Source organism: Vanellus vanellus, assembly GCF_965231255.1.
Source record: "Vanellus vanellus genome assembly, chromosome: 22".
NCBI classification, from domain to species: Eukaryota; Metazoa; Chordata; class Aves; order Charadriiformes; family Charadriidae; genus Vanellus; species Vanellus vanellus.
The window spans coordinates 5,274,843-5,411,175 of record NC_138927.1 but is presented as its reverse complement, the minus strand read 5'-3'; the positions used below and the strand labels follow the sequence as shown (position 1 = coordinate 5,411,175).

At 53.6% G+C, this 136,333-nt stretch overlaps 11 protein-coding genes and 1 long non-coding RNA gene across 12 annotated transcripts; 8 read left to right on the top strand and 4 right to left on the bottom strand.

Annotated features, from left to right (window-relative positions):
- Positions 1 to 27,092: 27,092 nt before the first annotated feature.
- LOC309680517 (elongin-A-like) lies at positions 27,093 to 41,664 on the top strand (the record flags this gene model as incomplete). The annotated part of the gene is given in 9 exon segments (XM_082494159.1): positions 27,093 to 27,277; positions 28,175 to 28,568; positions 29,244 to 29,361; positions 29,604 to 29,759; positions 30,190 to 30,287; positions 30,571 to 30,751; positions 30,960 to 31,071; positions 31,073 to 31,260; positions 41,424 to 41,664. Coding segments are annotated over 9 exon segments (1,494 nt in total). The 3' UTR covers positions 41,486 to 41,664.
- A 628-nt stretch (positions 41,665 to 42,292) lies between these two features.
- Positions 42,293 to 50,439, top strand: LOC309680516 (elongin-A-like; the record flags this gene model as incomplete). The annotated part of the gene is given in 10 exon segments (XM_082494158.1): positions 42,293 to 42,428; positions 45,619 to 45,656; positions 46,298 to 46,416; positions 47,316 to 47,709; positions 48,385 to 48,502; positions 48,745 to 48,900; positions 49,331 to 49,428; positions 49,712 to 49,892; positions 50,101 to 50,212; positions 50,214 to 50,439. Coding segments are annotated over 10 exon segments (1,578 nt in total).
- Positions 50,440 to 55,798: 5,359 nt separating this feature from the next.
- Positions 55,799 to 60,006, top strand: LOC309680515 (elongin-A-like; the record flags this gene model as incomplete). Its single annotated transcript, XM_082494157.1, has 8 exons — positions 55,799 to 55,983; positions 56,883 to 57,276; positions 57,952 to 58,069; positions 58,312 to 58,467; positions 58,898 to 58,995; positions 59,279 to 59,459; positions 59,668 to 59,779; positions 59,820 to 60,006. 8 exons carry the CDS (start codon positions 55,799 to 55,801, stop codon positions 60,004 to 60,006), a joined length of 1,431 nt encoding a protein of 476 aa, XP_082350283.1.
- Positions 60,007 to 60,156: 150 nt separating this feature from the next.
- On the top strand, positions 60,157 to 79,752 carry LOC309680514 (elongin-A-like; the record flags this gene model as incomplete). Its single annotated transcript, XM_082494156.1, is given in 11 exon segments — positions 60,157 to 60,214; positions 64,753 to 64,790; positions 65,432 to 65,550; positions 66,448 to 66,841; positions 67,517 to 67,634; positions 67,877 to 68,032; positions 68,463 to 68,560; positions 68,839 to 69,019; positions 69,228 to 69,339; positions 69,341 to 69,528; positions 79,691 to 79,752. Coding segments are annotated over 11 exon segments (1,524 nt in total).
- An 8,348-nt stretch (positions 79,753 to 88,100) lies between these two features.
- On the top strand, positions 88,101 to 88,663 carry LOC309680630. Its single transcript, XR_014269964.1, has 3 exons — positions 88,101 to 88,160; positions 88,369 to 88,441; positions 88,557 to 88,663. It is a non-coding gene; the product is annotated as an uncharacterized lncRNA (long non-coding RNA).
- A 1,470-nt stretch (positions 88,664 to 90,133) lies between these two features.
- On the top strand, positions 90,134 to 98,280 carry LOC309680513 (elongin-A-like; the record flags this gene model as incomplete). Its single annotated transcript, XM_082494155.1, is given in 10 exon segments — positions 90,134 to 90,269; positions 93,460 to 93,497; positions 94,139 to 94,257; positions 95,157 to 95,550; positions 96,226 to 96,343; positions 96,586 to 96,741; positions 97,172 to 97,269; positions 97,553 to 97,733; positions 97,942 to 98,053; positions 98,055 to 98,280. Coding segments are annotated over 10 exon segments (1,578 nt in total).
- Positions 98,281 to 100,606: 2,326 nt separating this feature from the next.
- Positions 100,607 to 103,491, top strand: PITHD1 (PITH domain containing 1). Its single transcript, XM_082494271.1, has 6 exons — positions 100,607 to 100,809; positions 100,988 to 101,031; positions 101,194 to 101,271; positions 102,128 to 102,232; positions 102,749 to 102,857; positions 103,094 to 103,491. The coding sequence occupies exons 1-6, from the start codon at positions 100,615 to 100,617 to the stop codon at positions 103,193 to 103,195; spliced, it is 633 nt and encodes a 210-aa protein (XP_082350397.1). The 5' UTR covers positions 100,607 to 100,614; the 3' UTR covers positions 103,196 to 103,491.
- Positions 103,492 to 103,850: 359 nt separating this feature from the next.
- On the top strand, positions 103,851 to 113,440 carry LYPLA2 (lysophospholipase 2). The gene is made up of 10 exons (XM_082494211.1): positions 103,851 to 103,912; positions 106,565 to 106,670; positions 107,446 to 107,477; positions 108,181 to 108,246; positions 109,056 to 109,103; positions 109,299 to 109,369; positions 109,654 to 109,727; positions 109,920 to 110,021; positions 110,468 to 110,644; positions 110,864 to 113,440. Exons 2-10 carry the CDS (start codon positions 106,593 to 106,595, stop codon positions 110,912 to 110,914), a joined length of 699 nt encoding a protein of 232 aa, XP_082350337.1. The 5' UTR covers positions 103,851 to 103,912; positions 106,565 to 106,592; the 3' UTR covers positions 110,915 to 113,440.
- Positions 113,441 to 114,523: 1,083 nt separating this feature from the next.
- GALE (UDP-galactose-4-epimerase) lies at positions 114,524 to 117,084 on the bottom strand (the record flags this gene model as incomplete). The annotated part of the gene is made up of 10 exons (XM_082494198.1): positions 114,524 to 114,685; positions 114,775 to 114,889; positions 115,103 to 115,180; positions 115,337 to 115,422; positions 115,542 to 115,608; positions 115,708 to 115,821; positions 115,953 to 116,129; positions 116,364 to 116,477; positions 116,744 to 116,859; positions 116,964 to 117,084. 10 exons carry the CDS (start codon positions 117,082 to 117,084, stop codon positions 114,630 to 114,632), a joined length of 1,044 nt encoding a protein of 347 aa, XP_082350324.1. The 3' UTR covers positions 114,524 to 114,629.
- A 2,031-nt stretch (positions 117,085 to 119,115) lies between these two features.
- HMGCL (3-hydroxy-3-methylglutaryl-CoA lyase) lies at positions 119,116 to 123,645 on the bottom strand. Its single transcript, XM_082494178.1, has 9 exons — positions 123,584 to 123,645; positions 123,414 to 123,500; positions 123,063 to 123,170; positions 122,415 to 122,510; positions 121,740 to 121,888; positions 121,051 to 121,114; positions 120,527 to 120,715; positions 120,269 to 120,394; positions 119,116 to 119,804 (listed from the first exon to the last, which is right to left on the bottom strand). The coding sequence occupies exons 1-9, from the start codon at positions 123,632 to 123,634 to the stop codon at positions 119,703 to 119,705; spliced, it is 972 nt and encodes a 323-aa protein (XP_082350304.1). The 5' UTR covers positions 123,635 to 123,645; the 3' UTR covers positions 119,116 to 119,702.
- A 1,801-nt stretch (positions 123,646 to 125,446) lies between these two features.
- Positions 125,447 to 130,599, bottom strand: FUCA1 (alpha-L-fucosidase 1; the record flags this gene model as incomplete). The annotated part of the gene is made up of 8 exons (XM_082494134.1): positions 125,447 to 125,703; positions 126,425 to 126,524; positions 127,351 to 127,541; positions 127,755 to 127,955; positions 128,394 to 128,499; positions 129,178 to 129,315; positions 129,535 to 129,669; positions 130,256 to 130,599. 8 exons carry the CDS (start codon positions 130,597 to 130,599, stop codon positions 125,563 to 125,565), a joined length of 1,356 nt encoding a protein of 451 aa, XP_082350260.1. The 3' UTR covers positions 125,447 to 125,562.
- A 1,555-nt stretch (positions 130,600 to 132,154) lies between these two features.
- On the bottom strand, positions 132,155 to 133,212 carry CNR2 (cannabinoid receptor 2; the record flags this gene model as incomplete). The annotated part of the gene is made up of 1 exon (XM_082494055.1): positions 132,155 to 133,212. The coding sequence occupies one exon, from the start codon at positions 133,210 to 133,212 to the stop codon at positions 132,163 to 132,165; it is 1,050 nt and encodes a 349-aa protein (XP_082350181.1). The 3' UTR covers positions 132,155 to 132,162.
- Positions 133,213 to 136,333: the final 3,121 nt, after the last annotated feature.

Sequence of the window (136,333 nt, the reverse complement as noted above, 5' to 3'; positions counted from 1 at the left end):
GGTTTTATAATCTTCACAGCCTTTTACGATGCTGTGAAGGTGCCCCATATCATAGCTTTCCTCCAGTTTGGGAGGTTCCCCTCTCCTCTGCCACTGCAGAGTGCTTTGTCAGAGGCGGGGAGGAGGAGAAGAGGCAGAACAGGGAAATGAGTGTTTGAGATGAAGGAAATGTTCCTGCCAGCTTTCTCTCCTGTTTTTTTCCATTACTTCTTTGCATTGTTAATCTGACTTGGGTTCTTGCTGGAGGCCTTCAGCACTGAACCCAGGAGGGTAAAGATGGGGATGGCTCTGAGTGGAGGGAGCTGAGAGAATCTATCTGATCCCGAATTTTGGCGTCTTTGTGTTGACAGCCGAGACAGAGCCACAGTGCTGTGGCAGAAGGGCAGGCTCCCCCAGAGGCCCTTTCCTGCTGCAAGCTGATCCGCACTGAGCGGCTTATTCAAAATATCAAACAAAACGCGGTTCAGCGCTGTTTGTACGCTGGCAGGATGCTACATCCTCCTGTATTCTCGGCTTACGTGCGTGTGCATTGTCTCCTTCCAGATACTTTTAGATGTGGTCCCAACATTACCAGACATCCCACTGCCACCAGTCCAGGCCAGCTACAGCCCTCTTCCTGAAGTCGACAGGCCCATTACCTGCCCCTCGAGAAAAAGGAAAGGTATGTTGGGCAGGCAAATAGGTCCTGACCTGAGATGAGGCAGATGCTCTGCTGACCCTTCTGGAGGCTGGAGGCCTGGGCTTTGGACTTGCCCTTCCCAAACTCAGTTGCAGGTGTCGTAGAGAAGCCCTGGCCCTTCCGGTCGCTTCTGGGGGACTCTGATTAGTGTTTCCTGTGCCATTCCTCGGGGTGGGCTCTTCTTTGCTCTCTTCCCTTCTTACTCCAAGTCTTTCACTCTACAGCAGCGTCCTTGCCTGTGGAAGAGAGCGAAGCGGGTTTTGGAGGCCGCTGGTTGAATTCAAAGACACCAGTGTATTCAGGCCCTAAACATGGCTGTGTCTCAGAGACGGTGTCTGCCTCTCAGCAAAGTGTCTGTGGCCTCGGTAACAACGTTGACTGTAAGTACCTTTCCTCGTCTGCCTTAAAGCCACGTTGCCATGCAGATAACACTGCTGTCTTGGTAACTCATTTGGACCTGTCCCAGCGGCATCGGGCTTGGAGCATGTGAGCAGTTAGTTGCCCCTTGTCGCAAGGCAAGCTAGCGAATACGGGACACCTCTCCCGGAAAGCTCAGGTGCTGCACAATCGGCAGCCAACATGCTGGCAATAGCGGTAAAGAGCGCCTTGCGCAGGCACTTCTTAACTTGGAGAGACTGGTGCCTGGTGACTCACTGGGGCTATTGCACCCACGGTTCCTTTCTCCTTCCCCTCACACGGTGCAGTGGCGTGCAGCACCACTGCAGGTGTTTCCAGTGCATCCAAGGGGTCAGGGCCTTCCCTCGGCAACGAAGGAGCAGCATCAAAACTCTCTGCATCTCCCTTCTCTCTAGCAACCTGTGAAGAGGCTGTTGTCCCCTTCTCAGTGCTGGAGCCGGTACTGGAGAGAGGCACTCCAGAGCAGCTCTATCGCATTGAGGAATGTAGCCATGTGAGTGCCTGGGCCCGGGGAAGGGCTGGTGACACACGGGCGTGACGTTCCGTCCTCATCTGCAAGTATAGAAGAGTGCTTTTGACAACAAGAGGTGGCTTTCGCTAGTCAGAAGCCTGTGGAGTTCCAGATGGTTCCTGGAGTTGCCACATGCCCACCTCTTGCTGCAAGCTGCTCCCGAAGCTGTCTTGCCCTCGGTGGTGTTCCAGTGGCACTGGTGCTGAGGGAGAGGGGAGTGCAGGTCTCAGCAGGGATCCCAGCTTATGTGTGGGCTTGTTTCAGGTCCTCATCAAGCACATGGACCATCTGTGGCAAAAACACTGTCTCCGGGAGTTCAAGAACGAGAGACCAGGGGAGTCTGAGTCCTGGAGGCAGATGTACATGCGACTTGACAACGCACGAAAGCAGCGGCTGCTCACGTTGGCGTGCAGCATCAGCTCAGCTCACACCAACAAACCCAAAGGTAAAGTAGGGCTGCATGATGAGAGAGGGGCCTGGGACTGCTGCCTTGCGGATGTCTTGGCGTGGGGAAGGTCTTCCGCAGTGTCGGGTTTCAATCTAGTCCAATTTAGGAGTTGCTGAACTCTCTGTTCTCTAATGAGAGAAGCACTGAGGAGCCTCCTTGATCATAAGCTGGATCTAAGCCATGTGTTCCCTCTGGCCTTCTACAGGTCGAGTGGCCCAATTAATCTCTGTGGACTCTGCACCAAAGGCCCCATGGGACGTACGAAGGAGGCAAGAGAGGTTTGGAACTGGAAGGGCTCTTGTGCCAGAGAAGGCCAAGTGACTGTCTCAGTAGCACTGGCTGTGCAGGACGTCTTAGCCTGAACTGTCACTCCCATCTCTGTTTCAGTATGGAACGAGTGAGCGAGGAGCAGTCCGCGGAAGGGCCCAGCACCAGCAGTGCCTGCTCCGTTTCATCCTCGGGCACGGCCGTCTCCTCCCCTGACCTCAAGAAACCACCCGTGAAGAGTAAGTACAAGCCGCAGAACATCCCTCTGCTCTCCTAGAGCTCCTCCTTTACCAACACTCGAATGTGCTGCTTCTGCTGTAAGAGAAATCCTGGCTAGGCAGCAGGGTGATGCTGGGGGCCTCTCTGCTCTCTCTGAGGAGAGGCTAAAGGCTCTTCACACTCCTTACACGAGACAAAGCATAGGGAAACGTCCGACCCAGCTGCCTGCTCAGTGCTGACTGTCTCAGCCTGTCCTAATGGTCCGGGTGCGGCAGAAACCCGGCCTTTCCCCTCCTGCTGTCCTTGCGTGTCTGCCCGGCTGTTTGGAACAATGACATTGTAGTGCAGCTCCCTTGGGAGGGAAGCAGGGAGAGTTTAAGCAGAGATGGGTGTCCTGGCAGTGCAGAAAGCCCCGTGGGCTCTCCTCGCTCTGTGACCTGACAAGAATATGATAGGCCGTGACCAGAGAGCTCACGCTTACGCCCGCCCTGCGTCTGCTTTGCCAGGGCTGCAGCTTGGAACTGCTCTCTGCTCTCCCAGCCTGTGACTGCCGCTTTAATGAGTGGGGGTTTGGCTGATTTGGTGTTTTTTTTTCTTTCTCTGTTGCAGAAATCGCACCCTTGATGGCAAAGTCTATCAAAGACTTCAAAAAGAGGTTCTCCCGGAGATAAGTCAGCTGTGCAGATCTGGGACTTTCCTCTTGTGGGGGAGTGGCACTGGAGGGGGAGAAGGTCCCCAGACAGCCCTTTTCTTTGAACTCTTGGGAGCCTTAACTTTGTCATCAGTCAAAAGAAGGGCACCAGCAGAGCGTGGAAGATCTGGAGACTATTTTACTTTTTGCCCTGTAATAAATTGTACTTTGGTTTTAACTCAATAGTTTTCCCTTCTATCCTACTGGTCTTTTTTTATCTCGGTCCCAGTAATCATTGTCCTCCCGATCCAGTACAAGGACCGGCCTCACTGTGACTGGAGCTGGCCAGAATCCATCCTTCTGAGTGGACACTGAGTGTCATGGGAGTCTTTCCTCGTGATCTGGTACCTGCTGGGCCCAAAGTCCCACTTGGACCCTCTGGGACAGGTCGGACCGGTGGCCCATCTGCTCATTGATCCTTTCACAAGTGCATCAGATAGTTCTGAGGCTTTGCTCTCTATTCATGTATGTTGATAAAATCTTAGCTCTCTACCTTCTCTCTGCTGTTACTGTCAGTCTTGTACAGATGCTTGCATTGCTGTGCAGGGATGCCAAGAACCACTGGGGACTTTTTCTCTGCTGCTGTTGTCTTCTGCTGGCTACTGGGAATAAAATTCCAAGGGGTTTTAGGAGTTATCTTACAGTGCACCGAGTCAGATTTGAACTGGGTTTTTTTTAGACAGAGAGTGGACTTTGGCTGCATCTTAAATTCAAAACAATTTTTAAAGATCAACTGTTTGGAGGTTCTAGCAGGGGAGTGCAGCTACCCTATATGCTTGACTGACGAATGGCGTGTCTCTACCGGGGAAGGTCGTCCTCTTCGACGGAGCACGCAACTTCGGGAGGGACGCACGTGGAGTGGAGAGGGAGGAAGGGGACACCCCCCTCGCCAGCCGGATCAGCTGAACCTGCCCTGGCGATCCGTGGGGTGACAGATGTTGCAGCCAGATTGCCCTTGCATCCAAAGATTGGACCAGATGATCCTTGAGGTCCCTTCCAACCTGGTATTCGATGATTCTGTGGTATCAGTGAAGGCATCAGTTTGCCTCTTTTGGTGGAAAGAAGGAATGCTTTTCTCTTGTTTTCTGTGCGGAACTGGGAAGGGTTTACTTCCAGTTTGGAAGCTGTTGCTTAAATCCCGTCTTTTTCCTGTATAGATTCCTCTGCTGCCTCTTGGGAAATACCATGGATTTTAGTCTTTGAACCTGAAACCACTTGACTGGGGTTGGAGGGAAGTGACTAAGGGAATGTGGTTTGTTTTCAGTGTGTGCCCACTACATAGCAGGAGTTCAAAAAGCCGGGTTGGGCTTGGTGTCTGAGGAGCTGGAGCTCTGGAAGGAACGGGTGTGCGATGTGGCCCAGTGGATGGGGCCACTGGGGTTGGTGGGAGTGTGAGGAGGTGCCCTGGAGCACAGCTCCCCGGGAGAGTCAGGAGCCCAAATGCTGCATGAGGGCTGTGATTTCAGGTGGAGTGGCTGAGGCCGCAGGCGAGAGCGGGTAGCCAGGCACCACCAGGCACTTGCTATTCCGTGTGAAGCCTTGTTGTGGTGAGCGGTTCCGCCTGTGGGTTCCGTCTGCCTCGATGGGGAACTTGGGCAGAGAATGAGGCTGGTTAGAGCCAGGCCGTGTGGCGAGGGAGCGGGGCTCTCTGTTAGCGCTCCGAGGTCCCGTTGCCTCGGAAAGGGGTGCGATTCTCCTGCTGCAAGCCATATTGGCTGCCCCAGGACTCGGCTGTGCAGGTGGAAAAGGTGCTGGCAGTGGAGGGAGGCTGGTGGTGGTGGCCGCTCTTGAGAAGCTCTGCTGTTGGGTGCTGCCAAATCCTGACCTGGTGGAACTGTGTGTGTGCACGGAGAGGCGCGAACCTTGCTGGGAAGAGCCCTCCTTGGAGAGCTCAAGGAAAATCCCTGTAGACTGCTGCTTCCTGGGGGTTTCTTTCTTTCTTCCTCTCCTTTTCTTTTCTTTTCTTTCTTTCTTTCCAACCATTCTGAACACCTGTCTGTTGTTTATTTGTTCTGTTCTTGTCTTATTTTGAAGGTCTTGGACAAATGGTCTCAGACTCTGATGTGCTCTAAGTTTGTTCCAGTCCCAGATGCTTTAATGTTACCGTGCAGCATTTCCGTGTGTGTTGTGCTGTAAAATAATGGCTCCTTACTCTTGCATTTTTGCTCTATTTAATTTTGCTGTATTTTTAATTAGATACCAATATATTCCCTTCTGCTGAGCATTGTGCTCCCCTTTGTTTCTCCTCTGTCCTTGGGGCAGGGGCAGAGGGGAGGAAAGGGGAGTCTGGCATCGTGTTGAGGCCACAGGGGAGTCTTGAGCAACGGGTCGGGGTGAGGCCTGAGGACCACCTTGAGCGCTGCTCAACTGCCCCTTGATTAATGCTGCAGCCAGATGCTCGGGTGTGGGTACTGCCCACAACACTGCTGTTGGGGGGGGCATACCTTGCCTCTCCAAGCAGCCTCTTTGCTCCGGGCTTTGCTGTGTCTGTATTTTAGCTGAGCTGGATGGCGGGAGGGGGATACTGAGGGTCAGAGGGGACACTGTGTCTGAAATGACTCTGCTCCGCACTGAGCGGGTCCCACTGGTGCTGGGACCGATTCCAGCTGCTTTCCCTTCCCTTCCCTCCCCTTCCTTGTGCTCCGATGCTGGAACCACACCAAGGGATGGGCTGGGCCCCAGCCCTCGGTGGGGACAAGTGGAGGGTCCCTGCCCTGGACAGAGACTGGATGCACAGTGCTTGCTCCCTGCCACCCCTCGGGGCTGGAGGTGACACAGGTGCCATGTGTCTATGTTGCACTGCAGCTGATGGAGCTGAGCAGAGCTGCCTCTGCCCCCGTGGCCGCTCTGCAGGTAGTGGGACGTGGAAGGTGGGCAGGCGGGGAGTGACAGGGGCTGATGGGGGGTGGGGAGGTGTTTGGTCCCCAGCTGTGTACAGACAATTTTCTATGTTTCTTTTTTTTTGGTGGTAATTAAGATGAATATTTTAATGAGATGAGTTGTATGAAAAGAGGAAAATTTCCGGGCCAGACATCGGAAATAAAAAAAGACCACAGGGATATCCTCTCCTTGCCCTGTAGGGCTGAAGGGACGGAAGGCAGTGGCCTGCTGGAAAATGGTGAATGGAGGCAAGTCTGTGGTAGGGGCGGCAAGCGAGCCCCCTCCTCGCCTGCCTGCCCTCCCCTTGTACCACTGTACAACCGGTGTGAGGCTCTGGGTGTGGTAGAACAGCATAAGGACAACGAGGCTGACAGTCCTCATACATCACAGGAGCTGCCAGGACCGGAAAGGCCTACTCGCCACATTAAGACCACCTCTACAAGGAAGAAAAGGAGGGCTATAGTCGTGGGTGACTCAGCCCTGAGGGGGACAGAGGGCCCAATATGTAGGGCAGACCCCACTCTCGGGGAAGGCTGCTGCCTCCCTGGGGCACGGGCACGGGTCAGGAACATTACAAAGAGACTCCCTGGCCTGGTTCAGCCCTCAGACTACCACCCACTGCTCCTGTTCCGTGGGGGGGGCGACGAATGTGCAGATCGGAGTGCGAGGATGATTAAAAGAGACATCAGGGCCTTGGGACAGTCGCTAAGGGGATCTGGAGCACAGGTCATTTTTTCATCCCTACTTCCTCTTGCGGGCAATGACATTGAAAGGAACAGACAAGCTCAGTCTGTTAATACGTGGCTCCGTGGCTGGTGTCACCGCCACAATTTTGGGTTTTTCAACAATGGAATGGCCTATATGGCACCAGGCCTACTGGCAGCAGATGGGGGTTGGCTCACTCAAAGGGGGAGAAGGGTTTTCGCCCAAAAATTAGCAGGGCTCATTAACAAGGTTTTAAACGAGATTTGATGGCTGAAGGGATTATTGCTCTCTACTCATGTATGTTCATAAAATCTCAGCTCTCGACCTTCTCTCTGCTGTTACTGTCGGTCTTGTACAGATGCTTATGTTGCTGTGCAGGGATGCCAAGAGCCACTGGGGACTTGGGTCTAGGACTAGGGGCACAGGCCGGTCCCTCCTCAGAGAACTGAAACCTTTGGTCATGGCAATGAATTCCTAAAGATAATGGAGCCGGGGCAGTGGTTTCTGGTGAACGGAAACGTCTGACAGGGCTGTCTGAGTTGCCCATCACAGTTGAGGTTCTTGTGGTAAGAGCTGGGAAATCTCTCCTACTTTCCCCATATCTGTCAACTCACAGAATCGCTGTTTGCCACGGCTATGCTGCTTTCCGGGCAATGGGGCGTGTTGCTTCGGCCACCTGCTACAGCCCTGTGTCACAGGCGCCATTGTGATGCGGCTCTAGATATAAAAGGCACGAGGAAGGAGCGTGTCAGAGCGAGTGTGGAGCCCTGGAGGACAGTTTGCCATCCTCCGTTCTCCCAGAAGCTCAACACTTGACCGGGATCCGAGGGTCGGAGCACTTCCTGAGGATCACCGCAGCAGCACAAAATTGGGAAGTGCTGATCCGGACAATTATTCGCGACTTCTTCTGTCTGCAAACTTACCCACAGTCATGGTAAATGCTAACTTGGGTTACTGCTACAAATAATTAATGCTTGCTAAGGCAGAGTTAAGCGGTCTTTGATTTACAGAACTGTAGTAAACGGGATGATGGCCGCATAAAACATCATCTGTTATTTGGGGTACCTTTGCCGCTAGATGAAGGGGGTTTATTTCTGTGGCCGGGACGGGCAGCGGGTAACTTTAGGCCCTCTGTAGGAAGATGAGCTTAGGGGAGAATGCCGAGTGTTTTGCTGAGATGAACTCATGTCCTGGCTCTCTCCTGAAGGAGACAGGTGTTGGGAAGACTGTGAACAGTTTACGGAAACACGAGCTGGTAGGAGACTTTGCAAAGAATCTCGTAGCCAGCTGGAAGAAGCTGGCGCCAGTGTCCCAAGAGGCCGACAGGTAAGTGAACCTGTTTGGTGATCTTGATGGATGAGCTTTGTGTATTTTTGCGGCGGGGATGATAAACTTCCCCGACCAAGGTAATACAAGTGAAGGCTCTGGGAAAACTTGTAGGCCACGGGTGCTAACTCTGCATGGAGGTTTTGCCATCTTTTGGCAGAAACTTCCTGCCTCTGCTGGCTGCGGAGCGTTGGGCTGCTGGTGGCCGCAGTTTTGGGTGAACGTAGGGGGCAGTTTTCAAGACTTGGCAGTTGGATGAAGCGATTAACAGCAGAGGCCAGCAAAGTGCCTTTATTACAGCAAGAGCTGCAGTCGGCTTGTTTCCCGGGTTATGATGCTAAAGAGAGGGAGTTGTAGGCCCCAGTAAAGGAAGTGGCTTGGTTTGAAAGGCGCTTTTATGTGCAAAAGTCCTATGGCACCCGAAAGTTGATGCTAGCCAGCGTGTTGCAGGAACACAGCTGTGTTGAAGTCAGCAGAGAGATCATTTAGATGCGGGGGATAAAGACCCGGTCATTGATGATAATTTCGATGGCTGTGGTGTCCCTGCAGGCCTAACTGGCGACCTGGGGGACATGTTTCCCGTAGGCACCACGCAGCCAGCAGTGTGGAGGCATGGAGACGGCTCTGTGCACATCTGTCTCTGCTTCCCAGGGAACTGTGACGCCTCTCGTCCTAACACAAATGCTGACTGAATTCCTGCACTAGAGGTGCACTTTTGAAATCCCTGAACGTCGCTGTGCCTGAGAGCATTAGTGGTGTTCTTGCCACAAAACTACCGACTACAACCTTAGTCTGCTGTAAGAGAGGTTCCCGTCCACATGGTCCGTGGGGAGGGGCTCTTCTCATTCATATTGGGAAGTTTTAATCTAACTATTTTAGGGGCTTTTTTGTGCCTTCAGAACTAACAACCGTGTTCAGAAGGAGAAGCAGTGGGACTGCAAGCAAAGCAACAGGGAAACAGCCAAGCTGAGCCTGGAGACCTCCGAGAGAAAGCGCAAATTCTCAGACTTGTGGCAAAAGTCGGTGGGCTTTTCCTGCAATTTTGAGGAGGAGGAATATGAACCACCTACAATGTCCTTTGAGGAGTACCTCACCTACGACCAGCCCCAGAAAAAGAAGAAGGTGGTCAAACACTCTGTGCCAGCTGGGGAGAAAGACCGAGGGCACAGCAAAGGGAGCACATCCAAAGCCCGTACCAACACCTCCAGCTCAAGTGGGAAAAGCCCAAGCCCCAAGCAGACAAGTCAGAAAAGGGCAGAGAAGGAACCACCAGAGGCTCCTAAACCAAAGAGGGTAAGGTTTTGAAGGATCTCGTAGTGAACCTGAAAGGTGGGATCAGCCGCTCTTGGCCCTCTGCCATCTGGGCCGCCTTAGTTGTCCCCTTGGAGGTGCTCAACTTTGAAAACACTTTGCTCTTCAAAAAGCGGTTTTATAATCTTCACAGCCTTTTACGATGCTGTGAAGGTGCCCCATATCATAGCTTTCCTCCAGTTTGGGAGGTTCCCCTCTCCTCTGCCACTGCAGAGTGCTTTGTCAGAGGCGGGGAGGAGGAGAAGAGGCAGAACAGGGAAATGAGTGTTTGAGATGAAGGAAATGTTCCTGCCAGCTTTCTCTCCTGTTTTTTTCCATTACTTCTTTGCATTGTTAATCTGACTTGGGTTCTTGCTGGAGGCCTTCAGCACTGAACCCAGGAGGGTAAAGATGGGGATGGCTCTGAGTGGAGGGAGCTGAGAGAATCTATCTGATCCCGAATTTTGGCGTCTTTGTGTTGACAGCCGAGACAGAGCCACAGTGCTGTGGCAGAAGGGCAGGCTCCCCCAGAGGCCCTTTCCTGCTGCAAGCTGATCCGCACTGAGCGGCTTATTCAAAATATCAAACAAAACGCGGTTCAGCGCTGTTTGTACGCTGGCAGGATGCTACATCCTCCTGTATTCTCGGCTTACGTGCGTGTGCATTGTCTCCTTCCAGATACTTTTAGATGTGGTCCCAACATTACCAGACATCCCACTGCCACCAGTCCAGGCCAGCTACAGCCCTCTTCCTGAAGTCGACAGGCCCATTACCTGCCCCTCGAGAAAAAGGAAAGGTATGTTGGGCAGGCAAATAGGTCCTGACCTGAGATGAGGCAGATGCTCTGCTGACCCTTCTGGAGGCTGGAGGCCTGGGCTTTGGACTTGCCCTTCCCAAACTCAGTTGCAGGTGTCGTAGAGAAGCCCTGGCCCTTCCGGTCGCTTCTGGGGGACTCTGATTAGTGTTTCCTGTGCCATTCCTCGGGGTGGGCTCTTCTTTGCTCTCTTCCCTTCTTACTCCAAGTCTTTCACTCTACAGCAGCGTCCTTGCCTGTGGAAGAGAGCGAAGCGGGTTTTGGAGGCCGCTGGTTGAATTCAAAGACACCAGTGTATTCAGGCCCTAAACATGGCTGTGTCTCAGAGACGGTGTCTGCCTCTCAGCAAAGTGTCTGTGGCCTCGGTAACAACGTTGACTGTAAGTACCTTTCCTCGTCTGCCTTAAAGCCACGTTGCCATGCAGATAACACTGCTGTCTTGGTAACTCATTTGGACCTGTCCCAGCGGCATCGGGCTTGGAGCATGTGAGCAGTTAGTTGCCCCTTGTCGCAAGGCAAGCTAGCGAATACGGGACACCTCTCCCGGAAAGCTCAGGTGCTGCACAATCGGCAGCCAACATGCTGGCAATAGCGGTAAAGAGCGCCTTGCGCAGGCACTTCTTAACTTGGAGAGACTGGTGCCTGGTGACTCACTGGGGCTATTGCACCCACGGTTCCTTTCTCCTTCCCCTCACACGGTGCAGTGGCGTGCAGCACCACTGCAGGTGTTTCCAGTGCATCCAAGGGGTCAGGGCCTTCCCTCGGCAACGAAGGAGCAGCATCAAAACTCTCTGCATCTCCCTTCTCTCTAGCAACCTGTGAAGAGGCTGTTGTCCCCTTCTCAGTGCTGGAGCCGGTACTGGAGAGAGGCACTCCGGAGCAGCTCTATCGCATTGAGGAATGTAGCCATGTGAGTGCCTGGGCCCGGGGAAGGGCTGGTGACACACGGGCGTGACGTTCCGTCCTCATCTGCAAGTATAGAAGAGTGCTTTTGACAACAAGAGGTGGCTTTCGCTAGTCAGAAGCCTGTGGAGTTCCAGATGGTTCCTGGAGTTGCCACATGCCCACCTCTTGCTGCAAGCTGCTCCCGAAGCTGTCTTGCCCTCGGTGGTGTTCCAGTGGCACTGGTGCTGAGGGAGAGGGGAGTGCAGGTCTCAGCAGGGATCCCAGCTTATGTGTGGGCTTGTTTCAGGTCCTCATCAAGCACATGGACCATCTGTGGCAAAAACACTGTCTCCGGGAGTTCAAGAACGAGAGACCAGGGGAGTCTGAGTCCTGGAGGCAGATGTACATGCGACTTGACAACGCACGAAAGCAGCGGCTGCTCACGTTGGCGTGCAGCATCAGCTCAGCTCACACCAACAAACCCAAAGGTAAAGTAGGGCTGCATGATGAGAGAGGGGCCTGGGACTGCTGCCTTGCGGATGTCTTGGCGTGGGGAAGGTCTTCCGCAGTGTCGGGTTTCAATCTAGTCCAATTTAGGAGTTGCTGAACTCTCTGTTCTCTAATGAGAGAAGCACTGAGGAGCCTCCTTGATCATAAGCTGGATCTAAGCCATGTGTTCCCTCTGGCCTTCTACAGGTCGAGTGGCCCAATTAATCTCTGTGGACTCTGCACCAAAGGCCCCATGGGACGTACGAAGGAGGCAAGAGAGGTTTGGAACTGGAAGGGCTCTTGTGCCAGAGAAGGCCAAGTGACTGTCTCAGTAGCACTGGCTGTGCAGGACGTCTTAGCCTGAACTGTCACTCCCATCTCTGTTTCAGTATGGAACGAGTGAGCGAGGAGCAGTCCGCGGAAGGGCCCAGCACCAGCAGTGCCTGCTCCGTTTCATCCTCGGGCACGGCCGTCTCCTCCCCTGACCTCAAGAAACCACCCGTGAAGAGTAAGTACAAGCCGCAGAACATCCCTCTGCTCTCCTAGAGCTCCTCCTTTACCAACACTCGAATGTGCTGCTTCTGCTGTAAGAGAAATCCTGGCTAGGCAGCAGGGTGATGCTGGGGGCCTCTCTGCTCTCTCTGAGGAGAGGCTAAAGGCTCTTCACACTCCTTACACGAGACAAAGCATAGGGAAACGTCCGACCCAGCTGCCTGCTCAGTGCTGACTGTCTCAGCCTGTCCTAATGGTCCGGGTGCGGCAGAAACCCGGCCTTTCCCCTCCTGCTGTCCTTGCGTGTCTGCCCGGCTGTTTGGAACAATGACATTGTAGTGCAGCTCCCTTGGGAGGGAAGCAGGGAGAGTTTAAGCAGAGATGGGTGTCCTGGCAGTGCAGAAAGCCCCGTGGGCTCTCCTCGCTCTGTGACCTGACAAGAATATGATAGGCCGTGACCAGAGAGCTCACGCTTACGCCCGCCCTGCGTCTGCTTTGCCAGGGCTGCAGCTTGGAATTGCTCTCTGCTCTCCCAGCCTGTGACTGCCGCTTTAATGAGTGGGGGTTTGGCTGATTTGGTGTTTTTTTTTCTTTCTCTGTTGCAGAAATCGCACCCTTGATGGCAAAGTCTATCAAAGACTTCAAAAAGAGGTTCTCCCGGAGATAAGTCAGCTGTGCAGATCTGGGACTTTCCTCTTGTGGGGGAGTGGCACTGGAGGGGGAGAAGGTCCCCAGACAGCCCTTTTCTTTGAACTCTTGGGAGCCTTAACTTTGTCATCAGTCAAAAGAAGGGCACCAGCAGAGCGTGGAAGATCTGGAGACTATTTTACTTTTTGCCCTGTAATAAATTGTACTTTGGTTTTAACTCAATAGTTTTCCCTTCTATCCTACTGGTCTTTTTTTATCTCGGTCCCAGTAATCATTGTCCTCCCGATCCAGTACAAGGACCGGCCTCACTGTGACTGGAGCTGGCCAGAATCCATCCTTCTGAGTGGACACTGAGTGTCATGGGAGTCTTTCCTCGTGATCTGGTACCTGCTGGGCCCAAAGTCCCACTTGGACCCTCTGGGACAGGTCGGACCGGTGGCCCATCTGCTCATTGATCCTTTCACAAGTGCATCAGATAGTCCTGAGGCTTTGCTCTCTATTCATGTATGTTGATAAAATCTTAGCTCTCTACCTTCTCTCTGCTGTTACTGTCAGTCTTGTACAGATGCTTGCATTGCTGTGCAGGGATGCCAAGAACCACTGGGGACTTTTTCTCTGCTGCTGTTGTCTTCTGCTGGCTACTGGGAATAAAATTCCAAGGGGTTTTAGGAGTTATCTTACAGTGCACCGAGTCAGATTTGAACTGGGTTTTTTTTAGACAGAGAGTGGACTTTGGCTGCATCTTAAATTCAAAACAATTTTTAAAGATCAACTGTTTGGAGGTTCTAGCAGGGGAGTGCAGCTACCCTATATGCTTGACTGACGAATGGCGTGTCTCTACCGGGGAAGGTCGTCCTCTTCGATGGAGCACGCAACTTCGGGAGGGACGCACGTGGAGTGGAGAGGGAGGAAGGGGACACCCCCCTCGCCAGCCGGATCAGCTGAACCTGCCCTGGCGATCCGTGGGGTGACAGATGTTGCAGCCAGATTGCCCTTGCATCCAAAGATTGGACCAGATGATCCTTGAGGTCCCTTCCAACCTGGTATTCGATGATTCTGTGGTATCAGTGAAGGCATCAGTTTGCCTCTTTTGGTGGAAAGAAGGAATGCTTTTCTCTTGTTTTCTGTGCGGAACTGGGAAGGGTTTACTTCCAGTTTGGAAGCTGTTGCTTAAATCCCGTCTTTTTCCTGTATAGATTCCTCTGCTGCCTCTTGGGAAATACCATGGATTTTAGTCTTTGAACCTGAAACCACTTGACTGGGGTTGGAGGGAAGTGACTAAGGGAATGTGGTTTGTTTTCAGTGTGTGCCCACTACATAGCAGGAGTTCAAAAAGCCGGGTTGGGCTTGGTGTCTGAGGAGCTGGAGCTCTGGAAGGAACGGGTGTGCGATGTGGCCCAGTGGATGGGGCCACTGGGGTTGGTGGGAGTGTGAGGAGGTGCCCTGGAGCACAGCTCCCCGGGAGAGTCAGGAGCCCAAATGCTGCATGAGGGCTGTGATTTCAGGTGGAGTGGCTGAGGCCGCAGGCGAGAGCGGGGAGCCGGGCACCACCAGGCACTTGCTATTCCGTGTGAAGCCTTGTTGTGGTGAGCGGTTCCGCCTGTGGGTTCCGTCTGCCTCGATGGGGAACTTGGGCAGAGAATGAGGCTGGTTAGAGCCAGGCCGTGTGGCGAGGGAGCGGGGCTCTCTGTTAGCGCTCCGAGGTCCCGTTGCCTCGGAAAGGGGTGCGATTCTCCTGCTGCAAGCCATATTGGCTGCCCCAGGACTCGGCTGTGCAGGTGGAAAAGGTGCTGGCAGTGGAGGGAGGCTGGTGGTGGTGGCCGCTCTTGAGAAGCTCTGCTGTTGGGTGCTGCCAAATCCTGACCTGGTGGAACTGTGTGTGTGCACGGAGAGGCGCGAACCTTGCTGGGAAGAGCCCTCCTTGGAGAGCTCAAGGAAAATCCCTGTAGACTGCTGCTTCCTGGGGGTTTCTTTCTTTCTTCCTCTCCTTTTCTTTTCTTTTCTTTCTTTCTTTCCAACCATTCTGAACACCTGTCTGTTGTTTATTTGTTCTGTTCTTGTCTTATTTTGAAGGTCTTGGACAAATGGTCTCAGACTCTGATGTGCTCTAAGTTTGTTCCAGTCCCAGATGCTTTAATGTTACCGTGCAGCATTTCCGTGTGTGTTGTGCTGTAAAATAATGGCTCCTTACTCTTGCATTTTTGCTCTATTTAATTTTGCTGTATTTTTAATTAGATACCAATATATTCCCTTCTGCTGAGCATTGTGCTCCCCTTTGTTTCTCCTCTGTCCTTGGGGCAGGGGCAGAGGGGAGGAAAGGGGAGTCTGGCATCGTGTTGAGGCCACAGGGGAGTCTTGAGCAACGGGTCGGGGTGAGGCCTGAGGACCACCTTGAGCGCTGCTCAACTGCCCCTTGATTAATGCTGCAGCCAGATGCTCGGGTGTGGGTACTGCCCACAACACTGCTGTTGGGGGGGGCATACCTTGCCTCTCCAAGCAGCCTCTTTGCTCCGGGCTTTGCTGTGTCTGTATTTTAGCTGAGCTGGATGGCGGGAGGGGGATACTGAGGGTCAGAGGGGACACTGTGTCTGAAATGACTCTGCTCCGCACTGAGCAGGTCCCACTGGTGCTGGGACCGATTCCAGCTGCTTTCCCTTCCCTTCCCTCCCCTTCCTTGTGCTCCGATGCTGGAACCACACCAAGGGATGGGCTGGGCCCCAGCCCTCGGTGGGGACAAGTGGAGGGTCCCTGCCCTGGACAGAGACTGGATGCACAGTGCTTGCTCCCTGCCACCCCTCGGGGCTGGAGGTGACACAGGTGCCATGTGTCTATGTTGCACTGCAGCTGATGGAGCTGAGCAGAGCTGCCTCTGCCCCCGTGGCCGCTCTGCAGGTAGTGGGACGTGGAAGGTGGGCAGGCGGGGAGTGACAGGGGCTGATGGGGGGTGGGGAGGTGTTTGGTCCCCAGCTGTGTACAGACAATTTTCTATGTTTCTTTTTTTTTGGTGGTAATTAAGATGAATATTTTAATGAGATGAGTTGTATGAAAAGAGGAAAATTTCCGGGCCAGACATCGGAAATAAAAAAAGACCACAGGGATATCCTCTCCTTGCCCTGTAGGGCTGAAGGGACGGAAGGCAGTGGCCTGCTGGAAAATGGTGAATGGAGGCAAGTCTGTGGTAGGGGCGGCAAGCGAGCCCCCTCCTCGCCTGCCTGCCCTCCCCTTGTACCACTGTACAACCGGTGTGAGGCTCTGGGTGTGGTAGAACAGCATAAGGACAACGAGGCTGACAGTCCTCATACATCACAGGAGCTGCCAGGACCGGAAAGGCCTACTCGCCACATTAAGACCACCTCTACAAGGAAGAAAAGGAGGGCTATAGTCGTGGGTGACTCAGCCCTGAGGGGGACAGAGGGCCCAATATGTAGGGCAGACCCCACTCTCGGGGAAGGCTGCTGCCTCCCTGGGGCACGGGCACGGGTCAGGAACATTACAAAGAGACTCCCTGGCCTGGTTCAGCCCTCAGACTACCACCCACTGCTCCTGTTCCGTGGGGGGGGCGACGAATGTGCAGATCGGAGTGCGAGGATGATTAAAAGAGACATCAGGGCCTTGGGACAGTCGCTAAGGGGATCTGGAGCACAGGTCATTTTTTCATCCCTACTTCCTCTTGCGGGCAATGACATTGAAAGGAACAGACAAGCTCAGTCTGTTAATACGTGGCTCCGTGGCTGGTGTCACCGCCACAATTTTGGGTTTTTCAACAATGGAATGGCCTATATGGCACCAGGCCTACTGGCAGCAGATGGGGGTTGGCTCACTCAAAGGGGGAGAAGGGTTTTCGCCCAAAAATTAGCAGGGCTCATTAACAAGGTTTTAAACGAGATTTGATGGCTGAAGGGATTATTGCTCTCTACTCATGTATGTTCATAAAATCTCAGCTCTCGACCTTCTCTCTGCTGTTACTGTCGGTCTTGTACAGATGCTTATGTTGCTGTGCAGGGATGCCAAGAGCCACTGGGGACTTGGGTCTAGGACTAGGGGCACAGGCCGGTCCCTCCTCAGAGAACTGAAACCTTTGGTCATGGCAATGAATTCCTAAAGATAATGGAGCCGGGGCAGTGGTTTCTGGTGAACGGAAACGTCTGACAGGGCTGTCTGAGTTGCCCATCACAGTTGAGGTTCTTGTGGTAAGAGCTGGGAAATCTCTCCTACTTTCCCCATATCTGTCAACTCACAGAATCGCTGTTTGCCACGGCTATGCTGCTTTCCGGGCAATGGGGCGTGTTGCTTCGGCCACCTGCTACAGCCCTGTGTCACAGGCGCCATTGTGATGCGGCTCTAGATATAAAAGGCACGAGGAAGGAGCGTGTCAGAGCGAGTGTGGAGCCCTGGAGGACAGTTTGCCATCCTCCGTTCTCCCAGAAGCTCAACACTTGACCGGGATCCGAGGGTCGGAGCACTTCCTGAGGATCACCGCAGCAGCACAAAATTGGGAAGTGCTGATCCGGACAATTATTCGCGACTTCTTCTGTCTGCAAACTTACCCACAGTCATGGTAAATGCTAACTTGGGTTACTGCTACAAATAATTAATGCTTGCTAAGGCAGAGTTAAGCGGTCTTTGATTTACAGAACTGTAGTAAACGGGATGATGGCCGCATAAAACATCATCTGTTATTTGGGGTACCTTTGCCGCTAGATGAAGGGGGTTTATTTCTGTGGCCGGGACGGGCAGCGGGTAACTTTAGGCCCTCTGTAGGAAGATGAGCTTAGGGGAGAATGCCGAGTGTTTTGCTGAGATGAACTCATGTCCTGGCTCTCTCCTGAAGGAGACAGGTGTTGGGAAGACTGTGAACAGTTTACGGAAACACGAGCTGGTAGGAGACTTTGCAAAGAATCTCGTAGCCAGCTGGAAGAAGCTGGCGCCAGTGTCCCAAGAGGCAGACAGGTAAGTGAACCTGTTTGGTGATCTTGATGGATGAGCTTTGTGTATTTTTGCGGCGGGGATGATAAACTTCCCCGACCAAGGTAATACAAGTGAAGGCTCTGGGAAAACTTGTAGGCCACGGGTGCTAACTCTGCATGGAGGTTTTGCCATCTTTTGGCAGAAACTTCCTGCCTCTGCTGGCTGCGGAGCGTTGGGCTGCTGGTGGCCGCAGTTTTGGGTGAACGTAGGGGGCAGTTTTCAAGACTTGGCAGTTGGATGAAGCGATTAACAGCAGAGGCCAGCAAAGTGCCTTTATTACAGCAAGAGCTGCAGTCGGCTTGTTTCCCGGGTTATGATGCTAAAGAGAGGGAGTTGTAGGCCCCAGTAAAGGAAGTGGCTTGGTTTGAAAGGCGCTTTTATGTGCAAAAGTCCTATGGCACCCGAAAGTTGATGCTAGCCAGCGTGTTGCAGGAACACAGCTGTGTTGAAGTCAGCAGAGAGATCATTTAGATGCGGGGGATAAAGACCCGGTCATTGATGATAATTTCGATGGCTGTGGTGTCCCTGCAGGCCTAACTGGCGACCTGGGGGACGTTTCCCGTAGGCACCACGCAGCCAGCAGTGTGGAGGCATGGAGACGGCTCTGTGCACATCTGTCTCTGCTTCCCAGGGAACTGTGACGCCTCTCGTCCTAACACAAATGCTGACTGAATTCCTGCACTAGAGGTGCACTTTTGAAATCCCTGAACGTCGCTGTGCCTGAGAGCATTAGTGGTGTTCTTGCCACAAAACTACCGACTACAACCTTAGTCTGCTGTAAGAGAGGTTCCCGTCCACATGGTCCGTGGGGAGGGGCTCTTCTCATTCATATTGGGAAGTTTTAATCTAACTATTTTAGGGGCTTTTTTGTGCCTTCAGAACTAACAACCGTGTTCAGAAGGAGAAGCAGTGGGACTGCAAGCAAAGCAACAGGGAAACAGCCAAGCTGAGCCTGGAGACCTCCGAGAGAAAGCGCAAATTCTCAGACTTGTGGCAAAAGTCGGTGGGCTTTTCCTGCAATTTTGAGGAGGAGGAATATGAACCACCTACAATGTCCTTTGAGGAGTACCTCACCTACGACCAGCCCCAGAAAAAGAAGAAGGTGGTCAAACGCTCTGTGCCAGCTGGGGAGAAAGACCGAGGGCACAGCAAAGGGAGCACATCCAAAGCCCGTACCAACACCTCCAGCTCAAGTGGGAAAAGCCCAAGCCCCAAGCAGACAAGTCAGAAAAGGGCAGAGAAGGAACCACCAGAGGCTCCTAAACCAAAGAGGGTAAGGTTTTGAAGGATCTCGTAGTGAACCTGAAAGGTGGGATCAGCCGCTCTTGGCCCTCTGCCATCTGGGCCGCCTTAGTTGTCCCCTTGGAGGTGCTCAACTTTGAAAACACTTTGCTCTTCAAAAAGCGGTTTTATAATCTTCACAGCCTTTTACGATGCTGTGAAGGTGCCCCATATCATAGCTTTCCTCCAGTTTGGGAGGTTCCCCTCTCCTCTGCCACTGCAGAGTGCTTTGTCAGAGGCGGGGAGGAGGAGAAGAGGCAGAACAGGGAAATGAGTGTTTGAGATGAAGGAAATGTTCCTGCCAGCTTTCTCTCCTGTTTTTTTCCATTACTTCTTTGCATTGTTAATCTGACTTGGGTTCTTGCTGGAGGCCTTCAGCACTGAACCCAGGAGGGTAAAGATGGGGATGGCTCTGAGTGGAGGGAGCTGAGAGAATCTATCTGATCCCGAATTTTGGCGTCTTTGTGTTGACAGCCGAGACAGAGCCACAGTGCTGTGGCAGAAGGGCAGGCTCCCCCAGAGGCCCTTTCCTGCTGCAAGCTGATCCGCACTGAGCGGCTTATTCAAAATATCAAACAAAACGCGGTTCAGCGCTGTTTGTACGCTGGCAGGATGCTACATCCTCCTGTATTCTCGGCTTACGTGCGTGTGCATTGTCTCCTTCCAGATACTTTTAGATGTGGTCCCAACATTACCAGACATCCCACTGCCACCAGTCCAGGCCAGCTACAGCCCTCTTCCTGAAGTCGACAGGCCCATTACCTGCCCCTCGAGAAAAAGGAAAGGTATGTTGGGCAGGCAAATAGGTCCTGACCTGAGATGAGGCAGATGCTCTGCTGACCCTTCTGGAGGCTGGAGGCCTGGGCTTTGGACTTGCCCTTCCCAAACTCAGTTGCAGGTGTCGTAGAGAAGCCCTGGCCCTTCCGGTCGCTTCTGGGGGACTCTGATTAGTGTTTCCTGTGCCATTCCTCGGGGTGGGCTCTTCTTTGCTCTCTTCCCTTCTTACTCCAAGTCTTTCACTCTACAGCAGCGTCCTTGCCTGTGGAAGAGAGCGAAGCGGGTTTTGGAGGCCGCTGGTTGAATTCAAAGACACCAGTGTATTCAGGCCCTAAACATGGCTGTGTCTCAGAGACGGTGTCTGCCTCTCAGCAAAGTGTCTGTGGCCTCGGTAACAACATTGACTGTAAGTACCTTTCCTCGTCTGCCTTAAAGCCACGTTGCCATGCAGATAACACTGCTGTCTTGGTAACTCATTTGGACCTGTCCCAGCGGCATCGGGCTTGGAGCATGTGAGCAGTTAGTTGCCCCTTGTCGCAAGGCAAGCTAGCGAATACGGGACACCTCTCCCGGAAAGCTCAGGTGCTGCACAATCGGCAGCCAACATGCTGGCAATAGCGGTAAAGAGCGCCTTGCGCAGGCACTTCTTAACTTGGAGAGACTGGTGCCTGGTGACTCACTGGGGCTATTGCACCCACGGTTCCTTTCTCCTTCCCCTCACACGGTGCAGTGGCGTGCAGCACCACTGCAGGTGTTTCCAGTGCATCCAAGGGGTCAGGGCCTTCCCTCGGCAACGAAGGAGCAGCATCAATATTCTCTGCATCTCCCTTCTCTCTAGCAACCTGTGAAGAGGCTGCTGTCCCCTTCTCAGTGCTGGAGCCGGTACTGGAGAGAGGCACTCCAGAGCAGCTCTATCGCATTGAGGAATGTAGCCATGTGAGTGCCTGGGCCCGGGGAAGGGCTGGTGACACACGGGCGTGACGTTCCGTCCTCATCTGCAAGTATAGAAGAGTGCTTTTGACAACAAGAGGTGGCTTTCGCTAGTCAGAAGCCTGTGGAGTTCCAGATGGTTCCTGGAGTTGCCACATGCCCACCTCTTGCTGCAAGCTGCTCCCGAAGCTGTCTTGCCCTCGGTGGTGTTCCAGTGGCACTGGTGCTGAGGGAGAGGGGAGTGCAGGTCTCAGCAGGGATCCCAGCTTATGTGTGGGCTTGTTTCAGGTCCTCATCAAGCACATGGACCATCTGTGGCAAAAACACTGTCTCCGGGAGTTCAAGAACGAGAGACCAGGGGAGTCTGAGTCCTGGAGGCAGATGTACATGCGACTTGACAACGCACGAAAGCAGCGGCTGCTCACGTTGGCGTGCAGCATCAGCTCAGCTCACACCAACAAACCCAAAGGTAAAGTAGGGCTGCATGATGAGAGAGGGGCCTGGGACTGCTGCCTTGCGGATGTCTTGGCGTGGGGAAGGTCTTCCGCAGTGTCGGGTTTCAATCTAGTCCAATTTAGGAGTTGCTGAACTCTCTGTTCTCTAATGAGAGAAGCACTGAGGAGCCTCCTTGATCATAAGCTGGATCTAAGCCATGTGTTCCCTCTGGCCTTCTACAGGTCGAGTGGCCCAATTAATCTCTGTGGACTCTGCACCAAAGGCCCCATGGGACGTACAAAGGAGGCAAGAGAGGTTTGGAACTGGAAGGGCTCTTGTGCCAGAGAAGGCCAAGTGACTGTCTCAGTAGCACTGGCTGTGCAGGACGTCTTAGCCTGAACTGTCACTCCCATCTCTGTTTCAGTATGGAACGAGTGAGCGAGGAGCAGTCCGCGGAAGGGCCCAGCACCAGCAGTGCCTGCTCCGTTTCATCCTCGGGCACGGCCGTCTCCTCCCCTGACCTCAAGAAACCACCCGTGAAGAGTAAGTACAAGCCGCAGAACATCCCTCTGCTCTCCTAGAGCTCCTCCTTTACCAACACTCGAATGTGCTGCTTCTGCTGTAAGAGAAATCCTGGCTAGGCAGCAGGGTGATGCTGGGGGCCTCTCTGCTCTCTCTGAGGAGAGGCTAAAGGCTCTTCACACTCCTTACACGAGACAAAGCATAGGGAAACGTCCGACCCAGCTGCCTGCTCAGTGCTGACTGTCTCAGCCTGTCCTAATGGTCCGGGTGCGGCAGAAACCCGGCCTTTCCCCTCCTGCTGTCCTTGCGTGTCTGCCCGGCTGTTTGGAACAATGACATTGTAGTGCAGCTCCCTTGGGAGGGAAGCAGGGAGAGTTTAAGCAGAGATGGGTGTCCTGGCAGTGCAGAAAGCCCCGTGGGCTCTCCTCGCTCTGTGACCTGACAAGAATATGATAGGCCGTGACCAGAGAGCTCACGCTTACGCCCGCCCTGCGTCTGCTTTGCCAGGGCTGCAGCTTGGAATTGCTCTCTGCTCTCCCAGCCTGTGACTGCCGCTTTAATGAGTGGGGGTTTGGCTGATTTGGTGTTTTTTTTTCTTTCTCTGTTGCAGAAATCGCACCCTTGATGGCAAAGTCTATCAAAGACTTCAAAAAGAGGTTCTCCCGGAGATAAGTCAGCTGTGCAGATCTGGGACTTTCCTCTTGTGGGGGAGTGGCACTGGAGGGGGAGAAGGTCCCCAGACAGCCCTTTTCTTTGAACTCTTGGGAGCCTTAACTTTGTCATCAGTCAAAAGAAGGGCACCAGCAGAGCGTGGAAGATCTGGAGACTATTTTACTTTTTGCCCTGTAATAAATTGTACTTTGGTTTTAACTCAATAGTTTTCCCTTCTATCCTACTGGTCTTTTTTTATCTCGGTCCCAGTAATCATTGTCCTCCCGATCCAGTACAAGGACCGGCCTCACTGTGACTGGAGCTGGCCAGAATCCATCCTTCTGAGTGGACACTGAGTGTCATGGGAGTCTTTCCTCGTGATCTGGTACCTGCTGGGCCCAAAGTCCCACTTGGACCCTCTGGGACAGGTCGGACCGGTGGCCCATCTGCTCATTGATCCTTTCACAAGTGCATCAGATAGTCCTGAGGCTTTGCTCTCTATTCATGTATGTTGATAAAATCTTAGCTCTCTACCTTCTCTCTGCTGTTACTGTCAGTCTTGTACAGATGCTTGCATTGCTGTGCAGGGATGCCAAGAACCACTGGGGACTTTTTCTCTGCTGCTGTTGTCTTCTGCTGGCTACTGGGAATAAAATTCCAAGGGGTTTTAGGAGTTATCTTACAGTGCACCGAGTCAGATTTGAACTGGGTTTTTTTTAGACAGAGAGTGGACTTTGGCTGCATCTTAAATTCAAAACAATTTTTAAAGATCAACTGTTTGGAGGTTCTAGCAGGGGAGTGCAGCTACCCTATATGCTTGACTGACGAATGGCGTGTCTCTACCGGGGAAGGTCGTCCTCTTCGACGGAGCACGCAACTTCGGGAGGGACGCACGTGGAGTGGAGAGGGAGGAAGGGGACACCCCCCTCGCCAGCCGGATCAGCTGAACCTGCCCTGGCGATCCGTGGGGTGACAGATGTTGCAGCCAGATTGCCCTTGCATCCAAAGATTGGACCAGATGATCCTTGAGGTCCCTTCCAACCTGGTATTCGATGATTCTGTGGTATCAGTGAAGGCATCAGTTTGCCTCTTTTGGTGGAAAGAAGGAATGCTTTTCTCTTGTTTTCTGTGCGGAACTGGGAAGGGTTTACTTCCAGTTTGGAAGCTGTTGCTTAAATCCCGTCTTTTTCCTGTATAGATTCCTCTGCTGCCTCTTGGGAAATACCATGGATTTTAGTCTTTGAACCTGAAACCACTTGACTGGGGTTGGAGGGAAGTGACTAAGGGAATGTGGTTTGTTTTCAGTGTGTGCCCACTACATAGCAGGAGTTCAAAAAGCCGGGTTGGGCTTGGTGTCTGAGGAGCTGGAGCTCTGGAAGGAACGGGTGTGCGATGTGGCCCAGTGGATGGGGCCACTGGGGTTGGTGGGAGTGTGAGGAGGTGCCCTGGAGCACAGCTCCCCGGGAGAGTCAGGAGCCCAAATGCTGCATGAGGGCTGTGATTTCAGGTGGAGTGGCTGAGGCCGCAGGCGAGAGCGGGGAGCCGGGCACCACCAGGCACTTGCTATTCCGTGTGAAGCCTTGTTGTGGTGAGCGGTTCCGCCTGTGGGTTCCGTCTGCCTCGATGGGGAACTTGGGCAGAGAATGGGGCTGGTTAGAGCCAGGCCGTGTGGCGAGGGAGCGGGGCTCTCTGTTAGCGCTCCGAGGTCCCGTTGCCTCGGAAAGGGGTGCGATTCTCCTGCTGCAAGCCATATTGGCTGCCCCAGGACTCGGCTGTGCAGGTGGAAAAGGTGCTGGCAGTGGAGGGAGGCTGGTGGTGGTGGCCGCTCTTGAGAAGCTCTGCTGTTGGGTGCTGCCAAATCCTGACCTGGTGGAACTGTGTGTGTGCACGGAGAGGCGCGAACCTTGCTGGGAAGAGCCCTCCTTGGAGAGCTCAAGGAAAATCCCTGTAGACTGCTGCTTCCTGGGGGTTTCTTTCTTTCTTCCTCTCCTTTTCTTTTCTTTTCTTTCTTTCTTTCCAACCATTCTGAACACCTGTCTGTTGTTTATTTGTTCTGTTCTTGTCTTATTTTGAAGGTCTTGGACAAATGGTCTCAGACTCTGATGTGCTCTAAGTTTGTTCCAGTCCCAGATGCTTTAATGTTACCGTGCAGCATTTCCGTGTGTGTTGTGCTGTAAAATAATGGCTCCTTACTCTTGCATTTTTGCTCTATTTAATTTTGCTGTATTTTTAATTAGATACCAATATATTCCCTTCTGCTGAGCATTGTGCTCCCCTTTGTTTCTCCTCTGTCCTTGGGGCAGGGGCAGAGGGGAGGAAAGGGGAGTCTGGCATCGTGTTGAGGCCACAGGGGAGTCTTGAGCAACGGGTCGGGGTGAGGCCTGAGGACCACCTTGAGCGCTGCTCAACTGCCCCTTGATTAATGCTGCAGCCAGATGCTCGGGTGTGGGTACTGCCCACAACACTGCTGTTGGGGGGGGCATACCTTGCCTCTCCAAGCAGCCTCTTTGCTCCGGGCTTTGCTGTGTCTGTATTTTAGCTGAGCTGGATGGCGGGAGGGGGATACTGAGGGTCAGAGGGGACACTGTGTCTGAAATGACTCTGCTCCGCACTGAGCGGGTCCCACTGGTGCTGGGACCGATTCCAGCTGCTTTCCCTTCCCTTCCCTCCCCTTCCTTGTGCTCCGATGCTGGAACCACACCAAGGGATGGGCTGGGCCCCAGCCCTCGGTGGGGACAAGTGGAGGGTCCCTGCCCTGGACAGAGACTGGATGCACAGTGCTTGCTCCCTGCCACCCCTCGGGGCTGGAGGTGACACAGGTGCCATGTGTCTATGTTGCACTGCAGCTGATGGAGCTGAGCAGAGCTGCCTCTGCCCCCGTGGCCGCTCTGCAGGTAGTGGGACGTGGAAGGTGGGCAGGCGGGGAGTGACAGGGGCTGATGGGGGGTGGGGAGGTGTTTGGTCCCCAGCTGTGTACAGACAATTTTCTATGTTTCTTTTTTTTTGGTGGTAATTAAGATGAATATTTTAATGAGATGAGTTGTATGAAAAGAGGAAAATTTCCGGGCCAGACATCGGAAATAAAAAAAGACCACAGGGATATCCTCTCCTTGCCCTGTAGGGCTGAAGGGACGGAAGGCAGTGGCCTGCTGGAAAATGGTGAATGGAGGCAAGTCTGTGGTAGGGGCGGCAAGCGAGCCCCCTCCTCGCCTGCCTGCCCTCCCCTTGTACCACTGTACAACCGGTGTGAGGCTCTGGGTGTGGTAGAACAGCATAAGGACAACGAGGCTGACAGTCCTCATACATCACAGGAGCTGCCAGGACCGGAAAGGCCTACTCGCCACATTAAGACCACCTCTACAAGGAAGAAAAGGAGGGCTATAGTCGTGGGTGACTCAGCCCTGAGGGGGACAGAGGGCCCAATATGTAGGGCAGACCCCACTCTCGGGGAAGGCTGCTGCCTCCCTGGGGCACGGGCACGGGTCAGGAACATTACAAAGAGACTCCCTGGCCTGGTTCAGCCCTCAGACTACCACCCACTGCTCCTGTTCCGTGGGGGGGGCGACGAATGTGCAGATCGGAGTGCGAGGATGATTAAAAGAGACATCAGGGCCTTGGGACAGTCGCTAAGGGGATCTGGAGCACAGGTCATTTTTTCATCCCTACTTCCTCTTGCGGGCAATGACATTGAAAGGAACAGACAAGCTCAGTCTGTTAATACGTGGCTCCGTGGCTGGTGTCACCGCCACAATTTTGGGTTTTTCAACAATGGAATGGCCTATATGGCACCAGGCCTACTGGCAGCAGATGGGGGTTGGCTCACTCAAAGGGGGAGAAGGGTTTTCGCCCAAAAATTAGCAGGGCTCATTAACAAGGTTTTAAACGAGATTTGATGGCTGAAGGGATTATTGCTCTCTACTCATGTATGTTCATAAAATCTCAGCTCTCGACCTTCTCTCTGCTGTTACTGTCGGTCTTGTACAGATGCTTATGTTGCTGTGCAGGGATGCCAAGAGCCACTGGGGACTTGGGTCTAGGACTAGGGGCACAGGCCGGTCCCTCCTCAGAGAACTGAAACCTTTGGTCATGGCAATGAATTCCTAAAGATAATGGAGCCGGGGCAGTGGTTTCTGGTGAACGGAAACGTCTGACAGGGCTGTCTGAGTTGCCCATCACAGTTGAGGTTCTTGTGGTAAGAGCTGGGAAATCTCTCCTACTTTCCCCATATCTGTCAACTCACAGAATCGCTGTTTGCCACGGCTATGCTGCTTTCCGGGCAATGGGGCGTGTTGCTTCGGCCACCTGCTACAGCCCTGTGTCACAGGCGCCATTGTGATGCGGCTCTAGATATAAAAGGCACGAGGAAGGAGCGTGTCAGAGCGAGTGTGGAGCCCTGGAGGACAGTTTGCCATCCTCCGTTCTCCCAGAAGCTCAACACTTGACCGGGATCCGAGGGTCGGAGCACTTCCTGAGGATCACCGCAGCAGCACAAAATTGGGAAGTGCTGATCCGGACAATTATTCGCGACTTCTTCTGTCTGCAAACTTACCCACAGTCATGGTAAATGCTAACTTGGGTTACTGCTACAAATAATTAATGCTTGCTAAGGCAGAGTTAAGCGGTCTTTGATTTACAGAACTGTAGTAAACGGGATGATGGCCGCATAAAACATCATCTGTTATTTGGGGTACCTTTGCCGCTAGATGAAGGGGGTTTATTTCTGTGGCCGGGACGGGCAGCGGGTAACTTTAGGCCCTCTGTAGGAAGATGAGCTTAGGGGAGAATGCCGAGTGTTTTGCTGAGATGAACTCATGTCCTGGCTCTCTCCTGAAGGAGACAGGTGTTGGGAAGACTGTGAACAGTTTACGGAAACACGAGCTGGTAGGAGACTTTGCAAAGAATCTCGTAGCCAGCTGGAAGAAGCTGGTGCCAGTGTCCCAAGAGGCAGACAGGTAAGTGAACCTGTTTGGTGATCTTGATGGATGAGCTTTGTGTATTTTTGCGGCGGGGATGATAAACTTCCCCGACCAAGGTAATACAAGTGAAGGCTCTGGGAAAACTTGTAGGCCACGGGTGCTAACTCTGCATGGAGGTTTTGCCATCTTTTGGCAGAAACTTCCTGCCTCTGCTGGCTGCGGAGCGTTGGGCTGCTGGTGGCCGCAGTTTTGGGTGAACGTAGGGGGCAGTTTTCAAGACTTGGCAGTTGGATGAAGCGATTAACAGCAGAGGCCAGCAAAGTGCCTTTATTACAGCAAGAGCTGCAGTCGGCTTGTTTCCCGGGTTATGATGCTAAAGAGAGGGAGTTGTAGGCCCCAGTAAAGGAAGTGGCTTGGTTTGAAAGGCGCTTTTATGTGCAAAAGTCCTATGGCACCCGAAAGTTGATGCTAGCCAGCGTGTTGCAGGAACACAGCTGTGTTGAAGTCAGCAGAGAGATCATTTAGATGCGGGGGATAAAGACCCGGTCATTGATGATAATTTCGATGGCTGTGGTGTCCCTGCAGGCCTAACTGGCGACCTGGGGGACGTTTCCCGTAGGCACCACGCAGCCAGCAGTGTGGAGGCATGGAGACGGCTCTGTGCACATCTGTCTCTGCTTCCCAGGGAACTGTGACGCCTCTCGTCCTAACACAAATGCTGACTGAATTCCTGCACTAGAGGTGCACTTTTGAAATCCCTGAACGTCGCTGTGCCTGAGAGCATTAGTGGTGTTCTTGCCACAAAACTACCGACTACAACCTTAGTCTGCTGTAAGAGAGGTTCCCGTCCACATGGTCCGTGGGGAGGGGCTCTTCTCATTCATATTGGGAAGTTTTAATCTAACTATTTTAGGGGCTTTTTTGTGCCTTCAGAACTAACAACCGTGTTCAGAAGGAGAAGCAGTGGGACTGCAAGCAAAACAACAGGGAAACAGCCAAGCTGAGCCTGGAGACCTCCGAGAGAAAGCGCAAATTCTCAGACGTGTGGCAAAAGTCGGTGGGCTTTTCCTGCAATTTTGAGGAGGAGGAATATGAACCACCTACAATGTCCTTTGAGGAGTACCTCACCTACGACCAGCCCCAGAAAAAGAAGAAGGTGGTCAAACGCTCTGTGCCAGCTGGGGAGAAAGACCGAGGGCACAGCAAAGGGAGCACATCCAAAGCCCGTACCAACACCTCCAGCTCAAGTGGGAAAAGCCCAAGCCCCAAGCAGACAAGTCAGAAAAGGGCAGAGAAAGAACCACCAGAGGCTCCTAAACCAAAGAGGGTAAGGTTTTGAAGGATCTCGTAGTGAACCTGAAAGGTGGGATCAGCCGCTCTTGGCCCTCTGCCATCTGGGCCGCCTTAGTTGTCCCCTTGGAGGTGCTCAACTTTGAAAAGACTTTGCTCTTCAAAAAGCGGTTTTATAATCTTCACAGCCTTTTACGATGCTGTGAAGGTGCCCCATATCATAGCTTTCCTCCAGTTTGGGAGGTTCCCCTCTCCTCCGCCACTGCAGAGTGCTTTGTCAGAGGCGGGGAGGAGGAGAAGAGGCAGAACAGGGAAATGAGTGTTTGAGATGAAGGAAATGTTCCTGCCAGCTTTCTCTCCTGTTTTTTTCCATTACTTCTTTGCATTGTTAATCTGACTTGGGTTCTTGCTGGAGGCCTTCAGCACTGAACCCAGGAGGGTAAAGATGGGGATGGCTCTGAGTGGAGGGAGCTGAGAGAATCTATCTGATCCCGAATTTTGGCGTCTTTGTGTTGACAGCCGAGACAGAGCCACAGTGCTGTGGCAGAAGGGCAGGCTCCCCCAGAGGCCCTTTCCTGCTGCAAGCTGATCCGCACTGAGCGGCTTATTCAAAATATCAAACAAAACGCGGTTCAGCGCTGTTTGTACGCTGGCAGGATGCCACATCCTCCTGTATTCTCGGCTTACGTGCGTGTGCATTGTCTCCTTCCAGATACTTTTAGATGTGGTCCCAGCATTACCAGACATCCCACTGCCACCAGTCCAGGCCAGCTACAGCCCTCTTCCTGAAGTCGACGGGCCCATTACCTGCCCCTCGAGAAAAAGGAAAGGTATGTTGGGCAGGCAAATAGGTCCTGACCTGAGATGAGGCAGATGCTCTGCTGACCCTTCTGGAGGCTGGAGGCCTGGGCTTTGGACTTGCCCTTCCCAAACTCAGTTGCAGGTGTCGTAGAGAAGCCCTGGCCCTTCCGGTCGCTTCTGGGGGACTCTGATTAGTGTTTCCTGTGCCATTCCTCGGGGTGGGCTCTTCTTTGCTCTCTTCCCTTCTTACTCCAAGTCTTTCACTCTACAGCAGCGTCCTTGCCTGTGGAAGAGAGCGAAGTGGGTTTTGGAGGCCGCCGGTTGAATTCAAAGACACCAGTGTATTCAGGCCCTAAACATGGCTGTGTCTCAGAGACGGTGTCTGCCTCTCAGCAAAGTGTCTGTGGCCTCGGTAACAACATTGACTGTAAGTACCTTTCCTCATCTGCCTTAGAGCCACGTTGCCATGCAGATAACACTGCTGTCTTGGTAACTCATTTGGACCTGTCCCAGCGGCATCGGGCTTGGAGCATGTGAGCAGTTAGTTGCCCCTTGTCGCAAGGCAAGCTAGCGAATACGGGACACCTCTCCCGGAAAGCTCAGGTGCTGCACAATCGGCAGCCAACATGCTGGCAATAGCGGTAAAGAGCGCCTTGCGCAGGCACTTCTTAACTTGGAGAGACTGGTGCCTGGTGACTCACTGGGGCTATTGCACCCACGGTTCCTTTCTCCTTCCCCTCACACGGTGCCGTGGCGTGCAGCACTGCAGTTGTTTCCAGTGCATCCAAGGGGTCAGGGCCTTCCCTTGGCAAGGAAGGAGCAGCATCAAATTCTCTCTGCATCTCCCTTCTCTCTAGCAATCTATGAAGTGGGTGGTGTCCCCTTCTCAGTGCTGGAGCCGGTATTGGAGAGATGCACCCCGGAGCAGCTCTATCGCATTGAGGAATGTAACCATGTGAGTGCCTGGGCCCGGGGAAGGGCTGGTGACACACGGGCGTGACGTTCCGTCCTCATCTGCAATAGCTGAATAGTAAAGAAGAGTGCTCTTTACAACAAGATGTGGCTTTTGCTAGTCCTGAGTTCCTGGAGTTGCCACATGCCCACCTCTTGCTGCAAGCTGCTCCCGAAGCTGTCTTGCCCTCGGTGGTGTTCCAGTGCCACTGACGCTAGCTGCTGCTGAGGGAGAGGGGAGTGAAGGTGTCAGCCGGGATCCCAGCTTATGTGTGGGTTTGTTTCAGGTCCTCATTGAGGATACAGATCAGCTGTGGCACAACCACTGTCTCCGGGAGTTCAAGAACGAGAGACCAGGGGAGTCTGAGTCCTGGAGGCAGATGTATCTTCGACTTCATGATGCACGAGAGCAGCGGCTGCTCATGTTAGCACGGAACATCGGCTCAGCTCATGCCAACAAACCCAAAGGTAAAGTAGGGCTGCATGATGAGAGAGGGGCCTGGGACTGCTGCCTTGCGGATGTCTTGGCATGGGGAAGGTCTTCCGCAGTGTCGGGTTTCAATCTAGTCCAATTTAGGAGTTGCTGAACTCTCTGTTCTCTAATGAGAGAAGCACTGAGGAGCCTCCTTGATCATAAGCTGGATCTAAGCCATGTGTTCCCTCTGGCCTTCTACAGGTCGAGTGGCCCAATTAATCTCTGTGGACTCTGCACCAAAGGCCCCATGGGACGTACGAAGGAGGCAAGAGAGGTTTGGAACTGGAAGGGCTCTTGTGCCAGAGAAGGCCAAGTGACTGTCTCAGTAGCACTGGCTGTGCAGGACGTCTTAGCCTGAACTGTCACTCCCATCTCTGTTTCAGTATGAAACGAGTGAGCGAGGAGCAGTCCGCGGAAGGGCCCAGCACCAGCAGTGCCTGCTCTGTCTCATCCTCGGGCACGGCCGTCTCCTCCCATGACCCCAAGAAACCACCCGTGAAGAGTAAGTACAAGCCGCAGAACATCCCTCTGCTCTCCTAGAGCTCCTCCTTTACCAACGCTCGAATGTGCTGCTTCTGCTGTAAGAGAAATCCTGGCTAGGCAGCAGGGTGATGCTGGGGGCCTCTCTGCTCTCTCTGAGGAGAGGCTAAAGGCTCTTCACACTCCTTACACGAGACAAAGCATAGGGAAATGTCCGACCCAGCTGCCTGCTCAGTGCTGACTGTCTCAGCCTGTCCTAATGGTCCGGGTGCGGCAGAAACCCGGCCTTTCCCCTCCTGCTGTCCTTGCGTGTCTGCCCGGCTGTTTGGAACAATGACATTGTAGTGCAGCTCCCTTGGGAGGGAAGCAGGGAGAGTTTAAGCAGAGATGGGTGTCCTGGCAGTGCAGAAAGCCCCGTGGGCTCTCCTCGCTCTGTGACCTGACAAGAATATGATAGGCCGTGACCAGAGAGCTCACGCTTACGCCCGCCCTGCGTCTGCTTTGCCAGGGCTGCAGCTTGGAATTGCTCTCTGCTCTCCCAGCCTGTGACTGCCGCTTTAATGAGTGGGGGTTTGGCTGATTTGGTGTTTTTTTTTCTTTCTCTGTTGCAGAAATCGCATCCTTGATGGCAAAGTCTATCAAAGACTTCAAAAAGAGGTTCTCCCGGAGATAAGTCAGCTGTGCAGATCTGGGACTTTCCTCTTGTGGGGGAGTGGCACTGGAGGGGGAGAAGGTCCCCAGACAGCCCTTTTCTTTGAACTCTTGGGAGCCTTAACTTTGTCATCAGTCAAAAGAAGGGCACCAGCAGAGCGTGGAAGATCTGGAGACTATTTTACTTTTTGCCCTGTAATAAATTGTACTTTGGTTTTAACTCAATAGTTTTCCCTTCTATCCTACTGGTCTTTTTTTATCTCGGTCCCAGTAATCATTGTCCTCCCGATCCAGTACAAGGACCGGCCTCACTGTGACTGGAGCTGGCCAGAATCCATCCTTCTGAGTGGACACTGAGTGTCATGGGAGTCTTTCCTCGTGATCTGGTACCTGCTGGGCCCAAAGTCCCACTTGGACCCTCTGGGACAGGTCGGACCGGTGGCCCATCTGCTCATTGATCCTTTCACAAGTGCATCAGATAGTCCTGAGGCTTTGCTCTCTATTCATGTATGTTGATAAAATCTTAGCTCTCTACCTTCTCTCTGCTGTTACTGTCAGTCTTGTACAGATGCTTGCATTGCTGTGCAGGGATGCCAAGAACCACTGGGGACTTTTTCTCTGCTGCTGTTGTCTTCTGCTGGCTACTGGGAATAAAATTCCAAGGGGTTTTAGGAGTTATCTTACAGTGCACCGAGTCAGATTTGAACTGGGTTTTTTTTAGACAGAGAGTGGACTTTGGCTGCATCTTAAATTCAAAACAATTTTTAAAGATCAACTGTTTGGAGGTTCTAGCAGGGGAGTGCAGCTACCCTATATGCTTGACTGACGAATGGCGTGTCTCTACCGGGGAAGGTCGTCCTCTTCGACGGAGCACGCAACTTCGGGAGGGACGCACGTGGAGTGGAGAGGGAGGAAGGGGACACCCCCCTCGCCAGCCGGATCAGCTGAACCTGCCCTGGCCATCCGTGGGGTGACAGATGTTGCAGCCAGATTGCCCTTGCATCCAAAGATTGGACCAGATGATCCTTGAGGTCCCTTCCAACCTGGTATTCGATGATTCTGTGGTATCAGTGAAGGCATCAGTTTGCCTCTTTTGGTGGAAAGAAGGAATGCTTTTCTCTTGTTTTCTGTGCGGAACTGGGAAGGGTTTACTTCCAGTTTGGAAGCTGTTGCTTAAATCCCGTCTTTTTCCTGTATAGATTCCTCTGCTGCCTCTTGGGAAATACCATGGATTTTAGTCTTTGAACCTGAAACCACTTGACTGGGGTTGGAGGGAAGTGACTAAGGGAATGTGGTTTGTTTTCAGTGTGTGCCCACTACATAGCAGGAGTTCAAAAAGCCGGGTTGGGCTTGGTGTCTGAGGAGCTGGAGCTCTGGAAGGAACGGGTGTGCGATGTGGCCCAGTGGATGGGGCCACTGGGGTTGGTGGGAGTGTGAGGAGGTGCCCTGGAGCACAGCTCCCCGGGAGAGTCAGGAGCCCAAATGCTGCATGAGGGCTGTGATTTCAGGTGGAGTGGCTGAGGCCGCAGGCGAGAGCGGGGAGCCGGGCACCACCAGGCACTTGCTATTCCGTGTGAAGCCTTGTTGTGGTGAGCGGTTCCGCCTGTGGGTTCCGTCTGCCTCGATGGGGAACTTGGGCAGAGAATGAGGCTGGTTAGAGCCAGGCCGTGTGGCGAGGGAGCGGGGCTCTCTGTTAGCGCTCCGAGGTCCCGTTGCCTCGGAAAGGGGTGCGATTCTCCTGCTGCAAGCCATATTGGCTGCCCCAGGACTCGGCTGTGCAGGTGGAAAAGGTGCTGGCAGTGGAGGGAGGCTGGTGGTGGTGGCCGCTCTTGAGAAGCTCTGCTGTTGGGTGCTGCCAAATCCTGACCTGGTGGAACTGTGTGTGTGCACGGAGAGGCGCGAACCTTGCTGGGAAGAGCCCTCCTTGGAGAGCTCAAGGAAAATCCCTGTAGACTGCTGCTTCCTGGGGGTTTCTTTCTTTCTTCCTCTCCTTTTCTTTTCTTTTCTTTCTTTCTTTCCAACCATTCTGAACACCTGTCTGTTGTTTATTTGTTCTGTTCTTGTCTTATTTTGAAGGTCTTGGACAAATGGTCTCAGACTCTGATGTGCTCTAAGTTTGTTCCAGTCCCAGATGCTTTAATGTTACCGTGCAGCATTTCCGTGTGTGTTGTGCTGTAAAATAATGGCTCCTTACTCTTGCATTTTTGCTCTATTTAATTTTGCTGTATTTTTAATTAGATACCAATATATTCCCTTCTGCTGAGCATTGTGCTCCCCTTTGTTTCTCCTCTGTCCTTGGGGCAGGGGCAGAGGGGAGGAAAGGGGAGTCTGGCATCGTGTTGAGGCCACAGGGGAGTCTTGAGCAACGGGTCGGGGTGAGGCCTGAGGACCACCTTGAGCGCTGCTCAACTGCCCCTTGATTAATGCTGCAGCCAGATGCTCGGGTGTGGGTACTGCCCACAACACTGCTGTTGGGGGGGGCATACCTTGCCTCTCCAAGCAGCCTCTTTGCTCCGGGCTTTGCTGTGTCTGTATTTTAGCTGAGCTGGATGGCGGGAGGGGGATACTGAGGGTCAGAGGGGACACTGTGTCTGAAATGACTCTGCTCCGCACTGAGCGGGTCCCACTGGTGCTGGGACCGATTCCAGCTGCTTTCCCTTCCCTTCCCTCCCCTTCCTTGTGCTCCGATGCTGGAACCACACCAAGGGATGGGCTGGGCCCCAGCCCTCGGTGGGGACAAGTGGAGGGTCCCTGCCCTGGACAGAGACTGGATGCACAGTGCTTGCTCCCTGCCACCCCTCGGGGCTGGAGGTGACACAGGTGCCATGTGTCTATGTTGCACTGCAGCTGATGGAGCTGAGCAGAGCTGCCTCTGCCCCCGTGGCCGCTCTGCAGGTAGTGGGACGTGGAAGGTGGGCAGGCGGGGAGTGACAGGGGCTGATGGGGGGTGGGGAGGTGTTTGGTCCCCAGCTGTGTACAGACAATTTTCTATGTTTCTTTTTTTTTGGTGGTAATTAAGATGAATATTTTAATGAGATGAGTTGTATGAAAAGAGGAAAATTTCCGGGCCAGACATCGGAAATAAAAAAAGACCACAGGGATATCCTCTCCTTGCCCTGTAGGGCTGAAGGGACGGAAGGCAGTGGCCTGCTGGAAAATGGTGAATGGAGGCAAGTCTGTGGTAGGGGCGGCAAGCGAGCCCCCTCCTCGCCTGCCTGCCCTCCCCTTGTACCACTGTACAACCGGTGTGAGGCTCTGGGTGTGGTAGAACAGCATAAGGACAACGAGGCTGACAGTCCTCATACATCACAGGAGCTGCCAGGACCGGAAAGGCCTACTCGCCACATTAAGACCACCTCTACAAGGAAGAAAAGGAGGGCTATAGTCGTGGGTGACTCAGCCCTGAGGGGGACAGAGGGCCCAATATGTAGGGCAGACCCCACTCTCGGGGAAGGCTGCTGCCTCCCTGGGGCACGGGCACGGGTCAGGAACATTACAAAGAGACTCCCTGGCCTGGTTCAGCCCTCAGACTACCACCCACTGCTCCTGTTCCGTGGGGGGGGCGACGAATGTGCAGATCGGAGTGCGAGGATGATTAAAAGAGACATCAGGGCCTTGGGACAGTCGCTAAGGGGATCTGGAGCACAGGTCATTTTTTCATCCCTACTTCCTCTTGCGGGCAATGACATTGAAAGGAACAGACAAGCTCAGTCTGTTAATACGTGGCTCCGTGGCTGGTGTCACCGCCACAATTTTGGGTTTTTCAACAATGGAATGGCCTATATGGCACCAGGCCTACTGGCAGCAGATGGGGGTTGGCTCACTCAAAGGGGGAGAAGGGTTTTCGCCCAAAAATTAGCAGGGCTCATTAACAAGGTTTTAAACGAGATTTGATGGCTGAAGGGATTATTGCTCTCTACTCATGTATGTTCATAAAATCTCAGCTCTCGACCTTCTCTCTGCTGTTACTGTCGGTCTTGTACAGATGCTTATGTTGCTGTGCAGGGATGCCAAGAGCCACTGGGGACTTGGGTCTAGGACTAGGGGCACAGGCCGGTCCCTCCTCAGAGAACTGAAACCTTTGGTCATGGCAATGAATTCCTAAAGATAATGGAGCCGGGGCAGTGGTTTCTGGTGAACGGAAACGTCTGACAGGGCTGTCTGAGTTGCCCATCACAGTTGAGGTTCTTGTGGTAAGAGCTGGGAAATCTCTCCTACTTTCCCCATATCTGTCAACTCACAGAATCGCTGTTTGCCACGGCTATGCTGCTTTCCGGGCAATGGGGCGTGTTGCTTCGGCCACCTGCTACAGCCCTGTGTCACAGGCGCCATTGTGATGCGGCTCTAGATATAAAAGGCACGAGGAAAGAGCGTGTCAGAGCGAGTGTGGAGCCCTGGAGGACAGTTTGCCATCCTCCGTTCTCCCAGAAGCTCAACACTTGACCGGGATCCGAGGGTCGGAGCACTTCCTGAGGATCACCGCAGCAGCACAAAATTGGGAAGTGCTGATCCGGACAATTATTCGCGACTTCTTCTGTCTGCAAACTTACCCACAGTCATGGTAAATGCTAACTTGGGTTACTGCTACAAATAATTAATGCTTGCTAAGGCAGAGTTAAGCGGTCTTTGATTTACAGAACTGTAGTAAACGGGATGATGGCCGCATAAAACATCATCTGTTATTTGGGGTACCTTTGCCGCTAGATGAAGGGGGTTTATTTCTGTGGCCGGGACGGGCAGCGGGTAACTTTAGGCCCTCTGTAGGAAGATGAGCTTAGGGGAGAATGCCGAGTGTTTTGCTGAGATGAACTCATGTCCTGGCTCTCTCCTGAAGGAGACAGGTGTTGGGAAGACTGTGAACAGTTTACGGAAACACGAGCTGGTAGGAGACTTTGCAAAGAATCTCGTAGCCAGCTGGAAGAAGCTGGCGCCAGTGTCCCAAGAGGCCGACAGGTAAGTGAACCTGTTTGGTGATCTTGATGGATGAGCTTTGTGTATTTTTGCGGCGGGGATGATAAACTTCCCCGACCAAGGTAATACAAGTGAAGGCTCTGGGAAAACTTGTAGGCCACGGGTGCTAACTCTGCATGGAGGTTTTGCCATCTTTTGGCAGAAACTTCCTGCCTCTGCTGGCTGCGGAGCGTTGGGCTGCTGGTGGCCGCAGTTTTGGGTGAACGTAGGGGGCAGTTTTCAAGACTTGGCAGTTGGATGAAGCGATTAACAGCAGAGGCCAGCAAAGTGCCTTTATTACAGCAAGAGCTGCAGTCGGCTTGTTTCCCGGGTTATGATGCTAAAGAGAGGGAGTTGTAGGCCCCAGTAAAGGAAGTGGCTTGGTTTGAAAGGCGCTTTTATGTGCAAAAGTCCTATGGCACCCGAAAGTTGATGCTAGCCAGCGTGTTGCAGGAACACAGCTGTGTTGAAGTCAGCAGAGAGATCATTTAGATGCGGGGGATAAAGACCCGGTCATTGATGATAATTTCGATGGCTGTGGTGTCCCTGCAGGCCTAACTGGCGACCTGGGGGACATGTTTCCCGTAGGCACCACGCAGCCAGCAGTGTGGAGGCATGGAGACGGCTCTGTGCACATCTGTCTCTGCTTCCCAGGGAACTGTGACGCCTCTCGTCCTAACACAAATGCTGACTGAATTCCTGCACTAGAGGTGCACTTTTGAAATCCCTGAACGTCGCTGTGCCTGAGAGCATTAGTGGTGTTCTTGCCACAAAACTACCGACTACAACCTTAGTCTGCTGTAAGAGAGGTTCCCGTCCACATGGTCCGTGGGGAGGGGCTCTTCTCATTCATATTGGGAAGTTTTAATCTAACTATTTTAGGGGCTTTTTTGTGCCTTCAGAACTAACAACCGTGTTCAGAAGGAGAAGCAGTGGGACTGCAAGCAAAGCAACAGGGAAACAGCCAAGCTGAGCCTGGAGACCTCCGAGAGAAAGCGCAAATTCTCAGACGTGTGGCAAAAGTCGGTGGGCTTTTCCTGCAATTTTGAGGAGGAGGAATATGAACCACCTACAATGTCCTTTGAGGAGTACCTCACCTACGACCAGCCCCAGAAAAAGAAGAAGGTGGTCAAACGCTCTGTGCCAGCTGGGGAGAAAGACCGAGGGCACAGCAAAGGGAGCACATCCAAAGCCCGTACCAACACCTCCAGCTCAAGTGGGAAAAGCCCAAGCCCCAAGCAGACAAGTCAGAAAAGGGCAGAGAAGGAACCACCAGAGGCTCCTAAACCAAAGAGGGTAAGGTTTTGAAGGATCTCGTAGTGAACCTGAAAGGTGGGATCAGCCGCTCTTGGCCCTCTGCCATCTGGGCCGCCTTAGTTGTCCCCTTGGAGGTGCTCAACTTTGAAAACACTTTGCTCTTCAAAAAGCGGTTTTATAATCTTCACAGCCTTTTACGATGCTGTGAAGGTGCCCCATATCATAGCTTTCCTCCAGTTTGGGAGGTTCCCCTCTCCTCTGCCACTGCAGAGTGCTTTGTCAGAGGCGGGGAGGAGGAGAAGAGGCAGAACAGGGAAATGAGTGTTTGAGATGAAGGAAATGTTCCTGCCAGCTTTCTCTCCTGTTTTTTTCCATTACTTCTTTGCATTGTTAATCTGACTTGGGTTCTTGCTGGAGGCCTTCAGCACTGAACCCAGGAGGGTAAAGATGGGGATGGCTCTGAGTGGAGGGAGCTGAGAGAATCTATCTGATCCCGAATTTTGGTGTCTTTGTGTTGACAGCCGAGACAGAGCCACAGTGCTGTGGCAGAAGGGCAGGCTCCCCCAGAGGCCCTTTCCTGCTGCAAGCTGATCCGCACTGAGCGGCTTATTCAAAATATCAAACAAAACGCGGTTCAGCGCTGTTTGTACGCTGGCAGGATGCTACATCCTCCTGTATTCTCGGCTTACGTGCGTGTACATTGTCTCCTTCCAGATACTTTTAGATGTGGTCCCAACATTACCAGACATCCCACTGCCACCAGTCCAGTCCAGCTACAGCCCTCTTCCTGAAGTCGACGGGCCCATTACCTGCCCCTCGAGAAAAAGGAAAGGTATGTTGGGCAGGCAAATAGGTCCTGACCTGAGATGAGGCAGATGCTCTGCTGACCCTTCTGGAGGCTGGAGGCCTGGGCTTTGAACTTGCCCTTCCCAAACTCAGTTGCAGGTGTCGTAGAGAAGCCCTGGCCCTTCCGGTCGCTTCTGGGGGACTCTGATTAGTGTTTCCTGTGCCATTCCTCGGGGTGGGCTCTTCTTTGCTCTCTTCCCTTCTTACTCCAAGTCTTTCACTCTACAGCAGCGTCCTTGCCTGTGGAAGAGAGCGAAGTGGGTTTTGGAGGCCGCTGGTTGAATTCAAAGACACCAGTGTATTCAGGCCCTAAACATGGCTGTGTCTCAGAGACGGTGTCTGCCTCTCAGCAAAGTGTCTGTGGCCTCGGTAACAACATTGACTGTAAGTACCTTTCCTCGTCTGCCTTAAAGCCACGTTGCCATGCAGATAACACTGCTGTCTTGGTAACTCATTTGGACCTGTCCCAGCGGCATCGGGCTTGGAGCATGTGAGCAGTTAGTTGCCCCTTGTCGCAAGGCAAGCTAGCGAATACGGGACACCTCTCCCGGAAAGCTCAGGTGCTGCACAATCGGCAGCCAACATGCTGGCAATAGCGGTAAAGAGCGCCTTGCGCAGGCACTTCTTAACTTGGAGAGACTGGTGCCTGGTGACTCACTGGGGCTATTGCACCCACGGTTCCTTTCTCCTTCCCCTCACACGGTGCAGTGGCGTGCAGCACCACTGCAGGTGTTTCCAGTGCATCCAAGGGGTCAGGGCCTTCCCTCGGCAACGAAGGAGCAGCATCAAAACTCTCTGCATCTCCCTTCTCTCTAGCAACCTGTGAAGAGGCTGTTGTCCCCTTCTCAGTGCTGGAGCCGGTACTGGAGAGAGGCACTCCAGAGCAGCTCTATCGCATTGAGGAATGTAGCCATGTGAGTGCCTGGGCCCGGGGAAGGGCTGGTGACACACGGGCGTGACGTTCCGTCCTCATCTGCAAGTATAGAAGAGTGCTTTTGACAACAAGAGGTGGCTTTCGCTAGTCAGAAGCCTGTGGAGTTCCAGATGGTTCCTGGAGTTGCCACATGCCCACCTCTTGCTGCAAGCTGCTCCCGAAGCTGTCTTGCCCTCGGTGGTGTTCCAGTGGCACTGGTGCTGAGGGAGGGGGGAGTGCAGGTCTCAGCAGGGATCCCAGCTTATGTGTGGGCTTGTTTCAGGTCCTCATCAAGCACATGGACCATCTGTGGCAAAAACACTGTCTCCGGGAGTTCAAGAACGAGAGACCAGGGGAGTCTGAGTCCTGGAGGCAGATGTACATGCGACTTGACAACGCACGAAAGCAGCGGCTGCTCACGTTGGCGTGCAGCATCAGCTCAGCTCACACCAACAAACCCAAAGGTAAAGTAGGGCTGCATGATGAGAGAGGGGCCTGGGACTGCTGCCTTGCAGATGTCTTGGCGTGGGGAAGGTCTTCCGCAGTGTCGGGTTTCAATCTAGTCCAATTTAGGAGTTGCTGAACTCTCTGTTCTCTAATGAGAGAAGCACTGAGGAGCCTCCTTGATCATAAGCTGGATCTAAGCCATGTGTTCCCTCTGGCCTTCTACAGGTCGAGTGGCCCAATTAATCTCTGTGGACTCTGCACCAAAGGCCCCATGGGACGTACGAAGGAGGCAAGAGAGGTTTGGAACTGGAACTGGAAGGGCTCTTGTGCCAGAGAAGGCCAAGTGACTGTCTCAGTAGCACTGGCTGTGCAGGACGTCTTAGCCTGAACTGTCACTCCCATCTCTGTTTCAGTATGGAACGAGTGAGCGAGGAGCAGTCCGCGGAAGGGCCCAGCACCAGCAGTGCCTGCTCCGTCTCATCCTCGGGCACGGCCGTCTCCTCCCATGACCTCAAGAAACCACCCGTGAAGAGTAAGTACAAGCCGCAGAACATCCCTCTGCTCTCCTAGAGCTCCTCCTTTACCAACACTCGAATGTGCTGCTTCTGCTGTAAGAGAAATCCTGGCTAGGCAGCAGGGTGATGCTGGGGGCCTCTCTGCTCTCTCTGAGGAGAGGCTAAAGGCTCTTCACACTCCTTACACGAGACAAAGCATAGGGAAACGTCCGACCCAGCTGCCTGCTCAGTGCTGACTGTCTCAGCCTGTCCTAATGGTCCGGGTGCGGCAGAAACCCGGCCTTTCCCCTCCTGCTGTCCTTGCGTGTCTGCCCGGCTGTTTGGAACAATGACATTGTAGTGCAGCTCCCTTGGGAGGGAAGCAGGGAGAGTTTAAGCAGAGATGGGTGTCCTGGCAGTGCAGAAAGCCCCGTGGGCTCTCCTCGCTCTGTGACCTGACAAGAATATGATAGGCCGTGACCAGAGAGCTCACGCTTACGCCCGCCCTGCGTCTGCTTTGCCAGGGCTGCAGCTTGGAATTGCTCTCTGCTCTCCCAGCCTGTGACTGCCGCTTTAATGAGTGGGGGTTTGGCTGATTTGGTGGTTTTTTTTCTTTCTCTGTTGCAGAAATCGCACCCTTGATGGCAAAGTCTATCAAAGACTTCAAAAAGAGGTTCTCCCGGAGATAAGTCAGCTGTGCAGATCTGGGACTTTCCTCTTGTGGGGGAGTGGCACTGGAGGGGGAGAAGGTCCCCAGACAGCCCTTTTCTTTGAACTCTTGGGAGCCTTAACTTTGTCATCAGTCAAAAGAAGGGCACCAGCAGAGCGTGGAAGATCTGGAGACTATTTTACTTTTTGCCCTGTAATAAATTGTACTTTGGTTTTAACTCAATAGTTTTCCCTTCTATCCTACTGGTCTTTTTTTATCTCGGTCCCAGTAATCATTGTCCTCCCGATCCAGTACAAGGACCGGCCTCACTGTGACTGGAGCTGGCCAGAATCCATCCTTCTGAGTGGACACTGAGTGTCATGGGAGTCTTTCCTCGTGATCTGGTACCTGCTGGGCCCAAAGTCCCACTTGGACCCTCTGGGACAGGTCGGACCGGTGGCCCATCTGCTCATTGATCCTTTCACAAGTGCATCAGATAGTCCTGAGGCTTTGCTCTCTATTCATGTATGTTGATAAAATCTTAGCTCTCTACCTTCTCTCTGCTGTTACTGTCAGTCTTGTACAGATGCTTGCATTGCTGTGCAGGGATGCCAAGAACCATTGGGGACTTTTTCTCTGCTGCTGTTGTCTTCTGCTGGCTACTGGGAATAAAATTCCAAGGGGTTTTAGGAGTTATCTTACAGTGAACCGAGTCAGATTTGAACTGGTTTTTTTTTAGACAGAGAGTGGACTTTGGCTGCATCTTAAATTCAAAACAATTTTTAAAGATCAACTGTTTGGAGGTTCTAGCAGGGGAGTGCAGCTACCCTATATGCTTGACTGACGAATGGCGTGTCTCTACCGGGGAAGGTCGTCCTCTTCGACGGAGCACGCAACTTCGGGAGGGACGCACGTGGAGTGGAGAGGGAGGAAGGGGACACCCCCCTCGCCAGCCGGATCAGCTGAACCTGCCCTGGCGATCCGTGGGGTGACAGATGTTGCAGCCAGATTGCCCTTGCATCCAAAGATTGGACCAGATGATCCTTGAGGTCCCTTCCAACCTGGTATTCGATGATTCTGTGGTATCAGTGAAGGCATCAGTTTGCCTCTTTTGGTGGAAAGAAGGAATGCTTTTCTCTTGTTTTCTGTGCGGAACTGGGAAGGGTTTACTTCCAGTTTGGAAGCTGTTGCTTAAATCCCGTCTTTTTCCTGTATAGATTCCTCTGCTGCCTCTTTGGAAATACCATGGATTTTAGTCTTTGAACCTGAAACCACTTGACTGGGGTTGGAGGGAAGTGACTAAGGGAATGTGGTTTGTTTTCAGTGTGTGCCCACTACATAGCAGGAGTTCAAAAAGCCGGGTTGGGCTTGGTGTCTGAGGAGCTGGAGCTCTGGAAGGAACGGGTGTGCGATGTGGCCCAGTGGATGGGGCCACTGGGGTTGGTGGGAGTGTGAGGAGGTGCCCTGGAGCACAGCTCCCCGGGAGAGTCAGGAGCCCAAATGCTGCATGAGGGCTGTGATTTCAGGTGGAGTGGCTGAGGCCGCAGGCGAGAGCGGGGAGCCGGGCACCACCAGGCACTTGCTATTCCGTGTGAAGCCTTGTTGTGGTGAGCGGTTCCGCCTGTGGGTTCCGTCTGCCTCGATGGGGAACTTGGGCAGAGAATGGGGCTGGTTAGAGCCAGGCCGTGTGGCGAGGGAGCGGGGCTCTCTGTTAGCGCTCCGAGGTCCCGTTGCCTCGGAAAGGGGTGCGATTCTCCTGCTGCAAGCCATATTGGCTGCCCCAGGACTCGGCTGTGCAGGTGGAAAAGGTGCTGGCAGTGGAGGGAGGCTGGTGGTGGTGGCCGCTCTTGAGAAGCTCTGCTGTTGGGTGCTGCCAAATCCTGACCTGGTGGAACTGTGTGTGTGCACGGAGAGGCGCGAACCTTGCTGGGAAGAGCCCTCCTTGGAGAGCTCAAGGAAAATCCCTGTAGACTGCTGCTTCCTGGGGGTTTCTTTCTTTCTTCCTCTCCTTTTCTTTTCTTTTCTTTCTTTCTTTCCAACCATTCTGAACACCTGTCTGTTGTTTATTTGTTCTGTTCTTGTCTTATTTTGAAGGTCTTGGACAAATGGTCTCAGACTCTGATGTGCTCTAAGTTTGTTCCAGTCCCAGATGCTTTAATGTTACCGTGCAGCATTTCCGTGTGTGTTGTGCTGTAAAATAATGGCTCCTTACTCTTGCATTTTTGCTCTATTTAATTTTGCTGTATTTTTAATTAGATACTAATATATTCCCTTCTGCTGAGCATTGTGCTCCCCTTTGTTTCTCCTCTGTCCTTGGGGCAGGGGCAGAGGGGAGGAAAGGGGAGTCTGGCATCGTGTTGAGGCCACAGGGGAGTCTTGAGCAACGGGTCGGGGTGAGGCCTGAGGACCACCTTGAGCGCTGCTCAACTGCCCCTTAATTAATGCTGCAGCCGGATGCTCGGGTGTGGGTACTGCCCACAACACTGCTGTTGGGGGGGGCATACCTTGCCTCTCCAAGCAGCCTCTTTGCTCCGGGCTTTGCTGCGTCTGTATTTTAGCTGAGCTGGATGGCGGGAGGGGGATACTGAGGGTCAGAGGGGACACTGTGTCTGAAATGACTCTGCTCCGCACTGAGCGGGTCCCACTGGTGCTGGGACCGATTCCAGCTGCTTTCCCTTCCCTTCCCTCCCCTTCCTTGTGCTCCGATGCTGGAACCACACCAAGGGATGAGCTTGGCCCCAGCCCTCGGTGGGGACAAGTGGAGGGTCCCTGCCCTGGACAGAGACTGGATGCACAGTGCTTGCTCCCTGCCACCCCTCGGGGCTGGAGGTGACACAGGTGCCATGTGTCTATGTTGCACTGCAGCTGATGGAGCTGAGCAGAGCTGCCTCTGCCCCCGTGGCCGCTCTGCAGGTAGTGGGACGTGGAAGGTGGGCAGGCGGGGAGTGACAGGGGCTGATGGGGGGTGGGGAGGTGTTTGGTCCCCAGCTGTGTACAGACAATTTTCTATGTTTCTTTTTTTTTGGTGGTAATTAAGATGAATATTTTAATGAGATGAGTTGTATGAAAAGAGGAAAATTTCCGGGCCAGACATCGGAAATAAAAAAAGACCACAGGGATATCCTCTCCTTGCCCTGTAGGGCTGAAGGGACGGAAGGCAGTGGCCTGCTGGAAAATGGTGAATGGAGGCAAGTCTGTGGTAGGGGCGGCAAGCGAGCCCCCTCCTCGCCTGCCTGCCCTCCCCTTGTACCACTGTACAACCGGTGTGAGGCTCTGGGTGTGGTAGAACAGCATAAGGACAACGAGGCTGACAGTCCTCATACATCACAGGAGCTGCCAGGACCGGAAAGGCCTACTCGCCACATTAAGACCACCTCTACAAGGAAGAAAAGGAGGGCTATAGTCGTGGGTGACTCAGCCCTGAGGGGGACAGAGGGCCCAATATGTAGGGCAGACCCCACTCTCGGGGAAGGCTGCTGCCTCCCTGGGGCACGGGCACGGGTCAGGAACATTACAAAGAGACTCCCTGGCCTGGTTCAGCCCTCAGACTACCACCCACTGCTCCTGTTCCGTGGGGGGGGCGACGAATGTGCAGATCGGAGTGCGAGGATGATTAAAAGAGACATCAGGGCCTTGGGACAGTCGCTAAGGGGATCTGGAGCACAGGTCATTTTTTCATCCCTACTTCCTCTTGCGGGCAATGACATTGAAAGGAACAGACAAGCTCAGTCTGTTAATACGTGGCTCCGTGGCTGGTGTCACCGCCACAATTTTGGGTTTTTCAACAATGGAATGGCCTATATGGCACCAGGCCTACTGGCAGCAGATGGGGGTTGGCTCACTCAAAGGGGGAGAAGGGTTTTCGCCCAAAAATTAGCAGGGCTCATTAACAAGGTTTTAAACGAGATTTGATGGCTGAAGGGATTATTGCTCTCTACTCATGTATGTTCATAAAATCTCAGCTCTCGACCTTCTCTCTGCTGTTACTGTCGGTCTTGTACAGATGCTTATGTTGCTGTGCAGGGATGCCAAGAGCCACTGGGGACTTGGGTCTAGGACTAGGGGCACAGGCCGGTCCCTCCTCAGAGAACTGAAACCTTTGGTCATGGCAATGAATTCCTAAAGATAATGGAGCCGGGGCAGTGGTTTCTGGTGAACGGAAACGTCTGACAGGGCTGTCTGAGTTGCCCATCACAGTTGAGGTTCTTGTGGTAAGAGCTGGGAAATCTCTCCTACTTTCCCCATATCTGTCAACTCACAGAATCGCTGTTTGCCACGGCTATGCTGCTTTCCGGGCAATGGGGCGTGTTGCTTCGGCCACCTGCTACAGCCCTGTGTCACAGGCGCCATTGTGATGCGGCTCTAGATATAAAAGGCACGAGGAAGGAGCGTGTCAGAGCGAGTGTGGAGCCCTGGAGGACAGTTTGCCATCCTCCGTTCTCCCAGAAGCTCAACACTTGACCGGGATCCGAGGGTCGGAGCACTTCCTGAGGATCACCGCATCAGCACAAAATTGGGAAGTGCTGATCCGGACAATTATTCGCGACTTCTTCTGTCTGCAAACTTACCCACAGTCATGGTAAATGCTAACTTGGGTTACTGCTACAAATAATTAATGCTTGCTAAGGCAGAGTTAAGCGGTCTTTGATTTACAGAACTGTAGTAAACGGGATGATGGCCGCATAAAACATCATCTGTTATTTGGGGTACCTTTGCCGCTAGATGAAGGGGGTTTATTTCTGTGGCCGGGACGGGCAGCGGGTAACTTTAGGCCCTCTGTAGGAAGATGAGCTTAGGGGAGAATGCCGAGTGTTTTGCTGAGATGAACTCATGTCCTGGCTCTCTCCTGAAGGAGACAGGTGTTGGGAAGACTGTGAACAGTTTACGGAAACACGAGCTGGTAGGAGACTTTGCAAAGAATCTCGTAGCCAGCTGGAAGAAGCTGGCGCCAGTGTCCCAAGAGGCCGACAGGTAAGTGAACCTGTTTGGTGATCTTGATGGATGAGCTTTGTGTATTTTTGCGGCGGGGATGATAAACTTCCCCGACCAAGGTAATACAAGTGAAGGCTCTGGGAAAACTTGTAGGCCACGGGTGCTAACTCTGCATGGAGGTTTTGCCATCTTTTGGCAGAAACTTCCTGCCTCTGCTGGCTGCGGAGCGTTGGGCTGCTGGTGGCCGCAGTTTTGGGTGAACGTAGGGGGCAGTTTTCAAGACCTGGCAGTTGGATGAAGCGATTAACAGCAGAGGCCAGCAAAGTGCCTTTATTACAGCAAGAGCTGCAGTCGGCTTGTTTCCCGGGTTATGATGCTAAAGAGAGGGAGTTGTAGGCCCCAGTAAAGGAAGTGGCTTGGTTTGAAAGGCGCTTTTATGTGCAAAAGTCCTATGGCACCCGAAAGTTGATGCTAGCCAGCGTGTTGCAGGAACACAGCTGTGTTGAAGTCAGCAGAGAGATCATTTAGATGCGGGGGATAAAGACCCGGTCATTGATGATAATTTCGATGGCTGTGGTGTCCCTGCAGGCCTAACTGGCGACCTGGGGGACATGTTTCCCGTAGGCACCACGCAGCCAGCAGTGTGGAGGCATGGAGACGGCTCTGTGCACATCTGTCTCTGCTTCCCAGGGAACTGTGACGCCTCTCGTCCTAACACAAATGCTGACTGAATTCCTGCACTAGAGGTGCACTTTTGAAATCCCTGAACGTCGCTGTGCCTGAGAGCATTAGTGGTGTTCTTGCCACAAAACTACCGACTACAACCTTAGTCTGCTGTAAGAGAGGTTCCCGTCCACATGGTCCGTGGGGAGGGGCTCTTCTCATTCATATTGGGAAGTTTTAATCTAACTATTTTAGGGGCTTTTTTGTGCCTTCAGAACTAACAACCGTGTTCAGAAGGAGAAGCAGTGGGACTGCAAGCAAAGCAACAGGGAAACAGCCAAGCTGAGCCTGGAGACCTCCGAGAGAAAGCGCAAATTCTCAGACGTGTGGCAAAAGTCGGTGGGCTTTTCCTGCAATTTTGAGGAGGAGGAATATGAACCACCTACAATGTCCTTTGAGGAGTACCTCACCTACGACCAGCCCCAGAAAAAGAAGAAGGTGGTCAAACGCTCTGTGCCAGCTGGGGAGAAAGACCGAGGGCACAGCAAAGGGAGCACATCCAAAGCCCGTACCAACACCTCCAGCTCAAGTGGGAAAAGCCCAAGCCCCAAGCAGACAAGTCAGAAAAGGGCAGAGAAGGAACCACCAGAGGCTCCTAAACCAAAGAGGGTAAGGTTTTGAAGGATCTCGTAGTGAACCTGAAAGGTGGGATCAGCCGCTCTTGGCCCTCTGCCATCTGGGCCGCCTTAGTTGTCCCCTTGGAGGTGCTCAACTTTGAAAACACTTTGCTCTTCAAAAAGCGGTTTTATAATCTTCACAGCCTTTTACGATGCTGTGAAGGTGCCCCATATCATAGCTTTCCTCCAGTTTGGGAGGTTCCCCTCTCCTCCGCCACTGCAGAGTGCTTTGTCAGAGGCGGGGAGGAGGAGAAGAGGCAGAACAGGGAAATGAGTGTTTGAGATGAAGGAAATGTTCCTGCCAGCTTTCTCTCCTGTTTTTTTCCATTACTTCTTTGCATTGTTAATCTGACTTGGGTTCTTGCTGGAGGCCTTCAGCACTGAACCCAGGAGGGTAAAGATGGGGATGGCTCTGAGTGGAGGGAGCTGAGAGAATCTATCTGATCCCGAATTTTGGCGTCTTTGTGTTGACAGCCGAGACAGAGCCACAGTGCTGTGGCAGAAGGGCAGGCTCCCCCAGAGGCCCTTTCCTGCTGCAAGCTGATCCGCACTGAGCGGCTTATTCAAAATATCAAACAAAACGCGGTTCAGCGCTGTTTGTACGCTGGCAGGATGCTACATCCTCCTGTATTCTCGGCTTACGTGCGTGTGCATTGTCTCCTTCCAGATACTTTTAGATGTGGTCCCAACATTACCAGACATCCCACTGCCACCAGTCCAGGCCAGCTACAGCCCTCTTCCTGAAGTCGACGGGCCCATTACCTGCCCCTCGAGAAAAAGGAAAGGTATGTTGGGCAGGCAAATAGGTCCTGACCTGAGATGAGGCAGATGCTCTGCTGACCCTTCTGGAGGCTGGAGGCCTGGGCTTTGGACTTGCCCTTCCCAAACTCAGTTGCAGGTGTCGTAGAGAAGCCCTGGCCCTTCCGGTCGCTTCTGGGGGACTCTGATTAGTGTTTCCTGTGCCATTCCTCGGGGTGGGCTCTTCTTTGCTCTCTTCCCTTCTTACTCCAAGTCTTTCACTCTACAGCAGCGTCCTTGCCTGTGGAAGAGAGCGAAGTGGGTTTTGGAGGCCGCCGGTTGAATTCAAAGACACCAGTGTATTCAGGCCCTAAACATGGCTGTGTCTCAGAGACGGTGTCTGCCTCTCAGCAAAGTGTCTGTGGCCTCGGTAACAACATTGACTGTAAGTACCTTTCCTCGTCTGCCTTAGAGCCACGTTGCCATGCAGATAACACTGTTGTCTTGGTAACTCATTTGGACCTGTCCCAGCGGCATCGGGCTTGGAGCATGTGAGCAGTTAGTTGCCCCTTGTCGCAAGGCAAGCTAGCGAATACGGGACACCTCTCCCGGAAAGCTCAGGTGCTGCACAATCGGCAGCCAACATGCTGGCAATAGCGGTAAAGAGCGCCTTGCGCAGGCACTTCTTAACTTGGAGAGACTGGTGCCTGGTGACTCACTGGGGCTATTGCACCCACGGTTCCTTTCTCCTTCCCCTCACACGGTGCCGTGGCGTGCAGCACTGCAGTTGTTTCCAGTGCATCCAAGGGGTCAGGGCCTTCCCTTGGCAAGGAAGGAGCAGCATCAAATTCTCTCTGCATCTCCCTTCTCTCTAGCAATCTATGAAGTGGGTGGTGTCCCCTTCTCAGTGCTGGAGCCGGTATTGGAGAGATGCACCCCGGAGCAGCTCTATCGCATTGAGGAATGTAACCATGTGAGTGCCTGGGCCCGGGGAAGGGCTGGTGACACACGGGCGTGACGTTCCGTCCTCATCTGCAATAGCTGAATAGTAAAGAAGAGTGCTCTTTACAACAAGATGTGGCTTTTGCTAGTCCTGAGTTCCTGGAGTTGCCACATGCCCACCTCTTGCTGCAAGCTGCTCCCGAAGCTGTCTTGCCCTCGGTGGTGTTCCAGTGCCACTGACGCTAGCTGCTGCTGAGGGAGAGGGGAGTGAAGGTGTCAGCCGGGATCCCAGCTTATGTGTGGGTTTGTTTCAGGTCCTCATTGAGGATACAGATCAGCTGTGGCACAACCACTGTCTCCGGGAGTTCAAGAACGAGAGACCAGGGGAGTCTGAGTCCTGGAGGCAGATGTATCTTCGACTTCATGATGCACGAGAGCAGCGGCTGCTCATGTTAGCACGGAACATCGGCTCAGCTCATGCCAACAAACCCAAAGGTAAAGTAGGGCTGCATGATGAGAGAGGGGCCTGGGACTGCTGCCTTGCGGATGTCTTGGCATGGGGAAGGTCTTCCGCAGTGTCGGGTTTCAATCTAGTCCAATTTAGGAGTTGCTGAACTCTCTGTTCTCTAATGAGAGAAGCACTGAGGAGCCTCCTTGATCATAAGCTGGATCTAAGCCATGTGTTCCCTCTGGCCTTCTACAGGTCGAGTGGCCCAATTAATCTCTGTGGACTCTGCACCAAAGGCCCCATGGGACGTACGAAGGAGGCAAGAGAGGTTTGGAACTGGAAGGGCTCTTGTGCCAGAGAAGGCCAAGTGACTGTCTCAGTAGCACTGGCTGTGCAGGACGTCTTAGCCTGAACTGTCACTCCCATCTCTGTTTCAGTATGAAACGAGTGAGCGAGGAGCAGTCCGCGGAAGGGCCCAGCACCAGCAGTGCCTGCTCTGTCTCATCCTCGGGCACGGCCGTCTCCTCCCATGACCCCAAGAAACCACCCGTGAAGAGTAAGTACAAGCCGCAGAACATCCCTCTGCTCTCCTAGAGCTCCTCCTTTACCAACGCTCGAATGTGCTGCTTCTGCTGTAAGAGAAATCCTGGCTAGGCAGCAGGGTGATGCTGGGGGCCTCTCTGCTCTCTCTGAGGAGAGGCTAAAGGCTCTTCACACTCCTTACACGAGACAAAGCATAGGGAAATGTCCGACCCAGCTGCCTGCTCAGTGCTGACTGTCTCAGCCTGTCCTAATGGTCCGGGTGCGGCAGAAACCCGGCCTTTCCCCTCCTGCTGTCCTTGCGTGTCTGCCCGGCTGTTTGGAACAATGACATTGTAGTGCAGCTCCCTTGGGAGGGAAGCAGGGAGAGTTTAAGCAGAGATGGGTGTCCTGGCAGTGCAGAAAGCCCCGTGGGCTCTCCTCGCTCTGTGACCTGACAAGAATATGATAGGCCGTGACCAGAGAGCTCACGCTTACGCCCGCCCTGCGTCTGCTTTGCCAGGGCTGCAGCTTGGAATTGCTCTCTGCTCTCCCAGCCTGTGACTGCCGCTTTAATGAGTGGGGGTTTGGCTGATTTGGTGTTTTTTTTTCTTTCTCTGTTGCAGAAATCGCATCCTTGATGGCAAAGTCTATCAAAGACTTCAAAAAGAGGTTCTCCCGGAGATAAGTCAGCTGTGCAGATCTGGGACTTTCCTCTTGTGGGGGAGTGGCACTGGAGGGGGAGAAGGTCCCCAGACAGCCCTTTTCTTTGAACTCTTGGGAGCCTTAACTTTGTCATCAGTCAAAAGAAGGGCACCAGCAGAGCGTGGAAGATCTGGAGACTATTTTACTTTTTGCCCTGTAATAAATTGTACTTTGGTTTTAACTCAATAGTTTTCCCTTCTATCCTACTGGTCTTTTTTTATCTCGGTCCCAGTAATCATTGTCCTCCCGATCCAGTACAAGGACCGGCCTCACTGTGACTGGAGCTGGCCAGAATCCATCCTTCTGAGTGGACACTGAGTGTCATGGGAGTCTTTCCTCGTGATCTGGTACCTGCTGGGCCCAAAGTCCCACTTGGACCCTCTGGGACAGGTCGGACCGGTGGCCCATCTGCTCATTGATCCTTTCACAAGTGCATCAGATAGTCCTGAGGCTTTGCTCTCTATTCATGTATGTTGATAAAATCTTAGCTCTCTACCTTCTCTCTGCTGTTACTGTCAGTCTTGTACAGATGCTTGCATTGCTGTGCAGGGATGCCAAGAACCACTGGGGACTTTTTCTCTGCTGCTGTTGTCTTCTGCTGGCTACTGGGAATAAAATTCCAAGGGGTTTTAGGAGTTATCTTACAGTGCACCGAGTCAGATTTGAACTGGGTTTTTTTTAGACAGAGAGTGGACTTTGGCTGCATCTTAAATTCAAAACAATTTTTAAAGATCAACTGTTTGGAGGTTCTAGCAGGGGAGTGCAGCTACCCTATATGCTTGACTGACGAATGGCGTGTCTCTACCGGGGAAGGTCGTCCTCTTCGACGGAGCACGCAACTTCGGGAGGGACGCACGTGGAGTGGAGAGGGAGGAAGGGGACACCCCCCTCGCCAGCCGGATCAGCTGAACCTGCCCTGGCGATCCGTGGGGTGACAGATGTTGCAGCCAGATTGCCCTTGCATCCAAAGATTGGACCAGATGATCCTTGAGGTCCCTTCCAACCTGGTATTCGATGATTCTGTGGTATCAGTGAAGGCATCAGTTTGCCTCTTTTGGTGGAAAGAAGGAATGCTTTTCTCTTGTTTTCTGTGCGGAACTGGGAAGGGTTTACTTCCAGTTTGGAAGCTGTTGCTTAAATCCCGTCTTTTTCCTGTATAGATTCCTCTGCTGCCTCTTTGGAAATACCATGGATTTTAGTCTTTGAACCTGAAACCACTTGACCGGGGTTGGAGGGAAGTGACTAAGGGAATGTGGTTTGTTTTCAGTGTGTGCCCACTACATAGCAGGAGTTCAAAAAGCCGGGTTGGGCTTGGTGTCTGAGGAGCTGGAGCTCTGGAAGGAACGGGTGTGCGATGTGGCCCAGTGGATGGGGCCACTGGGGTTGGTGGGAGTGTGAGGAGGTGCCCTGGAGCACAGCTCCCCGGGAGAGTCAGGAGCCCAAATGCTGCATGAGGGCTGTGATTTCAGGTGGAGTGGCTGAGGCCGCAGGCGAGAGCGGGGAGCCGGGCACCACCAGGCACTTGCTATTCCGTGTGAAGCCTTGTTGTGGTGAGCGGTTCCGCCTGTGGGTTCCGTCTGCCTCGATGGGGAACTTGGGCAGAGAATGGGGCTGGTTAGAGCCAGGCCGTGTGGCGAGGGAGCGGGGCTCTCTGTTAGCGCTCCGAGGTCCCGTTGCCTCGGAAAGGGGTGCGATTCTCCTGCTGCAAGCCATATTGGCTGCCCCAGGACTCGGCTGTGCAGGTGGAAAAGGTGCTGGCAGTGGAGGGAGGCTGGTGGTGGTGGCCGCTCTTGAGAAGCTCTGCTGTTGGGTGCTGCCAAATCCTGACCTGGTGGAACTGTGTGTGTGCACGGAGAGGCGCGAACCTTGCTGGGAAGAGCCCTCCTTGGAGAGCTCAAGGAAAATCCCTGTAGACTGCTGCTTCCTGGGGGTTTCTTTCTTTCTTCCTCTCCTTTTCTTTTCTTTTCTTTCTTTCTTTCCAACCATTCTGAACACCTGTCTGTTGTTTATTTGTTCTGTTCTTGTCTTATTTTGAAGGTCTTGGACAAATGGTCTCAGACTCTGATGTGCTCTAAGTTTGTTCCAGTCCCAGATGCTTTAATGTTACCGTGCAGCATTTCCGTGTGTGTTGTGCTGTAAAATAATGGCTCCTTACTCTTGCATTTTTGCTCTATTTAATTTTGCTGTATTTTTAATTAGATACCAATATATTCCCTTCTGCTGAGCATTGTGCTCCCCTTTGTTTCTCCTCTGTCCTTGGGGCAGGGGCAGAGGGGAGGAAAGGGGAGTCTGGCATCGTGTTGAGGCCACAGGGGAGTCTTGAGCAACGGGTCGGGGTGAGGCCTGAGGACCACCTTGAGCGCTGCTCAACTGCCCCTTAATTAATGCTGCAGCCGGATGCTCGGGTGTGGGTACTGCCCACAACACTGCTGTTGGGGGGGGCATACCTTGCCTCTCCAAGCAGCCTCTTTGCTCCGGGCTTTGCTGCGTCTGTATTTTAGCTGAGCTGGATGGCGGGAGGGGGATACTGAGGGTCAGAGGGGACACTGTGTCTGAAATGACTCTGCTCCGCACTGAGCGGGTCCCACTGGTGCTGGGACCGATTCCAGCTGCTTTCCCTTCCCTTCCCTCCCCTTCCTTGTGCTCCGATGCTGGAACCACACCAAGGGATGAGCTGGGCCCCAGCCCTCGGTGGGGACAAGTGGAGGGTCCCTGCCCTGGACAGAGACTGGATGCACAGTGCTTGCTCCCTGCCACCCCTCGGGGCTGGAGGTGACACAGGTGCCATGTGTCTATGTTGCACTGCAGCTGATGGAGCTGAGCAGAGCTGCCTCTGCCCCCGTGGCCGCTCTGCAGGTAGTGGGACGTGGAAGGTGGGCAGGCGGGGAGTGACAGGGGCTGATGGGGGGTGGGGAGGTGTTTGGTCCCCAGCTGTGTACAGACAATTTTCTATGTTTCTTTTTTTTTGGTGGTAATTAAGATGAATATTTTAATGAGATGAGTTGTATGAAAAGAGGAAAATTTCCGGGCCAGACATCGGAAATAAAAAAAGACCACAGGGATATCCTCTCCTTGCCCTGTAGGGCTGAAGGGACGGAAGGCAGTGGCCTGCTGGAAAATGGTGAATGGAGGCAAGTCTGTGGTAGGGGCGGCAAGCGAGCCCCCTCCTCGCCTGCCTGCCCTCCCCTTGTACCACTGTACAACCGGTGTGAGGCTCTGGGTGTGGTAGAACAGCATAAGGACAACGAGGCTGACAGTCCTCATACATCACAGGAGCTGCCAGGACCGGAAAGGCCTACTCGCCACATTAAGACCACCTCTACAAGGAAGAAAAGGAGGGCTATAGTCGTGGGTGACTCAGCCCTGAGGGGGACAGAGGGCCCAATATGTAGGGCAGACCCCACTCTCGGGGAAGGCTGCTGCCTCCCTGGGGCACGGGCACGGGTCAGGAACATTACAAAGAGACTCCCTGGCCTGGTTCAGCCCTCAGACTACCACCCACTGCTCCTGTTCCGTGGGGGGGGCGACGAATGTGCAGATCGGAGTGCGAGGATGATTAAAAGAGACATCAGGGCCTTGGGACAGTCGCTAAGGGGATCTGGAGCACAGGTCATTTTTTCATCCCTACTTCCTCTTGCGGGCAATGACATTGAAAGGAACAGACAAGCTCAGTCTGTTAATACGTGGCTCCGTGGCTGGTGTCACCGCCACAATTTTGGGTTTTTCAACAATGGAATGGCCTATATGGCACCAGGCCTACTGGCAGCAGATGGGGGTTGGCTCACTCAAAGGGGGAGAAGGGTTTTCGCCCAAAAATTAGCAGGGCTCATTAACAAGGTTTTAAACGAGATTTGATGGCTGAAGGGATTATTGCTCTCTACTCATGTATGTTCATAAAATCTCAGCTCTCGACCTTCTCTCTGCTGTTACTGTCGGTCTTGTACAGATGCTTATGTTGCTGTGCAGGGATGCCAAGAGCCACTGGGGACTTGGGTCTAGGACTAGGGGCACAGGCCGGTCCCTCCTCAGAGAACTGAAACCTTTGGTCATGGCAATGAATTCCTAAAGATAATGGAGCCGGGGCAGTGGTTTCTGGTGAACGGAAACGTCTGACAGGGCTGTCTGAGTTGCCCATCACAGTTGAGGTTCTTGTGGTAAGAGCTGGGAAATCTCTCCTACTTTCCCCATATCTGTCAACTCACAGAATCGCTGTTTGCCACGGCTATGCTGCTTTCCGGGCAATGGGGCGTGTTGCTTCGGCCACCTGCTACAGCCCTGTGTCACAGGCGCCATTGTGATGCGGCTCTAGATATAAAAGGCACGAGGAAGGAGCGTGTCAGAGCGAGTGTGGAGCCCTGGAGGACAGTTTGCCATCCTCCGTTCTCCCAGAAGCTCAACACTTGACCGGGATCCGAGGGTCGGAGCACTTCCTGAGGATCACCGCAGCAGCACAAAATTGGGAAGTGCTGATCCGGACAATTATTCGCGACTTCTTCTGTCTGCAAACTTACCCACAGTCATGGTAAATGCTAACTTGGGTTACTGCTACAAATAATTAATGCTTGCTAAGGCAGAGTTAAGCGGTCTTTGATTTACAGAACTGTAGTAAACGGGATGATGGCCGCATAAAACATCATCTGTTATTTGGGGTACCTTTGCCGCTAGATGAAGGGGGTTTATTTCTGTGGCCGGGACGGGCAGCGGGTAACTTTAGGCCCTCTGTAGGAAGATGAGCTTAGGGGAGAATGCCGAGTGTTTTGCTGAGATGAACTCATGTCCTGGCTCTCTCCTGAAGGAGACAGGTGTTGGGAAGACTGTGAACAGTTTACGGAAACACGAGCTGGTAGGAGACTTTGCAAAGAATCTCGTAGCCAGCTGGAAGAAGCTGGCGCCAGTGTCCCAAGAGGCCGACAGGTAAGTGAACCTGTTTGGTGATCTTGATGGATGAGCTTTGTGTATTTTTGCGGCGGGGATGATAAACTTCCCCGACCAAGGTAATACAAGTGAAGGCTCTGGGAAAACTTGTAGGCCACGGGTGCTAACTCTGCATGGAGGTTTTGCCATCTTTTGGCAGAAACTTCCTGCCTCTGCTGGCTGCGGAGCGTTGGGCTGCTGGTGGCCGCAGTTTTGGGTGAACGTAGGGGGCAGTTTTCAAGACCTGGCAGTTGGATGAAGCGATTAACAGCAGAGGCCAGCAAAGTGCCTTTATTACAGCAAGAGCTGCAGTCGGCTTGTTTCCCGGGTTATGATGCTAAAGAGAGGGAGTTGTAGGCCCCAGTAAAGGAAGTGGCTTGGTTTGAAAGGCGCTTTTATGTGCAGAAGTCCTATGGCACCCGAAAGTTGATGCTAGCCAGCGTGTTGCAGGAACACAGCTGTGTTGAAGTCAGCAGAGAGATCATTTAGATGCGGGGGATAAAGACCCGGTCATTGATGATAATTTCGATGGCTGTGGTGTCCCTGCAGGCCTAACTGGCGACCTGGGGGACATGTTTCCCGTAAGCACCACGCAGCCAGCAGTGTGGAGGCATGGAGACGGCTCTGTGCACATCTGTCTCTGCTTCCCAGGGAACTGTGACGCCTCTCGTCCTAACACAAATGCTGACTGAATTCCTGCACTAGAGGTGCACTTTTGAAATCCCTGAACGTCGCTGTGCCTGAGAGCATTAGTGGTGTTCTTGCCACAAAACTACCGACTACAACCTTAGTCTGCTGTAAGAGAGGTTCCCGTCCACATGGTCCGTGGGGAGGGGCTCTTCTCATTCATATTGGGAAGTTTTAATCTAACTATTTTAGGGACTTTTTTGTGCCTTCAGAACTAACAACCGTGTTCAGAAGGAGAAGCAGTGGGACTGCAAGCAAAGCAACAGGGAAACAGCCAAGCTGAGCCTGGAGACCTCCGAGAGAAAGCGCAAATTCTCAGACGTGTGGCAAAAGTCGGTGGGCTTTTCCTGCAATTTTGAGGAGGAGGAATATGAACCACCTACAATGTCCTTTGAGGAGTACCTCACCTACGACCAGCCCCAGAAAAAGAAGAAGGTGGTCAAACGCTCTGTGCCAGCTGGGGAGAAAGACCGAGGGCACAGCAAAGGGAGCACATCCAAAGCCCGTACCAACACCTCCAGCTCAAGTGGGAAAAGCCCAAGCCCCAAGCAGACAAGTCAGAAAAGGGCAGAGAAAGAACCACCAGAGGCTCCTAAACCAAAGAGGGTAAGGTTTTGAAGGATCTCGTAGTGAACCTGAAAGGTGGGATCAGCCGCTCTTGGCCCTCTGCCATCTGGGCCGCCTTAGTTGTCCCCTTGGAGGTGCTCAACTTTGAAAAGACTTTGCTCTTCAAAAAGCGGTTTTATAATCTTCACAGCCTTTTACGATGCTGTGAAGGTGCCCCATATCATAGCTTTCCTCCAGTTTGGGAGGTTCCCCTCTCCTCCGCCACTGCAGAGTGCTTTGTCAGAGGCGGGGAGGAGGAGAAGAGGCAGAACAGGGAAATGAGTGTTTGAGATGAAGGAAATGTTCCTGCCAGCTTTCTCTCCTGTTTTTTTCCATTACTTCTTTGCATTGTTAATCTGACTTGGGTTCTTGCTGGAGGCCTTCAGCACTGAACCCAGGAGGGTAAAGATGGGGATGGCTCTGAGTGGAGGGAGCTGAGAGAATCTATCTGATCCCGAATTTTGGCGTCTTTGTGTTGACAGCCGAGACAGAGCCACAGTGCTGTGGCAGAAGGGCAGGCTCCCCCAGAGGCCCTTTCCTGCTGCAAGCTGATCCGCACTGAGCGGCTTATTCAAAATATCAAACAAAACGCGGTTCAGCGCTGTTTGTACGCTGGCAGGATGCCACATCCTCCTGTATTCTCGGCTTACGTGCGTGTGCATTGTCTCCTTCCAGATACTTTTAGATGTGGTCCCAGCATTACCAGACATCCCACTGCCACCAGTCCAGGCCAGCTACAGCCCTCTTCCTGAAGTCGACGGGCCCATTACCTGCCCCTCGAGAAAAAGGAAAGGTATGTTGGGCAGGCAAATAGGTCCTGACCTGAGATGAGGCAGATGCTCTGCTGACCCTTCTGGAGGCTGGAGGCCTGGGCTTTGGACTTGCCCTTCCCAAACTCAGTTGCAGGTGTCGTAGAGAAGCCCTGGCCCTTCCGGTCGCTTCTGGGGGACTCTGATTAGTGTTTCCTGTGCCATTCCTCGGGGTGGGCTCTTCTTTGCTCTCTTCCCTTCTTACTCCAAGTCTTTCACTCTACAGCAGCGTCCTTGCCTGTGGAAGAGAGCGAAGTGGGTTTTGGAGGCCGCCGGTTGAATTCAAAGACACCAGTGTATTCAGGCCCTAAACATGGCTGTGTCTCAGAGACGGTGTCTGCCTCTCAGCAAAGTGTCTGTGGCCTCGGTAACAACATTGACTGTAAGTACCTTTCCTCATCTGCCTTAGAGCCACGTTGCCATGCAGATAACACTGCTGTCTTGGTAACTCATTTGGACCTGTCCCAGCGGCATCGGGCTTGGAGCATGTGAGCAGTTAGTTGCCCCTTGTCGCAAGGCAAGCTAGCGAATACGGGACACCTCTCCCGGAAAGCTCAGGTGCTGCACAATCGGCAGCCAACATGCTGGCAATAGCGGTAAAGAGCGCCTTGCGCAGGCACTTCTTAACTTGGAGAGACTGGTGCCTGGTGACTCACTGGGGCTATTGCACCCACGGTTCCTTTCTCCTTCCCCTCACACGGTGCCGTGGCGTGCAGCACTGCAGTTGTTTCCAGTGCATCCAAGGGGTCAGGGCCTTCCCTTGGCAAGGAAGGAGCAGCATCAAATTCTCTCTGCATCTCCCTTCTCTCTAGCAATCTATGAAGTGGGTGGTGTCCCCTTCTCAGTGCTGGAGCCGGTATTGGAGAGATGCACCCCGGAGCAGCTCTATCGCATTGAGGAATGTAACCATGTGAGTGCCTGGGCCCGGGGAAGGGCTGGTGACACACGGGCGTGACGTTCCGTCCTCATCTGCAATAGCTGAATAGTAAAGAAGAGTGCTCTTTACAACAAGATGTGGCTTTTGCTAGTCCTGAGTTCCTGGAGTTGCCACATGCCCACCTCTTGCTGCAAGCTGCTCCCGAAGCTGTCTTGCCCTCGGTGGTGTTCCAGTGCCACTGACGCTAGCTGCTGCTGAGGGAGAGGGGAGTGAAGGTGTCAGCCGGGATCCCAGCTTATGTGTGGGTTTGTTTCAGGTCCTCATTGAGGATACAGATCAGCTGTGGCACAACCACTGTCTCCGGGAGTTCAAGAACGAGAGACCAGGGGAGTCTGAGTCCTGGAGGCAGATGTATCTTCGACTTCATGATGCACGAGAGCAGCGGCTGCTCATGTTAGCACGGAACATCGGCTCAGCTCATGCCAACAAACCCAAAGGTAAAGTAGGGCTGCATGATGAGAGAGGGGCCTGGGACTGCTGCCTTGCGGATGTCTTGGCATGGGGAAGGTCTTCCGCAGTGTCGGGTTTCAATCTAGTCCAATTTAGGAGTTGCTGAACTCTCTGTTCTCTAATGAGAGAAGCACTGAGGAGCCTCCTTGATCATAAGCTGGATCTAAGCCATGTGTTCCCTCTGGCCTTCTACAGGTCGAGTGGCCCAATTAATCTCTGTGGACTCTGCACCAAAGGCCCCATGGGACGTACGAAGGAGGCAAGAGAGGTTTGGAACTGGAAGGGCTCTTGTGCCAGAGAAGGCCAAGTGACTGTCTCAGTAGCACTGGCTGTGCAGGACGTCTTAGCCTGAACTGTCACTCCCATCTCTGTTTCAGTATGAAACGAGTGAGCGAGGAGCAGTCCGCGGAAGGGCCCAGCACCAGCAGTGCCTGCTCTGTCTCATCCTCGGGCACGGCCGTCTCCTCCCATGACCCCAAGAAACCACCCGTGAAGAGTAAGTACAAGCCGCAGAACATCCCTCTGCTCTCCTAGAGCTCCTCCTTTACCAACGCTCGAATGTGCTGCTTCTGCTGTAAGAGAAATCCTGGCTAGGCAGCAGGGTGATGCTGGGGGCCTCTCTGCTCTCTCTGAGGAGAGGCTAAAGGCTCTTCACACTCCTTACACGAGACAAAGCATAGGGAAATGTCCGACCCAGCTGCCTGCTCAGTGCTGACTGTCTCAGCCTGTCCTAATGGTCCGGGTGCGGCAGAAACCCGGCCTTTCCCCTCCTGCTGTCCTTGCGTGTCTGCCCGGCTGTTTGGAACAATGACATTGTAGTGCAGCTCCCTTGGGAGGGAAGCAGGGAGAGTTTAAGCAGAGATGGGTGTCCTGGCAGTGCAGAAAGCCCCGTGGGCTCTCCTCGCTCTGTGACCTGACAAGAATATGATAGGCCGTGACCAGAGAGCTCACGCTTACGCCCGCCCTGCGTCTGCTTTGCCAGGGCTGCAGCTTGGAATTGCTCTCTGCTCTCCCAGCCTGTGACTGCCGCTTTAATGAGTGGGGGTTTGGCTGATTTGGTGTTTTTTTTTCTTTCTCTGTTGCAGAAATCGCATCCTTGATGGCAAAGTCTATCAAAGACTTCAAAAAGAGGTTCTCCCGGAGATAAGTCAGCTGTGCAGATCTGGGACTTTCCTCTTGTGGGGGAGTGGCACTGGAGGGGGAGAAGGTCCCCAGACAGCCCTTTTCTTTGAACTCTTGGGAGCCTTAACTTTGTCATCAGTCAAAAGAAGGGCACCAGCAGAGCGTGGAAGATCTGGAGACTATTTTACTTTTTGCCCTGTAATAAATTGTACTTTGGTTTTAACTCAATAGTTTTCCCTTCTATCCTACTGGTCTTTTTTTATCTCGGTCCCAGTAATCATTGTCCTCCCGATCCAGTACAAGGACCGGCCTCACTGTGACTGGAGCTGGCCAGAATCCATCCTTCTGAGTGGACACTGAGTGTCATGGGAGTCTTTCCTCGTGATCTGGTACCTGCTGGGCCCAAAGTCCCACTTGGACCCTCTGGGACAGGTCGGACCGGTGGCCCATCTGCTCATTGATCCTTTCACAAGTGCATCAGATAGTCCTGAGGCTTTGCTCTCTATTCATGTATGTTGATAAAATCTTAGCTCTCTACCTTCTCTCTGCTGTTACTGTCAGTCTTGTACAGATGCTTGCATTGCTGTGCAGGGATGCCAAGAACCACTGGGGACTTTTTCTCTGCTGCTGTTGTCTTCTGCTGGCTACTGGGAATAAAATTCCAAGGGGTTTTAGGAGTTATCTTACAGTGCACCGAGTCAGATTTGAACTGGGTTTTTTTTAGACAGAGAGTGGACTTTGGCTGCATCTTAAATTCAAAACAATTTTTAAAGATCAACTGTTTGGAGGTTCTAGCAGGGGAGTGCAGCTACCCTATATGCTTGACTGACGAATGGCGTGTCTCTACCGGGGAAGGTCGTCCTCTTCGACGGAGCACGCAACTTCGGGAGGGACGCACGTGGAGTGGAGAGGGAGGAAGGGGACACCCCCCTCGCCAGCCGGATCAGCTGAACCTGCCCTGGCCATCCGTGGGGTGACAGATGTTGCAGCCAGATTGCCCTTGCATCCAAAGATTGGACCAGATGATCCTTGAGGTCCCTTCCAACCTGGTATTCGATGATTCTGTGGTATCAGTGAAGGCATCAGTTTGCCTCTTTTGGTGGAAAGAAGGAATGCTTTTCTCTTGTTTTCTGTGCGGAACTGGGAAGGGTTTACTTCCAGTTTGGAAGCTGTTGCTTAAATCCCGTCTTTTTCCTGTATAGATTCCTCTGCTGCCTCTTTGGAAATACCATGGATTTTAGTCTTTGAACCTGAAACCACTTGACCGGGGTTGGAGGGAAGTGACTAAGGGAATGTGGTTTGTTTTCAGTGTGTGCCCACTACATAGCAGGAGTTCAAAAAGCCGGGTTGGGCTTGGTGTCTGAGGAGCTGGAGCTCTGGAAGGAACGGGTGTGCGATGTGGCCCAGTGGATGGGGCCACTGGGGTTGGTGGGAGTGTGAGGAGGTGCCCTGGAGCACAGCTCCCCGGGAGAGTCAGGAGCCCAAATGCTGCATGAGGGCTGTGATTTCAGGTGGAGTGGCTGAGGCCGCAGGCGAGAGCGGGGAGCCGGGCACCACCAGGCACTTGCTATTCCGTGTGAAGCCTTGTTGTGGTGAGCGGTTCCGCCTGTGGGTTCTGTCTGCCTCGATGGGGAACTTGGGCAGAGAATGGGGCTGGTTAGAGCCAGGCCGTGTGGCGAGGGAGCGGGGCTCTCTGTTAGCGCTCCGAGGTCCCGTTGCCTCGGAAAGGGGTGCGATTCTCCTGCTGCAAGCCATATTGGCTGCCCCAGGACTCGGCTGTGCAGGTGGAAAAGGTGCTGGCAGTGGAGGGAGGCTGGTGGTGGTGGCCGCTCTTGAGAAGCTCTGCTGTTGGGTGCTGCCAAATCCTGACCTGGTGGAACTGTGTGTGTGCACGGAGAGGCGCGAACCTTGCTGGGAAGAGCCCTCCTTGGAGAGCTCAAGGAAAATCCCTGTAGACTGCTGCTTCCTGGGGGTTTCTTTCTTTCTTCCTCTCCTTTTCTTTTCTTTTCTTTCTTTCTTTCCAACCATTCTGAACACCTGTCTGTTGTTTATTTGTTCTGTTCTTGTCTTATTTTGAAGGTCTTGGACAAATGGTCTCAGACTCTGATGTGCTCTAAGTTTGTTCCAGTCCCAGATGCTTTAATGTTACCGTGCAGCATTTCCGTGTGTGTTGTGCTGTAAAATAATGGCTCCTTACTCTTGCATTTTTGCTCTATTTAATTTTGCTGTATTTTTAATTAGATACCAATATATTCCCTTCTGCTGAGCATTGTGCTCCCCTTTGTTTCTCCTCTGTCCTTGGGGCAGGGGCAGAGGGGAGGAAAGGGGAGTCTGGCATCGTGTTGAGGCCACAGGGGAGTCTTGAGCAACGGGTCGGGGTGAGGCCTGAGGACCACCTTGAGCGCTGCTCAACTGCCCCTTAATTAATGCTGCAGCCGGATGCTCGGGTGTGGGTACTGCCCACAACACTGCTGTTGGGGGGGGCATACCTTGCCTCTCCAAGCAGCCTCTTTGCTCCGGGCTTTGCTGCGTCTGTATTTTAGCTGAGCTGGATGGCGGGAGGGGGATACTGAGGGTCAGAGGGGACACTGTGTCTGAAATGACTCTGCTCCGCACTGAGCGGGTCCCACTGGTGCTGGGACCGATTCCAGCTGCTTTCCCTTCCCTTCCCTCCCCTTCCTTGTGCTCCGATGCTGGAACCACACCAAGGGATGAGCTGGGCCCCAGCCCTCGGTGGGGACAAGTGGAGGGTCCCTGCCCTGGACAGAGACTGGATGCACAGTGCTTGCTCCCTGCCACCCCTCGGGGCTGGAGGTGACACAGGTGCCATGTGTCTATGTTGCACTGCAGCTGATGGAGCTGAGCAGAGCTGCCTCTGCCCCCGTGGCCGCTCTGCAGGTAGTGGGACGTGGAAGGTGGGCAGGCGGGGAGTGACAGGGGCTGATGGGGGGTGGGGAGGTGTTTGGTCCCCAGCTGTGTACAGACAATTTTCTATGTTTCTTTTTTTTTGGTGGTAATTAAGATGAATATTTTAATGAGATGAGTTGTATGAAAAGAGGAAAATTTCCGGGCCAGACATCGGAAATAAAAAAAGACCACAGGGATATCCTCTCCTTGCCCTGTAGGGCTGAAGGGACGGAAGGCAGTGGCCTGCTGGAAAATGGTGAATGGAGGCAAGTCTGTGGTAGGGGCGGCAAGCGAGCCCCCTCCTCGCCTGCCTGCCCTCCCCTTGTACCACTGTACAACCGGTGTGAGGCTCTGGGTGTGGTAGAACAGCATAAGGACAACGAGGCTGACAGTCCTCATACATCACAGGAGCTGCCAGGACCGGAAAGGCCTACTCGCCACATTAAGACCACCTCTACAAGGAAGAAAAGGAGGGCTATAGTCGTGGGTGACTCAGCCCTGAGGGGGACAGAGGGCCCAATATGTAGGGCAGACCCCACTCTCGGGGAAGGCTGCTGCCTCCCTGGGGCACGGGCACGGGTCAGGAACATTACAAAGAGACTCCCTGGCCTGGTTCAGCCCTCAGACTACCACCCACTGCTCCTGTTCCGTGGGGGGGGCGACGAATGTGCAGATCGGAGTGCGAGGATGATTAAAAGAGACATCAGGGCCTTGGGACAGTCGCTAAGGGGATCTGGAGCACAGGTCATTTTTTCATCCCTACTTCCTCTTGCGGGCAATGACATTGAAAGGAACAGACAAGCTCAGTCTGTTAATACGTGGCTCCGTGGCTGGTGTCACCGCCACAATTTTGGGTTTTTCAACAATGGAATGGCCTATATGGCACCAGGCCTACTGGCAGCAGATGGGGGTTGGCTCACTCAAAGGGGGAGAAGGGTTTTCGCCCAAAAATTAGCAGGGCTCATTAACAAGGTTTTAAATGAGATTTGATGGCTGAAGGGATTATTGCTCTCTACTCATGTATGTTCATAAAATCTCAGCTCTCGACCTTCTCTCTGCTGTTACTGTCGGTCTTGTACAGATGCTTATGTTGCTGTGCAGGGATGCCAAGAGCCACTGGGGACTTGGGTCTAGGACTAGGGGCACAGGCCGGTCCCTCCTCAGAGAACTGAAACCTTTGGTCATGGCAATGAATTCCTAAAGATAATGGAGCCGGGGCAGTGGTTTCTGGTGAACGGAAACGTCTGACAGGGCTGTCTGAGTTGCCCATCACAGTTGAGGTTCTTGTGGTAAGAGCTGGGAAATCTCTCCTACTTTCCCCATATCTGTCAACTCACAGAATCGCTGTTTGCCACGGCTATGCTGCTTTCCGGGCAATGGGGCGTGTTGCTTCGGCCACCTGCTACAGCCCTGTGTCACAGGCGCCATTGTGATGCGGCTCTAGATATAAAAGGCACGAGGAAGGAGCGTGTCAGAGCGAGTGTGGAGCCCTGGAGGACAGTTTGCCATCCTCCGTTCTCCCAGAAGCTCAACACTTGACCGGGATCCGAGGGTCGGAGCACTTCCTGAGGATCACCGCAGCAGCACAAAATTGGGAAGTGCTGATCCGGACAATTATTCGCGACTTCTTCTGTCTGCAAACTTACCCACAGTCATGGTAAATGCTAACTTGGGTTACTGCTACAAATAATTAATGCTTGCTAAGGCAGAGTTAAGCGGTCTTTGATTTACAGAACTGTAGTAAACGGGATGATGGCCGCATAAAACATCATCTGTTATTTGGGGTACCTTTGCCGCTAGATGAAGGGGGTTTATTTCTGTGGCCGGGACGGGCAGCGGGTAACTTTAGGCCCTCTGTAGGAAGATGAGCTTAGGGGAGAATGCCGAGTGTTTTGCTGAGATGAACTCATGTCCTGGCTCTCTCCTGAAGGAGACAGGTGTTGGGAAGACTGTGAACAGTTTACGGAAACACGAGCTGGTAGGAGACTTTGCAAAGAATCTCGTAGCCAGGTGGAAGAAGCTGGCGCCAGTGTCCCAAGAGGCAGACAGGTAAGTGAACCTGTTTGGTGATCTTGATGGATGAGCTTTGTGTATTTTTGCGGCGGGGATGATAAACTTCCCCGACCAAGGTAATACAAGTGAAGGCTCTGGGAAAACTTGTAGGCCACGGGTGCTAACTCTGCATGGAGGTTTTGCCATCTTTTGGCAGAAACTTCCTGCCTCTGCTGGCTGCGGAGCGTTGGGCTGCTGGTGGCCGCAGTTTTGGGTGAACGTAGGGGGCAGTTTTCAAGACTTGGCAGTTGGATGAAGCGATTAACAGCAGAGGCCAGCAAAGTGCCTTTATTACAGCAAGAGCTGCAGTCGGCTTGTTTCCCGGGTTATGATGCTAAAGAGAGGGAGTTGTAGGCCCCAGTAAAGGAAGTGGCTTGGTTTGAAAGGCGCTTTTATGTGCAAAAGTCCTATGGCACCCGAAAGTTGATGCTAGCCAGCGTGTTGCAGGAACACAGCTGTGTTGAAGTCAGCAGAGAGATCATTTAGATGCGGGGGATAAAGACCCGGTCATTGATGATAATTTCGATGGCTGTGGTGTCCCTGCAGGCCTAACTGGCGACCTGGGGGACGTTTCCCGTAGGCACCACGCAGCCAGCAGTGTGGAGGCATGGAGACGGCTCTGTGCACATCTGTCTCTGCTTCCCAGGGAACTGTGACGCCTCTCGTCCTAACACAAATGCTGACTGAATTCCTGCACTAGAGGTGCACTTTTGAAATCCCTGAACGTCGCTGTGCCTGAGAGCATTAGTGGTGTTCTTGCCACAAAACTACCGACTACAACCTTAGTCTGCTGTAAGAGAGGTTCCCGTCCACATGGTCCGTGGGGAGGGGCTCTTCTCATTCATATTGGGAAGTTTTAATCTAACTATTTTAGGGGCTTTTTTGTGCCTTCAGAACTAACAACCGTGTTCAGAAGGAGAAGCAGTGGGACTGCAAGCAAAACAACAGGGAAACAGCCAAGCTGAGCCTGGAGACCTCCGAGAGAAAGCGCAAATTCTCAGACGTGTGGCAAAAGTCGGTGGGCTTTTCCTGCAATTTTGAGGAGGAGGAATATGAACCACCTACAATGTCCTTTGAGGAGTACCTCACCTACGACCAGCCCCAGAAAAAGAAGAAGGTGGTCAAACGCTCTGTGCCAGCTGGGGAGAAAGACCGAGGGCACAGCAAAGGGAGCACATCCAAAGCCCGTACCAACACCTCCAGCTCAAGTGGGAAAAGCCCAAGCCCCAAGCAGACAAGTCAGAAAAGGGCAGAGAAGGAACCACCAGAGGCTCCTAAACCAAAGAGGGTAAGGTTTTGAAGGATCTCGTAGTGAACCTGAAAGGTGGGATCAGCCGCTCTTGGCCCTCTGCCATCTGGGCCGCCTTAGTTGTCCCCTTGGAGGTGCTCAACTTTGAAAAGACTTTGCTCTTCAAAAAGCGGTTTTATAATCTTCACAGCCTTTTACGATGCTGTGAAGGTGCCCCATATCATAGCTTTCCTCCAGTTTGGGAGGTTCCCCTCTCCTCCGCCACTGCAGAGTGCTTTGTCAGAGGCGGGGAGGAGGAGAAGAGGCAGAACAGGGAAATGAGTGTTTGAGATGAAGGAAATGTTCCTGCCAGCTTTCTCTCCTGTTTTTTTCCATTACTTCTTTGCATTGTTAATCTGACTTGGGTTCTTGCTGGAGGCCTTCAGCACTGAACCCAGGAGGGTAAAGATGGGGATGGCTCTGAGTGGAGGGAGCTGAGAGAATCTATCTGATCCCGAATTTTGGCGTCTTTGTGTTGACAGCCGAGACAGAGCCACAGTGCTGTGGCAGAAGGGCAGGCTCCCCCAGAGGCCCTTTCCTGCTGCAAGCTGATCTGCACTCAGCGGCTTATTCAAAATATCAAACAAAACGCGGTTCAGCGCTGTTTGTACGCTGGCAGGATGCCACATCCTCCTGTATTCTCGGCTTACGTGCGTGTGCATTGTCTCCTTCCAGATACTTTTAGATGTGGTCCCAACATTACCAGACATCCCACTGCCACCAGTCCAGGCCAGCTACAGCCCTCTTCCTGAAGTCGACGGGCCCATTACCTGCCCCTCGAGAAAAAGGAAAGGTATGTTGGGCAGGCAAATAGGTCCTGACCTGAGATGAGGCAGATGCTCTGCTGACCCTTCTGGAGGCTGGAGGCCTGGGCTTTGGACTTGCCCTTCCCAAACTCAGTTGCAGGTGTCGTAGAGAAGCCCTGGCCCTTCCGGTCGCTTCTGGGGGACTCTGATTAGTGTTTCCTGTGCCATTCCTCGGGGTGGGCTCTTCTTTGCTCTCTTCCCTTCTTACTCCAAGTCTTTCACTCTACAGCAGCGTCCTTGCCTGTGGAAGAGAGCGAAGTGGGTTTTGGAGGCCGCCGGTTGAATTCAAAGACACCAGTGTATTCAGGCCCTAAACATGGCTGTGTCTCAGAGACGGTGTCTGCCTCTCAGCAAAGTGTCTGTGGCCTCGGTAACAACATTGACTGTAAGTACCTTTCCTCGTCTGCCTTAGAGCCACGTTGCCATGCAGATAACACTGCTGTCTTGGTAACTCATTTGGACCTGTCCCAGCAGCATCGGGCTTGGAGCATGTGAGCAGTTAGTTGCCCCTTGTCGCAAGGCAAGCTAGCGAATACGGGACACCTCTCCCGGAAAGCTCAGGTGCTGCACAATCGGCAGCCAACATGCTGGCAATAGCGGTAAAGAGCGCCTTGCGCAGGCACTTCTTAACTTGGAGAGACTGGTGCCTGGTGACTCACTGGGGCTATTGCACCCACGGTTCCTTTCTCCTTCCCCTCACACGGTGCCGTGGCGTGCAGCACTGCAGTTGTTTCCAGTGCATCCAAGGGGTCAGGGCCTTCCCTTGGCAAGGAAGGAGCAGCATCAAATTCTCTCTGCATCTCCCTTCTCTCTAGCAATCTATGAAGTGGGTGGTGTCCCCTTCTCAGTGCTGGAGCCGGTATTGGAGAGATGCACCCCGGAGCAGCTCTATCGCATTGAGGAATGTAACCATGTGAGTGCCTGGGCCCGGGGAAGGGCTGGTGACACACGGGCGTGACGTTCCGTCCTCATCTGCAATAGCTGAATAGTAGAGTGCTCTTTACAACAAGATGTGGCTTTTGCTAGTCCTGAGTTCCTGGAGTTGCCACATGCCCACCTCTTGCTGCAAGCTGCTCCCGAAGCTGTCTTGCCCTCGGTGGTGTTCCAGTGCCACTGGCGCTAGCTGCTGCTGAGGGAGAGGGGAGTGAAGGTGTCAGCCGGGATCCCAGCTTATGTGTGGGTTTGTTTCAGGTCCTCATTGAGGATACAGATCAGCTGTGGCACAACCACTGTCTCCGGGAGTTCAAGAACGAGAGACCAGGGGAGTCTGAGTCCTGGAGGCAGATGTATCTTCGACTTCATGATGCACGAGAGCAGCGGCTGCTCATGTTAGCACGGAACATCGGCTCAGCTCATGCCAACAAACCCAAAGGTAAAGTAGGGCTGCATGATGAGAGAGGGGCCTGGGACTGCTGCCTTGCGGATGTCTTGGCATGGGGAAGGTCTTCCGCAGTGTCGGGTTTCAATCTAGTCCAATTTAGGAGTTGCTGAACTCTCTGTTCTCTAATGAGAGAAGCACTGAGGAGCCTCCTTGATCATAAGCTGGATCTAAGCCATGTGTTCCCTCTGGCCTTCTACAGGTCGAGTGGCCCAATTAATCTCTGTGGACTCTGCACCAAAGGCCCCATGGGACGTACGAAGGAGGCAAGAGAGGTTTGGAACTGGAAGGGCTCTTGTGCCAGAGAAGGCCAAGTGACTGTCTCAGTAGCACTGGCTGTGCAGGACGTCTTAGCCTGAACTGTCACTCCCATCTCTGTTTCAGTATGAAACGAGTGAGCGAGGAGCAGTCCGCGGAAGGGCCCAGCACCAGCAGTGCCTGCTCTGTCTCATCCTCGGGCACGGCCGTCTCCTCCCATGACCCCAAGAAACCACCCGTGAAGAGTAAGTACAAGCCGCAGAACATCCCTCTGCTCTCCTAGAGCTCCTCCTTTACCAACACTCGAATGTGCTGCTTCTGCTGTAAGAGAAATCCTGGCTAGGCAGCAGGGTGATGCTGGGGGCCTCTCTGCTCTCTCTGAGGAGAGGCTAAAGGCTCTTCACACTCCTTACACGAGACAAAGCATAGGGAAATGTCCGACCCAGCTGCCTGCTCAGTGCTGACTGTCTCAGCCTGTCCTAATGGTCCGGGTGCGGCAGAAACCCGGCCTTTCCCCTCCTGCTGTCCTTGCGTGTCTGCCCGGCTGTTTGGAACAATGACATTGTAGTGCAGCTCCCTTGGGAGGGAAGCAGGGAGAGTTTAAGCAGAGATGGGTGTCCTGGCAGTGCAGAAAGCTCCGTGGGCTCTCCTCGCTCTGTGACCTGACAAGAATATGATAGGCCGTGACCAGAGAGCTCACGCTTACGCCCGCCCTGCGTCTGCTTTGCCAGGGCTGCAGCTTGGAATTGCTCTCTGCTCTCCCAGCCTGTGACTGCCGCTTTAATGAGTGGGGGTTTGGCTGATTTGGTGTTTTTTTTTCTTTCTCTGTTGCAGAAATCGCATCCTTGATGGCAAAGTCTATCAAAGACTTCAAAAAGAGGTTCTCCCGGAGATAAGTCAGCTGTGCAGATCTGGGACTTTCCTCTTGTGGGGGAGTGGCACTGGAGGGGGAGAAGGTCCCCAGACAGCCCTTTTCTTTGAACTCTTGGGAGCCTTAACTTTGTCATCAGTCAAAAGAAGGGCACCAGCAGAGCGTGGAAGATCTGGAGACTATTTTACTTTTTGCCCTGTAATAAATTGTACTTTGGTTTTAACTCAATAGTTTTCCCTTCTATCCTACTGGTCTTTTTTTATCTCGGTCCCAGTAATCATTGTCCTCCCGATCCAGTACAAGGACCGGCCTCACTGTGACTGGAGCTGGCCAGAATCCATCCTTCTGAGTGGACACTGAGTGTCATGGGAGTCTTTCCTCGTGATCTGGTACCTGCTGGGCCCAAAGTCCCACTTGGACCCTCTGGGACAGGTCGGACCGGTGGCCCATCTGCTCATTGATCCTTTCACAAGTGCATCAGATAGTCCTGAGGCTTTGCTCTCTATTCATGTATGTTGATAAAATCTTAGCTCTCTACCTTCTCTCTGCTGTTACTGTCAGTCTTGTACAGATGCTTGCATTGCTGTGCAGGGATGCCAAGAACCATTGGGGACTTTTTCTCTGCTGCTGTTGTCTTCTGCTGGCTACTGGGAATAAAATTCCAAGGGGTTTTAGGAGTTATCTTACAGTGCACCGAGTCAGATTTGAACTGGGTTTTTTTTAGACAGAGAGTGGACTTTGGCTGCATCTTAAATTCAAAACAATTTTTAAAGATCAACTGTTTGGAGGTTCTAGCAGGGGAGTGCAGCTACCCTATATGCTTGACTGACGAATGGCGTGTCTCTACCGGGGAAGGTCGTCCTCTTCGACGGAGCACGCAACTTCGGGAGGGACGCACGTGGAGTGGAGAGGGAGGAAGGGGACACCCCCCTCGCCAGCCGGATCAGCTGAACCTGCCCTGGCGATCCGTGGGGTGACAGATGTTGCAGCCAGATTGCCCTTGCATCCAAAGATTGGACCAGATGATCCTTGAGGTCCCTTCCAACCTGGTATTCGATGATTCTGTGGTATCAGTGAAGGCATCAGTTTGCCTCTTTTGGTGGAAAGAAGGAATGCTTTTCTCTTGTTTTCTGTGCGGAACTGGGAAGGGTTTACTTCCAGTTTGGAAGCTGTTGCTTAAATCCCGTCTTTTTCCTGTATAGATTCCTCTGCTGCCTCTTGGGAAATACCATGGATTTTAGTCTTTGAACCTGAAACCACTTGACTGGGGTTGGAGGGAAGTGACTAAGGGAATGTGGTTTGTTTTCAGTGTGTGCCCACTACATAGCAGGAGTTCAAAAAGCCGGGTTGGGCTTGGTGTCTGAGGAGCTGGAGCTCTGGAAGGAACGGGTGTGCGATGTGGCCCAGTGGATGGGGCCACTGGGGTTGGTGGGAGTGTGAGGAGGTGCCCTGGAGCACAGCTCCCCGGGAGAGTCAGGAGCCCAAATGCTGCATGAGGGCTGTGATTTCAGGTGGAGTGGCTGAGGCCGCAGGCGAGAGCGGGGAGCCGGGCACCACCAGGCACTTGCTATTCCGTGTGAAGCCTTGTTGTGGTGAGCGGTTCCGCCTGTGGGTTCCGTCTGCCTCGATGGGGAACTTGGGCAGAGAATGAGGCTGGTTAGAGCCAGGCCGTGTGGCGAGGGAGCGGGGCTCTCTGTTAGCGCTCCGAGGTCCCGTTGCCTCGGAAAGGGGTGCGATTCTCCTGCTGCAAGCCATATTGGCTGCCCCAGGACTCGGCTGTGCAGGTGGAAAAGGTGCTGGCAGTGGAGGGAGGCTGGTGGTGGTGGCCGCTCTTGAGAAGCTCTGCTGTTGGGTGCTGCCAAATCCTGACCTGGTGGAACTGTGTGTGTGCACGGAGAGGCGCGAACCTTGCTGGGAAGAGCCCTCCTTGGAGAGCTCAAGGAAAATCCCTGTAGACTGCTGCTTCCTGGGGGTTTCTTTCTTTCTTCCTCTCCTTTTCTTTTCTTTTCTTTCTTTCTTTCCAACCATTCTGAACACCTGTCTGTTGTTTATTTGTTCTGTTCTTGTCTTATTTTGAAGGTCTTGGACAAATGGTCTCAGACTCTGATGTGCTCTAAGTTTGTTCCAGTCCCAGATGCTTTAATGTTACCGTGCAGCATTTCCGTGTGTGTTGTGCTGTAAAATAATGGCTCCTTACTCTTGCATTTTTGCTCTATTTAATTTTGCTGTATTTTTAATTAGATACCAATATATTCCCTTCTGCTGAGCATTGTGCTCCCCTTTGTTTCTCCTCTGTCCTTGGGGCAGGGGCAGAGGGGAGGAAAGGGGAGTCTGGCATCGTGTTGAGGCCACAGGGGAGTCTTGAGCAACGGGTCGGGGTGAGGCCTGAGGACCACCTTGAGCGCTGCTCAACTGCCCCTTGATTAATGCTGCAGCCAGATGCTCGGGTGTGGGTACTGCCCACAACACTGCTGTTGGGGGGGGCATACCTTGCCTCTCCAAGCAGCCTCTTTGCTCCGGGCTTTGCTGTGTCTGTATTTTAGCTGAGCTGGATGGCGGGAGGGGGATACTGAGGGTCAGAGGGGACACTGTGTCTGAAATGACTCTGCTCCGCACTGAGCGGGTCCCACTGGTGCTGGGACCGATTCCAGCTGCTTTCCCTTCCCTTCCCTCCCCTTCCTTGTGCTCCGATGCTGGAACCACACCAAGGGATGAGCTGGGCCCCAGCCCTCGGTGGGGACAAGTGGAGGGTCCCTGCCCTGGACAGAGACTGGATGCACAGTGCTTGCTCCCTGCCACCCCTCGGGGCTGGAGGTGACACAGGTGCCATGTGTCTATGTTGCACTGCAGCTGATGGAGCTGAGCAGAGCTGCCTCTGCCCCCGTGGCCGCTCTGCAGGTAGTGGGACGTGGAAGGTGGGCAGGCGGGGAGTGACAGGGGCTGATGGGGGGTGGGGAGGTGTTTGGTCCCCAGCTGTGTACAGACAATTTTCTATGTTTCTTTTTTTTTGGTGGTAATTAAGATGAATATTTTAATGAGATGAGTTGTATGAAAAGAGGAAAATTTCCGGGCCAGACATCGGAAATAAAAAAAGACCACAGGGATATCCTCTCCTTGCCCTGTAGGGCTGAAGGGACGGAAGGCAGTGGCCTGCTGGAAAATGGTGAATGGAGGCAAGTCTGTGGTAGGGGCGGCAAGCGAGCCCCCTCCTCGCCTGCCTGCCCTCCCCTTGTACCACTGTACAACCGGTGTGAGGCTCTGGGTGTGGTAGAACAGCATAAGGACAACGAGGCTGACAGTCCTCATACATCACAGGAGCTGCCAGGACCGGAAAGGCCTACTCGCCACATTAAGACCACCTCTACAAGGAAGAAAAGGAGGGCTATAGTCGTGGGTGACTCAGCCCTGAGGGGGACAGAGGGCCCAATATGTAGGGCAGACCCCACTCTCGGGGAAGGCTGCTGCCTCCCTGGGGCACGGGCACGGGTCAGGAACATTACAAAGAGACTCCCTGGCCTGGTTCAGCCCTCAGACTACCACCCACTGCTCCTGTTCCGTGGGGGGGGCGACGAATGTGCAGATCGGAGTGCGAGGATGATTAAAAGAGACATCAGGGCCTTGGGACAGTCGCTAAGGGGATCTGGAGCACAGGTCATTTTTTCATCCCTACTTCCTCTTGCGGGCAATGACATTGAAAGGAACAGACAAGCTCAGTCTGTTAATACGTGGCTCCGTGGCTGGTGTCACCGCCACAATTTTGGGTTTTTCAACAATGGAATGGCCTATATGGCACCAGGCCTACTGGCAGCAGATGGGGGTTGGCTCACTCAAAGGGGGAGAAGGGTTTTCGCCCAAAAATTAGCAGGGCTCATTAACAAGGTTTTAAACGAGATTTGATGGCTGAAGGGATTATTGCTCTCTACTCATGTATGTTCATAAAATCTCAGCTCTCGACCTTCTCTCTGCTGTTACTGTCGGTCTTGTACAGATGCTTATGTTGCTGTGCAGGGATGCCAAGAGCCACTGGGGACTTGGGTCTAGGACTAGGGGCACAGGCCGGTCCCTCCTCAGAGAACTGAAACCTTTGGTCATGGCAATGAATTCCTAAAGATAATGGAGCCGGGGCAGTGGTTTCTGGTGAACGGAAACGTCTGACAGGGCTGTCTGAGTTGCCCATCACAGTTGAGGTTCTTGTGGTAAGAGCTGGGAAATCTCTCCTACTTTCCCCATATCTGTCAACTCACAGAATCGCTGTTTGCCACGGCTATGCTGCTTTCCGGGCAATGGGGCGTGTTGCTTCGGCCACCTGCTACAGCCCTGTGTCACAGGCGCCATTGTGATGCGGCTCTAGATATAAAAGGCACGAGGAAGGAGCGTGTCAGAGCGAGTGTGGAGCCCTGGAGGACAGTTTGCCATCCTCCGTTCTCCCAGAAGCTCAACACTTGACCGGGATCCGAGGGTCGGAGCACTTCCTGAGGATCACCGCAGCAGCACAAAATTGGGAAGTGCTGATCCGGACAATTATTCGCGACTTCTTCTGTCTGCAAACTTACCCACAGTCATGGTAAATGCTAACTTGGGTTACTGCTACAAATAATTAATGCTTGCTAAGGCAGAGTTAAGCGGTCTTTGATTTACAGAACTGTAGTAAACGGGATGATGGCCGCATAAAACATCATCTGTTATTTGGGGTACCTTTGCCGCTAGATGAAGGGGGTTTATTTCTGTGGCCGGGACGGGCAGCGGGTAACTTTAGGCCCTCTGTAGGAAGATGAGCTTAGGGGAGAATGCCGAGTGTTTTGCTGAGATGAACTCATGTCCTGGCTCTCTCCTGAAGGAGACAGGTGTTGGGAAGACTGTGAACAGTTTACGGAAACACGAGCTGGTAGGAGACTTTGCAAAGAATCTCGTAGCCAGCTGGAAGAAGCTGGCGCCAGTGTCCCAAGAGGCCGACAGGTAAGTGAACCTGTTTGGTGATCTTGATGGATGAGCTTTGTGTATTTTTGCGGCGGGGATGATAAACTTCCCCGACCAAGGTAATACAAGTGAAGGCTCTGGGAAAACTTGTAGGCCACGGGTGCTAACTCTGCATGGAGGTTTTGCCATCTTTTGGCAGAAACTTCCTGCCTCTGCTGGCTGCGGAGCGTTGGGCTGCTGGTGGCCGCAGTTTTGGGTGAACGTAGGGGGCAGTTTTCAAGACCTGGCAGTTGGATGAAGCGATTAACAGCAGAGGCCAGCAAAGTGCCTTTATTACAGCAAGAGCTGCAGTCGGCTTGTTTCCCGGGTTATGATGCTAAAGAGAGGGAGTTGTAGGCCCCAGTAAAGGAAGTGGCTTGGTTTGAAAGGCGCTTTTATGTGCAGAAGTCCTATGGCACCCGAAAGTTGATGCTAGCCAGCGTGTTGCAGGAACACAGCTGTGTTGAAGTCAGCAGAGAGATCATTTAGATGCGGGGGATAAAGACCCGGTCATTGATGATAATTTCGATGGCTGTGGTGTCCCTGCAGGCCTAACTGGCGACCTGGGGGACATGTTTCCCGTAGGCACCACGCAGCCAGCAGTGTGGAGGCATGGAGACGGCTCTGTGCACATCTGTCTCTGCTTCCCAGGGAACTGTGACGCCTCTCGTCCTAACACAAATGCTGACTGAATTCCTGCACTAGAGGTGCACTTTTGAAATCCCTGAACGTCGCTGTGCCTGAGAGCATTAGTGGTGTTCTTGCCACAAAACTACCGACTACAACCTTAGTCTGCTGTAAGAGAGGTTCCCGTCCACATGGTCCGTGGGGAGGGGCTCTTCTCATTCATATTGGGAAGTTTTAATCTAACTATTTTAGGGGCTTTTTTGTGCCTTCAGAACTAACAACCGTGTTCAGAAGGAGAAGCAGTGGGACTGCAAGCAAAGCAACAGGGAAACAGCCAAGCTGAGCCTGGAGACCTCCGAGAGAAAGCGCAAATTCTCAGACGTGTGGCAAAAGTCGGTGGGCTTTTCCTGCAATTTTGAGGAGGAGGAATATGAACCACCTACAATGTCCTTTGAGGAGTACCTCACCTACGACCAGCCCCAGAAAAAGAAGAAGGTGGTCAAACGCTCTGTGCCAGCTGGGGAGAAAGACCGAGGGCACAGCAAAGGGAGCACATCCAAAGCCCGTACCAACACCTCCAGCTCAAGTGGGAAAAGCCCAAGCCCCAAGCAGACAAGTCAGAAAAGGGCAGAGAAGGAACCACCAGAGGCTCCTAAACCAAAGAGGGTAAGGTTTTGAAGGATCTCGTAGTGAACCTGAAAGGTGGGATCAGCCGCTCTTGGCCCTCTGCCATCTGGGCCGCCTTAGTTGTCCCCTTGGAGGTGCTCAACTTTGAAAACACTTTGCTCTTCAAAAAGCGGTTTTATAATCTTCACAGCCTTTACAATGCTGTGAAGGTGCCCCATATCATAGCTTTCCTCCAGTTTGGGAGGTTCCCCTCTCCTCTGCCACTGCAGAGTGCTTTGTCAGAGGCGGGGAGGAGGAGAAGAGGCAGAACAGGGAAATGAGTGTTTGAGATGAAGGAAATGTTCCTGCCAGCTTTCTCTCCTGTTTTTTTCCATTACTTCTTTGCATTGTTAATCTGACTTGGGTTCTTGCTGGAGGCCTTCAGCACTGAACCCAGGAGGGTAAAGATGGGGATGGCTCTGAGTGGAGGGAGCTGAGAGAATCTATCTGATCCCGAATTTTGGTGTCTTTGTGTTGACAGCCGAGACAGAGCCACAGTGCTGTGGCAGAAGGGCAGGCTCCCCCAGAGGCCCTTTCCTGCTGCAAGCTGATCCGCACTGAGCGGCTTATTCAAAATATCAAACAAAACGCGGTTCAGCGCTGTTTGTACGCTGGCAGGATGCTACATCCTCCTGTATTCTCGGCTTACGTGCGTGTACATTGTCTCCTTCCAGATACTTTTAGATGTGGTCCCAACATTACCAGACATCCCACTGCCACCAGTCCAGTCCAGCTACAGCCCTCTTCCTGAAGTCGACGGGCCCATTACCTGCCCCTCGAGAAAAAGGAAAGGTATGTTGGGCAGGCAAATAGGTCCTGACCTGAGATGAGGCAGATGCTCTGCTGACCCTTCTGGAGGCTGGAGGCCTGGGCTTTGAACTTGCCCTTCCCAAACTCAGTTGCAGGTGTCGTAGAGAAGCCCTGGCCCTTCCGGTCGCTTCTGGGGGACTCTGATTAGTGTTTCCTGTGCCATTCCTCGGGGTGGGCTCTTCTTTGCTCTCTTCCCTTCTTACTCCAAGTCTTTCACTCTACAGCAGCGTCCTTGCCTGTGGAAGAGAGCGAAGTGGGTTTTGGAGGCCGCTGGTTGAATTCAAAGACACCAGTGTATTCAGGCCCTAAACATGGCTGTGTCTCAGAGACGGTGTCTGCCTCTCAGCAAAGTGTCTGTGGCCTCGGTAACAACATTGACTGTAAGTACCTTTCCTCGTCTGCCTTAAAGCCACGTTGCCATGCAGATAACACTGCTGTCTTGGTAACTCATTTGGACCTGTCCCAGCGGCATCGGGCTTGGAGCATGTGAGCAGTTAGTTGCCCCTTGTCGCAAGGCAAGCTAGCGAATACGGGACACCTCTCCCGGAAAGCTCAGGTGCTGCACAATCGGCAGCCAACATGCTGGCAATAGCGGTAAAGAGCGCCTTGCGCAGGCACTTCTTAACTTGGAGAGACTGGTGCCTGGTGACTCACTGGGGCTATTGCACCCACGGTTCCTTTCTCCTTCCCCTCACACGGTGCAGTGGCGTGCAGCACCACTGCAGGTGTTTCCAGTGCATCCAAGGGGTCAGGGCCTTCCCTCGGCAACGAAGGAGCAGCATCAAAACTCTCTGCATCTCCCTTCTCTCTAGCAACCTGTGAAGAGGCTGTTGTCCCCTTCTCAGTGCTGGAGCCGGTACTGGAGAGAGGCACTCCAGAGCAGCTCTATCGCATTGAGGAATGTAGCCATGTGAGTGCCTGGGCCCGGGGAAGGGCTGGTGACACACGGGCGTGACGTTCCGTCCTCATCTGCAAGTATAGAAGAGTGCTTTTGACAACAAGAGGTGGCTTTCGCTAGTCAGAAGCCTGTGGAGTTCCAGATGGTTCCTGGAGTTGCCACATGCCCACCTCTTGCTGCAAGCTGCTCCCGAAGCTGTCTTGCCCTCGGTGGTGTTCCAGTGGCACTGGTGCTGAGGGAGGGGGGAGTGCAGGTCTCAGCAGGGATCCCAGCTTATGTGTGGGCTTGTTTCAGGTCCTCATCAAGCACATGGACCATCTGTGGCAAAAACACTGTCTCCGGGAGTTCAAGAACGAGAGACCAGGGGAGTCTGAGTCCTGGAGGCAGATGTACATGCGACTTGACAACGCACGAAAGCAGCGGCTGCTCACGTTGGCGTGCAGCATCAGCTCAGCTCACACCAACAAACCCAAAGGTAAAGTAGGGCTGCATGATGAGAGAGGGGCCTGGGACTGCTGCCTTGCAGATGTCTTGGCGTGGGGAAGGTCTTCCGCAGTGTCGGGTTTCAATCTAGTCCAATTTAGGAGTTGCTGAACTCTCTGTTCTCTAATGAGAGAAGCACTGAGGAGCCTCCTTGATCATAAGCTGGATCTAAGCCATGTGTTCCCTCTGGCCTTCTACAGGTCGAGTGGCCCAATTAATCTCTGTGGACTCTGCACCAAAGGCCCCATGGGACGTACGAAGGAGGCAAGAGAGGTTTGGAACTGGAACTGGAAGGGCTCTTGTGCCAGAGAAGGCCAAGTGACTGTCTCAGTAGCACTGGCTGTGCAGGACGTCTTAGCCTGAACTGTCACTCCCATCTCTGTTTCAGTATGGAACGAGTGAGCGAGGAGCAGTCCGCGGAAGGGCCCAGCACCAGCAGTGCCTGCTCCGTCTCATCCTCGGGCACGGCCGTCTCCTCCCATGACCTCAAGAAACCACCCGTGAAGAGTAAGTACAAGCCGCAGAACATCCCTCTGCTCTCCTAGAGCTCCTCCTTTACCAACACTCGAATGTGCTGCTTCTGCTGTAAGAGAAATCCTGGCTAGGCAGCAGGGTGATGCTGGGGGCCTCTCTGCTCTCTCTGAGGAGAGGCTAAAGGCTCTTCACACTCCTTACACGAGACAAAGCATAGGGAAATGTCCGACCCAGCTGCCTGCTCAGTGCTGACTGTCTCAGCCTGTCCTAATGGTCCGGGTGCGGCAGAAACCCGGCCTTTCCCCTCCTGCTGTCCTTGCGTGTCTGCCCGGCTGTTTGGAACAATGACATTGTAGTGCAGCTCCCTTGGGAGGGAAGCAGGGAGAGTTTAAGCAGAGATGGGTGTCCTGGCAGTGCAGAAAGCCCCGTGGGCTCTCCTCGCTCTGTGACCTGACAAGAATATGATAGGCCGTGACCAGAGAGCTCACGCTTACGCCCGCCCTGCGTCTGCTTTGCCAGGGCTGCAGCTTGGAATTGCTCTCTGCTCTCCCAGCCTGTGACTGCCGCTTTAATGAGTGGGGGTTTGGCTGATTTGGTGTTTTTTTTTCTTTCTCTGTTGCAGAAATCGCACCCTTGATGGCAAAGTCTATCAAAGACTTCAAAAAGAGGTTCTCCCGGAGATAAGTCAGCTGTGCAGATCTGGGACTTTCCTCTTGTGGGGGAGTGGCACTGGAGGGGGAGAAGGTCCCCAGACAGCCCTTTTCTTTGAACTCTTGGGAGCCTTAACTTTGTCATCAGTCAAAAGAAGGGCACCAGCAGAGCGTGGAAGATCTGGAGACTATTTTACTTTTTGCCCTGTAATAAATTGTACTTTGGTTTTAACTCAATAGTTTTCCCTTCTATCCTACTGGTCTTTTTTTATCTCGGTCCCAGTAATCATTGTCCTCCCGATCCAGTACAAGGACCGGCCTCACTGTGACTGGAGCTGGCCAGAATCCATCCTTCTGAGTGGACACTGAGTGTCATGGGAGTCTTTCCTCGTGATCTGGTACCTGCTGGGCCCAAAGTCCCACTTGGACCCTCTGGGACAGGTCGGACCGGTGGCCCATCTGCTCATTGATCCTTTCACAAGTGCATCAGATAGTCCTGAGGCTTTGCTCTCTATTCATGTATGTTGATAAAATCTTAGCTCTCTACCTTCTCTCTGCTGTTACTGTCAGTCTTGTACAGATGCTTGCATTGCTGTGCAGGGATGCCAAGAACCATTGGGGACTTTTTCTCTGCTGCTGTTGTCTTCTGCTGGCTACTGGGAATAAAATTCCAAGGGGTTTTAGGAGTTATCTTACAGTGCACCGAGTCAGATTTGAACTGGTTTTTTTTTAGACAGAGAGTGGACTTTGGCTGCATCTTAAATTCAAAACAATTTTTAAAGATCAACTGTTTGGAGGTTCTAGCAGGGGAGTGCAGCTACCCTATATGCTTGACTGACGAATGGCGTGTCTCTACCGGGGAAGGTCGTCCTCTTCGACGGAGCACGCAACTTCGGGAGGGACGCACGTGGAGTGGAGAGGGAGGAAGGGGACACCCCCCTCGCCAGCCGGATCAGCTGAACCTGCCCTGGCCATCCGTGGGGTGACAGATGTTGCAGCCAGATTGCCCTTGCATCCAAAGATTGGACCAGATGATCCTTGAGGTCCCTTCCAACCTGGTATTCGATGATTCTGTGGTATCAGTGAAGGCATCAGTTTGCCTCTTTTGGTGGAAAGAAGGAATGCTTTTCTCTTGTTTTCTGTGCGGAACTGGGAAGGGTTTACTTCCAGTTTGGAAGCTGTTGCTTAAATCCCGTCTTTTTCCTGTATAGATTCCTCTGCTGCCTCTTTGGAAATACCATGGATTTTAGTCTTTGAACCTGAAACCACTTGACCGGGGTTGGAGGGAAGTGACTAAGGGAATGTGGTTTGTTTTCAGTGTGTGCCCACTACATAGCAGGAGTTCAAAAAGCCGGGTTGGGCTTGGTGTCTGAGGAGCTGGAGCTCTGGAAGGAACGGGTGTGCGATGTGGCCCAGTGGATGGGGCCACTGGGGTTGGTGGGAGTGTGAGGAGGTGCCCTGGAGCACAGCTCCCCGGGAGAGTCAGGAGCCCAAATGCTGCATGAGGGCTGTGATTTCAGGTGGAGTGGCTGAGGCCGCAGGCGAGAGCGGGGAGCCGGGCACCACCAGGCACTTGCTATTCCGTGTGAAGCCTTGTTGTGGTGAGCGGTTCCGCCTGTGGGTTCCGTCTGCCTCGATGGGGAACTTGGGCAGAGAATGGGGCTGGTTAGAGCCAGGCCGTGTGGCGAGGGAGCGGGGCTCTCTGTTAGCGCTCCGAGGTCCCGTTGCCTCGGAAAGGGGTGCGATTCTCCTGCTGCAAGCCATATTGGCTGCCCCAGGACTCGGCTGTGCAGGTGGAAAAGGTGCTGGCAGTGGAGGGAGGCTGGTGGTGGTGGCCGCTCTTGAGAAGCTCTGCTGTTGGGTGCTGCCAAATCCTGACCTGGTGGAACTGTGTGTGTGCACGGAGAGGCGCGAACCTTGCTGGGAAGAGCCCTCCTTGGAGAGCTCAAGGAAAATCCCTGTAGACTGCTGCTTCCTGGGGGTTTCTTTCTTTCTTCCTCTCCTTTTCTTTTCTTTTCTTTCTTTCTTTCCAACCATTCTGAACACCTGTCTGTTGTTTATTTGTTCTGTTCTTGTCTTATTTTGAAGGTCTTGGACAAATGGTCTCAGACTCTGATGTGCTCTAAGTTTGTTCCAGTCCCAGATGCTTTAATGTTACCGTGCAGCATTTCCGTGTGTGTTGTGCTGTAAAATAATGGCTCCTTACTCTTGCATTTTTGCTCTATTTAATTTTGCTGTATTTTTAATTAGATACCAATATATTCCCTTCTGCTGAGCATTGTGCTCCCCTTTGTTTCTCCTCTGTCCTTGGGGCAGGGGCAGAGGGGAGGAAAGGGGAGTCTGGCATCGTGTTGAGGCCACAGGGGAGTCTTGAGCAACGGGTCGGGGTGAGGCCTGAGGACCACCTTGAGCGCTGCTCAACTGCCCCTTAATTAATGCTGCAGCCGGATGCTCGGGTGTGGGTACTGCCCACAACACTGCTGTTGGGGGGGGCATACCTTGCCTCTCCAAGCAGCCTCTTTGCTCCGGGCTTTGCTGCGTCTGTATTTTAGCTGAGCTGGATGGCGGGAGGGGGATACTGAGGGTCAGAGGGGACACTGTGTCTGAAATGACTCTGCTCCGCACTGAGCGGGTCCCACTGGTGCTGGGACCGATTCCAGCTGCTTTCCCTTCCCTTCCCTCCCCTTCCTTGTGCTCCGATGCTGGAACCACACCAAGGGATGAGCTGGGCCCCAGCCCTCGGTGGGGACAAGTGGAGGGTCCCTGCCCTGGACAGAGACTGGATGCACAGTGCTTGCTCCCTGCCACCCCTCGGGGCTGGAGGTGACACAGGTGCCATGTGTCTATGTTGCACTGCAGCTGATGGAGCTGAGCAGAGCTGCCTCTGCCCCCGTGGCCGCTCTGCAGGTAGTGGGACGTGGAAGGTGGGCAGGCGGGGAGTGACAGGGGCTGATGGGGGGTGGGGAGGTGTTTGGTCCCCAGCTGTGTACAGACAATTTTCTATGTTTCTTTTTTTTTGGTGGTAATTAAGATGAATATTTTAATGAGATGAGTTGTATGAAAAGAGGAAAATTTCCGGGCCAGACATCGGAAATAAAAAAAGACCACAGGGATATCCTCTCCTTGCCCTGTAGGGCTGAAGGGACGGAAGGCAGTGGCCTGCTGGAAAATGGTGAATGGAGGCAAGTCTGTGGTAGGGGCGGCAAGCGAGCCCCCTCCTCGCCTGCCTGCCCTCCCCTTGTACCACTGTACAACCGGTGTGAGGCTCTGGGTGTGGTAGAACAGCATAAGGACAACGAGGCTGACAGTCCTCATACATCACAGGAGCTGCCAGGACCGGAAAGGCCTACTCGCCACATTAAGACCACCTCTACAAGGAAGAAAAGGAGGGCTATAGTCGTGGGTGACTCAGCCCTGAGGGGGACAGAGGGCCCAATATGTAGGGCAGACCCCACTCTCGGGGAAGGCTGCTGCCTCCCTGGGGCACGGGCACGGGTCAGGAACATTACAAAGAGACTCCCTGGCCTGGTTCAGCCCTCAGACTACCACCCACTGCTCCTGTTCCGTGGGGGGGGCGACGAATGTGCAGATCGGAGTGCGAGGATGATTAAAAGAGACATCAGGGCCTTGGGACAGTCGCTAAGGGGATCTGGAGCACAGGTCATTTTTTCATCCCTACTTCCTCTTGCGGGCAATGACATTGAAAGGAACAGACAAGCTCAGTCTGTTAATACGTGGCTCCGTGGCTGGTGTCACCGCCACAATTTTGGGTTTTTCAACAATGGAATGGCCTATATGGCACCAGGCCTACTGGCAGCAGATGGGGGTTGGCTCACTCAAAGGGGGAGAAGGGTTTTCGCCCAAAAATTAGCAGGGCTCATTAACAAGGTTTTAAACGAGATTTGATGGCTGAAGGGATTATTGCTCTCTACTCATGTATGTTCATAAAATCTCAGCTCTCGACCTTCTCTCTGCTGTTACTGTCGGTCTTGTACAGATGCTTATGTTGCTGTGCAGGGATGCCAAGAGCCACTGGGGACTTGGGTCTAGGACTAGGGGCACAGGCCGGTCCCTCCTCAGAGAACTGAAACCTTTGGTCATGGCAATGAATTCCTAAAGATAATGGAGCCGGGGCAGTGGTTTCTGGTGAACGGAAACGTCTGACAGGGCTGTCTGAGTTGCCCATCACAGTTGAGGTTCTTGTGGTAAGAGCTGGGAAATCTCTCCTACTTTCCCCATATCTGTCAACTCACAGAATCGCTGTTTGCCACGGCTATGCTGCTTTCCGGGCAATGGGGCGTGTTGCTTCGGCCACCTGCTACAGCCCTGTGTCACAGGCGCCATTGTGATGCGGCTCTAGATATAAAAGGCACGAGGAAGGAGCGTGTCAGAGCGAGTGTGGAGCCCTGGAGGACAGTTTGCCATCCTCCGTTCTCCCAGAAGCTCAACACTTGACCGGGATCCGAGGGTCGGAGCACTTCCTGAGGATCACCGCAGCAGCACAAAATTGGGAAGTGCTGATCCGGACAATTATTCGCGACTTCTTCTGTCTGCAAACTTACCCACAGTCATGGTAAATGCTAACTTGGGTTACTGCTACAAATAATTAATGCTTGCTAAGGCAGAGTTAAGCGGTCTTTGATTTACAGAACTGTAGTAAACGGGATGATGGCCGCATAAAACATCATCTGTTATTTGGGGTACCTTTGCCGCTAGATGAAGGGGGTTTATTTCTGTGGCCGGGACGGGCAGCGGGTAACTTTAGGCCCTCTGTAGGAAGATGAGCTTAGGGGAGAATGCCGAGTGTTTTGCTGAGATGAACTCATGTCCTGGCTCTCTCCTGAAGGAGACAGGTGTTGGGAAGACTGTGAACAGTTTACGGAAACACGAGCTGGTAGGAGACTTTGCAAAGAATCTCGTAGCCAGCTGGAAGAAGCTGGTGCCAGTGTCCCAAGAGGCCGACAGGTAAGTGAACCTGTTTGGTGATCTTGATGGATGAGCTTTGTGTATTTTTGCGGCGGGGATGATAAACTTCCCCGACCAAGGTAATACAAGTGAAGGCTCTGGGAAAACTTGTAGGCCACGGGTGCTAACTCTGCATGGAGGTTTTGCCATCTTTTGGCAGAAACTTCCTGCCTCTGCTGGCTGCGGAGCGTTGGGCTGCTGGTGGCCGCAGTTTTGGGTGAACGTAGGGGGCAGTTTTCAAGACTTGGCAGTTGGATGAAGCGATTAACAGCAGAGGCCAGCAAAGTGCCTTTATTACAGCAAGAGCTGCAGTCGGCTTGTTTCCCGGGTTATGATGCTAAAGAGAGGGAGTTGTAGGCCCCAGTAAAGGAAGTGGCTTGGTTTGAAAGGCGCTTTTATGTGCAAAAGTCCTATGGCACCCGAAAGTTGATGCTAGCCAGCGTGTTGCAGGAACACAGCTGTGTTGAAGTCAGCAGAGAGATCATTTAGATGCGGGGGATAAAGACCCGGTCATTGATGATAATTTCGATGGCTGTGGTGTCCCTGCAGGCCTAACTGGCGACCTGGGGGACATGTTTCCCGTAGGCACCACGCAGCCAGCAGTGTGGAGGCATGGAGACGGCTCTGTGCACATCTGTCTCTGCTTCCCAGGGAACTGTGACGCCTCTCGTCCTAACACAAATGCTGACTGAATTCCTGCACTAGAGGTGCACTTTTGAAATCCCTGAACGTCGCTGTGCCTGAGAGCATTAGTGGTGTTCTTGCCACAAAACTACCGACTACAACCTTAGTCTGCTGTAAGAGAGGTTCCCGTCCACATGGTCCGTGGGGAGGGGCTCTTCTCATTCATATTGGGAAGTTTTAATCTAACTATTTTAGGGGCTTTTTTGTGCCTTCAGAACTAACAACCGTGTTCAGAAGGAGAAGCAGTGGGACTGCAAGCAAAGCAACAGGGAAACAGCCAAGCTGAGCCTGGAGACCTCCGAGAGAAAGCGCAAATTCTCAGACGTGTGGCAAAAGTCGGTGGGCTTTTCCTGCAATTTTGAGGAGGAGGAATATGAACCACCTACAATGTCCTTTGAGGAGTACCTCACCTACGACCAGCCCCAGAAAAAGAAGAAGGTGGTCAAACGCTCTGTGCCAGCTGGGGAGAAAGACCGAGGGCACAGCAAAGGGAGCACATCCAAAGCCCGTACCAACACCTCCAGCTCAAGTGGGAAAAGCCCAAGCCCCAAGCAGACAAGTCAGAAAAGGGCAGAGAAGGAACCACCAGAGGCTCCTAAACCAAAGAGGGTAAGGTTTTGAAGGATCTCGTAGTGAACCTGAAAGGTGGGATCAGCCGCTCTTGGCCCTCTGCCATCTGGGCCGCCTTAGTTGTCCCCTTGGAGGTGCTCAACTTTGAAAACACTTTGCTCTTCAAAAAGCGGTTTTATAATCTTCACAGCCTTTTACGATGCTGTGAAGGTGCCCCATATCATAGCTTTCCTCCAGTTTGGGAGGTTCCCCTCTCCTCTGCCACTGCAGAGTGCTTTGTCAGAGGCGGGGAGGAGGAGAAGAGGCAGAACAGGGAAATGAGTGTTTGAGATGAAGGAAATGTTCCTGCCAGCTTTCTCTCCTGTTTTTTTCCATTACTTCTTTGCATTGTTAATCTGACTTGGGTTCTTGCTGGAGGCCTTCAGCACTGAACCCAGGAGGGTAAAGATGGGGATGGCTCTGAGTGGAGGGAGCTGAGAGAATCTATCTGATCCCGAATTTTGGTGTCTTTGTGTTGACAGCCGAGACAGAGCCACAGTGCTGTGGCAGAAGGGCAGGCTCCCCCAGAGGCCCTTTCCTGCTGCAAGCTGATCCGCACTGAGCGGCTTATTCAAAATATCAAACAAAACGCGGTTCAGCGCTGTTTGTACGCTGGCAGGATGCTACATCCTCCTGTATTCTCGGCTTACGTGCGTGTACATTGTCTCCTTCCAGATACTTTTAGATGTGGTCCCAACATTACCAGACATCCCACTGCCACCAGTCCAGGCCAGCTACAGCCCTCTTCCTGAAGTCGACGGGCCCATTACCTGCCCCTCGAGAAAAAGGAAAGGTATGTTGGGCAGGCAAATAGGTCCTGACCTGAGATGAGGCAGATGCTCTGCTGACCCTTCTGGAGGCTGGAGGCCTGGGCTTTGAACTTGCCCTTCCCAAACTCAGTTGCAGGTGTCGTAGAGAAGCCCTGGCCCTTCCGGTCGCTTCTGGGGGACTCTGATTAGTGTTTCCTGTGCCATTCCTCGGGGTGGGCTCTTCTTTGCTCTCTTCCCTTCTTACTCCAAGTCTTTCACTCTACAGCAGCGTCCTTGCCTGTGGAAGAGAGCGAAGTGGGTTTTGGAGGCCGCTGGTTGAATTCAAAGACACCAGTGTATTCAGGCCCTAAACATGGCTGTGTCTCAGAGACGGTGTCTGCCTCTCAGCAAAGTGTCTGTGGCCTCGGTAACAACATTGACTGTAAGTACCTTTCCTCGTCTGCCTTAAAGCCACGTTGCCATGCAGATAACACTGCTGTCTTGGTAACTCATTTGGACCTGTCCCAGCGGCATCGGGCTTGGAGCATGTGAGCAGTTAGTTGCCCCTTGTCGCAAGGCAAGCTAGCGAATACGGGACACCTCTCCCGGAAAGCTCAGGTGCTGCACAATCGGCAGCCAACATGCTGGCAATAGCGGTAAAGAGCGCCTTGCGCAGGCACTTCTTAACTTGGAGAGACTGGTGCCTGGTGACTCACTGGGGCTATTGCACCCACGGTTCCTTTCTCCTTCCCCTCACACGGTGCAGTGGCGTGCAGCACCACTGCAGGTGTTTCCAGTGCATCCAAGGGGTCAGGGCCTTCCCTCGGCAACGAAGGAGCAGCATCAAAACTCTCTGCATCTCCCTTCTCTCTAGCAACCTGTGAAGAGGCTGTTGTCCCCTTCTCAGTGCTGGAGCCGGTACTGGAGAGAGGCACTCCAGAGCAGCTCTATCGCATTGAGGAATGTAGCCATGTGAGTGCCTGGGCCCGGGGAAGGGCTGGTGACACACGGGCGTGACGTTCCGTCCTCATCTGCAAGTATAGAAGAGTGCTTTTGACAACAAGAGGTGGCTTTCGCTAGTCAGAAGCCTGTGGAGTTCCAGATGGTTCCTGGAGTTGCCACATGCCCACCTCTTGCTGCAAGCTGCTCCCGAAGCTGTCTTGCCCTCGGTGGTGTTCCAGTGGCACTGGTGCTGAGGGAGGGGGGAGTGCAGGTCTCAGCAGGGATCCCAGCTTATGTGTGGGCTTGTTTCAGGTCCTCATCAAGCACATGGACCATCTGTGGCAAAAACACTGTCTCCGGGAGTTCAAGAACGAGAGACCAGGGGAGTCTGAGTCCTGGAGGCAGATGTACATGCGACTTGACAACGCACGAAAGCAGCGGCTGCTCACGTTGGCGTGCAGCATCAGCTCAGCTCACACCAACAAACCCAAAGGTAAAGTAGGGCTGCATGATGAGAGAGGGGCCTGGGACTGCTGCCTTGCAGATGTCTTGGCGTGGGGAAGGTCTTCCGCAGTGTCGGGTTTCAATCTAGTCCAATTTAGGAGTTGCTGAACTCTCTGTTCTCTAATGAGAGAAGCACTGAGGAGCCTCCTTGATCATAAGCTGGATCTAAGCCATGTGTTCCCTCTGGCCTTCTACAGGTCGAGTGGCCCAATTAATCTCTGTGGACTCTGCACCAAAGGCCCCATGGGACGTACGAAGGAGGCAAGAGAGGTTTGGAACTGGAACTGGAAGGGCTCTTGTGCCAGAGAAGGCCAAGTGACTGTCTCAGTAGCACTGGCTGTGCAGGACGTCTTAGCCTGAACTGTCACTCCCATCTCGGTTTCAGTATGGAACGAGTGAGCGAGGAGCAGTCCGCGGAAGGGCCCAGCACCAGCAGTGCCTGCTCCGTCTCATCCTCGGGCACGGCCGTCTCCTCCCATGACCTCAAGAAACCACCCGTGAAGAGTAAGTACAAGCCGCAGAACATCCCTCTGCTCTCCTAGAGCTCCTCCTTTACCAACACTCGAATGTGCTGCTTCTGCTGTAAGAGAAATCCTGGCTAGGCAGCAGGGTGATGCTGGGGGCCTCTCTGCTCTCTCTGAGGAGAGGCTAAAGGCTCTTCACACTCCTTACACGAGACAAAGCATAGGGAAACGTCCGACCCAGCTGCCTGCTCAGTGCTGACTGTCTCAGCCTGTCCTAATGGTCCGGGTGCGGCAGAAACCCGGCCTTTCCCCTCCTGCTGTCCTTGCGTGTCTGCCCGGCTGTTTGGAACAATGACATTGTAGTGCAGCTCCCTTGGGAGGGAAGCAGGGAGAGTTTAAGCAGAGATGGGTGTCCTGGCAGTGCAGAAAGCCCCGTGGGCTCTCCTCGCTCTGTGACCTGACAAGAATATGATAGGCCGTGACCAGAGAGCTCACGCTTACGCCCGCCCTGCGTCTGCTTTGCCAGGGCTGCAGCTTGGAATTGCTCTCTGCTCTCCCAGCCTGTGACTGCCGCTTTAATGAGTGGGGGTTTGGCTGATTTGGTGTTTTTTTTTCTTTCTCTGTTGCAGAAATCGCACCCTTGATGGCAAAGTCTATCAAAGACTTCAAAAAGAGGTTCTCCCGGAGATAAGTCAGCTGTGCAGATCTGGGACTTTCCTCTTGTGGGGGAGTGGCACTGGAGGGGGAGAAGGTCCCCAGACAGCCCTTTTCTTTGAACTCTTGGGAGCCTTAACTTTGTCATCAGTCAAAAGAAGGGCACCAGCAGAGCGTGGAAGATCTGGAGACTATTTTACTTTTTGCCCTGTAATAAATTGTACTTTGGTTTAAACTCAATAGTTTTCCCTTCTATCCTACTGGTCTTTTTTTATCTCGGTCCCAGTAATCATTGTCCTCCCGATCCAGTACAAGGACCGGCCTCACTGTGACTGGAGCTGGCCAGAATCCATCCTTCTGAGTGGACACTGAGTGTCATGGGAGTCTTTCCTCGTGATCTGGTACCTGCTGGGCCCAAAGTCCCACTTGGACCCTCTGGGACAGGTCGGACCGGTGGCCCATCTGCTCATTGATCCTTTCACAAGTGCATCAGATAGTCCTGAGGCTTTGCTCTCTATTCATGTATGTTGATAAAATCTTAGCTCTCTACCTTCTCTCTGCTGTTACTGTCAGTCTTGTACAGATGCTTGCATTGCTGTGCAGGGATGCCAAGAACCACTGGGGACTTTTTCTCTGCTGCTGTTGTCTTCTGCTGGCTACTGGGAATAAAATTCCAAGGGGTTTTAGGAGTTATCTTACAGTGCACCGAGTCAGATTTGAACTGGGTTTTTTTTAGACAGAGAGTGGACTTTGGCTGCATCTTAAATTCAAAACAATTTTTAAAGATCAACTGTTTGGAGGTTCTAGCAGGGGAGTGCAGCTACCCTATATGCTTGACTGACGAATGGCGTGTCTCTACCGGGGAAGGTCGTCCTCTTCGACGGAGCACGCAACTTCGGGAGGGACGCACGTGGAGTGGAGAGGGAGGAAGGGGACACCCCCCTCGCCAGCCGGATCAGCTGAACCTGCCCTGGCGATCCGTGGGGTGACAGATGTTGCAGCCAGATTGCCCTTGCATCCAAAGATTGGACCAGATGATCCTTGAGGTCCCTTCCAACCTGGTATTCGATGATTCTGTGGTATCAGTGAAGGCATCAGTTTGCCTCTTTTGGTGGAAAGAAGGAATGCTTTTCTCTTGTTTTCTGTGCGGAACTGGGAAGGGTTTACTTCCAGTTTGGAAGCTGTTGCTTAAATCCCGTCTTTTTCCTGTATAGATTCCTCTGCTGCCTCTTTGGAAATACCATGGATTTTAGTCTTTGAACCTGAAACCACTTGACCGGGGTTGGAGGGAAGTGACTAAGGGAATGTGGTTTGTTTTCAGTGTGTGCCCACTACATAGCAGGAGTTCAAAAAGCCGGGTTGGGCTTGGTGTCTGAGGAGCTGGAGCTCTGGAAGGAACGGGTGTGCGATGTGGCCCAGTGGATGGGGCCACTGGGGTTGGTGGGAGTGTGAGGAGGTGCCCTGGAGCACAGCTCCCCGGGAGAGTCAGGAGCCCAAATGCTGCATGAGGGCTGTGATTTCAGGTGGAGTGGCTGAGGCCGCAGGCGAGAGCGGGGAGCCGGGCACCACCAGGCACTTGCTATTCCGTGTGAAGCCTTGTTGTGGTGAGCGGTTCCGCCTGTGGGTTCCGTCTGCCTCGATGGGGAACTTGGGCAGAGAATGGGGCTGGTTAGAGCCAGGCCGTGTGGCGAGGGAGCGGGGCTCTCTGTTAGCGCTCCGAGGTCCCGTTGCCTCGGAAAGGGGTGCGATTCTCCTGCTGCAAGCCATATTGGCTGCCCCAGGACTCGGCTGTGCAGGTGGAAAAGGTGCTGGCAGTGGAGGGAGGCTGGTGGTGGTGGCCGCTCTTGAGAAGCTCTGCTGTTGGGTGCTGCCAAATCCTGACCTGGTGGAACTGTGTGTGTGCACGGAGAGGCGCGAACCTTGCTGGGAAGAGCCCTCCTTGGAGAGCTCAAGGAAAATCCCTGTAGACTGCTGCTTCCTGGGGGTTTCTTTCTTTCTTCCTCTCCTTTTCTTTTCTTTTCTTTCTTTCTTTCCAACCATTCTGAACACCTGTCTGTTGTTTATTTGTTCTGTTCTTGTCTTATTTTGAAGGTCTTGGACAAATGGTCTCAGACTCTGATGTGCTCTAAGTTTGTTCCAGTCCCAGATGCTTTAATGTTACCGTGCAGCATTTCCGTGTGTGTTGTGCTGTAAAATAATGGCTCCTTACTCTTGCATTTTTGCTCTATTTAATTTTGCTGTATTTTTAATTAGATACCAATATATTCCCTTCTGCTGAGCATTGTGCTCCCCTTTGTTTCTCCTCTGTCCTTGGGGCAGGGGCAGAGGGGAGGAAAGGGGAGTCTGGCATCGTGTTGAGGCCACAGGGGAGTCTTGAGCAACGGGTCGGGGTGAGGCCTGAGGACCACCTTGAGCGCTGCTCAACTGCCCCTTAATTAATGCTGCAGCCGGATGCTCGGGTGTGGGTACTGCCCACAACACTGCTGTTGGGGGGGGCATACCTTGCCTCTCCAAGCAGCCTCTTTGCTCCGGGCTTTGCTGTGTCTGTATTTTAGCTGAGCTGGATGGCGGGAGGGGGATACTGAGGGTCAGAGGGGACACTGTGTCTGAAATGACTCTGCTCCGCACTGAGCGGGTCCCACTGGTGCTGGGACCGATTCCAGCTGCTTTCCCTTCCCTTCCCTCCCCTTCCTTGTGCTCCGATGCTGGAACCACACCAAGGGATGAGCTGGGCCCCAGCCCTCGGTGGGGACAAGTGGAGGGTCCCTGCCCTGGACAGAGACTGGATGCACAGTGCTTGCTCCCTGCCACCCCTCGGGGCTGGAGGTGACACAGGTGCCATGTGTCTATGTTGCACTGCAGCTGATGGAGCTGAGCAGAGCTGCCTCTGCCCCCGTGGCCGCTCTGCAGGTAGTGGGACGTGGAAGGTGGGCAGGCGGGGAGTGACAGGGGCTGATGGGGGGTGGGGAGGTGTTTGGTCCCCAGCTGTGTACAGACAATTTTCTATGTTTCTTTTTTTTTGGTGGTAATTAAGATGAATATTTTAATGAGATGAGTTGTATGAAAAGAGGAAAATTTCCGGGCCAGACATCGGAAATAAAAAAAGACCACAGGGATATCCTCTCCTTGCCCTGTAGGGCTGAAGGGACGGAAGGCAGTGGCCTGCTGGAAAATGGTGAATGGAGGCAAGTCTGTGGTAGGGGCGGCAAGCGAGCCCCCTCCTCGCCTGCCTGCCCTCCCCTTGTACCACTGTACAACCGGTGTGAGGCTCTGGGTGTGGTAGAACAGCATAAGGACAACGAGGCTGACAGTCCTCATACATCACAGGAGCTGCCAGGACCGGAAAGGCCTACTCGCCACATTAAGACCACCTCTACAAGGAAGAAAAGGAGGGCTATAGTCGTGGGTGACTCAGCCCTGAGGGGGACAGAGGGCCCAATATGTAGGGCAGACCCCACTCTCGGGGAAGGCTGCTGCCTCCCTGGGGCACGGGCACGGGTCAGGAACATTACAAAGAGACTCCCTGGCCTGGTTCAGCCCTCAGACTACCACCCACTGCTCCTGTTCCGTGGGGTGGGCGACGAATGTGCAGATCGGAGTGCGAGGATGATTAAAAGAGACATCAGGGCCTTGGGACAGTCGCTAAGGGGATCTGGAGCACAGGTCATTTTTTCATCCCTACTTCCTCTTGCGGGCAATGACATTGAAAGGAACAGACAAGCTCAGTCTGTTAATACGTGGCTCCGTGGCTGGTGTCACCGCCACAATTTTGGGTTTTTCAACAATGGAATGGCCTATATGGCACCAGGCCTACTGGCAGCAGATGGGGGTTGGCTCACTCAAAGGGGGAGAAGGGTTTTCGCCCAAAAATTAGCAGGGCTCATTAACAAGGTTTTAAACGAGATTTGATGGCTGAAGGGATTATTGCTCTCTACTCATGTATGTTCATAAAATCTCAGCTCTCGACCTTCTCTCTGCTGTTACTGTCGGTCTTGTACAGATGCTTATGTTGCTGTGCAGGGATGCCAAGAGCCACTGGGGACTTGGGTCTAGGACTAGGGGCACAGGCCGGTCCCTCCTCAGAGAACTGAAACCTTTGGTCATGGCAATGAATTCCTAAAGATAATGGAGCCGGGGCAGTGGTTTCTGGTGAACGGAAACGTCTGACAGGGCTGTCTGAGTTGCCCATCACAGTTGAGGTTCTTGTGGTAAGAGCTGGGAAATCTCTCCTACTTTCCCCATATCTGTCAACTCACAGAATCGCTGTTTGCCACGGCTATGCTGCTTTCCGGGCAATGGGGCGTGTTGCTTCGGCCACCTGCTACAGCCCTGTGTCACAGGCGCCATTGTGATGCGGCTCTAGATATAAAAGGCACGAGGAAGGAGCGTGTCAGAGCGAGTGTGGAGCCCTGGAGGACAGTTTGCCATCCTCCGTTCTCCCAGAAGCTCAACACTTGACCGGGATCCGAGGGTCGGAGCACTTCCTGAGGATCACCGCATCAGCACAAAATTGGGAAGTGCTGATCCGGACAATTATTCGCGACTTCTTCTGTCTGCAAACTTACCCACAGTCATGGTAAATGCTAACTTGGGTTACTGCTACAAATAATTAATGCTTGCTAAGGCAGAGTTAAGCGGTCTTTGATTTACAGAACTGTAGTAAACGGGATGATGGCCGCATAAAACATCATCTGTTATTTGGGGTACCTTTGCCGCTAGATGAAGGGGGTTTATTTCTGTGGCCGGGACGGGCAGCGGGTAACTTTAGGCCCTCTGTAGGAAGATGAGCTTAGGGGAGAATGCCGAGTGTTTTGCTGAGATGAACTCATGTCCTGGCTCTCTCCTGAAGGAGACAGGTGTTGGGAAGACTGTGAACAGTTTACGGAAACACGAGCTGGTAGGAGACTTTGCAAAGAATCTCGTAGCCAGCTGGAAGAAGCTGGCGCCAGTGTCCCAAGAGGCCGACAGGTAAGTGAACCTGTTTGGTGATCTTGATGGATGAGCTTTGTGTATTTTTGCGGCGGGGATGATAAACTTCCCCGACCAAGGTAATACAAGTGAAGGCTCTGGGAAAACTTGTAGGCCACGGGTGCTAACTCTGCATGGAGGTTTTGCCATCTTTTGGCAGAAACTTCCTGCCTCTGCTGGCTGCGGAGCGTTGGGCTGCTGGTGGCCGCAGTTTTGGGTGAACGTAGGGGGCAGTTTTCAAGACCTGGCAGTTGGATGAAGCGATTAACAGCAGAGGCCAGCAAAGTGCCTTTATTACAGCAAGAGCTGCAGTCGGCTTGTTTCCCGGGTTATGATGCTAAAGAGAGGGAGTTGTAGGCCCCAGTAAAGGAAGTGGCTTGGTTTGAAAGGCGCTTTTATGTGCAGAAGTCCTATGGCACCCGAAAGTTGATGCTAGCCAGCGTGTTGCAGGAACACAGCTGTGTTGAAGTCAGCAGAGAGATCATTTAGATGCGGGGGATAAAGACCCGGTCATTGATGATAATTTCGATGGCTGTGGTGTCCCTGCAGGCCTAACTGGCGACCTGGGGGACATGTTTCCCGTAGGCACCACGCAGCCAGCAGTGTGGAGGCATGGAGACGGCTCTGTGCACATCTGTCTCTGCTTCCCAGGGAACTGTGACGCCTCTCGTCCTAACACAAATGCTGACTGAATTCCTGCACTAGAGGTGCACTTTTGAAATCCCTGAACGTCGCTGTGCCTGAGAGCATTAGTGGTGTTCTTGCCACAAAACTACCGACTACAACCTTAGTCTGCTGTAAGAGAGGTTCCCGTCCACATGGTCCGTGGGGAGGGGCTCTTCTCATTCATATTGGGAAGTTTTAATCTAACTATTTTAGGGACTTTTTTGTGCCTTCAGAACTAACAACCGTGTTCAGAAGGAGAAGCAGTGGGACTGCAAGCAAAGCAACAGGGAAACAGCCAAGCTGAGCCTGGAGACCTCCGAGAGAAAGCGCAAATTCTCAGACGTGTGGCAAAAGTCGGTGGGCTTTTCCTGCAATTTTGAGGAGGAGGAATATGAACCACCTACAATGTCCTTTGAGGAGTACCTCACCTACGACCAGCCCCAGAAAAAGAAGAAGGTGGTCAAACGCTCTGTGCCAGCTGGGGAGAAAGACCGAGGGCACAGCAAAGGGAGCACATCCAAAGCCCGTACCAACACCTCCAGCTCAAGTGGGAAAAGCCCAAGCCCCAAGCAGACAAGTCAGAAAAGGGCAGAGAAAGAACCACCAGAGGCTCCTAAACCAAAGAGGGTAAGGTTTTGAAGGATCTCGTAGTGAACCTGAAAGGTGGGATCAGCCGCTCTTGGCCCTCTGCCATCTGGGCCGCCTTAGTTGTCCCCTTGGAGGTGCTCAACTTTGAAAACACTTTGCTCTTCAAAAAGCGGTTTTATAATCTTCACAGCCTTTTACGATGCTGTGAAGGTGCCCCATATCATAGCTTTCCTCCAGTTTGGGAGGTTCCCCTCTCCTCCGCCACTGCAGAGTGCTTTGTCAGAGGCAGGGAGGAGGAGAAGAGGCAGAACAGGGAAATGAGTGTTTGAGATGAAGGAAATGTTCCTGCCAGCTTTCTCTCCTGTTTTTTTCCATTACTTCTTTGCATTGTTAATCTGACTTGGGTTCTTGCTGGAGGCCTTCAGCACTGAACCCAGGAGGGTAAAGATGGGGATGGCTCTGAGTGGAGGGAGCTGAGAGAATCTATCTGATCCCGAATTTTGGCGTCTTTGTGTTGACAGCCGAGACAGAGCCACAGTGCTGTGGCAGAAGGGCAGGCTCCCCCAGAGGCCCTTTCCTGCTGCAAGCTGATCCGCACTGAGCGGCTTATTCAAAATATCAAACAAAACGCGGTTCAGCGCTGTTTGTACGCTGGCAGGATGCTACATCCTCCTGTATTCTCGGCTTACGTGCGTGTGCATTGTCTCCTTCCAGATACTTTTAGATGTGGTCCCAGCATTACCAGACATCCCACTGCCACCAGTCCAGGCCAGCTACAGCCCTCTTCCTGAAGTCGACGGGCCCATTACCTGCCCCTCGAGAAAAAGGAAAGGTATGTTGGGCAGGCAAATAGGTCCTGACCTGAGATGAGGCAGATGCTCTGCTGACCCTTCTGGAGGCTGGAGGCCTGGGCTTTGGACTTGCCCTTCCCAAACTCAGTTGCAGGTGTCGTAGAGAAGCCCTGGCCCTTCCGGTCGCTTCTGGGGGACTCTGATTAGTGTTTCCTGTGCCATTCCTCGGGGTGGGCTCTTCTTTGCTCTCTTCCCTTCTTACTCCAAGTCTTTCACTCTACAGCAGCGTCCTTGCCTGTGGAAGAGAGCGAAGTGGGTTTTGGAGGCCGCCGGTTGAATTCAAAGACACCAGTGTATTCAGGCCCTAAACATGGCTGTGTCTCAGAGACGGTGTCTGCCTCTCAGCAAAGTGTCTGTGGCCTCGGTAACAACATTGACTGTAAGTACCTTTCCTCATCTGCCTTAGAGCCACGTTGCCATGCAGATAACACTGCTGTCTTGGTAACTCATTTGGACCTGTCCCAGCGGCATCGGGCTTGGAGCATGTGAGCAGTTAGTTGCCCCTTGTCGCAAGGCAAGCTAGCGAATACGGGACACCTCTCCCGGAAAGCTCAGGTGCTGCACAATCGGCAGCCAACATGCTGGCAATAGCGGTAAAGAGCGCCTTGCGCAGGCACTTCTTAACTTGGAGAGACTGGTGCCTGGTGACTCACTGGGGCTATTGCACCCACGGTTCCTTTCTCCTTCCCCTCACACGGTGCCGTGGCGTGCAGCACTGCAGTTGTTTCCAGTGCATCCAAGGGGTCAGGGCCTTCCCTTGGCAAGGAAGGAGCAGCATCAAATTCTCTCTGCATCTCCCTTCTCTCTAGCAATCTATGAAGTGGGTGGTGTCCCCTTCTCAGTGCTGGAGCCGGTATTGGAGAGATGCACCCCGGAGCAGCTCTATCGCATTGAGGAATGTAACCATGTGAGTGCCTGGGCCCGGGGAAGGGCTGGTGACACACGGGCGTGACGTTCCGTCCTCATCTGCAATAGCTGAATAGTAAAGAAGAGTGCTCTTTACAACAAGATGTGGCTTTTGCTAGTCCTGAGTTCCTGGAGTTGCCACATGCCCACCTCTTGCTGCAAGCTGCTCCCGAAGCTGTCTTGCCCTCGGTGGTGTTCCAGTGCCACTGACGCTAGCTGCTGCTGAGGGAGAGGGGAGTGAAGGTGTCAGCCGGGATCCCAGCTTATGTGTGGGTTTGTTTCAGGTCCTCATTGAGGATACAGATCAGCTGTGGCACAACCACTGTCTCCGGGAGTTCAAGAACGAGAGACCAGGGGAGTCTGAGTCCTGGAGGCAGATGTATCTTCGACTTCATGATGCACGAGAGCAGCGGCTGCTCATGTTAGCACGGAACATCGGCTCAGCTCATGCCAACAAACCCAAAGGTAAAGTAGGGCTGCATGATGAGAGAGGGGCCTGGGACTGCTGCCTTGCGGATGTCTTGGCATGGGGAAGGTCTTCCGCAGTGTCGGGTTTCAATCTAGTCCAATTTAGGAGTTGCTGAACTCTCTGTTCTCTAATGAGAGAAGCACTGAGGAGCCTCCTTGATCATAAGCTGGATCTAAGCCATGTGTTCCCTCTGGCCTTCTACAGGTCGAGTGGCCCAATTAATCTCTGTGGACTCTGCACCAAAGGCCCCATGGGACGTACGAAGGAGGCAAGAGAGGTTTGGAACTGGAAGGGCTCTTGTGCCAGAGAAGGCCAAGTGACTGTCTCAGTAGCACTGGCTGTGCAGGACGTCTTAGCCTGAACTGTCACTCCCATCTCTGTTTCAGTATGAAACGAGTGAGCGAGGAGCAGTCCGCGGAAGGGCCCAGCACCAGCAGTGCCTGCTCTGTCTCATCCTCGGGCACGGCCGTCTCCTCCCATGACCCCAAGAAACCACCCGTGAAGAGTAAGTACAAGCCGCAGAACATCCCTCTGCTCTCCTAGAGCTCCTCCTTTACCAACGCTCGAATGTGCTGCTTCTGCTGTAAGAGAAATCCTGGCTAGGCAGCAGGGTGATGCTGGGGGCCTCTCTGCTCTCTCTGAGGAGAGGCTAAAGGCTCTTCACACTCCTTACACGAGACAAAGCATAGGGAAATGTCCGACCCAGCTGCCTGCTCAGTGCTGACTGTCTCAGCCTGTCCTAATGGTCCGGGTGCGGCAGAAACCCGGCCTTTCCCCTCCTGCTGTCCTTGCGTGTCTGCCCGGCTGTTTGGAACAATGACATTGTAGTGCAGCTCCCTTGGGAGGGAAGCAGGGAGAGTTTAAGCAGAGATGGGTGTCCTGGCAGTGCAGAAAGCCCCGTGGGCTCTCCTCGCTCTGTGACCTGACAAGAATATGATAGGCCGTGACCAGAGAGCTCACGCTTACGCCCGCCCTGCGTCTGCTTTGCCAGGGCTGCAGCTTGGAATTGCTCTCTGCTCTCCCAGCCTGTGACTGCCGCTTTAATGAGTGGGGGTTTGGCTGATTTGGTGTTTTTTTTTCTTTCTCTGTTGCAGAAATCGCATCCTTGATGGCAAAGTCTATCAAAGACTTCAAAAAGAGGTTCTCCCGGAGATAAGTCAGCTGTGCAGATCTGGGACTTTCCTCTTGTGGGGGAGTGGCACTGGAGGGGGAGAAGGTCCCCAGACAGCCCTTTTCTTTGAACTCTTGGGAGCCTTAACTTTGTCATCAGTCAAAAGAAGGGCACCAGCAGAGCGTGGAAGATCTGGAGACTATTTTACTTTTTGCCCTGTAATAAATTGTACTTTGGTTTTAACTCAATAGTTTTCCCTTCTATCCTACTGGTCTTTTTTTATCTCGGTCCCAGTAATCATTGTCCTCCCGATCCAGTACAAGGACCGGCCTCACTGTGACTGGAGCTGGCCAGAATCCATCCTTCTGAGTGGACACTGAGTGTCATGGGAGTCTTTCCTCGTGATCTGGTACCTGCTGGGCCCAAAGTCCCACTTGGACCCTCTGGGACAGGTCGGACCGGTGGCCCATCTGCTCATTGATCCTTTCACAAGTGCATCAGATAGTCCTGAGGCTTTGCTCTCTATTCATGTATGTTGATAAAATCTTAGCTCTCTACCTTCTCTCTGCTGTTACTGTCAGTCTTGTACAGATGCTTGCATTGCTGTGCAGGGATGCCAAGAACCACTGGGGACTTTTTCTCTGCTGCTGTTGTCTTCTGCTGGCTACTGGGAATAAAATTCCAAGGGGTTTTAGGAGTTATCTTACAGTGCACCGAGTCAGATTTGAACTGGGTTTTTTTTAGACAGAGAGTGGACTTTGGCTGCATCTTAAATTCAAAACAATTTTTAAAGATCAACTGTTTGGAGGTTCTAGCAGGGGAGTGCAGCTACCCTATATGCTTGACTGACGAATGGCGTGTCTCTACCGGGGAAGGTCGTCCTCTTCGACGGAGCACGCAACTTCGGGAGGGACGCACGTGGAGTGGAGAGGGAGGAAGGGGACACCCCCCTCGCCAGCCGGATCAGCTGAACCTGCCCTGGCGATCCGTGGGGTGACAGATGTTGCAGCCAGATTGCCCTTGCATCCAAAGATTGGACCAGATGATCCTTGAGGTCCCTTCCAACCTGGTATTCGATGATTCTGTGGTATCAGTGAAGGCATCAGTTTGCCTCTTTTGGTGGAAAGAAGGAATGCTTTTCTCTTGTTTTCTGTGCGGAACTGGGAAGGGTTTACTTCCAGTTTGGAAGCTGTTGCTTAAATCCCGTCTTTTTCCTGTATAGATTCCTCTGCTGCCTCCTTGGAAATACCATGGATTTTAGTCTTTGAACCTGAAACCACTTGACCGGGGTTGGAGGGAAGTGACTAAGGGAATGTGGTTTGTTTTCAGTGTGTGCCCACTACATAGCAGGAGTTCAAAAAGCCGGGTTGGGCTTGGTGTCTGAGGAGCTGGAGCTCTGGAAGGAACGGGTGTGCGATGTGGCCCAGTGGATGGGGCCACTGGGGTTGGTGGGAGTGTGAGGAGGTGCCCTGGAGCACAGCTCCCCGGGGGAGTTTGGGAGCCCGGGTTCTATGAAAAGCGGAAAATCACTTCTCCAGAAAATCCAAGCACTGTACGGTACCCTCTCCCCCTCCTGCCTCGGAGCAAAAACCCCCCCGCCATGCGGTGGGCGGGGCGACGATGCCGCGTGGGCGTGGCGATGGCTGTGCGCGGTGGGCGGGGCGGCGGCAGTGCGCAGGCGCTGTGGGCGGGGCGGCGGCAGTGCGCAGGCGCTGTGGGCGGGGCAGCGGCAGTGCGCAGGCGCAGTGGGGAGGCGCGGCGTAGCCATGGCGCACGGTCCCGGTCGCTGTTGCTGCTGCGGTGAGGCGGCGGTGGTGGCAGCGGGCGGCGCGGAGCGGGCCGCAGCATGGGGGCTCTACCTGCGTATCGACCGGCAGCGGCTGCAGTGCCTCAACGAGCGCCGCGAGGGTAGCGGCGCGCTCGTCTTCCGCGCTTGGGAGGACCGCGGCGATCGCGCACAGGTGGGGCCGGCTTGGGCCGGGGCCTGCACCGGCGTCGCGGCCTGAGCAGAGCCGGGCGGCGGGACGGGGAGCGAGGGTCTGGGAGTCCCCGCCGTCCCTCCTGTCCGCGCTCCCCCGGTGCGACTGCCGCGTCCCTGCGCAGCGGGGCCGGCCCTGAGCTGCTCCTTTCTCTTCCCAGTTCGTGGAAAGCGACGACGACGAGGAACTTCTCTTCAACATCCCGTGAGTTCTTTCCCGGAGCTCTTCCGGCGCCATTCTGGCTGCTGGCGGGGCCGGTTCCTCAGCTTCGTGTTTCCAGGAACGAGGCATGTTTGTGCGCTGCAGTAACCGGCACTGGTTTGGGGAGACCGGAGCTGAAACCACCTCTTGTGTGCCTCTGGGCAGGTTTACCGGCAACGTGAAGTTAAAAGGAGTAATTGTGATGGGAGAAGATGACGGTACACATCCAGCAGAGATGAGACTGTAAGTGACATGGGCATCAACTTTGCTGGAGACTAAACAGCACTGATTGACCAGTAGCTAATGAGAGCAGCGATTCTCATGCTGTTGGGTGACCCAGCACCCAGCGAGGGTGCGCAGTGTGGGAGAAAGCAGCGTTACTCTGCAGCTCCTCAGCCCTTCCAGGGCCCAGGAGGAAAAAAGAAACCATAACTTGTATGGGGTTGAGTGCAGCTACGTGCCACCTTTTCTCTAGAGAAACGGGGCGGTGGTTTTAGTGAGATGAGACCATTTGGTTGACACACTGGCTGTGCTGTGAGGAAACCAACCTGCTGCTGGCTTAGCAGGCTACTGAAAGATCCATGGGCCAGGAGGGGTCATGCTTTGGCAGGGAACGCTGAGGGCCAGGAGGTAGGGACACAAGTGACAGTGTCCTGCCACCAGGTGAGGCCTGTAAGGCTCTTGGTAGCAGTCCAGCTGTGCTGAGCCACGAGGTCTCTTTTAGCTCCTGAAGGGAGGGAGATCGCTCTGAATACTGCCTTTGTTTTTAAAAAATTAGAGAGTACGGAGTACTCTGCAGTTCTTGCTTTTGGGGAAAGAAATGCACCTTTATCAAGCCCTGCTTTTCCTTGGCCTTCAGTGTACCAGGGTCTGGCTTTCTTCATGTACCTGAGCATGCTGAGATCTGTATCTCCCCAGCTTTGTTCCCTGCTCTTGTTATTTCTTCAGGGTGTTGGGTATCTGGAACGTGATGATGCTTTGTGGCAAATCCAGTTTCTCATTGTTGAGAAGAATGCAGGTAGTGCTAATGGCTAGGGAAGAAACCAATGAGCTGACCTGCGTGTTAATAACTTCCTGGGGTTCCTCCCTCTCTTCCCAGGTTCAGGAACATTCCTCACATGTCCTTTGATGACGCAGCCAGGGAACCGGAGCAGACGTTCACCCTGAACCGGGATCCGACAGGCGAGCTGGAGTACCCTACCAAGTACGATGCTGATCCGCGGGCCTGGGGATTGCAGGGGGCTGCGCCTCCTGAGCGCAGGCGCTGCACTCTATCCCACCTGCTGGCATGCCACCAAATTTTAGGAAAGTGTGAGCAGATGGGAGTTCCTTCCCTTGAATCTCAAAACTGCCCAGAATAGAATGTTTCCCTGGCTCCATCTTCCCCTTCTCAGGTGAGAGCTGTGGTCTGAAAGCCATCTTGCTGGAACCAGGGGGATTCCTGTGCCTGTGAGGCAGGATTTCTTGGGGTGCAGAATCATCTTGGTGTTGTGTCCCTTGCTCTTGGCCCCAGTGACAGCTTGTTGGTGGCCCGCTTGCCACAGGCATGAGGGAAGCTGCTCCTCCTGCATCCTTGGCCCTTTGCTCCCCAGTTTGACTGGGATTAGGGCCAGAGTTCCGCAGGGCGCAGGACTGCGGCACCATGCTGAGAGGAGGTGACGAGGCAGCGGAGTGGCAGCCTGTACGCACAGCTCTGGATTCAAAGTGTGTTTTCTTTCAGAATTGCCCGTTTCTCCAATGTTTACCACCTCTCCATCCACTTTCCGAAGAACTTTGGAGCGGAGACAACAAAGATCTTTTATGTAGGCCTGAAAGGAGAGTGGACAGAGGTAGGTGAGAGCAGAGATGAAAAGGAATGAGCTAGTGGTATAAAAAGGGCTTTAAATTAGAGCTTCGGTGGAGCTCTAGTGGTGAGGAAGAAGTGGCCATAGTGTGTGGGGTGGGGATGGAAGGTCTGCAGTGAAAAGTCTGTAAGATGGGAACCTGCTCATCTCTCCAGTCATGTGTTTTAGGAGGGACTCAAATTCTGCTCTCCTCTGGACTAACGCGTTTAATCTTAATTCAGGCTCATCGCCACAAAGTCACCATCTGCAATTACGAAGCATCAGCAAACCCAGCTGATCACAAACTGGAACAAATCACCCCACAGACTCACTTCATCTCCTAACTGTGCTGTCAGGAATCTCCCAAAGGCTCTGATACAAGTCTATGGATGTGATGGGCTGACTTGGACAGAACTGGCTTCCTGGAGCACTGCAGAGTGTTGGATCAGCTTTACGTTTTGGTCTTTGCCTTTGAAAGCAGAGGGCCGAGCATGTGTGATGCCTGTACGAAGGTGGCCGCAAAGGGCAGCGGCATGTTGGCTCCCACAGAAGGCAGCAGATTGGCTCTCCTTGGGCAGTGGCAAGCTTGTGTCTGGTATCATTCGCTCCTCTGACTGCCAATAAAACACGCTGAGGTGCCGACCTGTGGCCTGCTCACTCACATCCCCCTCCCTGACCGCGGGTTACAGCCTGTCTCTGGAGCCGGCGGGGGCGGGGGAGAGCGAGCAGCGACACGGGGATACCGCCTTGCACTGGCGGCTGTGTGGCAGGGAAGGGGGCGGCGCTCGGTGCTTCACCGGCAGCAGCGGGGCGCGGGCTGCGCCGCTGTGGTGACGGCGGGGCAGCGGGGCCTCCCGCGGCCGCAGCCTTTCCCCCATAAGCCCCCGGTAACCCCGCGGGGCCGGCCTCGCTCGCCTCACCCCCGCTGCCAAGATGCCCGCCCCCTGAGGACTGGGCGGTGCGTCACTTCCGCCGCCCTGACCCGACTGGCGGGCGGAAGTTCCGGTTGGCAGCGCGTTGGGGGAGCCGGGAGGAGAGCGCGCGCCGGGCCCGCGGGAGAGGTGCGGGGCGGGCCGGACCACCGGGGCGCGGCCGGGTGGGGGCCGGGACCGGGACCGGGGAGGAGGTCGGAGGCGGCGGCGGGAGGTCGGGGCGGGCCCTTCCCCGTGGCGCGGCGGGGGTGTTTAACAGGATAAGCCGGTGGATCACCGGCTGGGGCGGCTGCGGGCCGGGCGCGGGGGGATCCGGCAATGAGGCCGGAGATCCGAGGCTGCGCTCCCTGGGCTTCCCCCACCGCGGTTCTGGCTCCGGCCGGTGGCGGGTCCCGAGTGGGCCCCGGTTCCCCGCGGCCTCGTGCTGGGGGCGGCGCAGGAGCACGCTGCCGGTAACGGAGCCGCCCCTCCCGCCGCGACCCCACCTCCCGCGGCCAGCGGCCTCCCGCGAGTCGGTACGAGCCCCCCAGACTCCCGGCCATTAGGAACCCCCCCTAAAAGCCCCATTTCCAGGGAAAACTGGCGTTCCCGGTCCAGCCGGGAAGCCGGCGGCGCGGCCGAGCCGGGGTTCAGCCTGGCCCCGGTCCCCCTCCCCCGGTCCCTTCCGTCCCGGCGGGGTTTTTCCATCCTCCTGTCGCCTTTCCCTCCCTGCACCCGTTCTCCCTCCGGGCTGCGGGAGCAGGAGAGGCCGGGGACACCTTATTAAATGATAATTAGCGATTTGCCCCCCACCGGGCCGGGCGGTGGGTTTCCCCCCGGCATTGCTCTGGTGGGTGAGGGGCAGGTGAGGGCCGCCATAGCTGTGGGGCTGCTGCCGAAACAGCCCAAATCGGACACAGGTTGGTCTCCTTTTTTTGTGTGTGGGTGCTGTTACGCGGGCGCTGACCCTTCTGGGGACTTATCTTTCCCCTGTTACATTTTGGCCTCAGCTGCCTCTGCTTGAGTTGTTCTTGTGGCAGCAGTCGTGGACTCTCCTGTAGATCATAGAACCATAGAATGGTTTAGGTTGGAGGGAACCTTAAAGACTGTCCAGTCCCACCCCCCTGCCCTGGGCAGAGCCACCTCCCCCCAGCCCAGGTTGCTCTCAGCCCCGTCCAACCTGGCTTTGAACACCTCCAGGGATGGGGCAGCCACAGCTTCTCGGGGCAACCTGCACCAGGGGCTCACCACCCTCCCAGGAAAGAATTTCTTCTTAATGTCTAATCTCCCCTCTTTCAGTTTAAAACCATTCCCTCTCATCCTACCCCGGGAGTGGGGCAGAAACACCCCAGAGAAGTCTTGGGTCTCTCCGAGGTGTGGCTGTGGGGTGCTTTGGGCAGCCTTGACCCTCAAAACCCCTCCTTTCCCTGAAGTCTCTGTGAATAAGGCAAAGACGTGAGTCTGTCTGCTCAGGGAGCACGTTTCAGCATCTCCATCTGTCATGGAAGATGCTTTTATTTATGGCTCTTCTTGCCAGGAATTTTGGCAGGTGTTGTTTTTCCTCGCTGGTTGTTTTGACCCTGGAGTACACACGAGCACGTGGGCTGTGTGTCTGCAAGGTTCGCCAGACCGAGGAGCTTGTTGTTCCCGGTGTTTTTATTTGAGTCGGGGAAACAGCTGACGAACAGTTGGTGAAACGAGTCGGGCAGGTCTTGGCCCAGGCTGGTGGAGGAGGTGGCTGTTTCTGTCGGGTAAGGCTGTCTGCCAGGGTACTGGGAGTTTGGGGGGAGATCAGGTGCTCCCATGCCATCCAAAATCCTCTGGGGATGATGCTTACTGTGAGATGTGAAGACTCGAGCAGACCACGGGGGCTGGTCTGGCTCCTGGCAGTAGCCAAGAGGCTGATCTTGCTCCTGGGAGATGATGGAAGCGCCGTAAATGTGCTCTGATCTAATTAGTCCTGGGCGGTAAGCAGGGGTTAGGGCCTGTCATGTGAGGCGAAGTAGTTTTAGTGATTTGTGCCGGACTGGGAACAAACACCATTGACTGTCATGTCTGAAGGCAGTGTTGTAGGGGCTCATTAGCTCTGCCGGAGCCACCCACCTCGCAGGTGACACTGGGATCCAGGCGGTGATGGTCAGCCCTTTGTGCTGGCAGGAGGCCATTGCGGTGGGGACAGCAGCGGTGGCCCTGGCTGGCTGCCCGTCCGGGAGGGACAGCGATGCCATCGCTGGGGGGGCACAGGCTCTAGGAGGCAGCACAGGGCTGGGTCTCAGTCCAGCACCCGAATGCTGCAGTTTATCCCTGAACAGCTCCATAAAAGAGGGCTGGACCTTTTATTAGCGCTATAAAGCCTGTGCTGCTGCATGCTGAGGGCCGGCGTTTCCTGCTTCCCCGTCGGAGCAGATGTGGGTCAGGCTCCTCCTCAGCTCCCCTGGCAGGCGGAAAGGGATGCTGAGGCTGCGTGACGCCTGGCCGCCCTCTGCCCACGTCGTTACAGTCACAGAAATAACTTTGGCTTTGAGGTGTAACAGAAAGAGCTAATTTTAACAATTCCAACACCCCACGCGCCCATCCCCACTCGCACGCATCTGGTGTTGCGATGTGGGAAGCGTTTGCTGCTTCCTGGCTCTCCAGCATTGCCAGGCCAGGGACTGAGCAGGCCTGTCCCAAGGGCTGAAACATCAAAGCCTTCATGTACTCTTTAATTTTACCCCAAATAGCTGATCCCTCCTGAGCAATTAGTTCTGGGGGGAAGAGTGGTTTATTTTCCTGCATTACCTTTGTCCCTCTGTCCCGCAGGTGCCAGTGTCTGAGTCCCTCTCAGTGTATGTGTGGTAACAACATGTCTGTCCCCCTCCTCGCTGACGCAGTGACTGTCTCAGGGGCAGAGCGGGAGACTGCCGCGGTAAGAGCCAGACCCCTCCTGCCTCTCCTACTTCTTCTCTTTTAGCTGTCTTGAAGATAAGGAGCTGCTTCTGTGGGGTTCAGAGGAGCCATGAGCTCAGCTCTTCAGATGTACCTCTTGGTGCATCAAAGGGAATGCAGGACCAGCAAGGTCTCATCTTTCTGGGGAAAAGTAGCTATGCTTTGGGCTGGGCTGTTTGTGTCTGGTGCTTGGTTTGGCACAGAAGCACAGGCACAGCCTCGCAGCTAGGCTCGACCTGCAGGGAAGTCAGTGGGAGTGGGATCTGATTTGGCTATGTAGGTTTTTAAAAGCAAATGCCCCAAAGAAAATCCTCTGTCCTTCCCTGGGGCTGCCTTCCCTCTGCTCCCTGTTGCTTAGGAGTTGCTCTAGCTTTAGATGAAAAGCCCGTAGGGATGAGTTTTGTGAGTCCTTGGCAAGCTCGGCTTCTGCTCAGCGTGGTGCCGTGCAGCCTGGCAGGACAATCCATCGCTCCCCGGCCCTCTGCTACACTGGGCAGCCAAGGGGCCAACAGCGCTCATGGACCTGGCCGTGACAGCACAATGTGGCACGATGATGTGCCTGTTCCACCCATCCGTCATGCTCAAAGCTGCAGAGACATGTCATTAGCATCAGCTAATTTCTGCTTGTTTGAGTCTCTTCTATTTAGTGACTAAGTGGCCTTTTGCCGCTTCTCTGTGAGCCCAGCCCTGCCACTCTCCCACGGCATCGGCTCTCGCACCAGCTAATTCTTTTGTTTTTCTGCTTAATTTAACAGGTCATTTTTTTACATGGCCTTGGAGACACGGGGTAAGTATTCCTGAAGCTGGCTCTGGCTGTGACGCGGGGTTTGCTGAATGCAGACCAGGGCCCAGCCGCTCGCTGCGAGCACCAGTGCTGCTCTCCCGAGGGGCAGCTCCAAGATTTGTCTGGGGCTTTGAGCTCGGTCCGATAGCTGTGCCTGCGCCACCCTCGCAGGGAATCGCTGGCCAGCAGCTGTCTGCAATTCAGCTTGAATATTTATGATCCCAGCAGCCTGGCAGCCCCCCGCCCCCTGCGGGTTTGATTTTCTGCTTTCTTTAAGGCAAGCAGATAAGCACTGCGGTTTTTCCAGTCCTTGGGAGGGCTGGGAATTTGGTTTGCATCTACGTGAGTGCATGTCTCTAATGTGCAAGGCTACCTTAGAGGACACCGTGAGATACAGCAGTAACAAAAGACTTCTCCCTGCACAGGAGATTCTTTCTCCTCCCTTGCTGATAGCAGCTCCTCTGCTCCCAGCTGCGGGGCTTTGTGTGCTGCCTTTGCCCTGCCACAGAGGAGATCTGTGCTGGGGATTCACGTTGGGATTCAGGCTGCTGGGGTGGGTAGGATCTGGTAAAATTATGTCAGGGTAGGGGCAGGGGGCCAGCAGCCTTGGAGAAAACCTGTCCTTGGGGCAAATCCCTCACCTTTGTCAGCATCCTCCAAAATATTGAGGCAAAGCCTTGAACTCCCTCCTCTGCTCTCTCCCCAGGCACAGCTGGGCTGATGCTCTCTCCTCCATCCGCCTCCCCTATGTGAAATATATTTGCCCTCACGCGTAAGTGCCATCCTTGCTTCGAGACGAGCCTTGAGGGGCCTGGGTGGGCTGTGATGCTGGTGCCCGCTGCTGAGACTGTTTGGGGAGGCAGATGGTGGCCCGTACCCTGACCTACCCACGGGGCTGTGCAGTGAGGCTTGCTCTCCTGCTGTGGCCAGTTAGTTCAGGGCCCCAGCCCTGACAGTTTCTGCCTGCAGGCAGAGCAGTTCCCCGCAGAGCTGATCAGCGTGGGAGCTGCTGCTCTGAGTCTGTTTGCTCCTCTGTCCTATCCTCCGCCTCTCCCCAATGGCTGCAGTGACAGCCAAAAGCACTGGAGCTCCTTCCCAGTCACCCTGGTCAGGCAGGAGTGGGCTCAGCAAAAAGGGAAGGAAACGCTCCCCGATGTGTCCCCAGTTCTGATAGCAGTGCATGCAGGGGGCACTCACCAGGCTGGGAGAGCTCTGCCGCAGCGCTGTCCCCAGCAGCAGGGCCTTGGCTTCCCGGTGTCCCATCTCAGCAGCCGAGGCAGCCGCTCCGTCAGTGTCTCCTTGCTCGGCAGCAGCAACCAGGAGAGGGACACAGGTGCCCTCCTCCCCAGGCGGACTGCTTGGCAACGCCCTGGAGCCTCCAGCTCAGCCAGGATCTGTTCAGCGCTTGCGGGTGATCCCTGGGGTCACCTTGCAGCCCCCAGGCTGGGTCTGGTGGCACCCACCCACTGCCATCCCTTGGGAGAGGTGTCCTGCAGCTGCAGATGGGAAGGCTGGTCTCGCTGCTTCCCTTGGCTCAGATTTTCTTCTCTTGTACTTGAACTAAAACAGTTTTCTCCACAGGCCCCGGATCCCGGTGACCCTCAACATGAAGATGGTTATGCCCTCCTGGTCAGTGCTTTGGGTGGCAGGGGTGGGTGGGACCCTTTCTGGGGGTGTATTTGGGGAGTGAGAAGGGGGGGGGCATTGAAGACCCAAAATCCAATGCCCTGCAGGAGCAGGGGAATGGCAAGGGCAGAGCACACCCACCTCCCCACACCCTGTGTGCTGGGAGAGATTTGGGGCTGACTCTGCTTCTTCTCCCAGGTTTGACCTGATGGGCTTGACTCCAGATGCACCTGAGGATGAAGCTGGGATCAAGAAAGCTGCAGAAAACAGTAAGAGACTTTGGGGAGGGGGAAATGCTGAGCTCCTGGGCTCTCCCAGAGAGGGAGAGGAGCAAATGCCTTTCTTCCACCTCTTCTTCCTTTCTGCTCTCCTGTGATCCCAGTCCACCTTCTCCCTGGCTGAAGCCAAGTGCATTCAATCCCTGGGACCTCTGGCACCTGCCTCTCCCTGATGTGCTGAGGGTCCTGTGTGCACATCCCCAGGTCTTGGGTGCTGCTTTTCAGCCCCCCCCCCCCCCCCCCTTTCACTGACCCATTTCTCTGTCTTCTTCCAGTTAAAGCTATTATCGAGCATGAGATGAAGAATGGGATCCCACCCAACCGCATCATCCTGGGGGGCTTCTCACAGGTGAGCTGGGCTGTAGGGGGCTGAGGTGGAACAGACTGGGGGTTGGGACCCTTCTTTCCCCTCTGAAGACACCCCTCAAAGGGAGCATCCGTGGGGAGGAGGCGGGTGGGTGCTGGGTGAGCCGGGTCTGGTGGGTTCTCTGGGATGGTGGATCCCTCTATCGCACTAACAGACCTTCCTCATCCGCTGCAGGGCGGCGCCTTGTCGCTGTACACGGCTCTCACCTGCCAGCACCAGCTGGCCGGCATCGTGGCTCTCAGCTGCTGGCTCCCGCTGCACAAAGCCTTCCCGCAGGTACTGTGCGCTGCTGCTGCCCTGTGTGTCCGCAGGGAGGGTCGGGGTGAGGGGGCGGATTTTCCTGTCTGGAGTTTGCTGCAGTGTGAGCCTGGGGCTGCTGGAGGCACAAAGTGCCTGTGGTGGGGGATTAATCCCACACCTTTGCTCCTGGAGCAGGTGAAGGCACAGGAGAAATCAGGACTCTGCCCTCCGATCTGGTGTGGGTATCTGCAGGCCAATTTGCTCCTCATGCCGGCTGGGCAGCAGCTCTGTCCTGGTGGCAGTGTGGGAGGAGGCGTGTGGTGGCAGAGCAGCAGGCGCTGTGTGAGCAGCTCTGCTGTGTCCCTCCTGAGGAGGGGAGCTGCCAAGTGATGTGCATGGGGACACAGATAAAGCATCTGACCCGTTCCCCATGGGGAATCCCCTCTCCTGGGCACCCCTGAGCGCTTCCTTCCTCACTGCAGGCGGCGAATAACGGTGTGAACAAGGACATCGCCATCCTGCAGTGCCATGGGGAGATGGACCCCATGATCCCTGTCCGCTTTGGGGCCCTCACTGCTGAGAAGCTGAAATCTGTCGTCACCCCCACCAAGGTCCAGTTCAAAACCTACCCTGGTGTGATGCACAGTTCCTGTCCTCAGGTCAGTGCCTCGGGGCGGAGAGAGGGGACGGGGCTGTCAGGGGCTGGTCTCGCCTTAGGGACCAACCCCGGCACGGTGGGTCGGGGACATTGCTGAGTCCAGAATGTGTTTATTCCCCGATTCACTCTGGGGCAGCGGCACAGCTCTCGTGCCCCCACACTTGAGGCAAGGCATGGCGCTTGAGGAGCCCTGGAGTGACAGTCTCTGCGCTCTCCGCAGGAGATGATGGCAGTGAAGGAGTTCATTGAGAAGCTGCTGCCCCGGATCTAAGCAGAGCCAATCGAGACTGTCGCGGGGAAGGACGCCGAGATTGCAGCCGCCGATCTTTCCCTTGTGACCTGTCCGCTGCAAATGGAAGCCATGGCACCCCACCGCACCTCCTGCCGCACCACCAGCCCCCACCTCTCCCTGTCTCCTCACACCGCGTCCTCTCCGGCTGGGGGTGCCCCGTCTCTCCCTGCTGCTCTCGGAGTGGAGATTGGAGCTGTCTAAGGCGAGTCTTCGAGTGGCCTTTTCTCTCCTCCTCTTGCTCCGAGCGGTTTCTGTGGGGGTCACCATCCCCTTGACTCCCTGTTCAGGCACTGCAGTGTGTGGGTCTGGCACGGTGCGGGTGAGGTTTTTTTTGTTGGGTTTGGGTTTTTTTGTAACAGTATTAAGGGTGGGACGTGCCCCCTGTGCAGCGGGAGGAGCGGTGCGGGCACAGGGCAGGGCTGGGGCACCCTCCGTGGCCCTCCGTGGCCCAGAGCAGCCCATGCTCCTCCTCTGCCCTCGGCCTGGCCTCTGCGCGGCTGCTCTCGGCCTCTGCTCAGGTGACTCACGGGTTTTCAATCAGAGCTCAGGAACCCGAGACTCTCCTGCGAACGCTTCAAGGCCCAGGGGAGAGGCTCTGCTGGTACTGCCAAAGGCTGCCCTGTCTCCCCAGGGCCAGTAGAAAGGTGTCCGCGCAGCTCCTGCACCTCCTTGCACGGGGCCCCGGCCCCTGCCCTGTCGCACACGCACACTCCCCGGCGGGCTCGTCCCGCACTCCAGCAGCCTCAGCCCTCGGCTTGTGGCAGCTCTGCCCTCCTTGAGATAATCGCCTCCTTCCTCCTCTTGTTGCTTTTACAATCTTCTCCTCAGCCTGGCGGGGGGGTCCCAGAGGTGTCTCTCCCTCCCTTGGCCCAGCTCTGTGCCCTCAGAGCCCCAAAGTGCTGCCGTTTACAGCCGGCGTCCAAGCAGCTTTGCCATGGAGCCTGCCTGGCGCTGGCCCGGTCCTTAACGTCTCTCTTGCTGCTACTTCTCCTTCCCTTTGGACTCGGGCTGGCTCTGGGAGGGAGAGGTGAGGTGAGGAGAGGTTCCCGGCCCCCAGGGATGGCTCCAGGCGCAGCTGGAGGAAGCAGCTTTGCTCCTCCCAGCCATCATCTCACCAGCATCTAATGCCCAGGTGCCGCTGCTCCCCGTACTGTGGGGCAGCGGGGGGCATCTCTGTGCTCCCCAGGGCCAGGGCTGGGAGCTCTCTTGGCCTTTCCGTGTACAATCACAGGTTTCCCTGTGGGCCCTCGCGTGGCTAGATGGAGGCTGCAGCCAAGGTTTGTCCTCTCCAGAGTGGTGGCCTGGCTGTGCCAGCAGCCATGGCTGGCTGGGGTACGGGGCCGGGACCGTCCCCACCAGCAAAGCAGCTCCCTGGGCACAGGGCCCCGAATGTGTCCTCCACGGAGTGGGCTCCTGGCTGCCCCCTCCCATCCCGCAGGGCTGAGGGCACTTGCTGTTGAGCAGCGCTGCCCTTCTCCTCGCCTCTCCTCCATGGGCTGAGCCCACAGCACTCTTGGGCCCTCCTGGGCTGGAGCTGTACATGTCTTTTAAAAAAAAAAAAAAAAAAAAAGGAAAAAACACCACAAAATCCGCCTGGCCTAAGGGCTGTCACTCCCTCCCGCGTGCTCCAGCTCTGTGTGGGTCGATGCCCTGTCCGGCTCCTCACCCCATAGAGCCTCTGCTCGGTGTCCTGTGGCTAGTAGCTGGCCATGGCCAGGCTTGTGGTGCCAGGGCTGGCACCTCTCCATGGGCGAAGGCTGCTCCGGGGGCAGGCGGGGGGCTCGGTGCCAGCAGCTCTGCCCCAGCTGTGCCCTCCCCGCCTGGGATGCGCAAAGCAATAACCTGCTCTCCGGAGAGTCGGATCTGTCGGACCCATCCTTGGTTGGTTTCTTGGGTTGTTTTTGGGTTGGTTGGGGTGTTTGGGTTTATTTTTTTTTTTCCCCCCCCTTAGGAAGTCTTAAACCAGCAAACCTGCTGCTGGCACGGGGGGAGTCCGGCTCTTCCCCTTGCTTTTGGGGTTCAGTCCTGCTGTTTCTTCTACTTTGTCTGTTTTAAAGCTGCTGCGTCCTCCCCTTCCTGTGCTCGGCGGGTGGGGAGGTGAGAGGGGCTGGCTGGGGCGGGAGCACAGCTCCCCGTGGGTTACCTGAGGGCTGGCGGACAGACAGACCGACCTATTTGACTGTGAACTGGAACTGTGTGCGTAGCAGGGGCCTGGGACTCGTGGCCATCCTTGGGCACGGCGTAGGTGGCCACGCTGGCCCCTTTGCAGAGCATTCCTGCTCGCTCCCCGCCTGAGCAGCACGCGCCTGGCCGGGGCCGTGCTGAGGACCCGGGAGGGAGAACAGCTTCTCTCCATTCCTCAATACAGCTTTTTTTTTTTTTTTTTTTTTTTCTCCTTCTCTCTCTCCGTTTTGTCTTCCTTGTAAATGTTTGGGGTTTTTTGTGCGTGTGTTCCACAGAGTCAGATACAAGGTTAAATAAATCATAAATCTCTCCCAGAGCCGAGCTGGCGTCATTCGTGGCTGGGCAGGAAGCACCGTCAGCACCTCTGTAACAGAGGTTTGGGGGGAGCGGATTAGCATGAGGCCCCAGGGTGCCGTTTCTGGGGGCAGCAGCTCCAGCTGAGGGGAAGCAGAACAGAGCTGCCACTTAGAAAGTAAGAAAGTTTATTTAAAAACAAATCAAAAGCTCAATTCATAATTTAGTAGCATAAGTTATTAATCCAACTGACAGCAAACTGGGTTGACTGCGTCAGCAGTGCCTAACGAAGCCATTAGAGCTGCCAGTAATAAATAGGACCAGTATTTGACAGCTGAGCAGAGCCTTCTCTTGGGCAGCCTTTGGCAATGTGATTTTGGAAGCGGCTGCCACAGGCCACATGGAAGCAAAACCAGGCACCGGCCATATCTAGACAGCAGCGGAGGGGGGGCTGCATGGAGCCAGGTGAGGCTGGAGCACAGCTGTGGGCAGGAGCACGTGGGAGATGAGGCTTGGTCCCCAAAACCATATGGGGGAGGCTGGGGAGAAGGTGTGGGGGGCAGCCATCAGGTCTTTTCCCCAGGGAGCTGGGACGTGAGCCTTGGGCTGTGACTGGTCCCTGTGGGAGTGGAAGATGTGGCACCCGGGCCTGGGGGTTCCTGGGGCCATGAGGTAGGGGCTCAGCAGCTGTCTCTGTGCCCAGGGCAGGGGACAGTGGGTGCCCCAGCCTTTCCCCTGCTCTGAGACTGAGACTCCCCTCTGCTCCCTGAGCTGGGCGGGTTGGGGGCTAGGTGCAGCAGGGAACAGGCAGTTTCCTCTGCAGTTTGGGCTCAATCACACATTTGAGCGCTGGATGTGGCCACCTCCCAGGGCACAGGGGGGAGTCCAGGAGCAGCAGCTCCCACAGTGGCCACAGGAACCAAGCACCTTCTCCCTGCTGGCACCTCTACGTTCCATGAGGGGATTTCGTGCTCCAGGTGCTAAAGCCGGGCCCTGGCTCTGTACTTCCTTGTGTTTCTGCTCTGTGAGATGCAAAGGACCCGGGGGAGATGAGGATGAGGAGTGGAGAGGCCAGGGATGCTCCTGCCTTCCTGCCCCATGCGAGAGGCAGGAGGGGGAGCTGGAACTGCACCAGGATGACCGCAGCCTCGCTGGGAGGCAGGTGGGGCTGGCCCTGAGCTGCCCCTGGCAACCAGGCAAGCCCTCAGGCCACAGCTCAGTTCTTGCTGAAACCTGTGGGATTCTGCAGCTGCCACCGCCACAGGTCCTCGCCTACAGGAGGGAGAAAGCAGCAGTGAGGGGTGGGCCAAGAGAGGGGCAGCCTGTGACACACAGCGTGCTGGGGAGGGGGATGCTCTTACACATCTTGTCCAGGCCAAAGGCAGCTTTCCAGCCCAGCTCACGCTCGGCCAGCGCCGGGTTGGCATAGCAGGAGGCCACGTCTCCCTCCCGCCGTCCTGTGATCTTGTACTTGATCTGCAGGGAAAGCAGCACCCTGGCATCTGGGGGCTCCTGGCTCTCAGCAGATGGGGCTCATCCGAGGCCCGGGAGAGGTGCCAGTGGCTGCCACAGACGCAGGCACAAGGGCTGCCACAGCAGTGACAGCTTGAGGTGGCAAAGGGGGGGGGTGGGGGGTGGGAGCAGCTGGCTCTGTGCCTGTGGCCCTACAGGCTGCGGGTCAGACCTTACCTCCCTCCCCGAGGCTTTCTCCATGGCCCGGACCATCTGCAAGACGGAGTAGCCAGTGCCTGTGCCCAGATTGTAGATCTGGGAGGAGGATAAGGGACATGGCTCAGTTTCTTTCACAAGGGGAGAAGGGCCAAGCCCCCTTTAGCTCCCCTTGGGCTGTGAGAGCCTGGCTCTGGCCCAGGCCTGCAGCCCCGGCAGGGCTAACTGCACCCTAGACAACAGCATTCTTGATACCTTGCAGCCGCAGTTCTCCTTGAGCTTCTTCAAAGCAGCGATATGGCCCTTGGCCAAATCCACGACGTGGATGTAATCCCTGACACCTGTGGGGACACAGAGAGTGAGCACAAATCCCTCCTGCCCAGGGTGCGGCTGCGCTGGGGAGCTGTGGCGGCTGCCCCAGGGGACAGGGTATCTCTGCCCCATCCGTTCTGCAACGCACCCGTTCCATCATCCGTCTTGTAGTCATTCCCAAACACACTGAGGAATTCCCGGCGCCCCACTGCCACCTGCACAGAGGGACAAGCCCACAAGAGCCCTGTCAGCCTGTACCCCACACAGGCACTGTGAGCCCGGGGGGGGTCTCAAAGGCTGCAATGGGTCGGTACCTGCGCCACGTAGGGCATGAGGTTGTTCGGGATCCCCTGAGGATCTTCTCCGATCATGCCTGACTCATGGGCACCGATGGGGTTGAAGTAGCGCAGGAGAACGGCGTTCCAGTCCTGGGGAGACACGCAGACGTGGCTGCCTGGGGAGGGCGTAGTGCCATGTGGCGCTGCCTGGTCACCCCAGCACACTCCAGTGGGAAAAGACCTCGGTTCCCAGCCCTGCGTGCCTTGGGGCAGCTCCTCACCCTCTCTGCTTTGCAGAGATCGCGAATCATCTCCTCGATGAAGTACTTGGATTTGCCGTAGGGGTTGGTGCAGCCTCCGACTGGGTGATTCTCATCCAGGGGGAGGTACTTGGGGTCTCCATAGACGGTGGCAGAGCTGCTGAACACGATGTTCCTCACGCCGTGGGCTTTCATGGTCTGGGGAGCAGGGACCAGCCACCACTAAGCCAGCAAGCTCCATGCCCTGTACAGGCCGCAGCTCCCACCATGCAGGCACCGTTACACCGCTGGGACAGGGCCTGGACATGGGGAGCACTGCAGGAACCAGGCTGCTGGCCAGCACAGCCACCCCAGAGCAAATCACACCCAGCACCAGTCACCCAGCACCTGCGTGGCCCTGAGCACCACACACAGCCTGCCAGCTCCACTCACCTCCAGCAGCCGGATGGTCCCGGTGAGGTTCACCCTGTAGTACTCCAGGGGCTTCTCCACAGACTCCCCCACTGCCTTCAGCCCTGCAAAGTGCATCACGGCTGAGAAACGGTGCTGCAGAGGGAGAAAAAGCTTGGCATTAGTGCCGCAGCAATAGCAGATAGAAGCTCCAGGCAGAAACCAGTCAGAAGTCTCCCCAGGAGTTTCACTCAGCCAGCCTGTGTGGGTCTCCGTGCCCCACAGGAACATTTGCTGGTCAAAGCATTTCCTCAGCGCTGCCCAGTCCATGTCTCCCTCCTGGCTCCCACTCACAGCACAAACCCTTCTCACCCCATAGAGGCCATGAGGCCACCTTGGGGCTCTGCAGCTCTTGCTCTCACCTTACTAAAGAGCTCCTGCAGCGCTGCCTCGTTGGTGATATCCAGCTCCTGGAAGAGGATGGGCTGGTGCACGATCTGCTCTACACGCCGGAGGCTCTCGGGGAGTGTGTCTGCCCCTGGGGAGATGGAAGAGAGTGAGGTGCTGGGATAGCTGGAGGTCCTGGCACAGGCTGAAAGGGGCCAAGCCCCTTGCACAGGAAGGGATGAAGGCTCTCCGTACCTCGGATGGCATTATGAAAGTTGTCTATGACCACGGGGACATAGCCAGCCTCCACCAGCTCCAGCACACAGTGACTGCCGATGTAGCCAGCTCCACCAGTCACCAGGATCTTCTCTGCCATGGTTCCCTGGGGGAGAAAAGGCCCTTCAGTGCAGAGCGCTGTGTAACCGGCCTGGGGTGGGCACCACAGCCAGGCCCCCTGAGAGGGAAGGGGCAGGCAGGACATGGACACTGTCACGTCAGCACTGCCTCTGGGCACTCCCTGCACTTGGCCCGGCCAGTGCCAGGACGACATCCAGAGAGGAACGGGCTGGGCAGGGTGTAGCACACCCTGCCGACGTGGTTCCCCGGACAGGGAGGGTTTATCTGACACTTGTCACATACAGGGGAAAACCCCTTGTTCTTCCTGTTAAATCCAGTCAAGATCCTGGTGACACCCATATCCTACAGCACAATTTCCTCAGGCTAACTCACCCCTAAGTGCAAGGGCAGAGTCAGATAACAGCATTAACTTGGGTGATCTCCTCAAGGGGCATCAGCTCTGCCCTCTTCCCCCCCCATTCCTTGTTTTCTCTCCAGTTTTCTCTACAACAATCCCTGCACTCCCTTCAGTCCCCCTTCCTAGCACTGGCCCGGTTCCTCCCCTGCTTCCCAGGAAGGTGGGCATTGCCTCACTGCAGACAACAGGGACGTTTGCTGGCATATGTAAAGTGGAAACCTGGAAAATAACCTGCAGGAAAGCCCCTGTTCATGGGAACCGAGCAGTGGCTCCTGCACAGCGAGCAGGGGGGAGAATCCACTTTATTACCAAGGCATGTGGAGGCAGCACAGGGAAAGTGTCCACCCTGGGTGGCTTTAGTCACTCTCAGAGCTGCAGCTCAGGCTGAAAACCAAGCTGACACCCCTAAACTGCCCTGCCCTGTGTCTGCTGCCGGCCCCAGGGCTGCTCTGGCATCCAGGGAGGGCAGCTCCAGGGGAGGCCAGAGCCTGAGCCAGGCAGGAGAGGGCTGGAAACCCAGAATAACGCTGCTTTCCTCCAGGCAGGTGCACAGGCAGCGGGACAGGGCAGGGGCCTGTGGGACAGCGTGTGGACATGGGACAGCCGCGGTTACCTGCAGGGCCGGGACACCCGCGGGTCTGCGCCTGGGGCCGGGGGTGACCTGTGGGGCCGGGGGTCTCCCGAGGGGCTGCGCATCGCCTGTGGGGCTGGGGCCGGGCCTGGGGTTACCTGAAGGGCGAGGGTCCCTGTGGGGCTGGGGGGCCCCTGAGGGGCTGAATGTACCTCAGGGGCCCGGGGTTACCTCAGGGGCCGGGCCGTGGGAGCCCCGCGCTGAGGAAGGGCACGGCACGGCACGGCACGGCACGGCACGGCACGTCCCGTCCCTCCGCTCGCCCCCCGCACCGCCCCCGGCCGCTCACCCGCTGCTCCGGTCGCCGCCCGCCGTCGCGCTGGCTCTGCCCCTGCGCGGGGTGCGGTCCCTTTAAGGCCCGGCCGCGCTCCCCGCCCCGCGCGCTGCCACGCGCCCCGCTCTCCCATGGAAACGTGTCACCGGCCGCTGCAGCTACGGGGCGGCAGCGGGGACAAAAAGCCGCGGGGTGCGCATGCGCAGGGGGCGGAGACCACGCCCCCAGGGGCGGGGAGTAGCGTATATGGACAGCGGCCATTGGCGCGTAGAAGGGAGGGCGGGGCTACTCCAAGCGACCCGCGGGGAGGGGCGGTGAGCGTCCGGTCCCGCAGCGCCCCCTGGCGGCGGGAGGAGGCAACCGAGCACTGCGCTTGAGCCCCCCCATTTATCACCGATTCCAGCTTGTTTCAGTGTCACGGTTTATTTAATTGTTACAGTTTATTTAAGTGATGCGGAGAGACCCGGCGGGACGGTCCCGTATGGAACTGGCCTCTGGTCTCAGAAATAAAATATTAAATAAATTATTTTAAATATAAGACTGGGGGAGACGGCCCCAGGACCTGTCTAGTGTGAGGACTACCTGCGTGTATGGAACAAGGGTGTTCCACGCTGTCTGCTCCCAGGGGATGGGCCATAGCCCACCAGGATGCAGCGTTTCCACATGGCGCGCTGGTGGAAGAGGCACTTGGAACCACATCGGCAGCAAAAGCTCTTTAACTGGTTTAGTTAAACCCAATTTCTAATAGTTTAGAATATTAAATAATGTGTTTATTACTCCTAGTATTTAAAAGTATCTTACAACAGATACAGTCCTTTATTACAGCCCCTAAATGCTAAGACGGAAGGTCCAAGGCTGCCTCTTGGATAAGGAAGGGAAGCCTTTTGATTTCAGTCTTAACAGGTACAGTGAGGAGAGAGGAAGGAAGAAGGGTCAAACCTGACCCGGAGAAGTGCTCTACCCGGAAACACTGTGGTTTATCCTTTGACGGTAGTTTACGGCAACACGCTCTCAACGCAGATGTTACCAGACGTCATTCTGAGCTGCTGCCGGAGACCGCAGCTCTCTGTGGGAAGGCAAACGTTGAGGCCACTACTTCTCCCTCAGCCCATCCGCACCCTCCCTTCTCTAAGGCAAACGGCTAACAGCTTCGAGGTCAAATATAGTATTCTCATTTTTTTCATTTCTTCATAGATTCTGGTGGATTACGCATTTCCTCTCAAGTGCTGAGCCTGGAAGGAGCACTGAAGATGAGAGGCAGCAGAACAGAGGGGAAACCCGGCCAGCGCCACATCCTTGCTTTCTTCTTGATCCAAGGAGAAACACGATTCAGTATCACAGTCTGCAAGATGCCTGGGACACTTTGGAATTGGTTCGTCTGTTGAGAGCATTGCAAATAAACGTGCCCGTGTCCATCAGCTTCTGCAGATCCACACCCTTCATGGGGAAAAAGATACAGCACACCTTGGTACCGGTTCTGCCATGTAAAGCTGCCCAGTCACAACTGGTATCACTGGGAGAAACTAGCAAGGGCTGAGGGAGCTTTTAAAGGGTCCTTTAACGAGGTTTAGGGTACTTAAACTAAAGTATCCTTTAGTTAACGGGTACTTTAACCAGTGAACACAGCACCTAATGCTCACTAGTGCGATTCTGAGAGTGAGGGTCAAACCACAAAGTGCTGAAGGAGGGAAAGGAGGGAGCGTTCCTGGCGGGTGGGGGTGGGATTGGCACAGCAAGACACGGCGCCCCACACAGCCTGGCTGATCTGCACGGCAGACCCGGAGCAGCCCTTGCAGCTACGCTCAGGCTCCCTGGGACAATTTTTTGGGCTTCAGCGGGGGTTCAACAAAGCCATCGTGCGAGAGGCTCAACTGCTGCAGGCAAAGGCTGCTCACGCTTACCGTGTGGATGCCCAGGCCGTTCAGCATGTACACCAAGTCCTCTGTAGCAACATTTCCTGACGCTCCTTGGGCGTAGGGGCAGCCTCCAAGGCCTGCGACGGAAGCATCCACCACGCTCACACCCATCTGCAAACAGAATCACTATCAGCAAACTCCTTTTAAAGGACAAACTGTGGTCTGGTCCTTAAATCTGCAGTTCACAAGCAAGCACAGAAGAAACTCAAGGAAAGGTGCCATACTGCAAAGCAAGAATCTTACCTGAAGTGCTACCAAGATGTTGGCAAGAGCTTGCCCATACGTATCATGGCAGTGAACAGCAAGAGCCCCAACCGGCACCTCTTTCATGACTGCTGTCAGCATCTCCTTCATGCTCCCTGGGGTCCCAATACCAATGGTGTCACCGAGGGAAATCTCGTAGCATCCCATCGAGTACATCTTCTTTGAGACCTGTCCAAAAGCCATGATGCTTACTGAGAAGGCAGCTTTGTTATTCCCTTCCCCAGAGCTGGAGACCCGCTGTACAGAGGAATCAGAGCTTCACTGGGGGACAACAGCCACGGGGACAACAGCCACGGGGACTCTCCTCCCTGAATCCTCCCATCCATTTTGGCTAGATCCAGCCTTCCCTCCCTGTGGCAGCAGCTCACTGTAACCTTCCCATCTTCCCTCAGCCGTCAATTAAAGGGTTTGACACATCCTCCAGCCCCCAGTGCCTAGTTCACACCCACAAAAGGGAGCCAAAAACCTCACAGAAATTCTGGTTATATTTATGATGAACTCACCTCTGCAACTTTAGCTGCAGAAATCTTCCCTTCATAGGGACACCCAAGGACACAGGAAACGTATCTATGGTTCAAAAAATATACACTTTTAGCTAAAGAACTGAAGTGAGATTATTCTGGCCAAATTAGGCAGGACTTGTGCTGCATCTTGCATGCTCTATACAACGGAAGCTTTAGTTTCGTACTCTAAAAATCAGTCCAGTGGACAAAGCTTACACAACTAACTGCTCAACAACTACTTCTTCCACGGACACAAAAAATTTGCCAAGACAAGAGTACACAGGACTGTTCCGATTTGTGGATCTACACACTTCCATGTGGAACACCTGCCAAGAAGCTAGTATTATTTTGGATCATTTGATATAGCTGAAGACAGAATAATTACACGAAGGGTGAATCTGCCTGGAAGAGTGTAAACCGTCAGGAGCAGTACAGGCTTTGCACCAAGCCAGCATCTGAAACCATGTTAGTGTGGTGGTGTTTCCAAATTAATGCTTCTCAACACACTGAGCTCATATCTGCTTGCACTCAAGCAGGCAGAGAGACACCCCTTCCCCAAAAACGGTAAAGTTTAAAAGAAATCCCACTCCCCAGCGCTGTACGGGCTGGACTCCAAAGGGATAAATTCAAGCAGTCACATCTCTCCACAGGACCTGCTCGATGCTAAGTGCGCAGCGGGAACTCCTTACCCCCGCACAGGAATGCTGGCTGCTCTCGCTGCGGTCATCACTTCATCGAATCTCTCCAAACTCTCCTCTATGGAACAGTTGATGTTCTTCTTAGTGAAGAGCTCAGATGCTGCTCCAAAGATTGACACTTCTTTGGCCCCTGCTGCCACCTGCCAATTGAAAGCATAAATTAAAGCGAGCTGATTTCTCTCACAAGGCAAATGACAAGTGCAACCATGACTACAGTTCTCTCATTTTATAAAAAATGTTTTTTCGCTAATTCTTCCCCAAATAACCCAGTTCTTTTCTCAGTTCATTTTACAGCAAAAGCATAACGACACATTCAAATTTGTCTTCAAAGGAAGCGTGAAGTTACAGATGCAGCAGTAAAGCTACATTTGCTGGATGTAGTCAGGAGAGCTGTGGGACAAGCAGGTAGGACTGAATGCATCACTATCAATTAAAACAGATTACTTTTTTTTTATAATAGAAAACGTATCAAGGTATTTTCTATTATAAACAAGAGGTTTATATTTCCCCATCAAAATGATCCCTTGCAAATGAAACTACCAGATGAGACTGCTGCCCGCCAGAATGAAAGATGCAATTCCCACCCTTCACTGCACTTGAACTGTTCCTCGCTAGGCAGCCCTGCACACGAGGCACCGAGAACGCTCAGATGCTGCCAGCTCTTACCGCTGCCTGAAATCCTTTCAGATTAGGGGTCAGGACAGGATAACTGATACCAGGCAGCTTATTAATTCCTTGCATGACTTCAGTGTGGTCAGCCATCTGCAAAGTAAAGAAGGAAAGGTTTTTATGGGTGACAATATTCACTTCAGCAAAACATAAAGTAATTTTTAAAATGGGAACAGAAATATTTAGGAATAAGAGAAATAAGCCTCTAAAGAGCCAAGAGTATTGCACCCTGGGAAGGATCATAGTTCAGTCTCCCAGCCGAGCCAGCGCCAACATGTGCACAACCACCTGTTTGCATTTGAGCTGTACGTTTGCTCTTTCACAGGGTCCAAAGGGAAGGTCTGGGACACTGCAAGCTCTTTTATTTCGCTTTGCTGCTTCTTGCCTGGTTACAAGCCACGGTAACAAGGATTTTGGAGCAAGTGAAATCTTTTCGTTGGATTACTATCTATTATTAGGCATTTTATTAGGCATCCCTGGAGGTGTTTAAGGCCAGGCTGGATGGGGATTGAGCAACCTGGGCTGGGGGGAGGTGTCCCTGCCCAGGGCAGGGGGTGGAACTGGATGATCTCCAAGGTCCCTTCCAACCCAAACCATTCTATGATTTCTATAACATAGACTTGTAAATCCTATTTGAATACTGACCTGAGGAACCCACTTGGGGGAAACAAAGCTGGTGGCCTCTATAACCTGAAGCCCCGTCTCTGACAGCATATTGATTAAATTGATTTTCACCGGTGTTGGTACAACATTCTAAGAAGAAGAAGAAGAAAAAAAATATAAATTATTATTTAAACAATAAAACTTTCCACCACTGCAAAAAAAAAAAAAAATCCCTCATCTTTCAACATCAAAAAGCGGCATTCAAAACAAAGACCCTGTCGGCGGGGCACGTTCCGGGTCTTTGGTTAGAGAGACCCCTCCCCGTGAGGCGCCGAGGGCCGTCAGCCCCGCGGGACCCCCGCCCCCGCCCCGCCCGGCCCGGCCCGCCCGTACCTTCTCGTTCTGGAGCCCGTCGCGCGGCCCCACCTCCACCACCTTCACACGCTTCGGGAAGGCTCCGGCCGCCGCCGCGGCGCTGACCTGGGGACAGAGGAAGAGCGTCAGCCCAGGCCCGCGCCCCCCGGACCCGACCCGACCCCCCCTCCCCCCCGGCCACCGCTCACCGGCCGCAGCGACACAGCCCAACGCGGGAGCAGCCGCCGCGCCGTCGCCATGTCCGCCCGCCTTCACGTGACCGCACCCACCCCCCTACACGTGACTCGAGGGGAGGTGTGGTTTCACGATCACATGACAACCGCGCTCTCCACGTGGAACCGCGACCCCCGCAGCGGGCCGGGGCCGGGGCCGTCGCCGCCGCACAGGCGCCCCGTCCCCTCCGACCCCTCCGTCCGCGAAGGGTCCTGGCTGCCCGGCCTCGCACCGCCGTCGGGGCAGCGAGGGAGTCCCAGCTCGTACCTGTCCCCGCGGGCCGTCCCGCGGCAGCGATCCCGTGTCGAACTGTGGCATCTTTTCCTCCGCCACGAGCACTGCGCCGCCGCTCGGGAGCCGCTTACTTTATACCATGGCTTTTCCGCGGGCTCGTGCCGCTAAATAAACACGGCGTGTTTGTTTTGGATGGGTCCGCTCCCCGCACCAGAGGTTACCAACGTGATGGGGTTGGGACACAAAAAGGCCATCGCTCTATTGTCGTCCGTTCCCCCCCCCCCCCAGCTCTGTGTCACAGCGTCATCGTGGGAGCTGGGGTGATGCTCCTGTAAGCGGGTCTCTGGCAGTCAGTGCCAGTTCTCTGAAGTCCACGCGGATTCGTCACTAGAGATCATTATTTGGCAATTGAGTAACAGCTCCTACAACACCAGCCCAGCACGTGTCTCAGCCCTGGGTCTTCGCTTGCGCCAAACTCCAAATGTTCTGGTAACTTTTGCTTGCACCACCTCATACAGTAACAAAACAAAGCCTGTGTGCAACGCTGTGGGGCCTTCAGGACAACTGTGCCGCAGAAACACACACTAGTATGAGGAGTTTCATCATTTAAGTACATGTTGTTCAACCCTTTTTAGAGAAGTTCAGCATCAACGCAGGAAATCTTATTTCAGTGGAACGGCAGGAGCCAGAGGTTCAATTCAGAACAGTGGCTGCTCTGTTAAGTTCACGCAAGAACAAAAACTTCTGCTTGCAGCTTTCTCCACCAGAATATAAATGACAGTTTCTTAATGGATTTGTATTAGATCATGATTTACTATAGCTGATTTCTTCTAGACCTCTTCCAACAATAAGCTTCCTTTGTATTTATTTGTGATGGAAATATGTGATCATAATTATTTCAATCAACACCAAAGTGATATAATGCATCTTATTGAGTACCCATTTTTATGCAACTACATCATACGCAGTGGCACTGTGGCTGGTCTTCATTAAAGCATCACATGCAAGGCATCATGATTTCACATATTACGGTATCACACCCGTTATCAAAATTACTTTCGATGAGTAATTAAGGCACGGAAGTGGCAGGGCCTGCTCCTGCCTGGGCAGTGTGGACCCTGCTGCCGTGTGGAGCCTGGGTCACCGGCGCTGGCTATGCACAGGTGAACATGGACACAGCTCCCACTGCTCCACGTCCTGTGAGCTGCTCCACATCCAGATCCTCTCACCATTACTGTGTGCATTTCCCCTGTGGCTGCGTGATCTGTCAGTGTCGCGCACTAATACCTAGGTGCCGTGTGGCCTGGCCTGACACCCTGAAGTAGGTCCTCTTCACTGCCCTCTGCTCACTCTCCCACCAACTCTGAGCCTGTCCAGCCTCATCACCTATAACCATTGCAGTGATGAGGTAACATCTGCCAAGAAACCCAGCTTTACATCAAAAAACCCTCTTATTCCAAGGGGAGATGTTTGGCTCACAGGCTATCCCATCCCAGCAGAATACTGCAAAGGATGTGCCAGCTTCCCACTGCTGAGCGAAGAGGTCAGTCCTTTCCTGCCAAACAGGGTCTACTGACACACAGATCACTTCCAGGCAAAAGGGATGAGAAGAGAAATTCTCTTAAGAGAAAAAACAATTTATTCAACAATAAATGAAAAATCCTCTTAGACTCAATTTAAAAGAAAGGTAGGGGAGATTGCTGCTTTCATCCCCCAGCTGTCACTTCACACCCTCAAGCTTGACAGTCCAGCCAGACTGAGGAGGCAGAGGAGACGGAAGCATGTAGGGCAAAGTTATGAGCAGTCCTTTACCTGGGGACTTCTGCCACTTCAGAGTTCCTGCAAAACCCAACATCGTCACCTGCAGAGGAGGGCAGGGGAAACATTCAGTTGTAGCTCACACAGGTACTTTCCATTTGAACACCCCAACACACCCAAACCACGTTTGCAGGCTCTGTACAGCATTTCCCACACACCCAAAGCAGTCCCGCACATTTCCACCCATCACTCACAGTGCACAAAAGGTAACACACAGGATATTTTGGGCCAAACATTTGACTGTAGTTTGTTGTTTGTTTTGGTTTTGTTGTTTGTTTTTTTTTTTTTTTTTTTTACTGAGAAGGCTTTACCTCTGTTTGTTTAGAGCAAAGGGCACTCTAGCATTTGCGTCACGATTACATTTACAATTGGCGGGTCAGTGTACCTGATTTGAATTTGAGATGCAATACCAGTGATCCCTTCTATGTGTGAGGCTTGTTATTTACTTCACCTCCCTGTGTCAATAGGAACAAAAGACTCTGGGGGAGAAGGGTCTCTGCCTATTCTATGTCAGACTATGAGCGTGACCTCCAAGTCCTATCCCATGATCTGTGTTGAACAGTGAGTTAAAGCCTGGAGAATAACCCAGGATGTTGCAAGGATCTGGAGGGAGGCCAGAGCACTGCCAGAACAAGAGGTATGGGATGTCAACTTCCACACTCCTCCCAGTTTCCAAATGAAGTCAGGTTGGACTTTCCCAGCCCACAAGTGCCCAGGATGAGCTCTTGGAGTGCGTTCTCTTTTTTTCAAGTTACTTAACTTACTTGTGTGGCTGGGGATGGAATGGGTGAGGACAGCTCCAAAACATTGTCTAGAGGCCAGATCAGGAAGATGGCATAGACAACTGGTCCCTTAGAAGTGTACCTAAGAGAGCAAGAGTTCAGCAAGGTGAAGAGCCCGATAAGAGAGAGAACCAGACACGAGCTTGGCCTTTCCAAACAGCACGAGAACACCGGCTTGCCTACTGTCACCACACAGAGGTCACCTACTTTCCCCTCATTCCAAAATCTGTCACTTTGGACCCACCATTCAGCCAGTCAGCACTGGCTGATGAAACCCAAACAAAGTCCATGCGTGTTTTCCAAAAGCAAATGTCGTTTGCCGATCTGTCCTTGCCTCAGCTTCTGGTCAACAGAGTGGATACGCTGCCTTATCCTGATCATTGTTCTGCATTTCCAGACTGAACACATTTGGGCAAACTTGAGGAGAAAAACCAACAACTCCGTTTTGTAGCAATTTCTGGCTCTTGACTCACTATGCCCTTCTCAGTCAGGATAAATCTCACTGTTGGGTAACAGTGATTAGTACTATTATATAACAGCTTTAAAGCAAATATCTCTACATTTACAAACTGTATGTGTTTAGATGAACTACATTTGTGCAATTCAAACTAGCCAGGACCACTACTAACACAGTCCTGACAGCAGCAGCATGGAAAATTTTTTAAAATAAGAGTTGTTTTTTACAAATAAAGCAAGATGGATGAAGTCCTGATTTTTATTCTCTTCTTTCAAGCAAGATATTCCTTAGATAATGCCCTGGGGCAGTAACTGAGCACTCCAATTGTAAGATATTACCTAAACACCATCTGCACCTGACAGCAATACTTCAGGGTGTACCAAATTTAAGAACAAATAAGAAAGAAACATCAGCTCTGGAAGTCCCAGCCCAGATGGCACAGAGTCCTTACCAGACTGTGTCTGTGCTGTTCTCCATCTGTACTCTCCATGGCTTCGATTCATAAATTGCCTCCCCATTAGTGTCCAGCCACGTCCCAAGGGCCAGAAGTCTTTCTTGGAAGATGGGAACAATCACCCCTTCTTTTGTAGGTCCCACATTGAGAAGATAGTTGCCACCAAAACTCACAGTCTGCACTAGCTCCTGTGACAGATAAACCAAGGTAATAAATTGTATGCATTATCTTTACTTCTGACAACACAGAAAGCTGAGGAGGGCTTTGTCCTCATCAACTGCTCTTTTAACTCCATCCCCATTGTATGAAACACACACTCTTTCTGCAAGTAGGAGGATGAAGGAAGCCTCTAGTTCTCAGTAATTCCCCCCCACCTGTTATTTTGCTTTCAGATTTCTTACTTCAATGATACTTGCTTCATCCATTAACTCAGCAACGTTCATGTTGCTTCGATAGCCCCAGGAAAGCTTGTCAATAGAGGAGCACATCTCCCACTTGTGAGTTGGCAGGGTCCCTGGCTTGTATTTGTCGGCACAATTGTAGTAGCCTCCATGATGGCAAGAGCAGTTATTACACCAACGATCATTAACAACAACAGTGTCCTGAAAGAAGAAACTCAGCTCAGTAGGGAGAATGTTTTGTCTTGGACTTTTCAGCTTGCATTCATCCCTCCTAAGTTAGCAAAGGCATCTAAGTTAGGAGGTAAGCACCTGACCCCTCCTGTGTAATCAAAGGAAAGAGAGAGAGGATCCTCCAGAGAAGGCTGAATCCCTCTCTGGGAGAACCTCTCTCTATACACTCAGGTAGAAGTGGAGGCAACAAGGTTCCCAGCCTCTGAGCCTCCTACCTGTGTGCTGTAAAGGACACTACAGTCTTCTCATAGAAGCACAGTGTAGGCTTCTTATTTTTTGTGAAAGAATAAAGCACATTTGGCATCTCTTACACAGGTTTTTGATTTCATCACATTCATATCTCACTGCTGCCAGACCTTCCATACCCATTAAGTGCTAGTGGCCATGAGGGATAGCTGAAAGTGATACCTTGACGGGACTATCGTTATAAAGCCAGGCAAGAAAAGAGGTAGAATTCCAGTACGACTCCGGAGCTTCCCAATCTCCATCCGACCAAATCAAGTCTGGTTTATATCTAACAGAGAGATGAATGTTATTTCAAAATGGCTTATTTTCTTCTACCACAGAGGAAGCACTGTGTTTCTTGCATTGGGAGCTTAGCTTCACTTCCTCTTCCTATTGCCTGACATTACCAGGAGGTGTATGCTATCACTTTCTGCTTCAGACAAAGCTTTAAGTGAGGTTCTTGCAGCAGCAAAGAATGATGTGTTGATCACAGCTCAAGAAAGGACGAAATTCTTCCAAAAAACAAGGAGACTGCATCTCAAAGACAATTACAAGGCACATTCTCGACCTGGGACGATGGCCATTCTGAGCAACATGGGCCCAAGCCTCGTATTTTTGTCAAAGAGGGGAAACAAGGCAAGGATGTAAACTCACAGTGAAATTGCTTTTCTACTCTACTACATACTAAGCAGCTTGCTCCACTTTCAAAGCCACTCTGCACAGAAGCAGTATTAAGGGGAATTGCTCTTGCATGAAAAAATTGTCTCTTATTCTACAAGTTAGACTGTCCACAGGGCAAATGTGAAACCCTTTTCTAATTACCACAAATCATTATCAATAAGTAAACAGATTCGCTTTCGCAAAAATTAACATTTGTCACCTCTCTTCTCTGCATCCACTTTGCATCTTTCTGTACAGTATTGAAATCAGACAACGCTCTTGATTCCTAACCAGTTGCAGCTCTTACTTTAAGACAAGATCATAAAGTTCTGGCATGGTCTTCTCTAAAACGAAGTTCTGGGTCTTGAAGCCACTTTCTTTGTCAGCTAGATAGAGTGGATTAAACCACTCTAACAGAGAGTGATACAGTCCATAGCGTATGTTGCTGAAGGACAGAAAACACACAGAAAAGTTAGGCTGGCAGCAGGGACTAAGAACCAGTGGCAGATGAGATTACTGGCATTATTATTTCACAGAAGGTTTCATGACTGTGCAAGCACTACTGTTTTCATATTAATCTTGTCATTTTCCACTGTTTGTCAACAACAGTCAGGAGAATTCAATGCACACAGAAGAAAGGAACAGCACAGTTTGGCAGTCGTACCTCTCCCTGAGGGCTTGTCCCAGCTCTCCTACAAGATCTCGGTGGGGCCCTGTATCCACAGAATTCCAGTTCCAGGACACGGGTGACCCCCAGTTGGTGAAGCCTTCATGGTGCTTCGTGGTCAGAACCACGTACCTGAGAAGAGAATAAGGACTCGATCAGGATGACAAAGGAACTACCTACAGTATGTCCCAGCCTCACTGGGCAAACCCAGTCACTAAGAAAGCAAGGGACTGAGTCAGCATGCTGTGAGTAGCCTTTTTTCCTTAAATTTAGAAACAACTACAAGAATAATAGAGCTTTTAAAATGGAGTTTAACGCTAGAAAAGAATGAACAATTGAGACTTAGGAAGTAGCAAGACCCATCATCCCCTCAGCACCTTGGGCACGACCCCTCAGCAATCTGCAGCACTGCTCAGGGATCCCCAGACTTGGTCCTTCCGTCCCCTCAGGGACCCCTGCATCCTCCTGGGGACCCCAGGCACAGCCCCTCACTCCTCTCCGGGTCTTTCTGTCCCTTCAGGGTCCCCCAGACATGGCTCCCCCATCTGCTCAGTGGCCAGGGACCTCCATCTGCTCACAGATCTCCAGAAATGGAAATCTGTGACCCCAGGGACCCCTGGGCACAGCACTCATCCCCTCAGGGACCCGTCACCCCCTCAAGGACCCCTAGACCCACCCGCCAACCCCTCAGGGACCCCAACCAGTGCTGGACGCTGACCTGGCACCAGCCCGCTGGAAGAGCTGGGCCCACTCACGGGGCTGGAAGTCATGGGCGGTGAAGTGGGGCGCGAAGTCCGCGTAGGTGGTGTCGGGCGGGTACCGGCGCTGCACAAAGCGCTCGTAGTCGGGGCGGTGCTCACCCCGCCAGTGCCACCAGAACCACTCAGAGCCCCAGGCTGGGACGGAGAACACCCCCCAGTGCACGAACACCCCCACCTTGGCCTGGTCGAACCAGGCCGGCAGCGGCCTCGCGTCCAGGCTGGCCCAGTCCGGTCGGTAGCGCGGCGTGGCCAACACCGACCCCAGCGCCGCCGCCAGACACAGCAGCCCGCCGGCCGCCATCTTGCCGCGTGACGTCAGCGCCCCCGCCGCCATGGCTACCGAGGCAACGGCGAGGCGCCGCCATCGCGGCCCAGGGGACGCCGGTTCGAGGCTGCGGTCTGCCTGGTAGTGGGGCTGCTGGCCCCTTTCCTCCCTCCCAGCCCGGCTCTGCCCCGCTGTCGCCGCCTATGCGCTCCTTTCCTGCGGTTTGAGCCTCTGCGTCCACCCCGTGAGGGGGCAAGGAGGGAGCCCATGGTGCTGACCCCATGGCAGCTGGTCCTCCATGAGACCTCTCTCCCCCTGGGCTGCCGGCTGCATCCTCTGGGGAAACAGGGCAGAGTCCAAGGGCCTCACAGCCATGTCCTGGGCTGGGCTCATCCTCGTCGGAGGCATTTCAGCAGCCCCGCTTCTCTCCGGGCCGCGTCCCGCTTTGCTCTCCTTGCAGGTTTTCCTGCTAAAGGTGCTGGTTTTGTGTAATCTGCAAAAAAATCTATCAAGTTGCTCATGTTCAAGGTAACTGCCCCAGCTTGAGCTTAAACCTGTTGCCTGGAGGAGTTTGTGCCTCGGAGGTTAATGGAAGAAAAGGCTGGAAAAACAGCTTTAATGTTTAATCACATAACATCCAATGAAAGCCTGCGTGGCACAAGTTAACTTTCCTCAAATTAGCTGAAAGAAACGTGCTGCCTGCAGGGTCTGGTCCACCTCAAAATCCTCAGAGTCCATAAGCCACAGTGAGAGCATTTCAACTTTCCATAAAGAATTAAATGCTAAAATCAATGCAACCCTAAATGCTGTGAGACACAATTAGCCAGGACCATCTGCAAGCACATCCAGAGAAACCATCTGCACCTTTCCCAGCAAGGGCCAAGGTTCCTCCTGCTGCTGCCTGTCCTGCTCCCATGCGACGCAGTGAGGCATTAATCATCGTCAGGACCTCGTCACCACTTGGTGGTGTTCTCTGCCACGTTTGCCAGGACCTGAAGGTCTTTTGTCACCGTGCTGCTAATATACAACGCCCCGGGATGGCATTCAAGTCTGGTATAAATAGATGTAGCTCTGCTACGTAGCGATGTGCTATTAGCACTTTGCTGACGGTGCTTGTACAACTCTGCCCGTGCTCAGTTAAGGGGTTTAGAGAGTTACGTGATGCCTGGGGATTTCTAGAGAAACTGAAGGTATGCAGAGTGTTTTACTTGAGGTTAGCTATATTTTAAGGGAGTGTAAGGAAGACACCACTGAATATAAGAAAAATGGGTTAGGAGGTTACTGGTGGACAGGTGGGAGGCCAGGCAGGAGGAGTTGTCATAAAACGTTAGGATCTGCTGTTCTGGGGCATGGCGCTATCTTCTGCCTCATGGCTGGAACACTGATGTGGCACCAGTATCTCTGCAGCTTGAGGACTGGCTGCCTGTGTAAGTCTGTGCACTTTATGTCCCAGTGCCTAAGAAAAACAGAATAACATGAGCAGGAGCTGGATCCATGGCAGGCATCTGATCCCTCATCTCCCAGGACCTCCATAAAAAGAGAAAAGAAAACCCAGATTGTTTCTGCTAGCCCAAGCGCGGACTTTCCATGGCTGCCTCCCTACGTTATATGCATGTCCTCACAGACGGTCTCTATCATGGAGGACTTGTGAGCGCTCTCTGCTTCTGGGCTTTCCTCAGAGGCCTTCAGCTGCCTCCTGAACCGGAAAACGAGCATCCTCAGGGAAGAATATAGCTCCTTGCTCCGCAGGGCGTAAATAATGGGGTTCACCATGGAATTGAGCAGGCAGAGGGTGCTGCAGAAGGCAAACACCTTGCGCAGGTTATTGCTCAGCCTAGCAAAGATGCTGTAGATCATGAGCACAAGGACTGGAGACCAGCACAGCACAAGGACAGCCAGCACCATGACAAGGGTCTTGGCCAGCATGACATCCATCCTCATCCTGGTGTTTTGCCTTCCCACCTGGACTTGGTGCTTCTCCATGTAGGCCACATGCTGGTGAGCCCTCCATAGCACATGCGTGTAGGCATAGACAATACACCCCAGCAGGACCATAATGAAGCAGATCCAGCTTGACACATAGTTGTCATCCACAAAAGGGAAGAGCTCAGAGCAGGTTGAATCAAGCGTGCAGCAGTTCCAGCCCAGGAGGGGCAGGGAAGCAATGGTCGCACATGTCACCCAGAGCACCCCCAGGGCAATCCATGCTCTCTTCCGTGTCATGAGGAGCTTGTATTCGGAGGGCCGGCTGATGGAGATGTAACGATCCAGGGCTGTCAGCAGCAAGCTGCTCAGGGAGGCAGAGAAGGACGTGTTCACCCCTCCCAGCTGTAGCAGGAACATTTCTTTAGAGAAATCAGTTTCATTAAAGACATGGAAGTTAACAAAACTGCAGACGAAAATGATGCTGGCCAGAATGTCAGCCAAGGCCAGGCTGCTGATAAAGAGGTAGGAAGGCTTTTTCCTGGTCCCAGGGGAGGAGAAGATCAAGTACAGCACCAAAGAGTTCTCGAAAATGCACAGTGTCCCAAAGAGGCCACACAGTGTGGCAATGCTTATCTTCTGCGTTTGTGTGCTGAGGACCATGAAGCACTCCATGGTGTTCACACTGCATTTGGAGGCATTTTCATGTGTCTTACAAATATCCATTGTAATTAACTGGAGCCAGGAACTTGCAGAGAGCGTTTTTCCTTCCTTCTGCACTTCTTCAGATGCTCTGAAAAAGACCAAGGGGAAGGAGACTTACAGGGGCACAACGAGTAATAAATTCAACCCAGACACATTCTTCCCTTTAGATGGAGGCAAGCAAAAGAAAAACAGCCCTGGAACACCTACTTTCAGGTCCACAGCTCAAATGCTGGAGCCAATTCCACCCTTTCCCAGCAGAGATCCAGGCTTTGTCCCACTGGTGATTTGGCTGAGACCTGTCTATCGCAGGCCATGGGTACCACGTCTGTACCACGTCTGTCTCCTGGGCTGTTTCCTCACCACAAGAGGGAAGCAGCAACGCTGAGAATTGTACAATGGAGAAGGACGAGGGATATTGCGCTGCCAGGGACTCGACGCGACTCATCTGGGAATACAAAGTATACTTTGAAGCATTACTCTTCACCAAAGCTGTTTGAACACATAAAATGACAAGACTGGTTTTATATCCAAGCTTGCCCATTGCAGCTTTATAAAGCTCAGTCTCATAAAGTTGTGTTTCTCCCCCCATAATCCCTGTGTCATGAGTCAGTCTGTCCCATGGTCAGAGTAATTAAAAGTTATTGTTTAACATCAATACTAGAGTGCAGGTTGGACATAACAATGGGGATACGCAGGAGTTAGACCACCTGAACCTAAGAACCCCTGTCCGTACCCAGGATTACGTTAATCTTATCAATATTCTTAGCTTCAGCAGAGATGTGATGGAGGGAAATGTCTTATTTTCCCCTAGGCAGACGTTGAGCTGCTTGGTGCACTCTGTGGCAGCAGTCATGTTTTTCTCTACACTTCTCCAGCTTAATGCATTTAAATCCCTTCATCTTCATTACACTGATGAGCTTGTCCTTCAGATGTTATTTTTCTCCCATTCTTGCTCTTGATTATACTTGTGCTTTAGACCAAATGCTCTTTCATCGAGGGCTCAGCTGCTTTGTGTTTCCTCACGTAACAAGGGGAACAAGGTCATCCTGGACCAGGTTATAGAGAGCAGATGAAGAAGTGGGTGTTGGATACACTAAAGCTGCCTTATTAGCAGAGAGATGCTGTGTCCTGAGTGCCATGCACCAGCAGGTCGTACTGCCCTGCTACAAAAGCCCATGGGACAGGAACCCCCTTCCTGAAAGCATCCACCTGGCTTCGAGTATCCGGGATCCCACATCTAGGCAGTGGGACCGTGAGTCCTCACTGCCAGAGGAAAGCACTGAGCTGACAGCGTTCCCTTTTCCCCAGAACAAACAACCCACCATCTCTCCCTGCCTCAGCTCTCTTTCAAAAGAGGAAATGTCGAAAACGCATGAGCCACAGCAGACGGGATGTGTGATGACTACGGCTACCCAGGCAGTGCAGTGGCTGGGCTGCCATGTGGCTGAGCTCCAGGCACTTGTAGCCGACCATCTGTGGTTTGTCTGTTTTTTGAAATTCAGGAAAGGCAACAGCTGTCTTTAGAGGTGACAATAGCCAGCAGCGTCCAACATGCTAGAAACCTCTGTCCGCAACATCTTAGCAGTGACACATAATTTATACCTGTCTTTGTTACTTCCTTCCCTACCGATTCCCCCATCCCCTGGCACCCATCACTGCTTCTGTGTTTTACAGCAGTTGCAAAATATGTCTACGCACTTGAGATGCTGCCCAGGAGGTCATGGAGAAAAGCCCAAGCCCCACGCTTTGCTCCTGCCTGCCTGGCTCAAACATAAGCAGTTGCAGGGCATTCAGTGCGTATTACAGCGAGAGCAGTTCAACCCTGATTTGCATTTCTTGGCATATCAGATTGGAGGAGTCCTGGACTTTGGGCTGAAATGTGGCTCAGCATTGCAGCAAGTCTCTCTCCTCTTACATCAGGTTCTGGCATGGGGTAATCACGCAGGACCGGAGATGTTGGACTCTAATCTCAGCACTCTTGTTTCCTGCAGCTCTTCACAGAAACACTACAAGAGCAGCAATAATTACTAACTGCTGTTATTAAAGCTGACAACATCTCCCTCTCCAGAGAGAGATGGATTTAGCAGACAGATGGACTCTGGCATCTCAGGGCTCACCAGGGGCCACCGGGGCAGCAGCTGCCTCCTCGAGTATCCAAAACTCCCCAGCCAAAACCCTAGCATCCAAACCAAGACATCTCTTAATTAAGCAGACTCCAGCATCACCTTGACATCTATTAATTGCAGCCAGCATTCCCAGGACCATCTTAAATTCTCAGTATCTGCAGTTGTGCAATGTCGAACAAACATCATTAGGAGCTTGGAAACTACTGAACACTAGGCAAGAGACTGAAGGCCAGTAAAATGTTACCCCTCATGTTATGTTGCTTGGGTAGAGAATTGGGTTATAATGGCAAAATAACTTCTGCACTGACTGTTCTGGTACAGCTCTTTCCATTAAGCTGACATAATTCTGATAAGCCCTTAGGTTCAAAATATGGTGCTAGGCTCGCAGCAATCAGCCAGCCAGCTCAGACCTTCTCTTCCCACATTTGTTGTGTCTCAGGCTGAATGACAAGGATGAATCTCTTTGCAGTTTTGACTGAGCTCCCCTAAATCCTCCTTCCAGCTCTCGTGTCTATGACGGAAAGCATGGGGCTTTGCTCCAGCACAAGATCCCTTCTGCAGAAGCTCCAGAGCATGAAAACATGCTGCCAAGAGCCCCTCTCCTTGCACTGCCTGTCTTTTTTTTTAACCATAAGGCTGCTTTTTCTGCCCAGGGGACATTTTTCTCCTGTCAGATGGGCTCCTGGCTTCAATCATTTGTTTGTTCAAGCCCACTGCCTCCTGCATGCTTCAGCTCCTGGGAAACAAGCCAGCCCATATCTGGATCCTGGGGGAGAGCTGATCTGCAGCATCCTCCGTGGGGCAAGTCCCACTTCCAGGGTGGAAACCCCCTTCTGAGAGGCAACATCTCTATCTCCTTGGGAATTACATCTCCGGGCAAGGCTGTTCATCCCCACCACAAGCAGTCCAACATGCCCAGAGTCCCTGCCCACTGGGCTGCCGTTTCAGCTCAGCAAAAAAGGGTGAAGGGGCTTCTCGCCCTCCTTTGGAGCCAGGAGACTGCGGCACAGAGGGAC

Excerpts from the sequence above, each read along its gene's own strand:
- LYPLA2 (XM_082494211.1), top strand. The coding sequence starts at position 106,593 with ATGTGTGGTAACAACATGTCTGTCCCCCTCCTCGCTGACGCAGTGACT. Across the intron at positions 108,247-109,055 it reads AAATATATTTGCCCTCACGC|GCCCCGGATCCCGGTGACCC; the intron begins GTAAGTGCCATC and ends TTTTCTCCACAG. Across the intron at positions 109,104-109,298 it reads AAGATGGTTATGCCCTCCTG|GTTTGACCTGATGGGCTTGA; the intron begins GTCAGTGCTTTG and ends TTCTTCTCCCAG.
- HMGCL (XM_082494178.1), bottom strand. The coding sequence starts at position 123,634 with ATGGCGACGGCGCGGCGGCTGCTCCCGCGTTGGGCTGTGTCGCTGCGG. Across the intron at positions 121,115-121,739 it reads GCCAGCATTCCTGTGCGGGG|ATACGTTTCCTGTGTCCTTG; the intron begins GTAAGGAGTTCC and ends TTTGAACCATAG. Across the intron at positions 120,716-121,050 it reads CTGCAGCTAAAGTTGCAGAG|GTCTCAAAGAAGATGTACTC; the intron begins GTGAGTTCATCA and ends GCTTTTGGACAG.
- PITHD1 (XM_082494271.1), top strand. The coding sequence starts at position 100,615 with ATGGCGCACGGTCCCGGTCGCTGTTGCTGCTGCGGTGAGGCGGCGGTG. Across the intron at positions 100,810-100,987 it reads ACCGCGGCGATCGCGCACAG|TTCGTGGAAAGCGACGACGA; the intron begins GTGGGGCCGGCT and ends TTCTCTTCCCAG. Across the intron at positions 101,272-102,127 it reads CATCCAGCAGAGATGAGACT|GTTCAGGAACATTCCTCACA; the intron begins GTAAGTGACATG and ends CTCTCTTCCCAG.